General features: G+C 43.8%; 2 protein-coding genes and 1 non-coding gene across 3 annotated transcripts; 1 reads left to right on the forward strand and 2 right to left on the reverse strand.

Annotated features, from left to right (window-relative positions):
- Nucleotides 1-14056: 14056 nt before the first annotated feature.
- Nucleotides 14057-18773, reverse strand: LOC120058174 (heparan-sulfate 6-O-sulfotransferase 2-like). The gene is made up of 2 exons (XM_039006649.1): nucleotides 17859-18773; nucleotides 14057-17252 (listed from the first exon to the last, which is right to left on the reverse strand). Exons 1-2 carry the CDS (start codon nucleotides 18431-18433, stop codon nucleotides 16379-16381), a joined length of 1449 nt encoding a protein of 482 aa, XP_038862577.1. The 5' UTR covers nucleotides 18434-18773; the 3' UTR covers nucleotides 14057-16378.
- A 407-nt stretch (nucleotides 18774-19180) lies between these two features.
- Nucleotides 19181-19253, forward strand: trnaf-gaa. Its single transcript has one exon. It is a non-coding gene; the product is annotated as a tRNA-Phe (tRNA).
- Nucleotides 19254-30033: 10780 nt separating this feature from the next.
- On the reverse strand, nucleotides 30034-108909 carry LOC120057823 (glypican-4-like). Its single transcript, XM_039006286.1, has 9 exons — nucleotides 108284-108909; nucleotides 68138-68296; nucleotides 42582-42979; nucleotides 33661-33826; nucleotides 33251-33381; nucleotides 32952-33098; nucleotides 32688-32812; nucleotides 32263-32435; nucleotides 30034-31386 (listed from the first exon to the last, which is right to left on the reverse strand). Exons 1-9 carry the CDS (start codon nucleotides 108438-108440, stop codon nucleotides 31163-31165), a joined length of 1680 nt encoding a protein of 559 aa, XP_038862214.1. The 5' UTR covers nucleotides 108441-108909; the 3' UTR covers nucleotides 30034-31162.
- Nucleotides 108910-144179: the final 35270 nt, after the last annotated feature.

Below are 144179 nucleotides of genomic sequence, written 5' to 3' on the forward strand. Positions count from 1 at the left end.
CTACATAACAAATGGTCCTTTTGTTCGATAAAGTCCTTTATATACCAAAAAAGTCAGTTTTGTTGGCGCGCTTCATTCAATAATGCACCGGTTTCCCTCATTCAAAATGCATACAAATGAATCCCGTAAGTTACCAATAAACGTATTTGTTTCTAATCAATCCTCAGGTACCCTAATATGTAAATAAACTATAAAATTGAAGACGGAAAATAGTATGTTCATTACCGGAGATAAATAACGAAGTGCGCGCCCTCACCGGAACGCACTACAAACACTACAGCCAAAATGGGAGCCACTTACAAAAACTACAAATTCTAACTCATTTTTTAAAAAAAACAAGCCTAAAACTCTTTCTAAAGACTGTTGATATCTAGTGGAAGCCCTAGGAACTGCAATCTGGGAGGTATTCCTTTTATATTCCCATTGACAGCCATTGTAATCAGTGGTGAGCTGGGGGAAAACAATTCTGGATGGATTGTCTTCGGGTTTTCGCCTACCATATCAGTTCTGTTATATTCAGATATTATTTTAACAGTTTTGGAAACTTTAGAGTTTTCTATCCAATACTACCAATATGCATATCCTAGCTTCTGGGCCTGAGTAACAGGCAGTTTACTTTGGGCACCTCATTCATCCAAACTTCCGAATACTGCCCCCTAACCCGAAAAAGTTTTAACAAACTATAGTTTTGGCAAGTCGGTTAGGACATCTACTTTGTGCATGACACAAGTAATTTTTCCAACAATTGTTCACAGACAGATTATTTCACTTATAAGTCACTGTATCATTTACATACACTAAGTTGACTGTGCCTTTCAACAGCTTGGAAAATTCCAGAAAATTATGTCATAGATTTAGAAGCTTCTGATAGGCTAATTGACATCATTTGAGTCAATTGAAGGTGTACCTGTGGATGTATTTCAAGGCCTACCTTTAAACTCAGTGCCTCTTTGCTTGACATCATGGGAAAATCAAAAGAAATCAGCCAAGACCTCAGAAAATAAATTGTAGTCTGGTTCAACAAGTCTGGTTCATCCTTGGGAGCAATTTCCAAACGCCTGAAGGTACCACGTTCATCTGTACAAACAATAGTAAGCAAGTTTAACACCATGGGACCACGCAGCCGTCATACCGCTCAGGAAGGAGACTCGTTCTGTCTCCTAGAGATGAACATACTTTGGTGCGAAAAGTGCAAATCAATCCCAGAACAACAGCAAAGGACCTTGTGAAGATGCTGGAGGAAACCGGGACAAAAGTATCTATATCCACAGTAAAACGAGTCCTATATATCAACATAACCTGAAAGGCCGCTCAGCAAGGAAGAAGCCACTGCTCGAAAACCGCATAAAAAAAGCCAGACTACGGTTTGCAACTGCACATGGGGACAAAGATCGTACTTTTTGGAGAAATATCCTCTGGTCTGATGAAACAAAATAGAACTGTTTGGCCATAATGACCATCGTTATGTTTGGAGGAACAAGGGGGAGGTTTGCATGCCAAAGAACACCATCCCAACCGTGAAGCATGGGGTGGCAGCATCAAGTTGTGGGGGTGCTTTGCTGCAGGAGGGACTGGTGCACTTCACAAAATAGATGGCAGGAAAATTATGTGGATATATTGAAGCAACATCTCAAGACAGCAGTCAGGATGTTAAAGCTTGTTCGCAAATGGGTCTTCCAAATGGACAATGACCCCAAGCATACTTCCAAAGTTGTGGCAAAATGGCTTAAGGACAACAATGTCAAGGTATTGGAGTGGCCATCATAAAGCCTTGACCTCAATCCTATAGAAAATTTGTGGGCAGAACTGAAAAAGCGTGTGCGAGCAAGGAGGCCTACAAACCTGACTCTGTTACATCAGCTCTGTCAGGAGTAATGGGCCAAAAATCACCCAACTTATTGTGGGAAGCTTGTGGAAGGCTACCCAAAATGTTTGACCCAAGTTAAACAATTTAAAGGCAATGCTACCGAATACTAATTGAGTGTATGTAGACTTCTGACCCACTGGGAATGTGATGAAAGAAATAAAAGCTGAAATAAATAATTTTCTCTACTATTATTCTGACAATTCACATTTTTAAAATAAATAGTGATCCTAACTGACCTAAGACAGGGAATTTTTACTAGAAATAAATGTCAGGAATTGTGAAAAACAGAGTTGAAATGTATTTGGCTAAGGTGTATGTAAACTTTCGACTTCAACTGTATATCAATCAATCATTAATTAATTTGTGCATGTCATCACACACTATACAAGTCATCCACGTCTTAAATACAATCTAGCATTTTAGTTATAAAACAACATAACAAAGGGAACCTTGAATAATTAAACAATGAATAAACCACAACATGTCAGCTAAAGCGATTGAATTCACAAATGCACGTGAATGTTTTTAATCTTGGCTGTACTAAAGACATGAAAATATTTTTTTAATGGGATTGATTACAATTTGTTTGTAAATTATTATTGTATTTGTTGTGCTGTTTATACTGTTTGAAATTTAGCTTAATTGAATTGATTAATATTATGGTGTTTTTAAAAATGCATTTTACAGTACCCTGTAGGCCTCAGGGTTTCCATTAGGAAAATGTGGCGTTGTACAACCTTACAGGTCGGGAGTAGCCTAGGCAACTAAGCGACTGCGAGTGAAAATCTAAATAATCCGAACATTTCCACAGCCTAATTGTAGCCTAACCAATAGCCAACAGGAGATTCAGTGAAAATAAAAATCTGATTGATTTATCAATACCAGTCCCCATGCTTGTCTCAAAGCAGCGTGAAATGGTGCTGAAATAGTTGACCACACACGGGTAGGCTACCCAACAATTCTGATCTTTTTTTCACTAATTGGTCTTTTGACCAATCAGATCAGCTCTGAAAAAGATCTGATGTGATTTGTCAAAACACCAATTAGTGGGAAAAAGATCATACGTGATTTGCCTGTGTAAACACAGCCATATTGGTGAACTCAAGGAATAACATACTGTATCACACATTGAGATGAAAAGCATGACGTAATAATACAAGTTAGCATTTTCGCTTACTGATCTTTTGATTAACTTTTTTAGGGGTGGGTTATTAAGCTATACCCTTGTTCAAGCCTCAGTCTGATAAGGGATATTTACTGTCTGTGAGCTATAAAAGCACAAGGCACTGGGCAGTGCTGGGACCTGGTTGGTTGTGCTGAGGGGAAATGAGGACAGGTTGGGTAGGAGTGTAGTTAGTGTACAGAGTGTACAGGTAGGAGTGTAGTTAGTGTCACTGAATGTGGTGTAGCGGTTATCTGTGTTTATATGGAGTAAAAATGCCTAGACAGGTGCAGAGTCCACTGCCCAGAGAGAGAGAGAGAGAGCGAGAGCACACAAATGAATCTAGACTCACCATGCTGTTAAATGAGGCGAGGCAAGGCAATCCACTCGCAAAAGCACATGCACTGATGCTGAGTGAGTCAAAACAGCATGTTTAAGTTAGGGCTGGGAATTGCCAGGGACCTCACAAGACGATATTATCATGATACTTGCTGATACAATATGCGATTCTCACGATTCTATATCTATTGGGATTCAATGCTGTGATATTAATGCAATTTGATATTCCAAACATATTGCTCACTATATGACTGCTGCAGAGACAGGAGAGAGCATGAGAAAATTCGTTTTCATAAGTCATGGAAATAAGTGCTGAAAACACGTTGGCTCACTATCTAAAAAGAAGATGGAGAACAAGATATAGGATTTTTTTTAAAACAGGGGTTTTGGCACAGGTACAGCCTACTAGTGCTAGCTGACGTTACCTAGCAGAAAATGTATAAATATTGCGATATGTAACTATATGAATTTTTCCCCCAATCTCTAGTTTGGGGCTATGGTGTGTTATATGGTGTGTTATAGCCCTTTGACTTTACCCCTCATCTGCAGATCTCCCAACCCCACTGGCTCCTATTTGGAAAATTGCTGAAAATAAGGGGGGGGGGGGGGGGGAACTTCACTCCACTGGGTGGAAAGACACTTGGCAAAGATAAAGGGCAGTTGGGTTAATCACCTGGTTTAACCTACAGAACTACTGTGGTGACCTGAGACAGCCTCTATATTAATGTTGTGTATAGCATTCATCCCAAATTGCACCCTGCTCCCTATGTAGTGCACTACTTTTGATGTGTATTGAGGTGTGTATTGGAGAAAGGTATACAGCAGCATGTCTGATATAAGGTTATGATTGGAATAAGAAAAGCTCCAAATCCAGCACTATAAGGGACAGCTTCTATGATTAGACCAGCCAGGCCAGCACCATTTTGGGCCTTATTTGACTTTCTCACTTCTATCACTACCATTGAATGTCAACTACCATCCTGAACACAGAATCTGGGTATTGCAATATGCAATCATCTTTATTTACAGCCATACTTGTCTAGCCTAATTGTTTTGATTTGACAACGATGTTAACCCATTTAGAATAACGGGTCCCAGGTTCCAACACTGTGAATCTAGTTTTACTGAAGAATCTGTTTCATATGATTGTGTTTTGCTTTTCAGGTTGTGTTTTCTTTTCATATGTGGTGTAATTGATGTGTACCTGTACATACACAGTACCTGTACATACACTCAAGAAAACAATGATAGCATAATTCTACTATTTCTAAGACTTTACTGAGTTACAGTAAATAGAACGAAATTAGTCAATTGAAATACATTCATTAGGCCCTAATCTATGGATTTCACATGACTGGGAATACAGATCTGCATCTATTGGTCACATACCTTAAAAAATTGGTAGGTTTGTGGATCAGAAATCCAGTCAGTATTTGGTGTGACCATCCTTTGTGTCATGCAGTGCGACACATCTCCTTCGCATAGAGTTGATCAGGCTGTTGATTGTGGAATGTTGTCCCACTCCTCTTCAATGGCTATGCGAAGTTGCTGGATATTGGCAGGAACTGGAACACGCTGTCGTACGCGTCAATCCAGAGCATCCCAAACCTGCTCATTGGGTGACTTGTCTGGTTAGTATGCAGGCCATGGAAGAACATGGACGTTTTCAGCTTCCAGGAATTGTGTTCAGATCCTTGCGACATGGGGCTGTGCATTATCATGCTGAAATATGAGGGGATGGTGGCAGATGAATGGCACGACAATGGGCCTCAGGATCTCATCACGGTATCTCTGTGCATTCAAATTGCCATCGGTAAAATGCAATTGTGTTCATTGTCCATAGCTTATGCCTGCCCATATCATAACCCCACCGCCATCATGGGGCATTCTGTTAATAACATTGGCATCAGCAAACCGCTCACAATGCCATTCACACTGTCTGCCATCTGCCTGACAGTTGAAACCCAGTACTCATCCATGAAGAGCACACTTCTCCAGCGTGCCAGTGGCCATTAAAGGTTACCATTTGCCCACTGAAGTCGGTCATGACGCCGGACTGCAGTCAGGTCAAGACCCTTGTTACGCACGCCTCTAGGAAGAGGGAACGCAACACCCTGCTACAACTCAACTCCCCGTGGAGTGAAAGAGGTATGGGACTGTAGGTGCGAGTAAGGATGACAAAAGGCAGAAAATTACAGTTTACAGGGAATTTATTCCATCACACGGTAATTTTGGGGAAAGGGGGCTGGACAGAACCAACGCAAAGAAAGTAAATATCAAAGCCCCCTCTCCTACCTTACCTGCCTACCCACTACTTACCTAACTAGCACCACCTGGTGCACTAACCAAAATACAGAGGATGGTCCACCCAGGTCTTACCTAGTGTGCATAGACAGTGAATACTACAGGTTATGTATGCCCGCAGGCCTCTTGCCTAAGCACTCTCAAGGTGCCTTCCCCTTCCCCCCTGGGACCAAAAACAGAATAACAAAAACAATTTCAATAATCAAAACTGCATCCTATTGGCACACAACAGACACAACCAATCAGCTCTCTCACTCAACACAGGACACACTAATCATCTTTCTCCTAACAACAACCAACACAGAATATCGCCCTCATCTCTCTTCTCTCAGCAATCATCTCCTCTGACAAAGGAACACTGGCTTTTCTAGCTTCAGAAGGAGTTGGTAATTGAAGACAGCTGTTCCTGACGAGAGGGCGGAGTCAGCTCCAATCATCAATGGGGCCAACCAATCAACTGCTTAGAGGAATCCGGGAAGCCATCCTGAAACACACACATACAAAACCACAACACAGAAACTGGGGAACATAACAACCCTGGTGAGGACGATGAGCACGCAGATGAGCTTCCCTGAAACGGTTTCTGACCGTTTGTGCAGAAATTCTTTGGTTGTGCAAACCCACAGTTTCATCAGCTGTCCAGGAGACTGGTCTCAGACAATCCTGCAGGTGAAGAACCCGGATGTGGAGGTCCTGGGCTGGTGTGGTTACGTGTGTTCTGCGGTTGTGAGGCCGGTTGGACGTACTGCCAGGTTCTCTAACACAACGTTGGAGGTGGCTTATGGTAGATAAATGAACATTCAATTCTCTGGCAGCAGCTCTGGTGGACATTCCTGCAGTCAGCATGCTAATTGCATGCTTAGACTGGCCTTTTGTTGTCCCCACCAGGTGCACCTGTGTAATGATCATGCTGTTTAATCAGCTACTGAGGTTAAAAAAATAAAAAAATAATAAGCACAGGTACTGTAACAGTCACATAAGGTACCCACAGAGGCCAAGGTAAGTACATTTGTTGGGATTACTGTGTAGTCTCGTATACCCGACCCAAGGCAAAAGGTGGTGGACGGGTTGTGGGCCATTAAATATTTTGTGGCTGAAGGGCGGGTTGAATAAAAAGAAACAATACCTTAAACATCCATAAATGTATAATAACTGGGCAATTTATATTGGCTACATTAAGGTTGTTCTTTCATTATTTTAGGCTGTCTGGTGTTACTGCTTTAGCTTAAACTTCAGGGCTTAACTGCATGCGGGCCAAATAGCCTACACAGTCAATCGCCAAATAATGCTTTCGTGAATGGGCAGATAAACTTCAATCCACTGAGGCAAAAAGGACATTGTCGAAGTTTAATTCAATAAGACAAAAGCTGCAAAAGGAGAGTTGAAAATAAAGAGAAGGGAGGGCCAGAAAAGTAATGTTTGGAAAATATTTGGTTAAGTGGTAAAAAAGGATGATAGCAGTGCCGGCTATGTTATGTGTGGTGATTTGTGAGGCTCTATACAAATTCAACAGTCACAAGACAGGACTTCAAATAGGCCTATGGCATGTCAAGGGAACTGTAGCCTACTGTTTAGATGGGTTAAATGGAAACTGAAATCTGTACATTGACTAACCAGAATAACCTACTGTTTTTTGGCAAACTCCAAATACTCTGATGATACTAGTCTCGTGCGAATCGACATCTCTGTGTTTGAGAGAAATGTCAGAGTTTGACAGGTGTTGCTCGTGGTTTGAGCAAGAAAACAATAACTTATTAGATAAATTGAATGAAGTGCTGCACATAGCCTATATGAAGGGTCTACATGTACCAACTTTCACCGTGAATGCTTATGTTTATACGTTTTGCGCGAATGAATATCGCCAAATACATAACCCTAAAATATTGGGCCTATTTAACGTAAACGTTGGTGTTAATAGGTGGTTTCGTATGGTTTAGAAACCAAGCTCATATTCAGTGTAGCTTGTTATCGCCTGCACTTCTTGAAATATCTTCACGCCTAGAAAAAAACCTCTAGGCTTCAGTCATTACAGTCAATTTATAGAAAAAAAAGACAATTACAGGGGGAAGTTTGTAAAAAACGAATCCCATCGGAATCGTCCTCTGGAATAACAGACATTCTGGGGTAATAAATACATAACCAATGTTCTCTAGTAATACTAGTCCAGTGTGAATAGGACTATAGCCTTAATAATAACACCTGCAGAATTAAGCATTTATTGGAGTAAAATTATACACCAAATGTAGGCAATATTTGGACTTGGGAACAGGAGTGGAGAAATATGATATGAGAGAATGCAATGCTCAGTTAGATACCATCTGAAGGGGTGATGTCTTCATCATAAAAGCTGATAGTATTTCAACCACATCAAATATGCATTGAAGCCGAACTGGTCGTTTTCACAGCTTTTCTTTTTCCTTACAGCCGGTCAAACTGATGTCATTTGGACATTTTGCACAGAAAATCGTTCCCGTTTTTTGGGGGGCTTTGTTGTATTTTGTCCCCAGTCCCCAAACATCTTTGCTCCGCGAAAGATGACAGAAGACTTTACCAACGTCAACTAGATTGAAGCATTCATTCTATCGATCTATTACATTGATCTGTTGAGCAAAGGGTTTATATAGTCTTCTAGGGCAACATAATGACAAAAGAAAAGCTACATGTATCTAATTGTAGACAAGTTGACGAACAAATAGCCTACCAAAATATTGGAAATTATAAGCAGAAACATATCTATATCAGGCAACAACAAAAAACCTTACTGCAGTCTTTGACTGTAGCCTATAGTGCATTTTCTATATTTGCAGTTTAGCGTTGGGTCTGGCCTCAGATTTTCACTTTATCACATATAGTTGGGCGGTTGCGGATGGGTTATTAGCAATTGCGGGCGGGTGCGGGTGAACAAACACCTGACCCACCAGTAGTGAGTGGGAGTTGTGCTTGTGCAAACCCGTCCCTCTTACCTAGAAACATGTTGGTGATTTGAAATCAAAGTATGCAGGCAAAACCTTAAAGTGGTTTTAGTAAAAGGTAGTTGATGCACTTGTGAAATGCACTCATTAACACAGCCTCCGTGATCTCCATATTGCTCGCAACAACTTTGTTTTTGCGGAAATGTTTAACTGGGGAACAAACGGCAAAAAGGGAATGTAGGTAATGATGTAAGTGGTGACGTAGGAAAAGATTATGTGTTATGGCTTTACACCCCCTGCTATATTGTAGATAAAGAGTTACCTGTGTAACAGAACACAGCGTGTGTTCTTTAATGGAAGCCTCTCCAACATAATCCAGGGAGAATCAATAATTCCCCAAGGCAGCTGTCTAGGCCCATTAGTTGTTTCAATCTTTATTAATGAATTGCCACTAGGAAAGCCAGTGTGTCTATGTATGCGGATGACTCATCACTATACATATGTCAGCTACTACAGCGACTGAAATGACTGCAACACTTAACAAAGTTGGAGTTGCAGTTAGTTTCAGTGGGTGGCAAGGAACAAGTTAGTCCTAAATATTTATAAAACTAAAAGCATTGTATTTGGGACAAATAATTCACTAAACTCTAAACCTCAACTAAATCTTGTAATAAATAATGTGGAAAATGAGCAAGTTGTGGTGACTAAACTGCTTGGAGTTACCCTGGATTGTAAACTGTCATGGTCAAAACATATTGATACAACAGTAGCTAAGATGGGGAGAAGTATGTCCATGATAAGGTGCTACTCTACCTTCTTAACAGCACTATCAACAAGGCAGGTCATACACGCCCTAGTTTTGACGTACCTGAACTACTATTCAGTCGTGTGGTCAGGTGCCACAAAAAGGGACTTAGGAAGATTGCAATTGGTTCAGAACAGGGCAGTATGGCTGGCCCTTGGATGTACCCAGAGAGCTAATATTAATAATATGCATGTCAATCTCTCCTAGCTCAAAGTGGAGGAGAGATTGACTTTATCACTGCTTGTATTTATGAGAGGTATAGACATGTTGAATGCACCGAGCTGTCTGTTTGAACTACTGGCGCACAGCTCGGACACCCATGCATACCCCACAAGACAAGCCACGACAGATCACTTCATAGTCCCCAAGTCCAGAACAGACTATGGAAGGCGCACAGTACTACATAGAGCCATGACAACATGGAGCTCTATTCCACATAAAGTAACTCATGCAAGCAGTAAAATTAGATTTAAACAACAGATTAAAATTCACCTTATGGAACAGCGGGGACTGTGAAGCAACACAAACATAGGCACAGACACACACGATAAAATACGTATCTTACACACACATACACATGGATTTTGTACTGTATATATGTGGTAGTGGTGGAGTAGGGGCCTGAGGGCACACAGTCTTGGCAGCAGCTAACGGGGATCCATAATAAATACAAATATAGGAGACAAACTTAGATGCAAAATAAATCCATAGAAACGCATTGGGCTTACTTTGGACAAATTTTGGCAAACATGAGACCGCTCACTTCGCCTCTTCCTCTTTGTCCCAACCACTTCCTCTATTCCAGATTGACGTCATTAACTTGTAGACTCGTATGCCGTAGCATTGACACATTGTGGGAAGCAACAAGTCTGCCTAGGGAGACGAATCACTGTGTAGGTTTTGATGAGATGTTAATTAAGTTTGAATATGTATAATGAGGCGAAGCCAGGAGTTAGAGAACAAATCTAGGATCAGACTTCCACATCGCCAATGTTCTTATTACTGTACATAACTGTCAGTCAAGAATGGGGAACATTTTCTATCAAAAAACGTGTTCAAATAGGTCTATTGATTTGCAATTCAATAGACCTATACATTCTGTAGTTCTTCAAAAGATCTAGGGTGAATATGGAATAAGGGGGACGCTTTTTACATTTCCGTCTTCTGTAACCTCTTTCGACATCTATCCAACATGTGATACATTTCTGAAATCCTCAAGATTTTTCTTAACCACACACACACAAAATATTGATATCATATTTACAGGAGGCATTACACATATTTGCGTACACTGAGTCCAAACCATATTTTCAGTTCACATTTGGTAGAATGGAACAGCAGGTTAGACAAACAGGGACAGCATTATTTTAGTCCTAATTGTACCCCAATGACAATTCAATTTTGCGTGATTAGGAAACATTTGAGGATTTCAGAAATGTATCATGTGTTGGGCTAATGGTGTACCAGTCGAAAGTTTGGACACGCCTACTCATTCAAGGGTTTTTCTTTATTTTTACTATTTTCTACATTGTAGAATAATAGTGAAGACATAAAAACTATGAAATAACACATATGGACTCATGTAATAACCAAAAAAGTGTTAAACAAATCTAAATATATTTTAGATTCCTCAAAGTAGCCACCCTTTCCCTTGATGACAGCTTTGCACACACTCTTGGCATTCTCTCAACCAGCTTCATGAGGCAGTCACCTGGAATGGCAAGAACAGGAAACAACAGTCCATCGTTACTTAAGACATGAAGGTCAGTCAATACGGACAATTTCACGAACTTTGAAAGTTTCTTCAAGTGCACTTGCAAAAACAATCAAGCGCTATGATGAAACTGACTCTCATGAGGACCGCCACAGGAAAGGAAGACCCAGAGTTACCACTGCTGCAGAGGATACGTTCATTAGAGTTACCAGCCTCAGATCGCAGCTGAAATAAATGCTTCACAGAGTTCAAGTAACAGACAAATCTCAACATTAACTGTTCAGAGGAGACTGTGTGAATCAGAACTTCATGGTCGAATTGCTGCAAAGAAACCACTACTAAAGGACACCAATAAGAAGAAGAAGCTTGGGTCAAGAAACACGAGCAATAGACATTAGACCGGTGGAAATCTGTCCTTTGGTCTGATGCCAAATTTGAGATTTTTGTTTCCACCTGCTGTGTTTTTGTGAGACGCAGAGTAGGTGAACGAATCATCTCCGCATGTGCAGTTCCCACTGTGAATCATGGAGGAGGTGTCGCTGACTCTTTGCTGGGGACACTGTCATTGATTTATTTCGAATTCAAGGCACACTTAACCCAACATACCTCCACAGCATTCTCCAGCGTTACGCATTGCCATCTGGTTTGTGCTTAGTGGGACTATCATTTGTTTTTCAACAGGACAATGACCCAACATACCTCCAGGCTGTGTAAGGGCTATTTGACCAAGAAGGAGTGTGATTGAGTGCTGCATCACCAGACCTCAACCCAAATGAGATGTGCCAGACACAACTAAGAATAACCCTACTTGTATGCCAGGGCCACATTCAGTGGCCAAATGTTGCAGATAGAAATGACATGAACAAAGATGATGTGATTCCTTATTCTACATCAAAGAGGCATGTTCATTCTACATAGCATATTTCTATCTGAATGTTCCAAAACACACCCATGGTACCTATGCATGGTGCACTGTGGTGTTATTGTAGCATGTACAGCATTCAGATCAAGTAATACATCCAAAGTATAATTTACACACACCGGGATTACCATTTAGACTAGACCAGATTTATTTAAAAAACTAGAGATTACATTTTCAGTAGAGACAGTTGTGGTCACATGGATTCGGCACCTCCTGCTGGAGCAAACAGAGAAGGCAACAATGAGACAACTGGATTATGATGGTCCAATCGTGACCTGGCTGGCAACATCACATTTGTACCAACCAGAGACAAGTGTGTAGGTTACACATGTGTAGTAAGGATGTGGACATAAACACACTAATGCATATTAGTAACAAGACATGACACCAGTGAATTATTTTTGTTTAATATACAAAAGTGAGGACAAGGATAGCACAAAAATAAGTGAATATAACAGACAGGTGTGCTACTGATAGAGGTAATTATTCATCTAATTTAGTGAGAAATGTGTTTCTTTCCACACGATTACTTAAGTCTTTCTCAGTCATTTGTAAGCTGCATGCCATCCGACAAATCATTCAACAGCTTTACCCTTACCTACATTAAGTCATGACAAAAATAGTAGCATAATACAAATACAAAAATCTCAGTGAAAACAAAAACATAGCTTATTCTCTTTCAAACAAAACCAGTTGTATTCAGACCCCTTAACTTTCCCCACATTCTTACATTAGCCTTTTTCTAAAATAAATCTATTTAAAATGTTTTCCTCAATCTACACGCAAAAAACGTTTTATTTTTAAAGAAATGTTATTAAATGTATAAAAAAAAAAAACGCAAAAGTATTCAGACCCTTTTCTATGAGACTCAAATTAGCTCAGGTGCATCCTGTTTCCATTGATCATGGGCTCCCGAGTGGCACAGCGGTCAAGGCACTGCATCTCCGTGTTAGCGGGGTCACTACAGACCCTGGTTTGATTCCAGCCTGTACCACAACAGGCCGTGATTGTGCGCCTCCCTATGGGACTCCCAATTGGCCCAGCGTTGTCTGGGTTTGGCTGTCATTGTGAATAAGATTTTGTTCTTAACGGAATTACCTGGTTAAATAAAAACACGTCCAAACTGAGCAATCGGGGGAGAAGGGCCTTGGTCAGGGAGGTGACCAAGAACCCAATGTTCACTCTGACAGAGCTCCAGAGTTCCTCTGTGGAGATGGGAGAACCTTCCAGAAGGACAACCATCTCTGCAGCATTCCACCAATCAGGCCTTTATGGTAGAGTGGCCAGACAGAAGCCACTCCTCAGTAAAAGGCACATAACAGCCCGCTTGGAGTTAGCCAAAAGGCACCTAAATGACTCTCAGACCATGAGAAACAAGATTCTCTGGTCTGATGAAACCAAGATTGAACTCTTTGGCCTGAATGCCAAGCGTCATGTCTGAAGGAAACCTGGCACCATCCCTACGGTGAAGCATGGTGGTGGCAGCATTATGCTGTGGGGATGTTTTTCAGTGGCAGGGACTGGGAGACTAGTCAGGATCGAGGGAAAGATGAACAGAGCAAAGCACAGAGATCCTTGATGAAAACCTGCTCGAGAGGGCTCAAGACCTCAGATTGGGGCGAAGGTTCACCTTCCAAAAGGACAACGACCCTAAGCACACAGCCAAGACATCGCAGAAGTGGCTTTGGGACAAGTCTCTGAATGTCCTTGAGCGGCCCAGCCAGAGCCTGAAGTTGAACCCGATCGAACACCTCTGAAGAGACCTGAAAATAGCTGTGCAGCGACACTCACCATCCAACCTGGCAGAGCTTAAGAGGATCTGCAGAGAAGAAATGGGAGAAACTCCCCAAATACAGGTGTGCCACACTTATAGCGTCATACCCAAGAAGACTAGATCGCTGTAATCGCTGCCAAAGGTGCATCAACAAAATACTGAGTAAAGGTTCTGAGTAATAATGTACATTGGAATATATATATTTATTTTTTTGAAAAAATTCCTAAAACCTGTTTTTGCTTTGTCATTATGGGGTATTGTGTGTAGATTGATGAGGAAAAAAAACTTAATACATTTTAAAACAAGGCTGTAACGTAACTAAATGTGGAAAAAGTCAAGGGGTCTGAATACTTCTGCACTGTACCTCAATATCAAAATTATTATAAGTAAAACATTTCTGTACTAGTAACCAACAGTTCTGCACCAGAACCGTAGGGATCTCCTCAGAAGGCTTGGGTGATTGTGAGGAGAATGGGATTGGTGGTGCGTCTGTCCCAAACTCTATTCTCTATATAGTGCACTAATTTTGACCAGGTTCTAGTCAAAACTAGTGCACTATATTAGGGAATAGGTTGCCAATTGGGACAAGCCCTGTATTCTCTCTCAGAAATGTCATGGCCACAATGTGGGTAAGTGAAGTACATGAAAACAAATTACATTCAAGAAACATAAGTAGGTATAGCGAAACGGAAAACTGGCCATGGACTAAAGCAGCGGTTCCCAAACTAGGGGTCGTGACCCCGTTGGGGTCGCAGAAGGATTTTCCAAAATCCTGTTAAAATATTGTCTTTGTCTCTCAAAATCATTCTAATGTGGTTCTCCTTAAAAATCGAGATGAAAATTATTCAAATCTAAAAAAGGTGAAATTCAACCAGAGAGCGCCCTTAGATCAATGGAAAAGGCCACACTTGACCATTGCACTTAAAATGATTCCCACGGTGAAGGGCTAAGCCCAGTATGCTATGAAACCATACACTATTTCAGAGACTTTGATACTACCGGCCACAATTGAAATGGTGAAAACAATGTGGTGAGGAAGAGGCACAAACTCACATCAATACCTTTGTCAGATAACTCCCCACCTTATGCTCTCCAATTGGATGCTAGCTGTGAGGGCCGAGATGCATTGACTTTTGTTCACTACATGTCGGGGGATGCTATTCACAACGACACATTGTCCTGTCTCACGATTCACGAGCATGAAACGGCACAGAGGATGTTCAGTGTGCCCCGTGGCTATATTAACGAAAAACAGATTCCATGGGATTGAATGGTGGGCTTTTGCACAGTTGGGGATCCATCTATCACGGGACGGCGGGCAGGCCTCTGCACTCTAGTTATGAATGTGTCTCCCCCTGCCATATGGACGCCTTGTATGACACACCCACTGAGCAATAATGGATACACCAGGAGCAACTGGCGGCAAAAGAGCTGTGCACAGAACTTGGAGATATGCAGCAGGTAACTTAGATTGTAAACTGTAAGCCTGTTTGCAAAATGATGTAGACATATGGGATCATAGCATGACAATGTTCCATTTCACATGAGGCTTGGTGGTTATCGCGGGGTAGTGTTGGAATTATTTTTTCGAATTGAGAGGGGAACGGTTGTCATTCGCAATGGATGTAAAAACAGACTTTGTTGACTATCTGTGTAATGAAAAGAAAATGTGTCTCCTTGCCTATATAACAGACATATTTGGGGAAGTGAACGCAAGCATGCAGGGGAAATAGAAAAATATTATACAGATAGAAATCCGTTTGACTGTGATCCTGGCGCAGTTGACATGTGAAATGACACAGCTGATTCACAGGTCACTATGGAGGAGTTTTGGGACCTAACTCAAAGGGAAAACTGTGCCATCTCCCTCTGAGTATTAAAACTCATGGTTCGCTGACTCAGTGCTCTCGTCTGCATTAAAAACAAATATCGATCCAGGTTGAATGTGACAGGGGAGATGAGATGCGCACTGTCAACCACGTCCCCTAACTTTGAGTAGCTCCGATGCGACATGCATCAAGCACACCCCTCAAGCACACCCCTCTCATTAGTGGTGGTGAGATGAGATACATTTTGTCAGACTAATTTGCAATTGACCGTCATGGCCCCACATTAAAAAGGATATGATGGTGGGTTGAGAATAAAAATCAGAAATACGGTTAGAATGTTTTTCAATTGACCGCCATAGTAAACTTCACATGGTTGGGGTCGTGAGAATTTTCACATATCAAAATGGGGTCATGGGCCAAAAATGTTTGGGAACCCCTGGACTAAAGGTTGGGATGCAGGCTAAAGGGAGCTGTGCGTGGTTAGCGTTGAGTTTTGAAAATGGATGTGTCCCATATCTCTCTGTTCCTGAAGTGTGCATTTGTTCACTATCCCCCAAATATTTAATAGCGCTGGATTGGTGTAGGCAATGGGCAAAACCACATTTTTCTTATACCAGTCATTTCCTTTCAAAATCACGAATGGACGTGAACATATGCACACTTCGGGAGAAAGGAGATATTGGGACACACTCATAATGTCTGTGCAGACAAGGCAAGCCTGGAGCCTTCTTCGGCTTGGTCCTCTCTCTACTACCGCCACTGTTCCACATTGTCCATGTAGTCCTCCATGGTGCTGTTTTCCTCCAGATCCCACCACTCTGGCAGCTGCACCTCAGCCTCCACCGCCGCTCCACCTTCCCTCTCCTGCTTCATCTCTGGGGAGGGTGGTCGTAGGTGGGTGGTGATCGCCTCCCCGGCCTGGGTCTCTGTCCACTGGGGCTTGTCACTGGGCCACATCGCCACCGGCCATCTTATCCCCAGCCTAGTTGACCCCAGCCTCCCTCGAAGCCGCCTCCTCTCCTGCTGCCTCTTCTCCCTGGCCTGCCTCCTCTCCTGCTGACGGGCCACCTGGAAGCGCTGGAGGAACAGATCACGTGCGTACTCGTACAGCTTCACGTCCCATTGGTTCAGCTGGCGGATCCGTTGTTGCGTCTCAGGGGCGACCTCTACGCTGCTCGCCCGCGTCCCGTTGAGCTGGGTGAAGGGGGCGATGAACGCCAGGCGGAAGGTCTTCTCAAACAGATACTGGGTTTTCCTCTGGTACTCTGTCAGTCCAAAGAAAGCCATACCCCGCAGGTTCCGCTTGGCGCTCTCTAATAACACGGCCCAGCGCTCATCCTCGCTCATGGCCGAGTCGTTGTAACAGCCCACTAGGCTGAGATCTGCCAGCATGCGGACCTGCCGGTTGTTGGCCAGGTTGTAGGGGCAGTCCATGAAATCCTTCAGAGAGCAGCCCGACCAGTCATCCCCGGGGTAGCAGCTGGGCAGCTCGGCCAGTGTGGGGGAGCGACCGTCACACACGTGCAGGGAGGCCTTCCAGGTGGCACCGCGCTGCACGTGCCGCCACTCGCTCAGGTAGCGCCACACCGGGTCACGCAGGATGGTGATGTAGTAGTAGTTCCGGCTGAGAGAAGAGACCTAGATCAGTTCATTTGTCTTTATATTTGGGGTTTTGGATTCAGCACCTCTGAAATGTCACCTAACTAATAATAACCAACTAAATGGCCTCAACGAGTCTGCATCACAAATGGCATACTATTCCCTATAAAGTGCACTACTTTTGACCAGGGCCTCTGATCAAAACCAGTGGACTCTATAGAGGAATAATAGGGGGTAATTTGGGACACAGCCTCTGTATGCACCCTTCTTCCAAGTTCCCAACCCTCTCACTGGTCTGCCCCAGTCTCTCTGCAGATCACCCAAACCCACCCACCCAATCATGCCTTCAAAGTGTGAGTTCATGCAGAGTGACAACAATATTTCATTCTTACTCCTCCCAAAAACACACCTTTTCCCAACAACTTGGCTCACAACACATTTTACACTGACTCAGACATGAGAGAAGCTACACAAACACTACCAGACAAAATCACGATAACCACTCAAAGATCAAACATAATTAAATATGAGCTGTCGATTCAATATAGGGAGAAGATGCTGAACAAATTGAGATGTTAGCCTACAATTCATGTCAAATCCATTCCTCGCTATACTCTTGAGTGACACTCACCTGGGAACTGTAGGCTTCTTGGGTGGCTCACGCATGTTCATGAGGGACGGCACGCAGTTGGTCAGCTCTGTCCAGTCCGCGTGAAGACCACAACTCCATCCTGTCGAGAACCGGGAGAAAAGCCACGTTTCCCTTTTACCTGGCCGGTAACAGGTACATTTCTTTTGGCCAGCATGACACTCACAAGGCCTCTCGAGTTTAATATTACGCACTAAATGTCGACCAAAGGTTGTGCCCCCTGTCTTCTGGATGTGAAGAAAAACAATAACATCGTCTCCCTTGATATTGAAGTCAACGAGGCGACTGAGGTCGGAAGTTGTGAAATTGAAGCGGGGAACGAACCGGGCTAGGGCACCGTCCTCAGCGACGTACGGGTCCTTTCCACTGAGGCCAATGTCGTTTACCTCTCCCCGGGACCCGATGGCATTGCCGCCCGACCTGGAGGACAATGATCCTATGTGCAACAGCTGGCAATCGGAGCTAGGACAAACGTACTGAAGCACAATAACGCCAAAGAGCAACACCATCACCAGGGCAATATAGAGCCGGTGTTGGTTGGTGGACTTTTCATCCATCTTCCCGAGATAAACCAAACCGCATTACTCAAACAGTTTGCCCCTCTGCTGGGCCCTTCCTCCGCTGGGGAAAACACTGGTTTTATATTGCTTTCACTTCCTTTACTAAACAAAAACAATGGCCACCTATGGCTGGCTAGCCACACTTGCTAACGTTAGTTACATTCGCATACAGAGAGCGCTTTCGATGTTTCACGAAATAATTGTGACACAGGAGTGATACCATTTACTTCTCACAGAAATATGCTTGTAGATTACGGATTTTGTGTTTCCACCTACAATAGTTCGGTGTTTAGTGTCCCCTTCCATTATTACGTTCGCGTTGATCCTCAACCTTTCCTCCCAGAATCCCCTGCGTTGGCTAGGGAAAAACGTCACTGGGTGGCGGCCCTCTGATGTGAGCCAATCCATGAAGATGTATATGTAGCATGCTGGCCAGATTTGATATTATGATTCTATGACTTTGTAGATGCGTTTTCACAGTTTACAGAAACATACAGATTTGTTATTAACATTTTTAATTTTTTACTTCAGTTCATTTTAGTAAATACTTTAACACTTATTTGTTCTTAAAACTGCATTGTTGGTTAAGGGCTTGTAAGTAAGCGTTTCACTGTAAAGTCTACACCTGTTCTATTCGGAGCATGTGACAAATACAATTTGATTTGAATAATTAGATTATTTTTCCTTTCATTATTTTTTTCTCTTCCCTAGTAGATAATGCTATCACGTCACCGTTAACTCACTGCCGAAATAGCTCAGTTGGGAGAGCGTTAGACTGAAGATCTAAAGGTCCCTGGTTCGATCCCGGGTTTCGGCAAGGAATGACTTTTTTTTTTTGGTCACATACGGGTGGCGCGAAACGCTTGTGTTTCTAGCTCCAACAATGCAGTAATATCTAACACTACACAACCTAAAAGTAAAATAACGGAATTAAGTGGGCTCCCGAGAGGCGCACGTCTAGCGACGTCACTAAAGACCTTAGTATGATTCCAGACTGTATCACAACTGGCTGTGATTGGGAGACGCACAAATGCCTCAGCATTGTCCTGGTTAAGGTTTGGCCGGTGTAGGCCTTCATTGAAAATAAAAATTTGTTTTTAACTGACTTGCCTAGTTAAATAATATATACATATTAGGATGAGCAATGTCAGAGTGGCATAGACTAAAATATAATACAGTATATAGAGATGAGTAAAGCCAAAATATATAAACAGTAATTTCAAATCTATGTATAGACTAGTATTTTTTTTCTTTTGAGCCTGCTTATATAACATTGGGATATTGAATGTGCTTTGGGTTGAGAAACAAATACTGAAACCAGAGTCAACATGGGCTTCCTCTTTCTATGCAATGATGTGAAAGAACTGTAAGCCTACAGATGTTGGCAGGTTAGATGCACCATAGCTTCACCTACCCCTTCGTATTTGTATTATTATAGATCCCCATTAGCTGCTGCCTTCCTGGGGTCCAGCTAAATTAAGGCAGTCATACAATTTAAAAAAACATTACAATACATTTACAACATATTTCACAACAGATTGTGTGCCCTCAGGCCACTACTCTACAAACACATATTTCAAATTAATGTGTGTGTGTATAGTGCGTATGTTATTGTGTGTGTGTGTGTGTGTGTGTGTCTGTGCCTATGTTTGTCTTGCTTAACAGTCCCCGCTGTTCCATAAGGTGTATTTTTAAAACAAATTTTACTGCTTGCATGAGTTACTTGATGTGGAATAGAGTTCCATGTAGTCATGGCTCTATGTAGTACTGTGCACCTCCCATAGTCTGTTCTGGACTTGGGGACTGTGAAGAGACCTCTGATGGCATGTTTTGTGGGGTATGCATGGGTGTCTGAGCTGTGTGCCAGTAGTTCAAACAGACAGCTCGGTGCATTCAACACGTCAATACCTCTCCCAAATACAATTGACATGAATATTATTAATGTTAGCTCTCTGTGTACATCTAAGGGCAAGCTGTGCTGGCCTGTTCTGAGCCAAATGCAATTTTCCTGAGTCCCTCTTTGTGGCACCTGACCACAGGACTGAACAGTAGCAGTGCGACAAAACTAGGGCCTATAGGACCTGCCTTGTTGATAGTGTTGTTAAGGCGACAGAGCAGCACTTTATTATGGACAGACTTCTCAACATCTTAGCTATTGTATCAATATGTTCAAATCAAATACAATTTTATTGGTCACATACACATGGTTAGCAGATGTTATTGCGCGTGTAGCGAAATGCTTGTGCTTCTAGTTCCGACAGTGCAGCAATATCTAACATGTAATCTAACAATAACTAATACACACAAATCTAAGTAAAGGGATGGAATAAGAATAGCAATGACAGAACGGCATAGGCTAAGATGCAATAGATGGTATAAAATACAGTATATACATTGAGATGAGTGATGAAAGATATGTAGACATTATTAAAGTGGCATTATTAAAGTGATTAGTGATCCATTTGTTAAAGTGGCCAATGATTTCAAGTCTATGTAGGCAGCAGCCTCTCTGTGCTAGTGATGGCTGTTTAACAATCTGATGGCCTTGAGATAGAAGCTGTTTTTCAGACTCTCGGTCCCAGCTTTGATGCACCTGTACTGACCTTGCCTTCTGGATGGTAGCGGGGTGAACAGGCAGTGGCTCGAGTGGTTTTGGCCTTCCTATGACATCGGGTGGTGTAGGTGTCCTGTAGAGTTTGCCCCCGGTGATGCATTGTGCAAACTGCACCACCCTCTGGAGGGGCCCTGAGGTCGTCGGAGGTTCAGTTGCCGTACCAAGTGGTGATACAGCCCGACAGGATGCTCTCAATTGTGCCTCTGTAAAAGTTTGTGAGTGTTTTAGGTGACAAGCCACATTTCTTGAGCCTCCTGAGGTTGAAGAGGTGCTGTTGCGCCTTCTTCACCACACTGGTGAATGGATGGACCATTTCAGTTTGTCCGTGATGTGTACGCAGAGGAACTTAAAACTTTCCACCTTCTCCGCTGCTGTCCCGTCAATGTGGATAGGGGGGGTACTCCCTCCGCTGTTTCCTGAAGTCCACAATCATCTCCTTTGTTTTGTTGACGTTGAGTGAGAAGTTTTTTTCCTGACGCCACACTCGAGTGCCCTCACCTCCTCCATGTAATCTGTCTCGTCGTTGTTGGTAATCAAGCCTACTACTGTTGGAGATGTTGTTTCCTACCATCAGGAAGTCCAGGACCCAATTGCACAGGGCAGGGTTCAGACCCAGGGCCTCGAGCTTGATGATGAGCTTAGAGGGTACTATGGTGTTGAATACTGAGCTAGAGTCAATGAACAGCATTCTTACATTGGTATTCCTCTTGTCCAGATGGGATAGGGCAGTGTGCAGTGTGATGGCGATTGCATTGTCTGTGGACCTATTGGGGCGGTAAGCAAATTGAAGTGGGTGTAGGGTGATAGGTAAGGTGGTGATATGATCCTTGACTAGTCTCTCAAAGCACTCCATGATGACAGAAGTGTGTGCTACGGGGTGATAGTCATTTAGTTCAAGTTTTGACCATGACAGTTTACAATCCAGGGTTACTCCAATCAGTTTAATCTATTCAGAAGTAACTTATTCCTTGCCACCCATTCTGAAACTAACTGCAGCTCTTTGTTAAGTGTTGCAGTCATTTTAGTCGCTGTAGTAGCTGATGTGTAGGGTTGAGTCATCCGCATACATAGACACGCTTTACTCAAAGCCAGTGGCATGTCGTTAGAAAATATTGAAAAAAGGGACCTAGACAGCTGCCTTGTGGAATTCCTGATTCTACTTGGATTATGTTGGAGTGGCTTCCATTAAAAAACACCCTCTGTCTACTGTTAGACAGGTAACTCTTTATCCAAAATATAGCAGGGAGTGTAAAGCACACACTTTCTAGTAGGCTTAAATTGAAGATACGGCAAATAGGAGTGTCAAAATCATCCGCTATTATCCTCAGTAATTCTCTATCCCAGTTGTCAGACCCAGGTGGCTTGTCATTGTTGATAGACAACAATAATTGTGAAGGAGAGTAGACAAGACCTGTAGCTTCTATATACAAGTATTATGGATTACATTTTTCAAAGTGCATATTTTGAAATAAGAAGTTAAATTTTTAGGGTAAACTAACCAGTATTTAGAGGACCATCATGTCAGTAATTCAGAAAATAAAACATTTATGACCATGTAAATATCTGTCTTTATTTAATCAAGACCAGGAAATGTTGTTTAATATACCCTTTACAATGTAGCATCTATCTCATCTTGTTTTTCTCATAACATTTTTGAGAAATGCGGTAAAAATCTGATGGATTGTTACGGCCTCTGCAGAGACATTTAAAACGTCTGCTCATTATTAACAGTTTTAACTAGACTCTTTTAAGCCACTCACATCTGTGCTCCAAATTGTATTTTAGTATTCCCTATGTAGTACACTATTTTTGACCAGTGCTATAAAGGGAATAGAGTAACATTTGGGACACAGACATACTCTCCTGAGGCGTCATCAAGATGACTCAATGTTGTTCTTGTGGGCCGAAGACAGACGGGGGTGTGTCTTCATTTATCCATCTCCTCAACTATCAGGCTGTGTTTGAAATTGAACCCTATTCTTTATATAGAACACTTCTTTTGATCAGGGCCCATAAGCGTCTGGTCAAAAATTGTGCACTATGGTGGGAAAAGGGGGCCATTTCAGATGCACCTCACAGAGGTTGTTCCACGCATCAGTTAATAAAAGCTAGACTAACACACCACTGCCGTGCCTGCTGGAATAGCTGCTAGCATGGCCCTCAAGCACAGATATTTGACGAATGAGATGGAAAATAGTGTTCAATGATTACTTCCCCCTCATGACAAACACAAGCAGCACAACCCTTTGCAAATATGTTGATGGTGGTAACCTACAATTCACAACATAGGGACTACACTATTAAAAGACCATACTAGTTGAGTGTGGAAGTGCAAGCATAGATATATCCTTTTCACGGGCTACATAGATGTTTTCGCTGCATGACATTACAATGTCCTGTCCCTAATCCCCAACTACCAAATGTCCTCAGGGATTCCTTCCAAGTCCTGTCAGCCATCCAGGCATAATCCTTGAGGGCATTAGGGCAGAAATCTGTCATGTGGTTTCAATGTACAATCAGCTTGAGAAAGTCAATGGTGCTTCCAGCACCAGGGGGGACACAAGAGGCACAAAAGACCTTGAGCAAACAGCCCTGTCCAGGCATCATCACCATACATCAGCCAATCACATTAGACGACTTGACAGACAATTGCAACATGCAAATCCGTTTTTTTCTTTAGAGAATTCAAATGTAAAATTGGAAATATGAAACTAATACAAACACCTTCAGTTAATTTGTAAAATTAATATATTTTCTTCTCCAAAAGATATCAATACATTCTGTATACAGTATTTTTACTTCAAAGCATGTTTGTAAATGCTTTAAAAGAAACATGCAGTGAAATAATTTACTGTACAAGAGCAACATGTGGATAATGTGAGAGGTGAAACTATCAGGTGATGTGACTTAGAGTTGACAGGGACTTCAAATATTGTGCTCGTCAGTCATCCAATTCAACACAAATTCAGGGACACCGTTCTGTCATGAGACATACGGTAAAGTACAACAGACACAATTTACTGTTTTGAGAAGTCACAGAAAGCAATGTTATTTTCATGATCATTGAGAAGTGTTACTAACACACCAAGGTTTCATTTTCCATGCAAGACAGAATGTATAAAATTGAGTTGCACTCTTGAGGAAAACATTTAAAATGGATGTGAGAGGGGATACATGTAAGTCAGACAGAGATACCTCAAATCAGAATTAGTTAGGTAACATAGATAAATAAGATGTTTTATTTACTTTCATAATATGCTTATGTGAGATACTTGTCATTAGAATGTCTCTTTTTGGACTATACTGTCGGCAGTTGCATTTTCCTTTCTTCTCTAGAGAAAAGTCACTTGGGGCCCAGAGAGGGGAGAGGTCAGGCTTGTCTTTTACATGTCTGGTAATATGCAGAATATCAGAAAGGAAGAGGTCAGAATGGAACATTATCTTCATATGTGAATGTATCTGTTAAACCATGTGAAGGGATGATTAAGGGGGAACCAATGATCTCTTGGCTCCACAATGTCTGTGCACAAGTCACTCAATTGTCAACTTTAGATACTCCCATCTCAAATACACCCCCTCTTCTCCCCACTCGCTGGACAAGCTCACTGAGGGGTCAGTGAGTTCTTACGGAGCCACTCCTTAGTTGCCCTGGCTGTGTGTTTCGGGTCGTTGTCATGCTGGAAGACCCAGCCACGACCCATCTTCAATGCTCTTACTGAGGGAAGGAGGTTGTTGGCCAAGATCTCGCGATACCATGGCCCCATCCATCCTCCCCTCAATACGGTGCAGTCGTCCTGTCCCCTTGCAGAAAAGCATCCCCAAAGAATTATGTTTCCACCTCCATGCTTCACGGTTGGGATGGTGTTCTTGGGGTTGTACTCATCCTTCTTCTTCCTCCAAACACGGCGAGTGGAGTTTAGACCAAAAAGCTCTATTTTGGTCTCATCAGACCACATGACCTTCTCCCATTCCTCCTCTGGGTCATCCAGATGGTCATTGGCAAACGTCAGACGGACCTGGACATGCGCTGGCTTGAGCAGGGGGACTTTGCGTGCGCCGCAGGATTTTAATCCATGACGGCGTAGTGTGTTACTAATGGTTTTCTTTGAGACTGTGGTCCCAGCTCTCTTCAGGTCATTGACCAGGTCCTGCCGTGTAGTTCTGGGCTGATCCCTCACCTTCCTCACGAACATTGATGCCCCACGAGGTGAGATCTTGCATGGAGCCCCAGACCGAGGATGATTGACCGTCATCTTGAACTTCTTCCATTTTCTAATAATTGCGCCAACAGTTGTTGCCTTCTTACCAAGCTGCTTGCCTATTGTCCTGTAGCCCATCCCAGCCTTGTGCAGGTCTACAATTTTATCCCTGATGTCCTTACACAGCTCTCTGGTCTTGGCCATTGTGGAGAGGTTGGAGTCTGTTTGATTGAGTGTGTGGACAGGTGTCTTTTATACAGGCAACGAGTTCAAACAGGTGCAGTTAATACAGGTAATGAGTGGAGAACAGGAGGGCTTCTTAAAGAAAAACTAACAGGTCTGAGAGCCGGAATTCTTACTGGTTGGTAGGTGATCAAATACTTATGTCATGCAATAAAATGCAAATTAATTATTTAAAAATCATACAATGTGATTTTCTGGATTTTTGTTTTAGATTCCGTCTCACAGTTGAAGTGTACCTATGATAAAAATTACAGACCTCTACATGCTTTGTAAGTAGGAAAACCTGCAAAATCGGCAGTGTATCAAATACTTGTTCTCCCCACTGTACACACACACACACACACACACACACACACACACACACACACACACACACACACACACACACACACACACACACACACACACACACACACACAGGGGCAAAAAAGTATTTAGTCAGCCACCAATTGTGCAAGTTCTCCCACTTAAAAAGATGAGGCCTGTAATTTTCATCATAGGTACATTTCAACTATGACAGACAAAATGAGAAAAAAAAATCCAGACATTCACATTGTAGGATTTTTAATGAATTTATTTGCAAATTATGGTGGAAAATAAGTATTTGGTCAATAACAAAAGTTTCTCAATACTTTGTTATATACCCTTTGTTGGCAATGACAGAGGTCAAACGTTTTCAGGTTCACACACACTGTTGCTGGTATTTTGGCCCATTCCTCCATGCAGACCTCTAGAGCAGTGATGTTTTGGGGCTGTTGCTGGGCAACACGGACTTTCAACTCCCTCCAAAGATTTTCTATGGGGTTGAGATCTGGAGACTGGCTAGGCCACTCCAGGACCTTGAAATGCTTCTTACGAAGCCACTCCTTCGTTGCCCGGGCGGTGTGTTTGGGATCATTGTCATGCTGAAAGACCCAGCCACATTTCATCTTCAATGCCCTTGCTGATGGAAGGAGGTTTTCACTCAATCTCACGATACATGGCCCCATTCATTCTGTCCTTTACACGGATCAGTCGTCCTGGTCCCTCTGCAGAAAAACAGCCCCAAAGCATGATGTTTCCACCCCCATGCTTCACAGTAGTTATGGTGTTCTTTGGATGCAACTCAGCATTCTTTGTCCTCCAAACACGACGAGTTGAGTTTTTACCAAAAGGTTCTATTTTGGTTTCATCTGACCATATGACATTCTCCCAATCTTCTTCTGGATCATCCAAATGCTCTCTAGCAAACTTCAGACGGGCCTGGACATGTACTGGCTTAAGCAGGGGGACACGTCTGGCACTGCAGGATTTGAGTCCCTGGCGGCGTAGTGTGTTACTGATGGTAGGCTTTTGTACTTTAGTCCCAGCTCTCTGCAGGTCATTCACTAGGTCCCCCCGTTTGGTTCTGTGATTTTTGCTCACCATTCTTGTGATCATTTTGACCCCGCGGGGTGAGATCTTGCGTGGAGCCCCAGATCGAGGGAGATTATCAGTGGTCTTGTATGTCTTCCATTTCCTAATAATTGCTCCCACAGTTGATTTCTTCAAACCAAGCTGCTTACCTATTGCAGATTCAGTCTTCCCAGCCTGGTGCAGGTCTACAATTTTGTTTCTGGTGTCCTTACACAGCTCTTTGGTCTTGGCCATAGTGGAGTTTGGAGTATGACTGTTTGAGGTTGTGGACAGGTGTCTTTTATACTGATAACAAGTTCAAACAGGTGCCATTAATACAGGTAACGAGTGGAGGACAGAGGAGCCTCGTAAAGAAGAAGTTACAGGTCTGTGAGAGCCAGAAATCTTGCTTGTTTGTAGGTGACCAAATACTTATTTTCCACCATCATTTGCAAATAAATTCATTACAAATCCTAATGTGATTTTCTGGATTTTCTTTTCTCATTTTGTCTGTCATAGTTGAAGTGTACCCATGATGAAAATTACAGGCCTCTCTCATCTTTTTAAGTGGGAGAACTTGCACAATTGGTGGCTGACTAAATACTTTTTTGCCCCACTGTGTGTGTGTGTGTGTGTATATATATATATATATATACACACACACATATATATGTATGTATGTATGTATGTATGTATGTATGTATGTATGTGTGTGTGTGTATATATATATATATACACACACACATATATATGTATGTATGTATGTATGTATGTATGTGTGTGTATATATATATATATATATATATATACACACACACACACACACACACACACACACACACACACACACACATACATATATATATATATATACACACACACACACACACACACACATACATACATACACATACATATATGTGTATACATATATACAAAAGATAGCCCTATTTGGTAAAAGACCAAGTCCACATTATGGCAATAACAGCTCAAATAAGCAAAGAGAAATGACAATCCATCATTACTATAAGACATCAAGGTCAGTCAATCCGGAAAATTGCAATAACTTTTAATTTCTTCAAATTCAGTCGCAAAAACCATCAAGCGCTATGATGTAACTGGCTCTCATGAGGACCGCCACAGGAAAGGAAGACCGAGTTACCTCTGCTGCAGAGGATAAGTTCATTAGTTACCAGCCTCTCTTCTGTATACCAGCCCTACCTTGTCACAACACAACTGATTGGCTCAAACGCATTGAGGAAAGATATTCCACAAATTAACATGGCACACCTGTTAATTGAAATGCATTCCAGGTGTCGACCTCATGAAGCTGGTTGAGATAATGCCAAATGTGTACAAAGCTGTCATCAAGACGAAGGGTGGCTACTTTAAAGAATCTCAAATAAAATTTGTTTAACACTTTTTTGGTTACTACATGATTCCATATGTGCTGTTACATAATTTTGATGTCTTCACTATTATTATACAATGTAGAAAATAGTAAAAATAAAGAGAAACCCTGGAATGAGTAGGTGTGTCCAAACTTTTGACTGGTACTGTATGTATGTACACACACACACACACACACACACACACACACACACACACAGTTAAAGTCTGACGTTTACATACACCTTAGCCAAATACAGTTAAACTCATTTTTTCACAATTCCTGACCTTTAACCCTAGTAAAAATTCCCTGTCTTAGGTCAGTTAGGATCACCACTTTATTTTACGAATATGAAATGTCAGAATAATAGTAGCGAGAATGATTTATTTCAGCTTTTATTTCTTTCATCACATTCCCAGTGGGTCATAAGTTTACATACACTCAATTAGTATTTGGTAGCATTGCCTTAATTTTTTAAAACTTAGGTCAAATGTTTCTGGTAGCATTCCATAAGCTTCCCACAATAAGTTGGGTGAATTTTGGCCCATTCCTCCTGACAGAGCTGGTGTAACTGAGTCAGGTTTGTAGGCCTCCTTGCTCGCACACGCTTTTCAGTTCTGCCCACAAATGTTCTATAGGATTGAGATCAGGGCTTTGTGATGGCCACTCCAATACCTTGACTTTGTTGTCCATAAGCCAATTTGCAACAACTTTGGTAGTATGCTTAGGGTCATTGTCCATTTGGAAGACCCATGTGTTCAAGCTTTAACTTCCTGACTGATGTCTTGAGACGTTGCTTCAATAAATCCACATAATTATCCTTCCTCGTGATGCCATCTATTTTTGTGAAGTGCACCAGTCCCTCCTGCAAAACACCCCCACAACATGTTGCTGTCACCCCCGTGATTCACGGTTGGGATGGTGTTCTTCCCCCTTTTCCTCCAAACATAACGATGGTCATTATGGCCAAACAGTTCTATTTTTGTTTCATCAGACCAGAGAACATTTCTCCAAAAAGTACGATCTTTGTCCCCATGTGCAGTTGCAAACCGTAGTTTGGCTTTTTTATGGCGGTTTTAGAGCAGTGGCTTCTTCCTTGCTGAGCGGCCTTTCAGGTTATGTTGATATATAGGACTCGTTTACTGTGGATATAGATACTTTTGTACCCATTTCCTCCAGCATCTTCACAAGGTCATTTGCTGTTGTTCTGGGATTGATTTGCACTTTTTGCACCAAAGTATGTTCATCTCTAGGAGACAGAACGCATCTCCTATTGTTTGTAGAGATGAACGTGGTACCTTCAGGCGTTGGGAAATTGCTCCCAAGGATGAACCAGACTTGTGGAGGTCTCCAATTTTGTTTCTGAGGTCTTGGCTGATTTTTTTTGATTTTCCCATGATGTCAAGCAAAGAGGCACTGAGTTTGAAGGTAGGCCTTGAAATACATGCACAGGTACACCTCCAATTGACTCAAATGATGTCAATTAGTCTCTCAGAAGCTTCTAAAGCCATGATATAATTTTCTGGAATTTTCCAAGTTGTTTAAAGGCACAGTAACTTAGTGTATGTAAACTTCTGACCCACTGGAAATGTGATACAGTGAATTATAAGTGAAATAATCTGTCTGTAAACAATTGTTGGTAAAATGACTTGTGTCATGCACAAAGTAGATGTCCTAACCAACTTGCCAAAACTATAGTTTGTTTACAAGAAATTTGTGGAGTGGTTGAAAAACGAGTTTTAATGACTCCAACCTATGTGTATGTAAACTTCCGACTTCAACTGTAATTATGAGATGAGTATTGCATATATATATATATATACACACATGCATACACACACAGTACATACCAGAAAATTACTAACAATTAGAAAACTTCCTCAACATAAAACCCTGTGTTACAATTTCATCACACCCAGTCTCCACGTTTCTCTCATCTCTGACTCAATTCACAAAGTCACTCAACTGTGTCTTGGTTTCTCTTTTCTGCTACATCTCAAACATTTTGGACATACAAGCTACCCCCTGTCAAGATGGTGTTATTTTACCATATGTAAGACAAACTGTTCAGAGTCCGAGTCTGCTCTGGAACTGAATAGACTCTCTGCCCCAGGACACAGAGGACTGCTCTTTGTAAGCTCTGCCTTCTATAGGGGAATGACAGGGGGGGGGGGGGGGGGGTCCCATCCTCTCAAGGCACCAGCTTTCTCTTCTAGCCCACATCAGGACCTCCCCATACATCCAACTCCATCAGACATGTTCCATTTCAACACTGCTAGTGTATAATGATGATTCAGAGAACACACACGAGGTATGATCTCAGTGGACCGGTTTTGTATTTGAGTGTCGTTTGGGAATTGCTACTCCTTCCACATTATGGATGCACACCTGGGCACACAGAAGCACCTAGAACCCCTCGCCGGCTAGTTCAATCTCCTACCGAACCATCTGAACATCAGCCCTGTAACTCGTTAGTATTTTCCCACAGAGCTACCGTACTTGTAGCTTCGAGAGCCAGTCTAGAGTTTCAACATGTAAGCAAGATGTTCTCTTTTCTGGCACAGCCACATTCATCCCTGGCCAGCCCAGATACATGGACAACACAAAATACTGTTGGTAATGTGGCGGGAGGGATTCTAGCTCAAAGGTGCCACAAGCGGCGAATCACTTAAATCAGGACAAAAGGCAAAAAAAAAAGAAAAGGAAAGTGAACATTTTGGAAGGAAATCGCTGTACAGTATTGACCATTTTTTATAAAAACAAATGAAAAATTGAAATAACTCAAGAGTCCCCCCCCCCCCCCCCCCCCACATGATGGCGGGCAGACTGAGGTCCTGAAGGCAGTCTTCTTAAAAGTCTGACAGTTTTTCCCTTCTCTCCGTCTTACTTTCTCACTCTCTCTCCCTTTATCTCCAATGCGGGGCGAGCAGGGCCAGGGTGAGCCCACAGAGTGCCAGTGCCATGCTCCCGTGTGCCATATGGTCTCCACCGGTCGTGTCTTGGTGCACCATCTTGACCACGCGGGGGTTGATGGGGGTGGGTGGGATGGAGAAGTAGATGTCCCGGTCCGCCACGCAGGATGGAGAGTCACAGCCGCTGCCACTCTCCTGTCCTCCGCTACCATCCTCATCTGAAAGAAAGAAAGAAACAAAGAGAGAGACAGAAGTGAGAAGATTTCAGGGGGCAAGAAATGAGAGCAGGTTGATGAGGCCATGAACACAGGAAAAGACACAGCATTCAGGGGATGAAAATAGAACTCATCAAGTCTGTTGTGACATTTTTATGGCAACACCAAAGGTTGTGGTCCTCTCTAGCTCAGTTGATAGAGCATGGCGCTTGCATCGGTAGGATAGTGGGTTCGATTCCCGGGACCACCCATACGTAAAAAATGTATGCACGCATGACTAAGTCGCTTTGGATAAAAGTGTCTGCTAAATGGTATATAAGGTAATAGTCAATAGTCTTCAAACAGACGACATGAGCAGAATATCTAGGCCAGCTAATCTTTATAGACAGGTGGGGTGTTTACCAACAATCAAAGGATTATTGACCATTTGTAAGCTATATTTCTTATGTAAATGTTTATTGAAAACATATATACATTTGCCCAATAAGCACTTGTCTCTCAAATACATTGTTACAGTAGTTAGTTAGCTAATTTTATCCATATTAGCATAAGATGTGACGTCAAATGTCAAAACAAGATATACACAAGATACAACTAGTTGTAACAAGCCATCTACGATTCACCACACATCAGCTTCTTGTCATTGTTGCTAGCTATCTGACTGTTCAGAAAACAACTACACACGCACAGCCTTTTACCTCAGAGTTACGCCACATGACTGTAATGATGTTGTCAACACACCCGTCTATTGAAATGGAGAAGATTTCCTAAAGTTTAGTTCCCCGTAGAGGGTGCCAATCAGGTGTCCAACCCGGATGCTCTGCATGGGGCAATGGGCCTCAGTAAGTAAGTTAATCTGTTAGTTCTTACCATCCTCACCTTGGTCGATGGAGATATCATTGCCGCTGTGGGCGGCCTTCAACCAGCTGGTCATTTCCTTCAACACTGCGATCTGACTGCGAATCGCCACATCTGGCTTTGTAATGTCCACTTCCACATCCGGGTTGGACACCTGATTGGCCAATCCGTTGCCCATGACAACAGACTCGTACCTATGGCAGAAGGTCAAGAATGAAAGTGGAGATCCTACCAAGTACACTGTTAGTTTACTATCTGTAGCAACATTACTTTATGCCTTCAGAATGGTGGCTCCGTCCCGAACGGCACCCTATTCCCTAAATAGTGTACCACGTTTGAAAAGTAGTGCACTAAATGGGGAATAGGGTCTAATTTGGGACGCAGGCACTGTTGGTTGGTGACTTGTGTCAAGGGAGTGACCTGAGAAAACAACCTGCCAAACTAACCTGCTCTTTGCTGTTCCGTTCCAACAGTCATCCCTCGACGTGATCCTCTCCCCAGCACACACGGTCTCTGGCAGCGTGGACCAGAACTTCTTAGCATGCTTCAGCCTTTTCTTCACGTCTGTCGTCTGGGCAGAAGGAGAGAGGCAGGCAAACAGAGACGGATCATTCATTTACACCACGTCCATTTGAAAGACTTCGGATTCTCACGTGAAAACTCTTTGAATTTATGCTGACGGTTGGGCCAGATGGCTGACAATGCCTTACCAGTCTGTCCAGGCTGGTGCCAGCAGCAGTAGTGGGCCGTGCGTCAGGGCTGTAGGGACGAAAGCGACCGGTGAATCCTGTCTCCTTGACTGAGCGACGCGACCGGAAGCCATTACCTGGTTTAGGCTGACCACACCCCTGGAACACCTGAAGGGGTGGAGAGGCAAGTGAGTGGAATGTACAGACAGACAGATAGACACAGGCTACCAGGCAGGCACACAGACAGAAAGGTTGGCAAATAAAGAAAACACACACACACACACACAGTCAAAGACAAACTGAGACAGGAAGTGACTGACCTTCTGTGACACCTGCATGCTGTTCTCCTGCATGTTCATGATGGCCTCGGAGATCTTAACATCAATGGGGTCCATCACAGACTCAAAGTTGAAGGGCCCCTCCAGTCTCTCAGCCAGACTCAACATGGCATCTGATAAGACACAACTCAGTTAGTCATGGACACAATAGCCGCAACCCTGCAATAACTGCAAACAAACACCCCCAAAACCAAAATAATTATGTGAATTAAAGTGCTAAAATCTTCTTTGGCCTAGATTCTACCAGCAGGGGGAAGCACACTGCAGACACCAGAGGTCCCCCAGTGAGTGTCAGAAGCCACACACTCCCTCTCCCCCTCTCTCCCTCCCACTCCCTCCCTCCCTCATTGGAGCATGTTTAACTGGTCATTGTTGGATATGAAAGCCCTTACCCAGGAAGTTGTTCCACTCTGTGTCGAGGTCAGCCTGGTTGGCCAGACAGCCACGCATCACGTTGAGACAGTAGTTCTGGCAAGGCTTGAGGGCCACCTGGCCTTTGCAGTAGGGACAGTACAACATCTTCATGGCTGCCCGCACACAGCTAGGGGATGCACTGACCTGAGGGGGAGGGCAGAGGGAGTTAGTGACCAATGCATTTCAGACAGACACAGACTATATACAGTGCAAGATGTATCAGACAGACACTTAGACTATATACAGTTGGGTCCTGAAATTATTGACACCCTTGATAAAGATGACCAAAAATGACTGTATAAAATAAATTATGTAAATACTAAGCTATATTGTACGCTCAAATTTTTTGGGGAAATTATATTATATCATTTTATACTAATACAATTGCTCATAGAAAGAGATTTGGTTTAACAAGTAATATAATTTTTTCTCAAAAGGGGTCAAATGATTGACACCCCTGTTTGTTCCATAGGGCAGCACACAATTGGCCCAGCGTCATCCGGGTTAGGGGAGGGTTTGGCTGGGGTAAGCCATCATTGTAAATAAGAATTGGTTCTTAACTGACTCGCATAGATAAATACAGGTTAAATAAAATAAATGACAATACCTCACCTTGAGGGGATAACGGCACAGAGCCTTTTTCTAAAATGTTTCATGAGTTGGAGAACACATTGGGAGGGATCTTAGACCATTCCTCCATGCATAATCTTTCCAGATCCTTGATATTTTATTTTTTATTTAACCAGGTTGGCCAGTTGAGAACAAGTTCTCATTTACAACTGCGACCTGGCCAAGATAAAGCAAAGCAGTGCGACACAAACAACAACACAGAGTTACACATGGAGTAAACAACGTACAGTCTTGCCAAAAGTTTTGAGAATGACAAAAATATTAATTTTTAAAAAGTTTGCTGCCCTTCTTGACACCAGGCCACCCTCCAAAAGTCTTCGCCTCACTGTGCGTGCAGATGCACTCACACCTGCCTGCTGCCATTCCTGAGCAAGCTCTGAACTGGTGGTGCCCCGATCCCGCAGCCGAATCAACTTTTAGGAGATGGTCCTGGCGCTTGCTGGACATTCTCGGGCGCCCTGAAGCCTTCTTCACAACAATTGAACCGCTCTCCTTGAAGTTCTTGATGATCCGATAAATGGTTGATTCAGGTACAATCTTACTCGCAGCAATATCCTTGCCTGTGAAGTGCTTTTTGTGCAAAGCAATGATGACGGCACGTGTTTCCTTGCAGGTAACCATGGTTGACAGAGGAAGAACAATGATTCCAAGCACCAGTCTGTTATTCAAACTCAATCAGCATGACAGAGTGCTCTCCAGCCTTGTCCTCGTCAACACTCACACCTGTGTTAACTGACATCACTGACATGATGTCAGCTGATCCTTTTGTGGCAGTGCTGAAATGCAGTGGAAATGTTTTTGGGGATTCAGTTCATTTGCATGGCAAAGTTGCTAGGGACATTCCTGGAAGAAGCTAGCTAGCTAACAAGGAGTGTCTAGTTGGCAGAAGAGAAGAAGGGACAAAGAAGGGACAAAGTGGGACAAAATAAGGACAGAAGAAAAGGGAAAGGGGACATTAAGGTGAAGCAGTCCTCTAAAGACACAAAAGACAATAATACAAGAAACAACACTTCTATTGCCTCTCCCTCTACAATACGCACTTCCGGGTTGGAGCGAGTAGTTGCATTCCGCTTTGCTCCACAGGTAGTATTACATTTCATTTCATTACAGTACAACAGTTTGATTTGTTTGATCTTAGCTGGCTACATAGCCGTCTTTGTATCCAAGATAATTGTGTAGTCTAGAGTAATTGTCGAGGTTACCTAGCCAGTTACACTTTCAAACAAAGTCAACAACGCAGCCACTGCTAGCTAGCCTATTTCACCAGCCAGCAGTACTATATCATTTTAGTCAATAAGATTTTTTGCAACGTAAGCTTAACTTTCTGAACATTCGAGACGTGTAGTCCACTTGTCATTCCAATCTCCTTTGCATTAGCGTAGCCTCTTCTGTAGCCTGTCAACTATGTGTCTGTCTATCCCTGTTCTCTCCTCTCTGCACAGACCATACAAACGCTTCACACCGCGTGGCCGCTGCTACTCTAACCTGGTGGTCCCAGCGCGCACGACCCACGTGGAGTTCCAGGTCTCAGGCAGCCTCTGGAACTGCCGATCTGCGGCCAACAAGGCAGAGTTCATCTCAGCCTATGCTTCCCTCCAGTCCCTCGACTTCTTGGCACTGACGGAAACATGGATTACCACTGATAACACTGCTACTCCTACTGCTCTCTCCTCGTCTGCCCACGTGTTCTCGCACACCCCGAGAGCTTCTGGTCAGCGGGGTGGTGGCACTGGGATCCTCATCTCTCCCAAGTGGACATTCTCTCTTTCTCCCCTGACCCATCTGTCTATCGCCTCCTTTGAATTCCATGCTGTCACAGTTACCAGCCCTTTCAAGCTTAACATCCTTATCATTTATCGCCCTCCAGGTTCCCTTGGAGAGTTCATCAATGAGCTTGACGCCCTGATAAGTTCCTTTCCTGAGGATGGCTCACCTCTCACAGTTCTGGGTGACTTTAACCTCCCCACGTCTACCTTTGACTCATTCCTCTCTGCCTCCTTCTTTCCACTCCTCTCCTCTTTTGACCTCACCCTCTCACCTTCCCCCCCTACTCACAAGGCAGGCAATACGCTTGACCTCATCTTTACTAGATGCTGTTCTTCCACTAATCTCATTGCAACTCCCCTCCAAGTCTCCCACCACTACCTTGTATCCTTTTCCCTCTCGCTCTCATCCAACACTTCCCACACTGCCCCTACTCGGATGGTATCGCGCCGTCCCAACCTTCGCTCTCTCTCCCCCGCTACTCTCTCCTCTTCCATCCTATCATCTCTTCCCTCTGCTCAAACCTTCTCCAACCTATCTCCTGATTCTGCCTCCTCAACCCTCCTCTCCTCCCTTTCTGCATCCTTTGACTCTCTATGTCCCCTATCCTCCAGGCCGGCTCGGTCCTCCCCTCCTGCTCCGTGGCTCGACGACTCATTGCGAGCTCACAGAACAGGGCTCCGGGCAGCCGAGCGGAAATGGAGGAAAACTCGCCTCCCTGCGGACCTGGCATCCTTTCACTCCCTCCTCTCTACATTCTCCTCTTCTGTCTCTGCTGCTAAAGCCAATTTCTACCACTCTAAATTCCAAGCATCTGCCTCTAACCCTAGGAAGCTCTTTGCCACCTTCTCCTCCCTCCTGAATCCTCCTCCCCCTCCTCCCTCTCTGCTGATGACTTCGTCAACCATTTTGAAAAGAAGGTCGACGACATCCGATCCTCGTTTGCTAAGTCAAACGACACCGCTGGTTCTGCTCACACTGCCCTACCCTGTGCTTTGACCTCTTTCTCCCCTCTCTCTCCAGATGAAATCTCGCGTCTTGTGACGGCCGGCCGCCCAACAACCTGCCCGCTTGACCCTATCCCCTCCTCTCTTGTCCAGACCATTTCCGGAGACCTTCTCCCTTACCTCACCTCGCTCATCAACTCATCCTTGACCGCTGGCTACGTCCCTTCCATCTTCAAGAGAGCGAGAGTTGCACCCCTTCTGAAAAAACCTACACTCGATCCCTCCGATGTCAACAACTACAGACCAGTATCCCTTCTTTCTTTTCTCTCCAAAACTCTTGAACGTGCCGTCCTTGGCCAGCTCTCCTGCTATCTCTCTCAGAATGACCTTCTTGATCCAAATCAGTCAGGTTTCAAGACTAGTCATTCAACTGAGACTGCTCTTCTCTGTGTCACGGAGGCGCTCCGCACTGCTAAAGCTAACTCTCTCTCCTCTGCTCTCATCCTTCTAGACCTATCGGCTGCCTTTGATACTGTGAACCATCAGATCCTCCTCTCCACCCTCTCCGAGCTGGGCATCTCCGGCGCGGCCCACGCTTGGATTGCGTCCTACCTGACAGGTCGCTCCTACCAGGTGGCGTGGCGAGAATCTGTCTCCGCACCACGTGCTCTCACCACTGGTGTCCCCCAGGGCTCTGTTCTAGGCCCTCTCCTATTCTCGCTATACACCAAGTCACTTGGCTCTGTCATATCCTCACATGGTCTCTCCTATCATTGCTATGCAGACGACACACAATTAATCTTCTCCTTTCCCCCCTCTGATAACCAGGTGGTGAATCGCATCTCTGCATGTCTGGCAAACATATCAGTGTGGATGACGGATCACCACCTCAAGCTGAACCTCGGCAAGACGGAGCTGCTCTTCCTCCCGGGGAAGGACTGCCCGTTCCATGATCTCGCCATCACGGTTGACAACTCCATTGTGTCCTCCTCCCAGAGTGCTAAGAACCTTGGCGTGATCCTGGACAACACCCTGTCGTTCTCAACTAACATCAAGGCGGTGACCCGTTCCTGTAGGTTCATGCTCTACAACATTCGCAGAGTACGACCCTGCCTCACGCAGGAAGCGGCGCAGGTCCTAATCCAGGCACTTGTCATCTCCCGTCTGGATTACTGCAACTCGCTGTTGGCTGGGCTCCCTGCCTGTGCCATTAAACCCCTACAACTCATCCAGAACGCCGCAGCCCGTCTGGTGTTCAACTTTCCCAAGTTCTCTCACGTCACCCCGCTCCTCCGCTCTCTCCACTGGCTTCCAGTTGAAGCTCGCATCCGCTACAAGACCATGGTGCTTGCCTACGGAGCTGTGAGGGGAACGGCACCTCCGTACCTTCAGGCTCTGATCAGGCCCTACACCCAAACAAGGGCACTGCGTTCATCCACCTCTGGCCTGCTTGCCTCCCTACCTCTGAGGAAGTACAGTTCCCGCTCAGCCCAGTCAAAACTGTTCGCTGCTCTGGCACCCCAATGGTGGAACAAACTCCCTCACGACGCCAGGTCAGCGGAGTCAATCACCACCTTCCGGAGACACCTGAAACCCCACCTCTTTAAGGAATACCTAGGATAGGATAAAGTAATCCTTCTAAACCCCCCCCCCCCCTTAAAAGAGTTAGATGCACTATTGTAAAGTGGTTGTTCCACTGGATATCATAAGGTGAATGCACCAATTTGTAAGTCGCTCTGGATAAGAGCGTCTGCTAAATGACTTAAATGTAAAATGTAAATGTAAAGAGGGACTTTGCAAATAATTGCAATTCATCTGATCACTCTTCATTACATTCTGGAGTATATGCAAATTGCCATCATACAAACTGAGGCAGCAGACTGTGAAAATTAATATGTGTCATTCTCAAAACTTTTGGCCATGACTGTACAGTCAATAGAAAAAATCCATATACAGTGTGTGATTAGGGAGGTAAGGCAATAAATAGGTCATAGTGGCGAAGTAATTACAATTTAGCAATTAAACACTGGAGTGAAAGATGTGCAAGTAGAGATACTGGGGTGCAAAGGAGCAAAAAAAAATCAATAACAATATAGGGATGGGCTATGTACAGGTGTAATGATCTGTGAGCTGCTCTGACAGCTGATGCTTAAAGTTAGTGAGGGAGATATGAGTCTCCAGTGTCTTTTTGATTTTTGCAATTCGTTCCAGTCATTGGCAGCAGAGAACTGGAAGGAAAGGCGGCCAAAAGAGGAATTGGCTTTGGGGGTGACCAGTGACATATACCTGCTGGAGCACGTGCTATGGGTGGGTGCTGCTATGGTGACCAGTGAGCTGAGATAAGGCGGGGCTTTACCTAGCAAAGACTTATAGATGACCTGGAGCCAGTGGGTTTGGCGACGAATATGAAGCGAGGGCCAACCAACGAGAGCATACAGGTCGCAGTGGTGGGTAGTATATGGGGCGTTGGTGACAAAACAGGCAAAATATCCTTTGTCTGCGCATATGGACTGCCCTCTTCAACTCAAACCACAGGTTTTCAATGGGTTTTAAGTGCGAGAGATGGCCATTGCAAAATGTTGATTTTGTGGGCAATGAATTTGTCTTTGTGGATTTTGATGTGTGCTTGGGGATATTGTCTTGCTTGAATATCTATTTGCGGACAAGTTTCAGTTTCTTGACAGAGGCAACCAGATGTCTGGCTAAAATGTCCTGGTACTGAGTAAAGTTAATGATGACGTTGACCTTACAAGTGCCCCAGGATTAGTGGAAGCAAAAATAGTCCCATAACATCAAAAGTTTACCAACCATATTTTACAGTAGGTATGCAGTTCTTTTCTGCATATGTATTCTCATTTCAAAACCAAACCCACCACTGGTGTGCGTGGCCAAAGAGCTCTATTTTCATGTCATCTGACCAAAGCAACAGTTCAAATCCAAGTTCCAATGCCGTTTAGCAGACTCCAGGCGGATCACATGAAAATAGAGTTCTTTGGCCACACACACCAGTGGTGGGTTTTGCTTCTAGATGAGAATGCATGAGCGGAGAATAACCCCCTACCTACTATAAAATATGGTGGTGGATCATTGAGGCTATGGGGCTATTTTGCTTCCACTGGTCCTGGGGCCCTTGTTTAGGTCAACTTGGTTGCCTCTGCCTGCCAGGAGGCTGAAACTTGGCAGCAAAGTGGATCTTCCAGCAAGACAATAACCCCAAGAACATAACATAATCCACAAACAATTGGCCACCAAATCTACAATTCAACTAATATAATGTTCTATATGTCATTCTATGCATCAACATCTCTATATTTCTTAGGGTTGCAAAGGGAGGGTAAATAATTGGTAACTTTCAAAGTTGACCAGTAAACTACCAGAATTTTTGTACCTGTCAAGAATGTTAGGGAATTGTATCACTTGACATCTAGTAGCCGTTTTGGGTACTTCAGATTACCACAGGAGTCTAATTATCTCTGGCCCTCCGTGTGGCCTTAACACATGTAAAATATATAAAATAAGATCATTTTAAAATACAAAATAAAAATGACACAACTGTAGAACATTATCCTAAATATAACCCATAAACTTAGTGAACTTCCATTTCATCCCAATATCATGGTTTCAGCATGAAATATAATTTCTATGAAATAAAAATAGATACCATGTCAATACAGTCAATTCAGAAAGTATTCAGACCCCTTGACTTTATCCACGTTACAACCTTATTCTAAAATGGATTAGATAAATCTTTTTTTTTTTACTCAATCTACACACAATACCGCAATAATGACAAAGTGAGAACAGGTTTTCAGAATTTATAAAAAATAAGACAGAAATATCATATTTACATAAGTATTTAGACCCTTTGCTATGAGACTCGCAATTAAGCTCATATGCATCCTGTTTACATTATTCATCCTTGAGATATTTCTACCACTTGATTGCAGTCCACCTGTGGTAAATTCAATTGATTCGAAAACATTTGGAAAGGCACACACCTGTCTATAAAAGGTCCCACAGTTGACAGTGTACGTCAGAGCAAAAGGTTGAAGGAATTGTCCGTAGAGCTCAGAGACAGGATTGTGCCGAGGCACAGATTTGGGGAAGGGTACCAAAACATGTCTGCAGCATTGAAGGTCCCCAAGAACACAGCGGCCTCCATTATTCATAAATGGAAGAAGTTTGAAACCACCAAGCATCTTCCTAGAGCTGGCCGCTTGGCCAAACTGAGCATTCGGGGGAAAAGGGCCTTGGTCAGGAAGGTGACCAAGAACCCGATGGTCACTCTGACAGAGCTCCAGAGTTTATCTGTGGAGATGAGAGAACCTTCCAGAAGGACAACGATCTCTGCAGCACTCCACCAATCAGGCCTTTATTGTAGAATGGTTAGACGGAAGCCACTCCTCAGTAAAAGGCATATGATAGCCCACTTGGAGTTTGCCAAAAGTGCCCTAGGATTCTGACCATGAGAAACAAGATTCTCTGGTCTGATGAAACCAAAATTGAACTCTTTGGCCTGAATGCCATGCATCTCGCCTGGAGGAAACCTGGCACCATCCCTACGATGAAGCATGGTGGTGGCAGCATCATGCTGTGTGGATGTTTTTCAGTGGCAGGGACTGGGAGACTAGTCAGGATCGAGGGAAAGATGAAGGGAGCAAAGTACAGATAGATCCTTGATAAAAACCTGCTCCACAATGCTCAGGACCTCAAACTGGGGGCGAAGGTTCACCTTCCAACGGGACAACGACCCTAAGCACACAGCCAAGACAAAGCAGGAGTGGCTTCGGGACAAGACTCAATGTCCTTGAATGCCCCAACCAGACACCGGACTTGAACCCGATCTAACATCTCTGGAGAGACCTGAAAATAGCTGTGCAGCAATGCTCCCCATCCAACCTGACAGAGCTTGAGAGGATCTGTAGAAGAATGGGAAAAACTCGCCAAATACAGTTGTGCCAAGCTTGTAGCGTGATACCCAAGAAGACTCGAGGCTGTAATCACTGCCGAAGGTGCTTCAACAAAATACTGAGTAAAGGGTCTGAATACTTGTAAATGTGATATTTCACCTTTTTTTTTTGCAAACATGTCTAAAAACCTGTTTTTGCTTTGTCATTATGGGGTAGTGTGTGTAGATTGATGAGGGGGGAAAAACGATTTAGTCAATTTTAGAATAAGGCTGTAATGTAACAAAATGTGGAAAAAGTCAAGGGGTCTGAATACTTTCCGAATGAACTGTATGTCTTTGTTGTCAATGTTTTGCCGCCAAACTGGGGAAAGTTGTGAAAAGAGTAAATAGTTGGAAGACTTGGAGAGTTAAGTGAAAATAATGCCATTGTTGATTAGATGCTTTATTCTTTAATTAGGCTTTTTCTTGAACCATATGGTCTATCCACTAAAAACTCATGGATGAATAAAAAATGAATACTATATATGAATACTTTTTAAAAACATTTCCAAAGTTAACATAGATTGCCATAGATGACATGTTAATTACGAAGCATTTCCGTAACTTTGGTATATTACCATTCGTTTTGCAACTCTACTCTTCCACTTACCGTGGAGACTTTGTTGACCACCTCGGGCATGAGCGCCAGGCCACGTGTGAAGGTGCGCGCTGCGACAAAGGCCCGTGTCAGCTGGAGGCGGAGCTTGCGCGGCACGTCACCAAACGGTTTCAGTTGCTCGGTGTGGCGGCTGACACACTCCATGTAGGCGTCACTGAACTCGTACTGGACGTTGACCAATCGGAACATCCTCTCCAGGAGGTCTTCCCAGAAGTCAGATAGCATGGAGTCCAGGTTGACTGCCCCGCTGCCCGACACGTAGTAGCGCTTCAGCTCCTGGAAAAAGTGCTTGAATAGCTCCGCATTATGCACATACATCAGGCCGTACGTGCGCACGAACATGTCGTTGAGCGAGTGCTCCGCGTTGTCCAGCAACTCGCGGAAGAATTCTGCAGACGGGAAAGAGAAGAAGAGAGTGTAAGTACGACGATAGCACACAGCTAAAACTTAAATGTCAACATCAGAGTGTGGTAACGGTAGGCTATATTTATGATCTAATAGAATATTAATATAAAGAGGTTATTATTATTAAAGTGACTTGTTATTCAGGAAATTGTATTTGCTGCATAATGGAGCGCTTCTTAAATCTTCCAAAACATGTGGACGGGGGCAGATTTTATAAAGGCTAATGTCAATACCATATTTATTCTGTCTGGGCTAAAGATGTTCAAACTACGTACGTACTCTAATAAAATCTGTTCCTCTTAAAAAACACAGTGCCTTCAGAAAGTATTCATACCCCTTGACCTATCCACATTTAGTTGTATTAAAGCCTGAATTATAAATGGATTCAATAAATACAAAATCTCATCCATGTACACACAATACCCCAAAACGAAGATGAAGTGAAAACATGTTAATGTACACTACCGTTCAAAGGTTTGGGGCCACTTTAGAAATGTCCTTGTTTTTGAAAGAAAGGCACATTTTTTGTCTATTTAAGAAGACCTTTCTTCTGAAATTCATGAGTCTACTCGTTCTGAGAAATTTTTATTTTAAAATGGCCAAAAAATTAGATTTTCTTTCAAAAACAAGGACATTTCTAAGTGACCCCAAACTTTTGAACAGTAGTGTACATTTTAGCAAATTTATGTCAATAAAACTTGGGAGTCCACCTGTTGCCAATTCAATTGTTTGGACATGATTTAGGTGTCACAGTTGACAGTGCATGTCAGAGCCGACGCTATACCATGAAGTCCAAGGGACTGTCAATAGATCTCACAGATAGAATTGTGATGAGGCATATATTTGGAAGGGCATAAAACAATTTCTAGAGTGTTGAACGTTTCCAAGAGCACAGTGGTTTCCATCATTGGGAAATTGAAAAAATATGGAACTACCCAGACTTTGAGCAACCTGGCAAGAAGGACCTGGGTCAGGGAGGTGACCGAAAACAGAACTACAGAGTTCCTTGGCTGAGATGGAAGAATGGCTGCCAGCTGGACAAGTCTCTACAGCACTTCACCAATCAGGGCTTTATGGGAGAGTGGCCAGATGCAAACCACTCCTGAGAAAAAGCCACATGACAGCACGCCTGGAGTTTACAAAAAGGCACGTGAAAGACTCAGAACTTAATGCAAACGATTCTGTGGTCTGATGAGAGAAAAAATGTTACTATTTGGCCTGAATTGTCTGGAGAAAACCAGGCACAGCTCATTTCTCATCTAACACCATCTCTACCGTGAAGCGTAGTGGTAGCAGCATCATGCTATGGGGATTCTTTTCAACGCCAGAGACTGGGGGCGAAGATTTACATTCTAACAGGACAATGACTCCAAGCATACAGCCAAAGCAACGCTGGAATGGCTTCAGAACAAGAATGTGAAAGTCCTTGAGTGGCCCAGCCAAAGCCCAGACTTGAATCCCATTGGAAATCTGTGGAAAGACTCGAAGTTTGCTGTTCAACACCACTCCCAATCTAACTTAACAGAGCTTGAGAAAATCTGCAATGAAGAACGGGAGAAAATCCCTAAATCCAGATGTGCAAAGCTGATACAGACAAACCCAAGACGACTGACTCACAGCTGTAATTTCTGCCAAAGGTGATTCTAAAATGTAAATGCACTCATGTAAATGTGATTTCTGTATTTCATTATTATTATTATTTTTTTTAAATGTGCAAACATTTCTAAAAACATGTTTTCGCTTTGTCATTATGGGGTATTGTGTGTAGATGGGTGAGAGCAAAAAATATATATCTAAACTATTTTGAATACAAGCTGTAACAAAACATGTGGAGGATGTCAAGGTGTATGAATACTATCTGAAGGCATGTGAAGCATACATAAATCCCAGCTCCTTACACTGCATAAACATTATAAATCAAAATAAAAAAATATTCTGTATGTTATCCAGAGGTTCTTTGAATGTTTCCCTCTCATCTGATTCTCACACATTGCCTTCATTTTGCTGGACCCCAGGAAGAGTAGCTGCTGCTTTGGCAGCAGCTAAATGGGGATCCATAATAAATACAAATACACAAACTAACATTGTAGTGTACATTTCCACAACCAGATTGAAAGTCTCCTCAATAATGTTTTTGGCAGCGTGTCTGTGACTGTCATTAGACAAAGCCATCACTTACAGAGAGATGAACCTGGAGAAGAGTCCCCTAAGCAAGCTGATCCTGGGGCTCTGTTTACAAACCTTACATAACAAAGCCATCACCTACAGAGAAATGAACCTGGATAAGAGTCCCCTAAGCAAGCTGGTCCTGGGGCTCCGTTCACAAACCTTCAATAACAAAGCCATCACCTACAGAGAGATGAACCTGGAAAAAACTCCCCTTAGAAAGCTGGTCCTGGGGCTCTGTTCACAAATAGACCCCACAGAGCCCCACAATTAAACCCAACCAAATCATGAGAAAACAAAAAGATAACTACTTGACACATTGGAAAGAATTAACAAAAAAACGGAGCAAACTAGAATGCTATTTGGCCTTAAACAGAGAGTACACAGTGGCAGAATACCTGACCCAAACTTAAGGAAAGCTTTGACTCTACAGACTCAGTGAGCATAGCATTGCTATTGAGAAAGGCCGCCGTAGGTAGACCTGGCTCTCAAGAGAAGACTGGCTATGTGCACAATGCCCACAAAATGAGGTGGAAACTGAGCTGCACTTCTTAACCTCCTGCCAAATGTATGACCATATTAGAGACACATATTTCCCTCAGATTACACAGATCCAAAGAATTTGAAAACAAACCCAATTTTGATAAACTCCCATATCTATTGGTTGAAAAACCACAGTGTGCCACCACAGCAGCAAGATTTGTGACCTGTTGCCAAAAGAAAAGGGAAACCAGTGAATATCAAACACCATTGCACCATTGCAAACACCATTGCATATTTCTGTTTATTTATTTTCCCTTTTGTACTTTAACTATTCGCACATAATATGAAAAGTCTTTATTCTTTAGGAACTTTTGTGAGTGTAATGTTTACTGTTAATTTTTATTGTTTATTTCACTTTTGTTTATTATCTACTCACTTGCTTTGGCAATGTTAACATACGTTTCACATGCCAATAAAGCATTTCAATTGAAATTGAATTGAGTGAGAGAGTGGCAGAAAGAGATGCATAGGAAGACGCAGAGCGAGAGTGGCATAGGAAGACGCAGAGCGAGAGTGGCAGAGGAAGACGCAGAGCGAGAGTGGCAGAGGAAGACGCAGAGCGAGAGTGGCAGAGGAAGACGCAGAGCGAGAGTGGCAGAGGAAGACGCAGAGCGAGAGTGGCAGAGGAAGACGCAGAGCGAGAGTGGCAGAGGAAGACGCAGAGCGAGAGTGGCAGAGGAAGACGCAGAGCGAGAGTGGCAGAGGAAGACGCAGAGTGAGAGAATGGCAGAGGGAGACCAAGAGGGAGAAGAAGCGAGACAGAGACGGAGCGAGACAGAGACGGAGCGTAAGAGGGCGAGAGAGGGAGAGCGAGAGAACACTGCTATTCAATGTCTCTCCACATCAAGCCGCTGAAGCACCATCAAGCCGCTGACCACCAATGGAATTTTCTGTTGTCACATTCCATTCGTTTTCCTTTTTCCCTGCTCCTCTTTCAATATGATTACTGCCCACCCCTCCTCTCCCTCCCCTTCCATATAGGGACCTGTACCCCCCTCCACACCTCTCTCTCACGCCAATGCTTTCAGTTCGTCAGTTCCTTCAGAATGCTCTCTTCAGTAGAGCCAGGGAACAAAAACCTACTTTATCCTGAGGAATGAAAAGATCCTTTGAAATGTAAAGTTCCCATGCTATCTCTTCGGGAGTCACCAAACGCTCCTGAATTCGGGCACCAGGACACATACACGCACACTTAACTTCTCTAGGGTAGGGGGCACCATTCGGAATTTTGGATGAAAAGCATGCCCAAATTAAACTGCCAGCTACTCATCCCCAGAAGATAAGATATGCATATTATTAGTGGATTTAGATAGAAAACACTCAGAAGTTTCTGAAACTGTTTGAATCATGTCTGTGAGTATAACAGAACTTATTTAGCAGGAGAAACCCCGAGGACAAACCATTCAGATTTTTTGTTTTTTTTGGTCACTCTCTTTTCAATGAAAAGGGAAACCAGATTTCTAAGGGACATGCTTGCAGTTCCTACCGCTTCCACTGGATGTCAACAGTCTAGAGAAATTGGTTGAGGTTATTCCTTTGTGTAATGAAGAAGTACGGCCATCTTGAACGAGAGTCACATTAAGTTTCCTTTTAGATAGAAGTGCGTAACCAGAAAGCTTGCTATAGTTGGTTTTAATCCTGTATTGAACACAGATCATCCGTCTTCAATTTGATCGGTTATTAACGTTAAATACCTAAAGTTGTATTACAAAAGTAGTTTGAATTTTTTTGTCAAAGTTTACAGGTAACCTTTGAGATATTTTGTCGTCACGTTAGAGCAAGTTGGAACCTGTGTTTTTCTGGATCAAACGCGCCAAATAAAATGGACATTTTGGATATATATCGACGGAATTAATCGAACAAAAGGACCATTTGTGATGTTTATGGGACATATTGGAGTGCCAACAACAGAAGCTCGTCAAAGGTAAGGCATGAATTATATTTTTATTTCTGCGTTTTGTGTCGCGCCTGCAGGGTTGAAATATGCCCTTCTCTCTTTGTTTACAATGGAGCTATCTTCAGATAATAGCATCGTATGCTTTTGCCGAAAAGCCTATTTTAATTCTGATATGTTGGCTGGATTCACAACCAGTGTAGCTTTAATTTGGTATCTTTCATGTGTGATTTAATGAAAGTTTGATTTTATAGTAATTTACATAGTAATTAATTTGATTTTGGCGCTCTGCATTTTCTCAGGCTTTTTGCCAAGTGATACAGTAGCGTCCCGCCTAAACTCAGATTTTTGGATATAAATATGAACTTTACCGAACAAAACATGTGTAACATGAAGTCCTATGAGTGTCATCTGATGAAGATCATCAAAGGTTAGTGATTCATTTTCTCTATTTCTGCTTTTTGTTACTGCTCTCTTTGGCTGGAAAAATGGCTGTCTTTCTGTGACTTGGCTCATACCGAACATAATCGTTTGGTGTGCTTTCGTCGTAAAACCTTTTTGAAATCGGACACTTTGGCTGGATTTACAACAAGTGTAGCTTTAAAATGGTGTAAAATACTTGTATGTTTGAGGAATTTTAATTATGGGATTTCTGTTGTTTTGAATTTGGCGCCCTGCAGTTTCACTGGCTGTTGACGAGGTGGGACGCTACCGTCCCACATACCCTAGAGAAGTTAACAATGGCGCCGGAGGAGATGGCTGCCGTTTTACGGTCTCCTAACCAATTGTGCTATTGTGTGTTTTTTGAAACTTATTTGGTACATAATGTTTCAGCCACCGTCTCTTATGACTGAAAATTGCTTCTAGATATCAGGATGTCGATTACTCACCTCGTTAACTTCTAGTTCCTCCCAAACCCGGATCCGGGAGCACCCCCACCAGTAAAAAAGCTGACTAGCATAGCCTAGCATAGCGTCACAAGTAAATACTAGCATCTAAATATCATTAAATCACAAGTCCAAGACACCAGATGAAAGATACACTTCTTGTGAATCCAGCCACCATTTCTGATTTTTAAAATGTTTTACAGGGAAGACACAATATGTAAATCTATTAGCTAACCACGTTAGCAAAAGACAAAATTTTTCTTACTCCACCATATTTTCACTCCATCAGTAGCTATCACCAATTCGACCAAATAAAGATATAAATAGCCACTAACCAAGAAAAAACTTCATCAGATGACAGTCTGATAACATATTTATTGTATAGCATATGTTTTGTTAGAAAAATGTGCATATTTCAGGTATAAATCATAGTTTACAATTGCAGCCCCCATCACAACTCTCACTAAAATGACTAGAATAACTACAGAGACCATCGTGTATTAGCTAATTACTCATCATAAAACATTTCTTAAAAATACACAGCGTACAGCAATTGAAAGACACAGATCTTGTGAATCAAGACAATATTTCAGATTTTCTAAGTATTTTACAGCGAAAACACAATATATCGTTATATTAGCTTACCACAATAGCAAACCAGACAACAGCATTGATTCCAGCCAAACACAGCGATAACGTATTCACCACCAAAATAAATTAATTTTTCACTAACCTTCTCAGAATTCTTCAGATGACAGTCCTGTAACATCATATTACACAATCCATATAGGTTTTGTTCGAAAATGTGCATATTTAGCAGCACAAATCGTGGTTATACAATGTGATCAGTGGCAACAGGTCATGCATTCTGGACGGCGCCATCTTGGAAAGGCACCTAATCTAATCAATAAATAATCGTAAACTTGACTAAAAAATACAGGTTGGACATCAAATGAAAGATGCATTAGTTATTAATGCAACCGCTGAGTTAGATTTTTAAAATTAACGTTACTAGACATACAGTGTGCGTTACAGCCAGACTAGTGCCGCAATAATGGCGGACAATTCGTTTACATTTTTCCACATAAATACGGAATAACATCATAAATAGCTCTTACTTTTGGACGAGCTTCCATCAGAATCTTGTGCAAGTGGTCCCTTGTCCAAAAGAATCGTTGCTTGGTTGTAAAACGTCGTCTTCAACTTCGGAATTAGCAGCTAAGAATAGCTATGTGGCCACAACATGCCCAAATCCTCCAAACGCAATACTAAGGAAATTCCGAAAATAGCAATATACTCGCATAAACTGATATAACTCGGTTTAAAATAACTTCGTTATGATGTTTCTAACACCTATATCGAATTAAATTACAGACGGATATATCTAAGGTCGATAACTGAGCGTTTCAAAATGCCATCCTGAGGTCCTGCTTTGCGCAATGACGAACGTCGAAAAGAGAGCTCCCCTCGTTCCTTGGCCTTTTATAAACTCTGAGAACTACGTAGAAACTCCATTCCACTTCTCATTGGTTACTGACATCCAGGGGAAGGCGGGTGCAGTTCATGTCGACCCATAGGATACATACAGAGCTTTAAACTGATCTGAGAACAGAGCCTCATTTTCAGACCTTCGCAGTTCCTGTCATGGATTTCGCTGCAGAAAGAGTTCTGGTTCACCCACAGACATAATTCAAACGGTTTTAGAAACTAGAGATTGTTTTCTATCCAATAGTAATAATAATATGCATATTGTACGAGCAAGAATTGAGTACGAGGCAGTTTAATTTGGAGACCAATTTTCACTAAGTCGAAACAGCACCCCCTATATTCTCAAGAGGTTAAAGATAAAATCTTCTTCCAGTACGAGTCAGACGCAAAGAATTTCAGACACCCGACAAGGCCCTCATCCCTGTCATTCGCAGGAGAAAGAGACAGAGATTTCTGGGACGTAGGTCGGGGTGCCTTGTAAGGATCCGGCGGCGAGTGGGTAATCTTCCTTTACCATCAGTCCTATTAGCCAACGTACAATCATTGGATAACAAAACAGACAAACTATGATCACATATATCCTACCAACGGGACATTAAAAACTAATATCTTATGTTTCAGAGTCATGGTTGAACAACGACATGAATAACACACAGCTGGCAGGCTTTACGTTGCATCGGAAAGATAAAAAACAGCCGCCTCCGTTAAGACAAGGGGTGGCTGTCTGTGTATATTTGTAAACAACAGCTGGTGCACGAAATCTAATAGTAAGGAAGTCTCGAGGTTTTGCTTGCCTGAGGTAAAGTATCTAATGATAAGCTGTAGACCACACTATTTACCAAGAGAGTTTTCATCTATATTTTTCATAGCTGTCTATTTACCCCCACAAACTAATGCTGACACTAAGTCCGCACTCAATGAGCTGTATACGGTCAAAAGCAAACAGGAAAACGCTCATCCATTTCAGGGAAACAAATATGTTCTACCAGCATGTTAAATGTGCAACCAGAGGGGAAAAAAACTCTAGACCACCTTTACTCCATACACAGAGACGTGTACAAAGCTCTCCCACCATTTGGCAAATCTGACCACAATTCTATCCTCCTGATTCCTGCTTACAAGCAAAAACTAAAGCAGGAAGCACCAGTGACTCGGTCAATAAAGAAGTGGTCAGATGACGCAGATGCTCAGCTACAGGACTGTTTTGCTAGCACAGACTGGAATATGTTCCGGGATTCTTCCGATGATATTGAGTAGTATACCACATCAGTCACTGGCTTCATCAATAGTAACCCTGGGAATACCTGATTACCTCATTTATCAAACATTACACGTTATAATTTGAACTTCACCAAGCCAGATGCCCTCACAAGGCGTCACCTGCACTCTAGTCCTCGTTCAATGAGCTTCACCAAGCCGAGTTCTCTCGCAAGATTACCCACGCTCTAGTCCTTCACTCTACAATAACCTCACCAGTCCTACTGTGATCAACTCAGTACCACAGATCTGGACTTTTGGTTGCCCATAACCGGCTATTTAATCACTTAAGAACACTTATCAACTCAGTCCTGCTAGTTACCTCAGCTGTGGCCCTCATCACTTATTGAAAGATTGTCCAAGCCGACCTCTCTCAGTACTCTGTCCGAGATCTGGTATCCACCTGTGCCCGCTACCTCTCAGATCATAGGCGGGTCCAGCTGCTCAATAATAAGCATGGTTTACCCTGAGATCCCAATTTCTGATCCCCTGTGCACAGTTTACCCAGATCTTCAGGAGAGGTCAACAGGTGAAGTTGCAGATTACCTCCATGTCGCCAAAAATGTTGTGGAAATTCAGTACTGACAGAGACTTTGTCATTTCTTCAAACAGTCATTGTAATTTAATATTGATTAATTATTGCAATAATGAAACCGTCGACCCCACACTCGAAAGTGTTTTGCCGAGTGCTTAATGAAAAAACAGATGTTATTTAGGACCTAAAAATGCTTAGTCTGCCTGGTTCCAACCGTCCCATAAGCCACCTTGGTCTATCTCCTGCTTATTTGCACGGGATATTGTTTTACTTCCAACCCGGCTTAGTTTCCCAGAAGCTAGGAAGATGAGACAATGAGGCATTGTTCTAAACTCTTCCAGGCTCTCTCTATCTCAGTCACACACACCAAATCTGGTCTATGGAATGCGAGCATTTAGGTTTTTATCATCAAGTCATAGCAGACTAACTGCATGCACAAAGCTAGAGTGGAAACCATCCCTTTACAGAAACACAGAATTAAACATTACAGAAATGTCCTACTATTGGTTAAGTATTAATTGCTAACTATTAATAAACAAATCAGGTAAATAGGTAATTCTTCTAATCACAGTGAATTGATGACATCGTCCCCACACTGACTGTACGTACATACCCCAACCAGAACCATCAATCAGGTAAAGTGCCAATAAAGGACTAAGATTCAATCGTACTACACTGGCTCCGACGCTCGTCGGATGTGGCAGGGCTTGCAAACCATTACATACTACAAAAGGGATGCACAGCCGAGAGCTGCCCAGTGACGCGAGTTTACCAGACGAGCTAAATTACTTCTATGCTTGCTTTGAGGCAAACAACACTGAAGCATGAATGAGAGCATCAGCTGTTCTGGACGACTGTGTGATCACTCTCTCTGTAGCCGATTTGAGTAAGGACTTTAAACAGGTCAACATTCACAAGGCCGCAGGGCCAGACGGATTACCAGGACGTGTACGCAGAGCATGCGCTAACCAACTGGCAAGTGTCTTCACTGACATTTTCAACCTTCCCTGACTGAGTCTGTAATACCTACATGTTTCAAGCATACTACCATACTCCCTGTGCCCAAGAACACTAAGGCAACCTGCCTAAATGACTACCGACCCGTAACACTCACGTCTGTAGCCATGAAGTGCTTTGAAAGGCTGGTCATGGCTCAACACCATTATCCCAGAAACCCTAAACCCACTCCAATTTGCATACCGCCGCAACAGATCCACAGATGATGCAATCTTTATTGCACTCCATACTGCCCTTTCCCACCTTGACAAAAGGAACACCTATGTGAGAATGCTATTCATTGACTACAGCACAGCGTTCAACACCATAGTGCCCTCAAAGCTCATCATGAAGCCAAGGACCCTGGGACTAAACACCTCCCTCTGCCACCGATGACACAACAGTGGTAGGCCTGATCACCGACAACGATGAGACAGCCCATAGGGAGGAGACCTGGCAGTGTGGTGCCAGGATAAGAACCTCTCCCTCAACATGATCAAGACAAAGGAGATGATTGTGGACTACAGGAAAAGGAGGGCCGAGCACGTCCCCATTATCATCTACGGGGCTGTAGCGGAGCAGGTTGAGAGCTTCAAGTTCCTTGGTATCCACATCACCAATGAACTATCATGGTCCAAGAAGGGTGCACAACAAAGCCTATTTCCCCTCAGAAGATTTGGCATAGGTCCTCAGATTCTCAAAAAGTTCTACAGCTGCACCATCGAGAGCATCCTGTCTGGTTGCATCACTGCCTGGTAGTATGGCAACACCTCGGCCTCCGACGTCAAGGAACTACAGAGGGTAGTGCGTGTACGGCCCAGTACACCAGGACCTCTATGCCAGGGTGGTGTCAGAGGAAGGCCTTAAAAATTGTCAAAGACTCCAGCCACCCAAGTCATAGACTGTTCTTTCTGCTACCGCACGGCAAGCGGTACCGGAGCGCCAAGTCTAGGTCCAAAAGGCTTCTTAACAGCTTCTACCCCCAAACCATAAGACTCCTGAACAGCTAATCCAATTGCTACCCAGACTATTTGCATTGTCCCCCCTCTTATGCTGCTGCTACTCTCTGGTTATTATCTATGCATAGTCACTTTAAACTTTACCTACATGTACATATTACCTAAATTACCTCGACTAACCTGTGACCCGCACACCGACTCTGTACAGGTACCCCCTGTATATAACCTCCCTACTGTTACTTTACTGCTGGTCTTGAATTATTTGTTATTTTTACCTTTTCTAAAAAATTACATATAATATATATATTAAAAAAATTACTTATCTATTCTTTACATAACACTTATTTTTCTGAAAACTGCATTAGGTATGCAAGATATATCGGTGAACATATTGGAATCGGCCGATATTAGCTAAAAATGCCAACATCGGTATCGGCCCGATGTGTAGTTTAACGCCAATGTGCAAACCCGATGTCAAAGCTGATGTGCATACCTATATAACGTAGGTACATAACGTAATGACGCCACGTAACATTTTGCGCTACACGTGCAACACAGCATTCCTAACCTAGCCCACAATGTCTGCTGTGTCGATAGAGCAGTCAGTTGAAAGATTAAGAACATTTCAGCGAGACTACTCAAAGGCGAAATCCATTAACCCCAAGATAATGGAATTTATTGCCCTTGACAATCTACAGTTCTCTGTCTGGTCGAGCACCGGTACACACTACCAAGTGCGCTATTTTTCAGATGTTGCCCTACCGGAGTTTCACAGTAATGGCGTCACTGCTATTAGCTTCACGACATACATACTATGGAACGTCGTTTGGGACTCTGCGTGTCAAAAAACACATACCTCAATTAACACTATTTGACAATAACACTATTTGACGCGTTAAATAAGCTTTTCATTTGACACGTCAAATAACAGTTCTATTATAGAATGTTGTGTGTTCTGAATTTGCACGTGCAAACCAGGCGCCACCACTACTATCAGTAGCACTGTCAAAAGTCTGCAAACAAGCAAACACCGGCCACGAATGATGTGTTTAATCATTGTGACATATGAAATACGAGTGATAGTGTAATCAATGTGTAATAACTACGTAAAAAATTTATGAACTCATTCAATTATTATGTGAGGAGCAGTCATATTCAGGTCCTGATTGGTCAACAAGCTTATTTGACACGTCAAATAGTGTTATTTAATGTGTATCTTTTTTGACACGCAAAGACCCAAACGGCGTTCCATCGAAATCCTGGTTGAGAATGAAACGAAACAGCACAGCAAGTAAGTGAAAGAAAAAGGTTTTGATTATGTTTTACCGGTAATGGGGACATACGTAAATGCCCAAAAAATAACTTTTGTCAGTGTGTGTGTGTATAACCTTTATTTAACTAGGCAAGTTAGTTAAGAACAAAATCTTATTTACAATGGCGGCCTACTCCAGCCAAACCCGGACGACGCTGGGCCAATTGTGCGCCGCCCTATGGGACTCCAAATCACGGCCGGGTGTGATACAGCCTGGATTCAAACCAGGGACTGCAGTGACGTCTCTTGCACTGAGATGCAATGCCTTAGACCACTGCGTCCATGTGTGTGTGTTAACTATTTAACTGTACTAGAATGCTTAAAAGGCGGCAAATTTTAAATACCGGACATCGGTATCGTTTGTTTTGGGCAAGGAAAATATCAGATATCGGACAAAAAATGTCATATCGGTGCATCACTAAACTGCATTGTTGGATAAGGGCTTGTAAGTAAGCATTTCACTGTAAGGTTGTATTCGGTGCACGTGACAAATCAAATTTGATTTGGCGCTGTCAATTCCACCACAATTCCGGCACACTAAAAAGATAAACAGGGTGGAGGTGGCTTGGTGCCTTTTAAATAGCGTTATTTTTTTACTCCAAATCACCGATGTGTCGCCAAGGATACCGGAAACACTGCAGCCCTCCCATTTACCTCCCAGCATGGCCACACACCCCCCACACAAACACAGGGGAGAGGGCACCGAGCTCCACGCTCCGTTGACAGAGATGAAAACAAAAGGTCCTTCTACCCCCCCACCACCCCCCACTCTGGAATGTCATAGTTGCCACAAGTTTAAAGTCTGTGAAAGAAGACATGATGGGAGGTAGAGGAGTTGGTAGAGGGTAGGACAGGCCCTATCAGTTGTCTTCTTACATCTCCTCCATTCTATGCAGCCATACTAAGTCAAATCTAATTTTATTAGTCACATGCTTCGTAAACAGCAGGCACGGACTAACATGCTGACCACACCGCCAGCGTTGCAAAATAAATTTACACATACATTTTATTCAATCATTTCATCCATACTGCTCCCGTTTGTCAATGAGCGTCTGCGTAGCCAGGCGTTAATATAGAACTTGGTTCTATTTTTGATGCGCTGCAAGTCCCGCCTCTCCCATCTCCTCATTGGTTTTTAGGAGCATACACCCACGTGGGTGATTGAAAGATAAGCTGAGGTCCACACTCCAGTCAAAGTTGGTTGCCAACTGCCATATAAAGTCCACAGAAGAATTAGACTGGAGGAGAGATTACTAGAAACTAACCAACCTTTTTATCTGTGGATTAATTGTTGGAGTAGAGAACACACAATTTTGTGTGACTCAAAATGGGTCCAAATTCTACAAAGACGCAGAAAAAAAGTAACTTTCAGGTAAAACAACAACCCGATGTTTATATCCCAGGAAAAAGCAGCGAGCTAGCTAGCTAAATGTCCATGAATGTTCAATGCGTTTTGACCTGTCCCCAAATGAATATAGTTGATTCAGAGTTTGTTCTGATATTTCAACCCACATGACCTGATCGCGTCTGGTGTGGAAGGACAAAATCAACATGCGCTCGATGGCGGACGTGCGCGCGCGCCCCGTCTAGTCAGCATGTAACAAGTTAAACGCTTACTTTATGGGCCCTTTCCAACAACACAGAGAGAAAGAAAATAAAAGTAAAACACGTAATGATAAAAGTATTAATATACAATATACAAGGGGTACCAGTACCGAGTACCACCACTTCACAGCCAATAGATTCTCCCTGGCAAAGATGGATATGCTACTGGGGAATAGAGTACCACAAGTTAGCACAAAACTCCCTTCTAGTTGTAACTTCTGGTACTTTTTAAAGATCGATTAGAGTTGAGTGGGTTTCTCAGGCTGAAGTTAAGGCCTCTAGTATGAAAGCAGCATTTACACAGGCGGCTTGCTTCGTCATTGAAAACGGTTCATGACAACAGCCAGCGGTCAGCCATCAGCTAGGCCCTGGAGCAGCACAAACACACTCCCTTAAAGTTTTCCATCAAAAAAACGTCCCTGCTGCTCAGCCATTGGTTCAGGAAAATGTAGGTTAAAGGTTACAGGAGAGAGAGCATAGTGTGTAGGGAAACACTGAGGACGTACAAGGCAGTATAGACACTTAGTCCTAATGTGTGTATGTTTGATTGAGAATCTGACTAGATCCTGACAGCAAGAATCTTGTTCGACAAAGAGGGCCTGGAAGAATGTTGTCCTTCCTCTGTGAAGTAGGGCTTTTTCTTATTCCTCAGCGACTTGCTTTGTTGCTATTTCCAGATGTTCCTCCTGCTGTCCCTGAAGTATGAAACGCTGATGTTGGGCCCAATCCATCACCTCAACAGTGGAGCTGACCGATCCCCTTTGCAAGCCTCCCTCCCCTTCATCCTATAAAGGACAACTGAACATCCCACCTTCCCTTCCACCCCACTAAACTCTGTCCCTCGATGTCCCAGCCCAGGCAGTAATTGCACCCTATTTGTGCCAATTAGTCTTTGCATGGGGAGAGAGAAGAGAGGGGGAGAGGGAGGGAGGGAGAGTGAGAAAAAAAAAATAGCATGAGGGAGGAAGAGAGAGCGAGTGAGAAATGTATATTCTTTTTAGAACGTTTGTGTGTAATGTTTACTGTACATTTATTTAATTGTTTATTTCACTTTTGTTTATGATCTTTATCACTTGCTTTGGCAATGTAAACATGTTTCCCATGCATATAAAGCCCTTAAATTGAATTGAAATTGAACTGAACTCAGAGATCAAGAGAGACAGAGGGAAGAGAGCACGAGACAGAGGTAGGGGGAGATAGATCAAGAGAGAGGGGAGAAGGAGAGGGAGAGCGAGACGGGGAGAGAGAACGAGAGAGGAATGGAGAGAGCGAGGGACAGAGAGAGCGAGGGACAGAGAGAGCGAGGGACAGAGAGAGCGAGGGACAGAGAGAGCGAGGGACAGAGGGAGGGAGCTGGGAGAGAGAGAGAGGGACAGAGGGAGGGAGCTGGGAGAGCGAGCGAGAGCAAGGGAGGGAGCGAGCGAGGGAGGGCGCGAGCGAGAGGGGGAGGGAGAGCGAGAGGGAGAGCGAGAGGGAGAGCGAGAGGGAGAGCGAGAGGGAGAGCGAGAGGGGGAGGGAGAGCGAGAGGGGGAGGGAGAGCGAGAGGGGGAGGGAGTGCGAGAGGGGGAGGGAGTGCGAGAGGGGGAGGGAGTGCGAGAGGTGGAGGGAGTGCGAGAGGGGGAGGGAGTGCGAGAGGGGGAGGGAGTGCGAGAGGGAGGGAGAGAGTGCGAGAGGGAGGGAGAGAGTGCGAGAGGGAGGGAGAGAGAGCGAGAAGGAGAGAGAGAGAAAGAGCGAGAGGGAGAGAGAGAGAAAGAGCGAGAGGGAGGGAGAGCGAGGGACAGAGCGAGCGAGGGACAGAGCGAGCGAGGGACAGAGCGAGCGAGGGACAGAGCGAGCGAGGGACAGAGCGAGCGAGGGACAGAGCGAGCGAGGGACAGAGCGAGCGAGGGACAGAGCGAGCGAGGGACAGAGCGAGCGAGGGGGAGAGGGACAGAGCGAGCGAGGGGGGGAGGGAGAGCGAGAGCGAGAGGGGGAGGGAGGGCGAGAGGGGGAGGGAGAGGGCGAGAGGGGGAGGGAGAGGGCGAGAGGGAGGGAGGGCGAGATGAGGGAGGGAGGGCGAGAGGAGGGAGGGAGGGCGAGAGGGAGAGTGCGAGAGGGGGAGGGAGAGTGCGAGAGGGGGAGGGAGAGTGCGAGAGGGGGAGGGAGAGTGCGAGAGGGGGAGGGAGAGTGCGAGAGGGGGAGGGAGAGTGCGAGAGGGGGAGGGAGAGTGCGAGAGGGGGAGGGAGAGTGCGAGAGGGGGAGGGAGAGTGCGAGAGGGGGAGGGAGAGTGCGAGAGGGGGAGGGAGAGTGCGAGAGGGGGAGGGAGAGTGCGAGAGGGGGAGGGAGAGTGCGAGCGAGAAGGGGAGAGTGCGAGCGGGGGAGGGGAGAGAGCGAGCGGGGGAGGGAGAGAGCGAGCGGGGGAGGGAGAGAGCGAGCGGGGGAGGGAGAGAGCGAGCGGGGGAGGGAGAGAGCGAGCGGGGGAGGGAGAGAGCGAGCGAGAGAGCGAGCGGGGGAGGGAGAGAGCGAGCGAGAGAGCGAGCGGGGGAGGGAGAGAGCGAGCGAGCGAGCGAGCGGGGGAGGGAGAGAGCGAGCGGGGGAGGGAGAGAGAGAGCGAGCGAGCGAGCGGGGGAGGGAGAGAGAGAGAGAGCGAGCGAGCGGGGGAGGGAGAGAGAGAGCGAGCGAGCGAGCGGGGGAGGGAGAGAGCGAGCGAGCGAGCGAGCGAGCGGGGGAGGGAAAGCGAGCGAGCGAGCGAGCGAGCGGGGGAGGGAGAGAGAGAGAGCGAGCGAGCGGGGAGGGAGCGAGCGAGCGAGCGGGGGAGAGAGCGAGCGAGCGGGGGAGGGAGAGAGCGAGCGGGGGAGGGAGAGAGCGAGCGAGCGGGGGAGGGAGAGAGCGAGCGAGCGGGGGAGAAAGAGAGCGAGCGAGCGGGGGAGAGAGAGAGCGAGCGAGCGGGGGAGAGAGAGAGCGAGCGAGCGAGCGAGCGGGGGAGGGAGAGAGCGAGCGAGCGGGGGAGAGAGCGAGCGAGCGAGCGAGCGGGGGAGGGAGAGAGCGAGCGAGCGGGGGAGGGAGAGAGGGAGGGAGCGGGGGAGGGAGAGAGGGAGCGAGCGGGGGAGGGAGAGAGCGAGCGAGCGAGCGAGCGGGGGAGGGAGAGAGCGAGCGAGCGGGGGAGGGAGAGAGCGAGCGAGCGGGGGAGGGAGAGAGCGAGCGAGCGGGGGGAGGGAGCGAGCGAGCGAGCGAGCGGGGGAGGGAGAGAGCGAGCGAGCGAGCGAGCGGGGGAGGGAGAGAGCGAGCGAGCGAGGGAGAGAGAGAGCGAGCGAGCGGGGGAGGGAGAGAGCGAGCGGGGGAGGGAGAGAGCGAGCGAGCGGGGGAGGGAGAGAGCGAGCGAGCGGGGGAGGGAGAGAGCGAGCGAGCGGGGGAGGGAGAGAGCGAGCGAGCGAGCGGGGGAGGGAGAGAGCGAGCGGGGGAGGGAGGGAGCGAGCGGGGGAGGGAGGGAGCGAGCGGGGGAGGGAGGGAGCGAGCGGGGGAGGGAGGGAGAGAGCGAGCAAGCGAGCGGGGGAGGGAGAGAGCGAGCGAGCGAGCGGGGGAGGGAGGGAGAGAGCGAGCGAGCGAGCGGGGGAGGGAGAGAGCGAGCGAGCGAGCGGGGGAGGGAGAGAGCGAGCGAGCGAGCGGGGGAGGGAGAGAGCGAGCGAGCGAGCGGGGGAGGGAGAGAGCGAGCGAGCGGGGGAGGGAGAGAGCGAGCGAGCGGGGGAGCGAGCGAGCGGGGGAGGGAGAGAGCGAGCGAGCGGGGAGCGAGCGAGCGGGGGAGGGAGAGAGCGGGGGAGGGAGAGAGCGGGGGAGGGAGAGAGCGGGGGAGGGAGAGAGCGGGGGAGGGAGAGAGCGGGGGAGGGAGAGAGCGAGCGAGCGAGCGGGGGAGGGAGAGAGCGAGCGAGCGAGCGGGGGAGGGAGAGAGAGAGCGAGCGAGCGGGGGAGGGAGAGAGCGAGCGGGGGAGGGAGAGAGCGAGCGGGGGAGGGAGAGAGCGAGCGAGCGAGCGGGGGAGGGAGAGAGCGAGCGAGCGGGGGAGGGAGAGAGCGAGCGAGCGGGGGAGGGAGCGAGCGAGCGAGCGAGGGAGGGAGAGAGCGAGCGAGTGAGGGAGGGAGAGAGCGAGCGAGTGAGGGAGGGAGAGAGCGAGCGAGTGAGGGAGGGAGAGAGGGCGAGCGAGTGAGGGAGGGAGAGAGGGCGAGCGAGTGAGGGAGGGAGAGAGCGAGCGAGCGGGGGAGGGAGAGAGCGAGCGAGCGGGGGAGGGAGAGAGCGAGCGAGAGGGGGAGGGAGAGAGCGAGCGAGAGGGGGAGGGAGAGAGAGAGCGAGAGGGGGAGGGAGAGAGAGAGCGAGAGGGGGAGGGAGAGAGAGCGAGAGGGGGAGAGGGAGCGAGAGGGCCAACCAACGAGAGCGTACAGGTCGCAGTGGTGGGTAGTATATGGGGCTTTGGTGACAAAACGGATGGCACTGTGATAGACTGCATCCAATTTGTTGAGTAGAGTGTTGGAGGCTATTTTATAGATGACATCACCGAAGTCGAGGATCGGTAGGATGGTCAGTTTTACGAGGGTATGTTTGGCAGCATGAGTGAAGGATGATTTTTTGCGATATAGGAAGCCGATTCTAGATTTAATTTTGGATTGGAGATGCTTAATGTGAGTCTGGAAGGAGACGGGCGGGGCAGGTGCAGGCAGCGATCGGTTGAAGAGCATGCATTTAGTTTTACTTGCGTTTAAGAGCAGTTGGAGGCCACGGAAGGAGAGTCGTATGGCATTGAAGCTCGTCTGGAGGTTAGTTAACACCGTGTCCAACGAGGGGCCAGAAGTATATATCCAGAAATTCTTTCTTAAGGCACTGTAGCTTAACTAGCTTCTCTTGGTTCGATGCAGTCAAGACAGGTACTATAATCAGATGAGACGATAAATAACTAGCAGTAAGTTAGTCCACCAGCAGGAGTCGACTCGGTTCGCTGCTCCCCTCGTCACTCAGACCCACACCGATCCCCAGCCGCCTGCGTGAGCAGCTGCTCTGCTCCTCTCCGTCGTGCATTACCACGCCGGTTACAGCATTGGTGCGTCAGGTATTTGTTTCATTGTTATTTTTCCCTTTATGATGTTTTTATTAACGATCCCGATTGCGTTAGTATGTGTATGTGTGTCTATGCATACACATAAGGCTGTGTGTGTATTTAACGTGCCCAGCTCCAGATGAGCCATTAGCCACTGTCACATCATCATTACCTTCAGCCACTGTAAATACAATGAGCCTCAGACCTTTCCTTTGGCAGATCTGTCCATAGGAAATAGCTGCTTCTGGACGTCTCAAATGTGAGAATTGGGGAAATAATGGGAGAGAGCAACCGGAGCTGGTCACTCTATCCAGTGAGAGAGCGGTCTAATGGCTTTTGTAAAGGTATCCCACATCTAACAGCTCTGAGAGACAAGCCAACCTGCACACCCAGACAAAAAAAGAAAGGGCAGCTGGACGACAAATGAAGGGAGGAAAAATGGACAACAAATGAAGGGAGGAGAAAAAGTGCTAGCAATGAGTCATAACAAAGGACAAAAGGCAGAGCAGGGTTCTACACCAACTTTTTCAGTTCCTGGCACCAACTTTTTCAGTTCCTGGCACCAACTTCTTCAGTTCCTGGCACCAGCACATAATTTGGTCGCACCATTTTTTTTAATATACAAACAATTATAATGGATCATTACCTGGCCCGTGTCCAATAACCTCCCTGCATTCCATAAAGAACCAGGCTAATAATGACAAACATTATTTTAAATTAGCATGCCCTTTCATTGATTTGGATATATTTAATGTAACAGCATAGGAAAAACATATGTGAAATTGTGTTTTTTACATTGGATAAAAGTAGAGACTCAGAGCTCCAAAATGGTATATCATACACTTGTGACGACCCTCCCACTCTGTCTACCGTATTCTCTCTCTCTTTGCTCTCGTTTCCTTATTAGGATGTCGGTGGGCGGAGTATGGAGGGTCGTCAGCTACATGGGAAACACCTGGGCCCAGGTGTGTCCCAGGATAAATAGACCTCTTCCACATTCATTGAGGAGACTCTCTCCATTCAGACACAGGCAGATTTTGGTTGTGGCATTGTTGTGGCTATTTGGTTTGTTTGCTTTGGCACCCCGCATTATCACATTTATACTACTGATTACACACACACCATTGTTAATTGCATTTAGGTTACCTTAGTTAATAAATATATTTTGTTATTCCTTATCTCCATGTCTCCTTTTTGTTACGGGCTTTGAGCCAGTTCGTGACACACTGCATTTGAGGAACAATGGGAAAGTAATTCTGCTTTGAATGTTGATAAACTTGTAATCTCACTTTTGAGAAAATCGCCTTTGAATGTTTTGGTATCTAGTGAAGAGCTCTTTGTCTACACCAATTCAGCATTGTTCACACCCTCTTAAGCTTTAGCCCCACCCATCTCGTTTCGCTTTCGGGGCGTTCAGAGCGCACACTTGAGGCTCTGGCCGACGATTTAGTTACCTCTGGATAACATGAAAACAGCCTAACCAGCTCTGCTGGCAACAATTTCATTATGCTTTTTTACACACATTTATTACACTGGCCATATTCAAAGGGTGTTGTACGTACATCACGTAATGTTAGCTAACGAGCCAGCCAGCCAACGTTAGCTAGTTAAACAACAATGAACAATGCCAACAATGCCACAGTCCTGGGAGCCAACCAACCATGTTCAAAGTTAGCTAGCTAACATCAGGCTCTAACTAGAACAGCACACGTCTCTGGGATACAAAAAATAATTGCTAGGGAGCCAGCAAGCTAACATTAACTAGCTAGCTAGGTAAACAATGAACCTAGCTAGGTAAACAAAGTAAGTTCACACAGGTCACATAACGTTAGCTAACGAGCCAGCCAGCTAACGTTAGCCAGTTAAGCATTCTAGTACAGTTAAATAGTTAACACACACACACACACGGGGACACAGCGGTCTAAGGCACTGCATCTCAGTGCAAGAGGCGTCACTACAGTCCCTGGTTCGAATCCAGGCTGTATAACATCCGGCCGTGATTGGGAGTCCCATAGGGCGGCGCACAATTGGCCCAGCGTCATCCGGCTTTGGCTGGAGTAGGCCGTCATTGTAAATAAGAATTTGTTCTTACATGACTTGCCTAGTTAAATAAAAGGTTACACACACACTGACCAAAAAAGTTATTTTGTTGGCATGTACGTATGTCTCCATTACCATTACCAGTAAAACATCAAAACCTTTTTCTTTCACTTACTTGCTGTGCTGTTTCGTTTCATTCTCAACCAGGATTTCTATGGAACGCCGTTTGGGTCTTTGCGTGTCAAAAAAGAAACACATTAAATAACACTATTTGACGTGTCAAATAAGCTTGTTGACCAATCAGGAACTGAATATGACTGCTCGTCACATAATAATTTAACGTGTTCATACATTTTTTACGTAATTATCGAAAGCGTTCATTAATTGTTTACGTAGTTATTTTATTACACTATCACTCGTATTTCATATGTCACATCGATTCATCGATACGTATGCTATGATGCTGGTAAAGTTGTCAAGCGCACCTACAGTGCTGGTCATAAAAAAAGCTAACTAGCTCATGGATGCAAACAATGCTCTTCATAACATAGCAAAACGACAACCTATTTCAGTAGCTATAGTTAGATGGCTCCTAGCAATATAGTTATCTATCTAAAATAACCCTAATTAGTTCTTAATTGATTAATGGTGGTCAGACCCATATATGTGAAGCTAGCCACAATAAGGATAAGCAAAAATAGTGGACTTTGCAGTTAGCCTTCAAAATAAAAGTATGTCAATGACAGTGATGCAAATAGTACAATTATGCCATAATTGAATAGATCATGCTAAACGAGGTTGGAATGTTACATAAAATCAACAAAAAACTATTTATAAAATTGACAAATCTGTTGAAATCACACTGGAGGTATTATACTTTAGAATTGCATTGGGGGCATACTTATTTCACTTGTGGATCAATGAGATGGGGTATCAGTCTACTCAGTGACACCCAGAGAACATTAGCGTCGTAGCGCTTATTGCGGGACTCTACAACTGTGAATTGAGCCACATTTGACAACCTGTGTATTGAACACTATTCCTGAGGAAAAACAATACTGCGTGGATGTTTTGAAGTCTGATAACTCTGAGGAGACAATAGCTTGGGTATTGAGTAGACTGATACCCCATTTCATTGATCCCCAATCCTTTACAATGCAATATGAATGTCAATACACACAGTAGGGTGACTGGGGAGGTGATTTCACACGGTCACAGTTCCGCGATAAGAATTACAACGCTAATATTTGCGTAAACTCTTCACAGTTGTGTTCTGTGGTTGTCAACGAGTAGACTGATACCTAATTTCATTGCTTCACATTCCAACCTTGTTTAACAGTATCTATTTGAAATATGGCATGATTCCACCAATTGTAACCTTCTGCATCACTTTCAAAGAGGTACTTTTATTTTGATGGCAAACCGCAAATTCCACTATTGTGCCTAATCCTTATTGTGGCTAGCTTCACAACACATAACCTGGTCCGGTCGAACATCACTAGCCAGATGAAGCTAGCTGGCTGCTTATAACGTTAGCTTTGGACAACAGGGTTAAGTAGCTAGCTAGCTATTTATTTTCATGAACTGAAGTTCAATTTCAATAGGCGAACAACAAATGGCACCCGAGCTAATTCTTTCTCAGAAGGATGCCTAAATCATTACTAAGAATAATGTAAATGACTGCAGTTTGTACTGGTCATTGTTCTCAGGCTGGTTGTATTGATGTTAGCTAGCTACCAAGCTAAAGCTAGTTACCCCAGAAGTTGCGGTCAAACAAATAATGCTTTTTTACCAACGCAGTATTTTAAACACATCGTTCGTGGCCCGGTGTTTGCTTGTTTGCAGACTTTTTTGTACAGCTTTGACAGTGCTACTGATAGTAGTGGTGGTGCTTGGATTGCACGTGCAAATTCAGAACACACAACATTCTATAATAGAACTGTGTTATTTGACGTGCCAAATTAAAAGCTTATTTAACTCGTCAAATAGTGTTATTGTCAAATAGTGTTAATTGAGGCATGTGTTTTTTGACACGCAAAGACCCAAACGGCGTTCCATAGTATGTCGTGAAGCTAATAACAGTGACGCTATTACTGTGTAACTCCGGTAGGGCAACATCTGAAAAATAGAGCACTTGGTAGTGTGTCCCGGGGCTCGACCAGACAGAGAACGGTTGATGTTCAAGGGCAATGAATTCCATTATCTTGGTGTTAATGGATTTCGCATGGGTTGTTTCGCTGAAATGTTCTTAATCTTTCAAATGACTGCCTGACTTGACTGCTCAATCCACACAGCAGACATTGTGGGCTAGGTTAGGAATGCTGTATTGCACTTGTAGCGCAAAATTTTACGTGGCGTCATTACGTCATTATATACAGTTGAAGCCAGAAGTTTATATACACCTCAGCCAAATACATTTAAACTCACAATCTTCACAATTCCTGACATTTAAATCTAGTAAGGAATTAAGGAATACCTAGGATAGGATAAAGTAATCCTTCTGACCCCCCCCCCCCTTAAAAGATTTAGATGCACTATTGTAAAGTGGCTGTTCCACTGGATGTCATAAGGTGAATGCACCAATTTGTAAGTCGCTCTGGATAAGAGCGTCTGCTAAATGACTTAAATGTAATGTAAATGTAGTAAAAATTCACTGTCTTAGGTCAGTTAGGATCACCACTTTATTTTAAGAATGTGAAATGTCAGAATAACAGTTGAGAGAATGATTTATTTCAGCTTTGATTTATTTTATCACATTCTCAGTGGGTCAGAAGTTCACATACACTCAATTAGTATTTGGTAGCATTGCCTTTAAATTGTTTAACTTGGGTCAAGTGTTTCGGGTAGTCTTCCACAAGCTTCCCACAATAAATTGGGTGCATTTTGGCCCATTCCTCCTGAAAGAGCTGGTGTAACTGAGTCAGGTTCCCATACATTTTCTATGGGATTGAGGGCTTTGTGATGGCCACTCCACTACCTTGACTTTGTTGTCCTTAAGCCATTTTGCCACAACTTTTGCAACCAAGCTTTAACTTCCTGACTGATGTCTTGAGATGTTGCTTCAATATATCCACATCATTTTTCTTCCTCGTGATGCCATCTATTTAGTGAAATGCACCAGTCCCTCCTGCAGCAAAGCACCCCCACAACATGATGCTTCCACCCCGTGCTTCACGGTAGGGATGGTGTTCTTCGGCTTGCAAGCCTCGCCCTTTTCCCTCCAAACATAACAATGGTACATATGGCCAAACAGTTCTTGTTTTGTTTCATCAGACCAGAGGACAGTTCTCCAAAAAGTACGATCTTTGTCCCCATGTGCAGTTGCAAACCGTAGTCTGGCCTTTTTATGGCGGTTTTGGAGCAGTGGCTTCTTCCTTGCTGAGCGGCCTTTCAGGTTATGTCGATATAGGCCTCGTTTTACTGTGGATATAGATACTTTGTACATGTTTCCTCCAGCATCTTCACAAGGTCCTTTGTTGTTGTTCTGGGATTGATTTTCACTTTTCACACCAAAGTAGGTTCATCTCTAGGAGACAGAACGAGTCTCCTTCCTGAGCGGTATGACGGCTGCGTGGTCCCATGGTGTTTATACTTGCGTACTATTGTTTGTACAGATGAACGTGGTACATTCAGGCGTTTGGAAATTGCTCCCAAAGATGAACCTGACGTGGAGGTCTACAATGTATTTCTGAGGTCTTGGCTGATGTATTTTGATTCTCCCATGATGTCAAGCAAAGAGGCACTGAGTTTGAAGGTAGGCCTTGAAATACATCCACAGGTACACCTCCAATTGACTCAAATGATGTCAATTAGCCTCTCAGAAGCTTCTAAAGCCATGACATAATTTTCTGGAATTTTCCAAGCTGTTTAAAGGCACAGTCAACTTAGTGTATGTAAACTTCTGACCCACTGGAATTGTGATACAGTGAATTATAAATTACATAATCTGTCTAAACAAGCTGCTGCCTTGTATCCATAATAAATACACAATTGTCCCGTTTCCATTCGTCAGTGACTCAGCATTGTCACATGTTCCCATGTCACCCACAATAGGGCAGGCAGTGGAAACCGATCAGGATATTTACACACACACAAACACACAGAGAGATAGAACAGGAAGTGTGTTAAGGGAAAGAAGACTGGCTCTGGGTGAGTTTGTGGTCTGTCTGGGAGCATGTGTACCTCTCTCTCCCCAGATTGTAGGGTAAGGCATGGGAGAGGGGATTGGCCAGAGAAGGGCAGTGACAGACATTGAGAGACAGGTGGAATTGCCAACAGACAGGTAGACTGGGTGTCTCTGCTGCAGGCAGCCAGTGCAAAGGCAGGTGGGACATAAATGGACTGATACAGTAGGAAGGTAGGTGTGTGTGTGTGGGCATGTGTCTCGATCTCTCCCTTACGATCAAATTGGCTGTGCCTCTGTTTGAAGGTGCTCTGTAGGTTGGAGCTGAGCTGGGAGATGGGGGCCTTCAGGTCTGAGTGGCTCTGCTGGCTCAGCTTTTCCTCCATCTCCAGGGTACAGCATGAGTAGCCCTGGGGACACACCTTTAGGGGGGCTCCTACAGGCACAGACGGGTGAGAGAAAATCCTGTTACACACTATACAGTCGTGGCCAAAAGTTGAGAATGACACAAATATTAATTTTCACAAAGTCTGCTGCCTCAGTTTGTATGATGGCAATTTGCATATGCTCCAGAATGTTATGAAGAGTGATCAGATGAATTGCAATTAAATGCAAAGTCCCTCTTTGCCATGCAAATGAACTGAATCCCCCAAAAAACATTTCCACTGCATTTCAGCCCTGCCACAAAAGAACCAGCTGACATCATGTCAGTGATTCTCTCGTTAACACAAGTGTGAGTGTTGACGAGGACAAGGCTGGAGATCACTCTGTCATTCTGATTGAGTTCGAATAACAGACTGGAAGCTTCAAAAGGAGGGCGGTGCTTGGAATCATTGTTCTTCCTCAATACATAATGCATAGTGCATTTAATGTAAAACATTTTATCCTTTTTTAAGAGCTCAAGCACTTAATCGCTCAGCACTAGACAAATCAAAGAAAGTGACCTTCAAAATGTGATGTCGTTTTATTGGAATTTTCAGCTGTTGTTGGTAAGTAAAGAATCTGCTAACTTCTGACATGACTTACCGCATCTTTAAGTGAATAAGGAGCCTTGTGAATCAGCAGAAAATAAAGAATAATGTTCAAGAAATAAAGATTTATTTTTCTATTTTATCTCCACAGTAAGCCACCCATTCTCTAATTTGCCTTTCAACAGGCAGCCCAGTAATATAATTTAACATATGGTGTCCCAGGCCTCCCTGCTTCACACAAATCAAACTTTATTTGTCACATGCGCCAAATACAACAAGTGTAGACTTTACAGTGAAATGTTTACTTACAAGCCCTTAACTCTTCTTGAACTGCACTGTTGGTTAAGAAAATATTTACCAAGTAGACAAAAATAAAACGTAATAATAAAAAGTAACACAATAAGAATAACAAGGCTATATACAGGGGGCACCGGTACCGAGTCAGTGTGTGGGTGTAGAGGTTAGTTGAAGTCATTTGTACATTTAGGTGGGGGTGAAGTGACTATGCATAGATAATAAACAACGAGTAGCAGCAGCGTACAAAAGGGAGGGGGGATTCCATGTAAATTGTCCGGTGGCAATTTTATTAAATTGTTCAGAAGCCTTATGGCTTGGGGGTAGAAGCTGTTGAGGAAGCTTTTGGTCCTAGACTTGGCGCTCCGGCACCGCTTGCCGTGTGGTAGCAGAGAAAACTGTCTATAACTTGGGTGACTGGAGTCAGACACTTATGGGCTTTCCTCTGACACCACCTATTGTATAGGTCCTGGATGGCAGGGAGCTTGGTGATGTACTGGGCCGTTCGCACTACACTCTGTAGCGCCTTACGGTCAGATGCCGAGCAGTTGCCATACCAGGCGGTGATGCAACCGGTTAGGATGCTCTCGATGGTGCAGCTGTAGAACCTTTTGAGGATCTGGGGACCCATGCCAAATCTTTTCAGTCTACTGAGGGGGAAAAGGTTTTGTCGTGCCCTCTTCACGACTGTCTTGGTATGTTTGGACCATGATAGTTCATTGGTGATGTGGACACCAAGGAACTTAAAACTCTCGACCCGCTCCACTACAGCCCTGTCGATGTTAATTGGGTCCTGTTTGGCCTGCCTTTTCCTGTAGTCCACAATCAGCTCCTTTGTCTTGCTCACATTGAGGGAGAGGTTATTGTCCTGGCACCACCCTACCAGTTCTCTGACCTCCTCCCTATAGGCTGTCTCATCGTTGTCGGTGATCAGGCCTACCACTGTTGTGTCGTCAGCAAACTTAATGATGGTGTTGGAGTCGTGTTTGACCATGCAGTTGTGGGTGAACAGGGATACAGGAGGGGACTAAGTACACACCCCTGAGGGGCCCCGGTGTTAAGGATCAGCGTGGCAGACGTGTTGTTCCCTACTCTTACCACCTGGGGGCGACCCATCAGGAAGTCCAGGATCCAGTTGCAGAGGGAGGTGTTTAGTCCCAGGGTCCTTAGCTTAGTGATGAGCTTCGTGGGCACTATGGTGTTGAACGCTAAGCTGTAGTCAATGAACAGCATTCTCACATAGGTTTCCTTTTGTCCGTAGGTACAGAAGGGTAACTCAAAAAGTTTACCCCGGAAAACCATCTATCCAAAAAAAATAAAAAAAGTTTAATTTAATGCGAGTGATTTATTCTCCTCAACGTGACGTCTGATAGCAACCATCAGTCCAAACGTTATATGGCGAGCTCTTGCAGCTGTTGCTCATGTGGGAGTAATAGACACACATACTGACAGGAGGTGGGGTGGACTGATGAAGACAGGCTTGAGCCGGGGAGAGAAGTTGGAGCGCGGATGTTAAACGGGCTTAGCCTATAAACTTCCACCCTGAAGAAGGCACAGTGATGCTGAAACATTGGTGACTTTGTGACAAAGGGCTGGTAGTTTATATATGGCGTGTGCAACTTTTTTTATAGTTTATTTGCCGTTAGTCAGCACCTCCACACAAAATAATTTCTGGGTGCGCACCAGAAACGAGCTTAGCCTGACAATTTAAGCAATTTCTTAGCTCTGACATCCCACCTGGAGACGTCAGTCTCTCTCCTCTTCTAACCCACGGAATCATTCCAAATCAAACCAAGCCCTCTGCTCTGCTCTGCTGTACAGAACAATTGACAAGTTTGCCAAAGAGTAGTCAAAGTGGACTCAACTTCAAATTATCGCCAGGGTTGGAGTGGCGCTGCAGCACGGTGGGTAGGAGAGGCGAAGAGGCTGAACGCGAAGTTGCAGCTGCGATAACGTTTTCTTTTTCTTTTTAAAAGGAGGCTGTTGGAATTCGGGAAGAACACAGGGGTTCTTTCACTCCGCCCAGGCTCCCAAATGGCATGTTTGGGTTTTCCCCAACAGAGCTCCGCTCGCTCAGTCAGCGACTCTGGCCCGTCTCAACGTATTGTTAATAGTTAGAATAGTACAATACACAAGGCGCAATTTCGAAATTTGGTTGTGCATCAGCCGTTTTTATTTTGGTATGTCAGTCACTCAATTAGCCCATGTCAGCCATTTTATTTATTTATTGTTAAGTTAGTCAAGCAGCCAGCTATCTAAACTTGTAGTAGTCATGGTCGAATTACAGACCCGGGGGGGGGCCCATTGATTGTTAGTCACGCTCACTCTGATATTATATAAAAAACTGACAACATTCTCACCACCCTATGGCAAAATGTGTAGAATTGCAGGAAACGAGCTGTAAAACGGCAAAATCTTCTCTCCGACCCATGCCAAAATGTGTGGAATTGCAGCAAACTTGTTTTAAAACTTTTTTCTCTCTCCGCTGTCAAAACGGCAGACGCTAAAATGCTTTGCTTGCAAGGTGAGAACAAAATCTCCACCCATCTAAATATGTCTCTAAACACTTCAACATTAAAGTGGATACTACCATGAGTACAGATAATCCAGAATAAAAATTTGTAAGAAAGCATAACCACCCCCCATAATGCTAACCTCCTCTGTTGCTGTAATGTTGTGCGTCTAACTTCCTCTCTCATCAGTATTCACGATTCATTCATGAATATCCGCAATCATGGTAGCATCCACATTAATGTGTTTAGAAAAATATGATATTCTTATTTACAATAAAAGTGACTCCAAAATTACACAATACAATAGTTACCACTCATTTCTATTGGGCACAAAATAATCTGAAACACAACCAAAACAAACAGAAAATGCATCCAACAACTTTTTAGAGTCAAAAGCTTGATGTAATTATTGTGTCCTAGGAATATGGGACCAAATAATAATTCTGAAACCATAAACAGGCTGTATATCCTAGGCCTATTCTTGATAACTTCTTCAGCAAAACAGAATGATCAACCGTATCGAAAGCCTTTGTCAGGTCAATGAACAAGGCAGCACAGCTCATTTTTAGCATCCAAAGCATTGACAAGATCATTAACAATTAGTGTGGTTGCTCTGGTAGTACCATGCCCAGGCCTAAACCCTGATTGGTTTATATTAAAAATACGATTACCAAATAAAAAGGAACGAAACTTGTACATTAACCAAGGATTCAAGAATCTTAGCTAAACAAGATAGTCTTGAAATGTGGTGACAGTTGTCAAGATCATTTCTATCCCCACCCGTATAGAGTGGCAGCACATATGCAGATTTCCATGCTTTTGGAATACTTCCTGATAACAACGTTGAATTAAAAATGTGGGCTACTGAGCCAGCAATATGGGAGCGCTCCAGTCAATGTCGAGTAAGGACGTGCACGCATAGAAGTAGGCCTATAGGCTACCTGGCCTGCACGCAAATGTATGCATATAAAATGTGCCATTTAGGTATCTGATATATCTGATTGGCTTAACGCACCACTACAAATGACCCGTGGAGCCTCTCAAAGTAATGTTTTCTTCACCTCAAACAGCAAGCAAACAAAGTCTATTTTTACATCCATTGAGATTTATAATAGTTCCTCAAAGTATTTAAAAAATCTTTCCAGTTCTCTCCCTTTCAATAACCACTCAGCGTGAAAGGGAAAATGTCATGCTCTGATCGGGTGGAAACGTCATAAAATAGTCTTCTTATCAGTGCTGGACTTGGATTGAAATAAGTTCCGGTACTCATTTTGGGTTCTGGTACTGTTTATATTTAGTTGCAGGACCTCCACAATATGTTTGAGCTAATATTCTATAAGTGGAACAGGAGCTCAAGCAGTAGAACATTTGAGGTGCTGGTATTCAGCTACGGTGAGTTCCTGCCCAAGTCAAGCACTGCTTTTCATCCCTTGCGCAAATAGCCTACAGCGGTGTCTGTCTCGAGCTCACTGGCGTGGGAAACTGAGGGCCCAGAATATTTTTGAAAATGTTGCCAGTTCGCTAGCGCAAGCTTCAGGCCGACCCAAGTTAATAGTTGATACAATGTTTCAAGTTCGTTGCAGGCAGGCCATGTGTAGCCAATGTGATTTATAGGATATTTATTTGTATCAGCATATGTTCTACCTGCAGGCTGCAATGTTTTTATTTGTTGGCTTTATGTAGGCTATTTTTACATAGTTGGCAATGGCAAGAGAAGTTACTTTTAGGTTTATCATTTAGATAGGATTTTGATAAACCACATGACAACGAATTTGAGATATGAAGACGTTATAAATTAAATTCAACTTTCACGAAAAAGTGCATGTGAAAACCATAACTGTCAGGCAGATTGGTAGAAATTGGAACAAGAACCACCAGTGTTGCCAACTCCTCAGTAAGGAAAGTAGCTATTGGCTGTCCTAAAAGTCGCTAGAAGTCCCAAAATGACGTCATCACCTAATATGTATAATTGGCCATGTGCATGTAATTGTGATGGACGCTGTAGGAGAGAGGAATAATGTTGTGGGAGAGAAAAAGTGAGTAAAAAAACACCCTAAATATGTTTAGAACTACAAATGTACCTTCTTCTGTCAATTCTTGTTTTTTTTTATGTCACAATTCCAACCCTCCTCATTTACCCGGGCTTGGGACAGACAAAAGTGACCCAAAAGAGACACTCTGGCGGAGTTATAGTTTATTTTTTCATTTTTTACATTTGCATCCCGCCCATCAGCCAGCGGCGGCTTCCCGCATGCGCGATTCATTTGCAGTCTGGACGCGGAGGGGTGAACATCTCCTGCTCTGACTGCAGCGCGAGGACTGGGCCACCAGTGAGTGCTTTGGGATGGCGGGGGGGCCCACGGCAGCACCCGCTGCTCGTTGAGAAGAGTAAGAACGATACGTGCTTTCACGTCAGAGTCTCCAAAAGTCTCCAAAAACACCAGAAAAAGTCGCTAGAGGGGTCTGAAAAATGTGAAGTTTCTAAAACTGTTTGAATGATGTCTGTGAGTATAACAGAACTCATATGGCAGGCGAAAACCTGAGAAAAATCAAACCAGGAAGTGGTAAATCTGAGGTTTGTAGGTTTTCAACTCTTGGCCTATCGAATACACAGTGTCTATGGGGTCATTTTGCACTTCCTAAGGCTTCCACTAGATGTCAACAGTCTTTAGAACCTTGTTTGATGCTTCTACTGTGGAGTGGGGCCGAATGAGAGGGGAATGAGTCAGGGCTCTGGCAGAATGCCAGGAGATTGTGACATGTTGTAACATGTTGTCCCGGGAGTGTCATCTGATGAAGAATATCAAAGGTTAGTGATTCATTTTATCAATATTTCTGCTTTTTGTGACTCCTCTCTTTGGTTGTAAAATCGCTGTATGCTTTCTGTGACTAGTTGCTGACCTAACATAATGATATGTTCTGATTTTGCCGAAAAGCCTTTTTGAAATCGGGCACTGTGGTTGGATTAACGAGAATTTTATCTTTAAAATGGTGTCTAATACTTGTATGTTTGAGAAAATTTAATGAGATTTCTGTTGATTGAATTTGGCGCCCTGCAATTTCATTGGCTGTTGGCGAGGGGTTCCGCTAGTGGAACGGGGTTCCACCGGACACCTCCCTCCTGGGATCAAGTCCAAATCGACCCACCCACCCACCCACCCACCCACACACACACCGAGAGGGCGAAAGCGAGAGAGAAGTTGGCAACCACTACCTAAACACATCACTGCTCAACACATAGCTCTTTGTACCAGCATGATTAGAGAGCGACCCAAAGTAAGCAGTGGGAGCGCGCGCACGCACACACACCTCCTTTAAGTGAAACAGAGAATCAGACTTTACTCCACCAAGGCGCCTGCTTGCGTGCCCACAGTACAGGGACACAATCTAAAGGGCTTTCTCCCTGTGGAAAATGTTCATAATAAGGGGTGCAACTTTTGATTTAGAAGTGGGGGGGGACATAACCTGTCGGGCAGTTTGGGGGACCTCCCCAATCATTTTTTGGGGCATCTAAAGCTAATTTCCTGCATTTCTACATCATCTAATTTGACCGAAAGCCCTTCCAGCCCGTCTATTTAGAACATCAGAAAGCAAGCAAAAAATGCCCACAGTCATAAAGCTAGGTAAGAGGTTATTATGTTTAAGTGATTAATAAGACTTAGCTAAAGGTAATTCACTAATCAATGTTGTGTTGCACCTTTAACCAATAGACCAACAAATGAACTCTTAAAATAATCTTTGTTATGACATCCTACATATCAAATTTCAAAAATTGCTTTTTTTTTTAAATAAACACACGCCTAGAAATATACACAAAAGTATTTGGACACCGCTTCAAATTTGTAGATTCGGCTATTTCAGCCACAATCGTTGCTGACAGGTGTATAAAATCGAGCACACATCCATGCAATCTCCATAGACAAACATTGGCAGTCAAATGGCCTTACTGAAGAGCTCAGTGACATTCAGCGTGGCACCGTTATAGGATGCCACCTTTTCAATGAGCCAGTTCGTCAAATGTATGCCTTGCTAGAGTTGCTCTGGTCAACTGTAAGTGCTGTTATTGTGAAGTGGAAATGTGTAGGAGCAACAACGGCTCAGCCACAAAGTGTTCTTTGGAGTGATGCCTCATGCGTCACTATCTGGCAGTTCGACGGACGAATCTGGGTTTCGCTACCTGCCCGAATGAATAGTGCCAACTGTAAAGTTTGGTGGAGGAGGAATAATGCTCAGGGTCTGTTTTTCATGGTTTGGGCTAGGCCCCTTAGTTTCAGCATGACAATACCCCTTGCACAAAGCGAGGTCCACAAAATGGTTTATTGAGATCTGTGTTAGAAATTGGCCTGGACAGACAGAGCACTGACCTCAACCCCATCAAACACATTTGGGATGAATTAGAAAACGCCAACTGCTAGCCAGGCCTATTTGCCAAATATCAGTGCCCGACCTCGCTAATGTTTTTGTGGCTGAATGGAAGCAAGTCCCCGCAGCAATGTTCCAACATCTAGTGGACAGCCTAGTGGACTAGTGGACAGCCTGTTATTTATTATGGATCCCCATTAGCTGCAGCAAAATTAAGGCAGTTATACAATTTTAAAAACATTACAATACATCCGCAGACCTCACACCACACTGTGTGCCCTCAGGCCCCTACTCCACCACATATCTACAGTAGAAAATCCATGTGTACGTGTGTATTTATTTTATTTTTTTTACCTGTATTTAAAATAGGCAAGTCAGTTAAGATCAAATTATTATTTACAATGACACGGCCTACAAAGGCCAAATCCGGACGACGCTGGGATAATCATGCCCCGCCTTATGGGACTCCCAATCACGGCCGGTTGTGATACAGCCTGGATTCGAACCAGGGTGTCTGTCGTGACACCTCTAGCACTGAGATACAGTGCCTTAGACCGCAGTGCCATTCGGGAGCCCAAAATATAGTGCGTATGTGTATATTGTGTATGTTACCGTTTGTTTGAACGGGGTCGCTCATCTGAGAGCAGGGGGAGAGAGCAGGGGGAGACGGTGGAGTCAAAGGCCCAGTAGTGGATCAGTTGTGCACGACGTGCGAGGCTGAATCCATAACGGCTCAGGATCTTATGTTTGAGTCTCTCATAATTCACTGCCTGGTCGGCATTCAAGTCGAAGTAGGCCTTCTGGGTCCTTCATAATCGGGGTCTACTTCGGGCCACCAGCGTTGGGGTGCCGAGCCCGTGTACTTCCAGCGGAGGGAGCCAACGGCGCGGCACGTACGTCCCCTCTATCACCAACCCCCGGGGTAGACCTCCCGGGATACCACACTGGTCAAACACAAGCCAATAAAGGGGGCTTTACTCTTCTTAGGTAGTTGAATTACTTTTCCTTCCCTCCGAGCCTGGGACACACACTTCCAAGTAAGCTTAAATTGAAAAAAAAATGGCAAATAGGAGTGGCAATATTGTCCGCTATTAACCTCAGTAATTTTCCATCCAAGTTGTCAAACCCCAGTGGCTTGTCATTGCTGATAGACAATTTTTTCACCTCTTCCGCACTCACTTTACAGAATTCAAAATTACAATGCTTCGCTTTCATAATTTGGTCAGATATACTTGGATGTGTAGTGTCAGTGTTTGTTGCTGGCATGTCATGCTTAAGTTTGCTAATCTTGCCAATGAAAAAATTATTAAAGTAGTTGAATCTGATTCAATGAATAATGGAGCCGAGTTTCCCTTTTTGCCCAAAATGTCATTTATGGTGCTCCAATGCTTTTTACTATCATTCTTTGTTATTTATCTTTGTTTTATAGTGTAGTTTCTTCTATTTATTCAGATTAATAAACATGATTTTTCCATTTACAATACGTTTGCCAATCAATTGTGCAGCTAGATTTATTTGCGATTCCTTTAGCCTCATCCCTCTCCACCATAAACTGTTTCAATTCCTCATCAATCCACATTAACACACAGAAACCGCACATCCTCCATATAATTAATAGTAGTGTAGAGCTCTTTTTACTTGACCACAACATAGCTGGGTCGCTTTGTCCTCGCCCTAAGGGTCCACCGCCCTGCAATGCCCTAACCCAACACAACCCACTCAGCTTTAGGATCTTAGTTAAACGTTCATTATTGGTTTCAGGTGTGTTAGGCCGAGGCCAGAGTGACAACCAACAGGACGGCAGTCCCCCGGGGCCAGGACTGAGCAGCACAGCATCTAGGGATTTCCTAAATAGTTATCTCCCCTGAAGTGAGCATGTTTTTAATACAGACTCCATCTGTCGTACTGTATTCCACATAAGGCATCCAGATCTTATGAAAGCTGCCCAGTACACCCTTAAGTGGGTAATAAATCAAATCTAGTGATACTTGACATTTCTGCCATCACTGACGTTGTGGGAGGATAACCAACCTTCCAGTTACACCTCCACCAGAGGAAGTACATCTCTATGTGCATGTTATTCAGTTCCACTGGCATATAGTATGTCCTATGGATGGTATTAAACTGCAGTCGGAGATGTCTGAGATGATATGAACATGACTGGACGTTCAAACATATCTGTATCCATGATTCATGACACATGTTTTGTGTCATTGGGGAAAGCATCTATCGACCCTTGATACAGTTTAGAAATCAACATGAGGTTTGTCAGACTGCCTTAAAATAGTTTCAATATTTGAAGCTTCTGGCTTGCCCAGTGTTTGCTGCACAGCGGGAATAATGTGATGTATCTGGTTTACCCTGGCTGCCTGACCCTGCTGAGATGAGGCATGACAAAGAATTGCCTTGGTGCACATAAAAATATATATCTTATCCAAGAATAGAATGAATGGTTGATGATTTGAAATTGCCATTATTCACAGATTGTAGCAAAGTTAGATAAGACAGAAGTTTATGAAGTAGGGCCTTGAAACCAAAAAGGGAGTAATGTAGAGATCTACGGGTCATTAGCTAGGTTCAGCCAACCTTTTGATACAGGATATTGTGATGATTATCTTTTGATTTCACCTTTATTTAACCAGGTAGGCCAGTTGAGAACAAGTTCTCATTTACAACTGCGACCTGGCCAAGATAAAGCAAAGCAGTGCGACAAAAACAACACAGAATTACACATGGGATAAACAAACGTACAGTCAATAACACAACAGAAAAATCTGTATACAGTGTGTGCAAATGAAGTGAGGAGGAAAGGCAATAAATAGTGTCTAAACCATTGAAAATAATCATGAACGAAATCATTAACAACTAAAGTGGTTGCTGTAATGTTGCTATGCCCAGGCCTAAACCCTGATTGATTTATATTCAAAATTAATTTATCAGAAAAAAAGGATTCATTTACCAAGGATTCAAGACTTATTAGCTAGACAAGGAAGCCTTGAAACGGGGTCATAATGATTAAGATCACTACTATCCCCACCCTTATGGAGTGGCAGCACAAGAGCGGATTTCCATACTTGTGGAATATTTCCTGATAACAATGATACATTAAAGATTTGGCTTATTGAGCCAACAATGATGGGAGCTGCACACTTATCTATTTCTAGCAAAGCATCCAGGAAGTCTTTTTCTGTAAATAGCCTAAAAGAAAAGCTTTGACTATCATTTCTCTGATCATTCAGCAAGTTTCCCCTGTCAACATCGAGCCCAATATCATTGTGAATGGGCTTAGAAGTTATTTCAAAGAGATAGCCCGCTGAAATAAAATGGTGATCAAATGCATCAATGATGGCATTTTCTACATAATGGGCCAGTGTCAGAACTCATATAATTGTGGCACAGAGGAGGAAGTAAAACCTTTCAGGGATTTGACAGTTTTCCAGAATTTAGCCGGGTTCCCATTACAATCTGAAAGAGCAGTTACATAATAATCAGATTTAGCCTTTGATTTGTTTTAGGGTTACAATGATTCCTCAGTTGCTTAAAAGCCTTGACCCAAGCATTATCTTATGAATGACTTCTGATAATTCTGTTGTGCACCAGGCATTCGATCTACGTTTAACCCTTCATTTGTTGAAGGGAGCATGATTACCCACAAAAGTATTGAAGACATCTGCAAAGAGGATTGAAGCTCAATCAGGTTCAGGGATAGCTGAAAAAAAAGCCTGTTCACTGAAGTTTTTGAAGTTCCTCTTTGTGATGACACGAGGCTCAGATTTTTGTATTCTCACATCTGTAACACAAACAACTGGGCAATGGTCACTAATGTCTTGGTTGAAGACACCAGTAGAAATGTATTTCTCTGGTGTATTCATTCAAATTAGATCAAATCAGAGTTGACTTTGAAGGATCTCTAGGGTTGGGCTGTGTAGGCTTAGTCACCAGCTGGGTTAGGTTTAGATCATTATACATGCTTTTTAGAATGTCTGAAGCCTGCATTTCCCAACCATTATTTAGGTCACCCAGCATAATTTCTTGTTTTACTAAATCAGAAGTTAAACTAGTTAACTTCTTTGGTATAGGCAGCATTTTCACTTTTGGATGCATTTCGTGCCCATAGTGAACTGCCTCCTACTCTGTCCCACATGCTAATATATGCATATTATTATTACTATTGGATAGAAAACACTCTGAAGTTTCTAAAACTGTTTGAATGATGTCTGTGAGTATAACAGAGCTCATATGGCAGGCAAAAACATGAGAAAGAATTTTCACTTCCTGTTTGGATTTTGAGAGTGGTCGTTGTTAAAGTCATCGCCTATTCAATTCCCTGTTATATATGGATCTGTTTGCACTTCATACGCCTTCCACTAGATGTCAAGTCAGTAGAACGTGGAATGAAGCTTATGCTGTGTTGTGGGACCGGATGGGAGGGGAATGAGTCAGTGGTCTGGCAGATTGCCAGTTCCTGGTCACGCGCTTTCCTCATTTTATCGTCTTGCGTTCCATTACTTATAGAGACTGAAAATAATTCTCCGGTTGGAACCTTATTGGATATAAACGATAACAACATCCTGAAGATTGATTCTCTACTTACTTTGACCAGTTTATTCGACCTGGAACATAACTTTTTGTAAGTTTTCGTCCGAGTTCGCCTGGACCGGCGCCAGCGTTTGGACACGTGAACTAAACGTGCTAGCAAAATTAGCTAATTGGACACTAGTAATGGACATTATCGAACAAAACAACGATTTATTGTGGAACTAGCATTCCTGGCACTGCATTCTGATGAAAGATCATCAAAGGTAAGGGAATATTTATGATGTAATTTAGTATTTCTGTTGACTCCAACATGGCGGAGAAATGTTGTGTATTTCTGAGCGCCGTCTCAGATTATTGCATGGTATGCTTTTTCCTAAAGTTTAAAAAAAATCTGACACAGCAGTTGCATTAAGAACCAGTGTATCTTTAATTATATGTAAAACATGTTATTTGACGTGGCACTCTAATTACTCCGGATATTTTGGAGGCATTTCTGAACATGGCGCCAATGTAAACCGAGATTTGTGGATATAAATATGCACATTATCGAACAAAACATAAATGTATTGTGTAACATGATGTCATATGAGTGTCATCTGATGAAGATGTTCAAAGGTTAGTGATTAATCTTATCTCTATTTCTGGATTTTGTTACTACTATCTTTTGCTGGGAAAATGGCTGTGTTTTTCTGTGGCTATGTACTGAGCTAACATAATTGTTTGGTGTGCTTTCCCCGTAAATCCTTTTTGAAATCAGACATGTTGGCTGGATTCACAACATGTGTAGCTTTAATTTGGTGTCTTTCATGTGTGATTTCATGAAAGATTGATTTTTATAGTAATATATTTCAATTTGGCGCGCTACATTTTTTCTGGATTTTGACCAAGTGGGACGTTAACTTCTCTAGGATATGTGGGACGCTAACTCCTCGAGTACACAAAGGTTAGCCAGGGGATGACGGTAGACCCCTATAACAGTTATGGATACATTTTCCCCCAGACAATGGCTTAATCTTTGGGATAGCTATTTTCACTTTGGGAAAAAATCGTGCCCAATTTAAACAGCCTCGTACTCTATTCTAGATCGTACAATATGCATATTATTATTACTATTGGATAGAAAACACTCTCAAGTTTCTAAAACCGTTTGAATTATATATCTGTGAGTAAAACAGAACTCATTTTGCAGCAAACTTCCTGTAAGGAAGTGAAAAATCTGAAATTGAGGCTCTGTTCCAGGGCCTTCCTATTCATTTGCTTGAAATCTATGGATATACATGCACTTCATATGCCTTCCACTAGATGTCAAGAGGCAGTGAGAGGTGGAATGGGGTGTCTAGCTTGATCTGAGGTCGAACAAGAGCTCTTGGAATGACGTGACCCCAACTTCGCGCCACTTGGCTAGCTTTGGTTGCTAATTCGACAGGAGAAGAGGACATTCTAACACCAAACAACGATTATTCTGGACAAAGGACCCCTTGTACAAGATTCTGATGGAAGCTCAGCAAAAGTAGGAACCATTTATGATGTTATTTCGTATTTCTGTGGAAAATGTTTAGTACTATTTTCCGCCCTCATTGCAGGCGCTGCCTCGCTATAACGTAAGCTGTATGTCGTACTAAAGTTATTTTCAGAATTCTAACACGGCGATTGCATTAAGAACTAGTGTATCTTTCATTTGCTGTACAACGTGTATTTTTTAGTAAAGTTTATGATGAGTTCTTTGATTAGATGAGTGTCAGAAATATATCCGGATAATTTTGTGCAGTTTGGCTACGTATTCACATTGTAAAACCACGATTTGTACCTCTAAATATGCACATTTTCGAACAAAACATATATGTATTGTGTAACATGATGTTATAGGACTGTCATCTGATGAAGTTTATGAAGGTTAGTGAAAAAATTAATATCTTTTGCTGGTTTATTCGCTATCGCTAACGTGCCTTGAATGAATGCAGTTGTGTGGTAGGCTATTGTAGTAAGCTAATATAATGCTATATTGTGTTTTCGCTGTAAAACACTTAAAAAATCTGAAATATTGGCTGGATTCACAAGATCTTTGTCTTTCATTTGCTGTACACCATGTATTTTTCATAAATGTTTTATGATGAGTATTTAGGTATTTCACGTTGCTCTCTGTAGTTATTCTTGCTGCTTCGGTGCTATTTGTGATTGTAGCTGCAATGTAAAACTATGATTTAAACCTGAAATATGCACATTTTTCGAACAAAACATAGATTTATTGTATAACATGTTATAAGACTGTCATCTGATGAAGTTGTTTCTTGGTTAGTGACTAATTCTATCTCTATTTGGGGGTTTTGTGCAAGCTACCTGTGCTGTGAAAGAAATGTCTGTGCTTTTTTGTATTTGGTGGTGAGCTAACATAAATATACGTGGTGTTTTCACTGTAAAACATTTTTAACAAATCGGACATGTTGGCTGGATTCACAAGATGTTTATCTTTCATTTGCTGTATTGGACTTGTTAATGTGTGAAAGTTAAATATTTCTAAAAAATATTTTTTGAATTTCGCGCGCTGCCTTTTCAGTGGAATGTGGGGGTGTTCCGGCTAGACAGGTCAAAAAATAGAGGCAAAAATAGTTTGGCAAGGGAAATGGATTTCGGTAAAGAGAGAATTTATTATAAAAATGGCCACTCCACCACCTCTACCCTGTCTGTCAACTCTGAACACACAACCCTCAATACTAATATCGGAGTCCAGAATGTCCCCAGAGATATAAGTTTCAGTCAATACTAGAATATCTGGATTCTTCATCATAGCCCAGATCTTGATGCAATCTAGTTTAGGAAATGAGCTCCTAATGTTCAGATGTTCAACCCAAGGCCTTTGCAATTTTTAAAGTCACATGGGAACCTCCAACTCAAACAAGCTATGTACTATAGACGGATGCAGGCCCTGTCTGATGGTTGATATAGTTGGTAGGGGTATAAGATTACATACAACTGCACCATTTGGTCTATCCTTATTAGTAATAGAGGATGTATTTCAAGGCCTTCCTTCAAACTCAGTGCCTCTTTGCTTGACATCAATGGAAAATCAAAAGAAATCAGCCAAGACCTCAGAAAGAAATTGTAGACCTCCACAAGTCTGGTTCATCCTTGGGGGCAATTTCCAAATGCCTGAAGGTACCACGTTCATCTGTACAAACAATAGTACGCAATTATAAACACCATGGGACCACGCAGCTGTCACACCGCTCAGGAAGGAGACGCGTTCTGTCTCCTAGAGATGAACGTACTTTGGTGCGAAAAGTGCAAATCCATCCCAGAACAACAGCAAAGGACCTTGTAAAGATGCTGGAGGAGACAGGTTCAAAAGTATCTATATCCACGGTAAAATGAGTCCTATAAATCGACATAACCTGAAAGGTCGCTCAGCAAGGAAGAAGCCACTGCTCCAAAACTGCCATAAAAAAGCCAAACCACGGTTTGCAACTGCACATGGGGACAAAGATCGTACTTTTTGGAGAAATGTCCTCTGGTCTGATGAAACGCCCCCCTGAGTAGGGCGTAATTATCTAGCTGGGGGTGGGGGAATGGTGCCATTTGTTGGGCAACTTCTTTTTTTTCCTCTATTGGCATTGGTCAAAAGTAGTGTACTATATAGGGTGCCATTTGGGACACACACCAAAGCTGCTTTGGTTTCAGATATGAGGCTTCAATAATATGCCTGTACTATAGCATTGTAAAAGTCCCAACTTTTCCCAAATTAAAATGTGTATGATATTCTGAAGTGTTTTGCGAGGAGAAATTAAAAGGGGATGAAAGCGAAGGCCAATTAAGGGGGAAGATAAAAAGGCAGCAAACGACTAGACAGCAATTCACTTTAAGCATCCTTCTCTTATCTAGTTTCTATCGTGTTGCGGCATGTTGTCAGGTACTCCCCCTCTCATCTCACGCATCCATCGTCTAGCACCTGCCATCGTCTCTCCTATCTCTCCCTGTCTGTCTCTGGCTGCCTGTCTGCTAACACTCAAGCTATTGTGGTCTTCCCAGCCTGAGGTTGGAAATATTGTGTGCACCTCTAACCCAGGAAAAGGAGGACAGAGTATGCCCCCATTCTCATCGACGGGGCTGTAGTAGAGCAGGTTGAGAGCTTTAAGTTCCTCGGTGTCCACATCACCAACAAACTAGAATGCTCCAAACACACCAAGACAGTCGTGAAGAGGGCACGACAAAGCCTATTCCCCCTCAGGAAACGATTTGGCATTCTACAGCCGCAACATCGAGAGCATCCTGACTGGTTGCATCACTGCCTGGTACGGCAATTGCTCGGCCTCCGACCGCAAGGCACTACAGAAGGTAGTGCGTACGGCCCAGTACATCACTGGGGCTAAGCTGCCTGCCATCCAGGACCTCTACACCAGGCGGTGCCAGAGGAAGGCCCTAAAAATTGTCAAAGCCCCCCGCCACCCCAGTCAGACTGTTCTCTCTACTACCGCATGGCAAGCGGTACCGGAGTGCCAAGTCTAGGACAAAACGGCTTCTCAACAGTTTTTACCCCCAAGCCATAAGACACCTGAACAGGTAATCAAATGGTTACCCGGACTATTTCAATTGTGTGCCCCCCAACCCCTCTTTTACGCTGCTGCTACTCTCTGTTTATCATATATGCACAGTCACTTTAACTATACATTCATGTACATACTACCTCAATTGGCCCGACCAACCAGTGCTCCCGCTTATTGACTAACCGGGCTATCGGCATCGTGTCCCGCCACCCACCACCCGCCAACCCCTCTTTACGCTACTGCTACTCTCTGTTCATCATATATGCATCGTCACTTTAACCATATCTACATGTACATACTACCTCAAATCAGCCTGACTAACTGGTGTCTGTATGTAGCCTCGCTACTTTTATAGCCTCGCTACTGTATATAGCCTGTCTTTTTACAGTTGTTTTATTTCTTTACTTACCTATTGTTCACCTAATACCTTTTGTGCACTATTGGTTAGAGCCTGTAAGTAAGCATTTCACTGTAAGGTCTACCTACACCTGTTGTATTCAGCATTTCACTGTAAGGTCTACCTACACCTGTTGTATTCAGCATTTCACTGTAAGGTCTACCTACACCTGTTGTATTCGGCGCACGTGACAACTTTGATTTAATCAGAGATTTTAAAAGCATGATCAGGAACCACAGACCCGCTCATAAAGAAACTGCTGGACAACCATTAATAATACCTATTTAATGTGAAGGTATGAGAGCACATGTACATACACACACACACGCACGTAGACCAAGGTCATCACCGCAAGTGGGGAGATGTTCAAAAGGGTTTCACTGTAACCGGAAACCATTATTAGAGCTTACTTTCTCCTCCTACACACTAAAATACTGGCATGACAAGTTTACAGCATTTTTGCAGACTCCAGTAATGCTTTTCAGGTCCAACTTTAAAAAAAGAAGAGTCAAACTAGCTTCATTGGCCAGGAGATTCTGAACAAAATGGTAGGCATCGCCGAGTGAGCATATCTGCAGTTTCCACTTTCTCCATTTCCTTTTTAAGAGTAAAGGCAACAGTCACTGCACATCTCAGCAGAAATGATCAATTGTTACGAGGTTCAAGCTTCTGAAATCAGACTATTTCTCAACTATGTTTCAAATAGACTACATTTAAACATTTTCCAAATACCTGAGAGAACTTCCAATGGAAGTCAGGGAAGAGCAGGGGGGGGGCTGAACTCTGATATTACACAGGTATTTAAGGAGTGGGAGAAGGGGTTTGCTAGTTTGTTGTCAGGTAATGAAAATGTGGCATATTTTGAGGAATCATTTTATAAGACATGTCCCTGAGAATTAAACTGGAAAATGCAATGTTAGAACCCTCTTATATATGTAACCAATAGATAAATGAGGAGCTGTCAGTGTAGTTAAGGTGATTGACGCTGCAAAGAATGGGAAAGCATTTGGCATTGATGAACTGCATAAATGAGGTTTTAAAATCCCCTAAATTAATTGACGTCCTATATGATTTGCTCCAAATGTGTTTTGAGTACATTATACTGCCATCCATTTGGTATAAGTCTATAGTGAATCCAATTCCCAAATCTTTAAAAAAATGACCCGAGTGCCACTGAACTAAAGAGGCGTAAGTTTATTAAGTACGGTTTATAAATAATATTCATCCATCCTTAACAATAGGCTAATTACATTTTTGTCTGGTGGAAGAACTAAATGTTTTTCGTAAATCCAGAGCCTGTATAGATCATATCTTCTCGGTCTGTACAATAACCATAAATAGATTACACGAAGATTTCCAGAAAACAGTGATATTTTAGCCTATAGTTGGTTAAAGACAGGTGTTGATGGGAAATGTTATCACGCAATCCAGTCTCTTTACAAAGCACCAATTGCTTGTGTGCGTGTTAATGAATATGGTACAGATTGGTTTCCCCACAACCTCGGGCGTAAAACAAGGAGACACCTTATCACCGACTTTTTTTGCTTTGTTTTATAAATGATTTGGCAAAAGAAATGAAACAGTTAAATATTGGCGTAAGACATGATGATGAAATGATGAAGTATCCTTTTATATACTGATGATATAATTTTTATGGCAGAAACTGAACAAGACCTGCAGAACATGTTATTATGTGCAGTCAGTTGGTGTAAAAGATGGAGACTCATGATCAACCAGACAAAAACACAGATAATGCATTTTAGAAATCCAGCTACTACGAGAAGTGTTCTTCAGTGTTTTGGTGAAGACATTCTTGAGTTTAGTAGCATTTATAAATATTTGGGTATTTTTACTGATGAACATATTACCTTTCTATAAGCAACATCTGCCCTGGACGACTCAGGAAGTAGAGCTCTTGGGGGAGTTACAGGAGAAACTAAAACACTCAAAAATATTGGTTACGCTACGTATTCCAAACTGTATCAGACAAGTGTGTGTCCTGTTCTGGACTATTCAGCAGGAGTGTGGTGTGCTAAGAGGTATCTCAAAAATGAACATGTCCATAACAGAGCAGTACATTACTTTTTTAGGTGTCCACAAGTTTGCACCTATTCTTGCAATAACTGGGGACATGGGCTGGGAACCCTGCGAGGTGAAATGGAAGGCGTGTATGGTGAGACTTTGGAATAGATTGTTGGATATGCCAACTGCGAGAATAGCTAGTCAAGTTTTTCCCAATGGGATCTATCTATAGGGGGAGCCTGGGCAACTGAAATGTCTGACCTTTTTCAACAGTCTGACTGTGAACATCTGTATGAAAACCAAATTAAGGGAGACATAGATATGATTAAAAAACAACTGTTGATGCAATATGAAAACAAAATGGGTGGAGGAAATTAATCACAAACCCAAATTGAGAACCTTTTGTTTGATTAAGGATGAATTCGTGTGTGAGAGATATATTATGTATAATCTACCTAAAGCAAGGGTTCTCTATCTGCACAGGTCAGATCAGGGATATTGCCTCTGCGTCTTGAAACAGGTCAGATCAGGGATATTGCCTCTGCGTCTTGAAACAGGTCAGATCAGGGATATTGCCTCTGCGTCTTGAAACAGGTCAGATCAGGGATATTGCCTCTGCGTATTGAAACAGGTATTGTGGTGAAATGGAAGAGGAAAGACTATGTAACTATTGTGACCTCGAAGAAATAGAGGATTAACCTAAACTTGTATCCTCTATTGCCTTTCTACCACAATATACGCTTGCTCTTATTCCAGAAAGCACACCAGATATACCCTGGCATTATGTGAGTGATGAGGAGAAACTTAAATGTTTTTGTCCATTGTGTATTTCCATTTGCAGAATATTTAGATAAAGCCTGGAATAAAAGAAAAAGGGCTACCTATGATTAAATAGTAAAAATATTTAGCTTCTATGTGGAAAATGGCAGGTGTGTATATAGATGGGGGCGGCAGGGTAGCCTAGTGGTTAGCGCATTGGGCTAGTAACCGAAATGTTCCCCAAGCTGGTAAAAATCTGTCGTTTCTGCCCCTGAACAAGGCAGTTAACCCACTGTTCCTAGGCCGTCATTGAAAATAAAAATTTGTTCTTAACTGACTTGCCTAGTAAAATAAAAAAAAATAGGCTTGTCTCCCATATGAATCTTCTCTTTGTGTCAGACTGGGTTCAAGTGAGTTCTGTTTCTTTTTTTCTGTATTTATCTGTCTGTCTGTATGTATATTATTTTAGGGTGTAATTATTGTTTGGATAACCTTATTTACTATTATGTTATGTTTTGATTTACTTTTTATTTTTTTCACTCTTTATGTGATGCGCAATGCAGAGAACGCCGGAAGAATGATCATTTAATTACCACAGTGAATTATTGTAATGTTTGTTTATGTGTCAATTAATCCCATAAGGGATATGTTGCCAATTGGCGATTTAACACAAAAATAAAATGTCATTCATTCGATAACAGTATTCAATGGGTATCTGAGAGAGTCTTTGACACCAAACACTCATTTCAACCTAGGTGACCATCGACTATTGCCCTCTACTTTATGACCCTGGCAGGATTAATGCCCACCATGACGCGAGCGGTCAGCAGGCAAATGATTGGCCAGACAGACATCCCCTCTCTCCCCGACAGGGTGCTGTGTTAACGAGGAAGTGTGCTAACGAGCAGGATATCCCATGCCGCATAAACATGCTGACCCTAGCAGGAGCCGGCTGGCAGGAAGCCGCTTTCAGCACACAGACAACCCAGCCAGCTGAATGTACCAGCTGTCTACTAGCACACAGCTTGGACACCCATGCATACCCCACAAGACATGCCACCAGAGGTCTCTTCACAATCCCCAAGTCCAGAACAGACTATGGGAGGAGCACAGTACATGGCTCTGGTCAAAAGTATTGCACTATAAAAGGGCTCAGTTGGTAGAGCATGGCGCTTGCAACGCCAGGGGTTGTGGGTTCATTCCCCACGGGGGGACCAGGATGAATATGTATGAACTTTCCAATTTGTAAGTCGCTCTGGATAAGAGCGTCTGCTAAATGACTTAAATGTAAATGTAAATGAATAGGGTGCCATTTGGGACATAGCCCTATTCTACCCTGCTCTGGCTCATCCCCCTATAGGAACTCAGTACTCTACAGATCCCATTCAGCAACCAATCAGTTCCAATTAGCACCATACATTGGTATCTGAATTAGGGCTGACCCCATTGAGGCAACTGGTTTGGTCGATCGGCTGTTGGTCGACCGAGATTTCTTTAGTGGAGCAGTAGCAAAGAAAAGACAATGTCATGGTGTACAAGACACCTGTCTGATCCGTGCCTGTTTGAGTGGACTGATCCATTGTGGAGGCCGAGGGGATGGCAGTCCATCACTAAGACATGTGCTACTGAAAATGTATACGGTTATCTTACCTAAGAACAATGGTGCAACACTAATTAAAAAAATATTTTAGAAAAAAAACGCTTTCTCCTGCGATCGATAGATGTTGAATTGGCACCTTTTCCGAGACCATGTTGCTATGTGCATAATAGCAAAGTTAACCAGCATATTGGTGTTGAGAGTAATGTGGCGGAGGCAACAACAGCGTTAGGAGTAGACAATTAAGGCAAGTGCTGTTTTGTCTAAGAAAAGTGAAGAAAGGAAACGCCAACTTAATTAAGTCTACAATCAATAGCCTAACTGTTAAATGTGCCTGTTAAATAAACTGTTCCATTTTGGAAATTGCTTTCACAAATGAATGCGACTGTTTTTAGTCTTTGCTATAATAAAGGCTATACAAAAAGAACATAAGACTCTCTGGTACGCTTAATTTATTTAGGGGCATTTACATTGTTCCAAACAGTAAGAAAAATGATATTGTAATCTAACTGCACCTGTTTGGCACACCTGCTTGCTCTCGCTCTTATTTTTCTTGCTCTCCAGTATTTTCCACAACTAGTCACATTTATTCCTACTTCCCTTTTAGCTCGTGAGCAACCAGTAAACATTCCCCCGTTTCGAGTTTGTCACATGTTCTGTATCCATTTTAGAGTCACGTGTTCAGAGTTTGTCAGAACCAATGTATTGATGTGATTATGATATGCTATAGGTCAGGCCCTATTGGTCACGTGCATGCGATGGATACATGTGTCACGTAAAGGGAGCAAGGGTTGAGGGAATATTTTTCCTAAACAAATTAGGGATTTTGGTAACAGATCTTTTCAGTCATAAATGGCTATAATTATGTTGAAGCTTTAACAACATGGACAGTTGATAAACACTTGAAGTTCAATAGTGGTCGCTGCATATAGTTGATTTGATTAAAACACATAGGAAGTGTCTATTATTGGAAAAATACATATTTTTAAATTTCAATTAATCGATTGGGCGAAAGAAAAAAAAAGAAAAAAAAACTCACTGCTACAATTAAAGCAACCAACTCATAGAACAGCATTGATTAACTGCAATGTAGGGTAATCTCTGACCAGTCATCTGTCACAGAATCAAATGATGACTAGTATTCATTACCATAAATTAATGGCTGCCTGCCTTTGTGCTAAAAGTGACAGGAACCGGCTCAGCGCCAACATCACAGAATTACATGTAGAACTTAACTAATTTAATACGATATCGGTGTCCAACAACCATGCCAAACAAACCAACTTCTCAACACTAGTGGGCAAGCATTGAGAAATGTTAGCCTTGCCTGTAACATGCGCTTTTGACTGACCCAATAATCAATTTAAAAGAATGCTCAACATTCCATGATGAGATCAGGAGCTTTGGTTAAGGAGAATTACATTTGGAGGGAGATATTCTACACTTAAGCAGCCAGCCGCAAGACTCTGGAAAGCGTCGGCGCAAAATTGTTTCCTTAAATAAAAATCAGGGATTCAAATCTCTTCCAAAACACAGCTGTCAAAACACCAAAGTGCCAAGATGTGCTTGTTGAATGACAACATTGAATGTAGACATGTGCGCTGAGGCCAGGGTGAAACCTCAATACTAGTCTCTTTTCTGTTTAACAGCACCACAACACGGCACCGACACAGCTATAGGCATTGTAACAGGTTAAACCAGGACTGCAAACAGCCATGGCATTTCCTAAGGCTATGGAAAAGACCATCAGCAGCCTAATATATTTTCCTGAATTGTTGACATACCGCTAGAGTTAAAGAAAACCATCCTCAAATGTAAATTAATCCAGTCTAACACACAGACAGAGACAGACAGAGAGAGAGAGAGAGACAGACACACAAACAAGAACACACACAGCGACCCATAAATCCTAACCCCCTGCCACCGGAGAGTCCATCGCTGTTGGCTAAACCAGTCGGGGCCTTTGGCCAATTAAAACGATCCATTTCCATACTATTCCAAAATGCTGTCATCCATGAACATTTAGCCAGAAGCCCCTGGGGAGATTCTACAACATGGCCCTGGCCTCTCGCTCTGTGTCTTTATCCCTCACTCTCCCTCCCTAGATCAGCCCACCGTCTCTACCTTTGTCTCCCCATAACAAAAGCTCGCCGCTACACTACTTCCAAGGTCTGTGCTTTGTCAATGATTGAACTAGCTCCTGCACTTCCACGCACATACGTTTCAATAGAAAGTCGGCTAGCTACCAGGACTTACACACAGGGACTACTCAGTCACAAACTATTATAGGGAACTAGTGGGAAACTATCAAGGCTTGTGTCACACGTTTATAATTGTATCAGTGTCTCATAACGGGAAACTAATACGGAAGGGCAATCTTTGTATCTGTGACCTGTGAATGTAAAGCAGCGTGGTGTAAATATAGCTCCATATCAGTGCATTACTATGCAGTGTGGAACACATTTACCTAAAGTCTCTGAACTGACTCCCAAATAGCACCCTCTTCTCAATAGAGTGCACTACTTTTGACCAGAGCCCTGTTGGCTCTATATAGAAAATAGTAGTAGCGAGACAGTGCAATCATACTTGGCCAATGTTAACAATGGTATTAATCATTGTAGTCTAAGTACTCTTAGTAGTAGTAGTAGTAGTAGTAGAGATACTAGCAGGAGCTCTGACTGCCGCAAGGCCCAGGGCCAACAAATACACACACAGGTGGGCAAAGCAATGCCATCAGTTTAAAACAATGGGTCAAAACACTCAGCAGCTAGTCGAGCAACAAACATCCGTTGCATCCTTGGGCTATTGGGAGGACAACATTCTCACTGCGTCTCTCTTCCAGGTGTGCGCTCTTTATGAGCCGTTGAGTTCTGCCACCGTTGGATTCCACCTTTACGATCTGGGCGTGTGCTAAAGAATGTGTGGATGTGTGTGTACATCATCTCCCCAGAATAGCATGATTATCCCATGGGAAGATGGAGGGTAAAAAAAAAAAAAAAAGGGCACAAAAAAACCTTCCTGACTCATCCCTTCACCCACCCTTCCTCCCACTTTCCACTGACTCACAGCCCACAGATGAGACATTAAAAGGGGAAAAACACTTTACTTGAGGAGCCTTACACAAACCCCATGTTGTACTGTCAATCAGAAGTAAATGAAAGGTTTAAAAATGTTACCACAAACAATACATTTCATCCTTGTCAGTAAAAGATGAAACTGGCCAGCTTGCCACTACCAGGGATAGGCAGCCCGTGACAATATTTATAACAGACGTATAAACGCAGCTGGACAGAGGTCCACCAGATTTTGGGGCAGGAACAGGACAGGGCCTGGCCGCTGCGGCCGCCCGGCAAAGCCGCCCAGGCTGAATGAGGTCAGGTACAAGATCAGGTTACTGGGATCTAAAAGCAACAATGATTCTGATATACCTGCTGGGCTTGGGGAAACTGGACACCAACCAGGGCGGTGGGAAGAAAATGACTCATAGCCAACCGTCAAAGAGAGTTTGGGAAAGACTAAACCTAAATGCAAATGGTTTATTGAGCTTTAGTCACGGCCGACCAACTCTGGAGAGGATGTGTCAATAAATCACTGCGACTATCAGATGGGTCAAGTTTTCCCAACAGTATAACACGTTTTCGGTCCCAAATGGCAGTCTCCAGTTCTCACAGAGCCTAGTTTTTCTTTCAGGGAGTACCACCATCCTCAAACCTACTGACCAAACTATTTGTAGATTTTCAAACCTTTATTTAAAAAGATTTGGAGGCTTTGATTAGCCTTTTTTCAAATTTAATTTCTAATTTTCTAAACGTTTTATATACCAAGATGATATTCTTGTATAGGGTTGCACATTTTGGAGAATATTCAGAGATGGAAACTTTCCATGGGAATTAACGAGAATATATGGGAATTAACGGAAATATATGCAAATTAATATTAATACCATTTAAATGTAGATGTTTTTTGCATTGGATATAAATAGCATAACATATGGAGACAGAAACATAAAACTTGAACCTTAAGTTGACATAATTGCAATGATTAAATCCGTCCAATATAAAAAAAAAAATACTATTTAGTTACGAATTGAACTTTAATTAAATGAGTTGACTCTTCACATGGGATAATTTAAATGAACAACAAAAAGGGAATATTGAACAATCCCCAATGATCCATCGCATCTCCCTAAAACGTTTTCAACATACATCAGTAAAATGTTAGTCTAGAAATTAAAGCTTTGGTTTTCTTCCTCTCAGGCTTCCATGTCTTCTCCCTGGACAACCTCAATGTCCACCTCTTGAACATCAGACTGAGGCCTCATCTTCACTGTCACTTTCCGACCTTGTTGAGGATGGCTCGTTGTTAGGCTCAAAAAGCCCCCCAAAAAATCTGGAAATTTACTGGAATGTTTCCGACCCTTTGCCACCCTATTCAAGTATAACGGAAAGTGCTTTAAATGTAATATATTACCCTAGGGAGGATAAAATCCTGTCAAACAAATTATGAGGCAAATCACTCTAAACAACAGCACTTTGTCCCGCTTTTTAAAGTCAACATCATTCATTAATAAAAAGCATGAGCTGGCACACACCCAGATAAAATGATTATGTGTAGAGGTACTGACTAAAGGCGAATAAACTAAGCTATAAAAATAAAGAGTTGCACACGACATATGCCAACACCCAGTGATTTATTGGGCAAAACACCAACGTTTCGGCATCACTGTGCCTTCTTCAGGTTTAATCTCTTCTATTAAACCAAATCTAAAAAAAAGTGCTGAGGCAAATGACAGCTCGCCACGCGTTTGCCTGCTGTGCTGATCGCTGTGGATAGACGGCAATCGCCACACAATGCTACAAATTAAGAAACGTACACATAGATCATACAGTACATTCAGACCTTCACTATTTCCACATTCTGTTAGTGTGATCGAAATGTTTAAGTTTGTGCTTTTCTAATAACCAATTCCTGTGTTAATGCATGTGACTGACTGAACAAATCCTCACTATCAGCATCTGCAATTTGGCAGTACGCCCAGAACCTTGTTTTGAGAAAGGGAAATGTCAGATAAGAGAGAAGAAGCCTCGTGAGGTATTGGTCTGTCACATGCATGACCCAGTATTGGTCATGCAAACGTTAATGACAAATTAATTATGAATGATGAATAAGCTAAATCATGCAAAAATAACTTGTCTGTATATAAGAGAACTAACTGGACTGTCCGGGGTGGAGCTCCTGATCAACATGTGTACTTGGTGCATTGAGTTGGTTGGAACCTCTTGAGCATGCTGATGATAAACAAATTATTAATTTAAGATTGACTTAATGTCCCTGTGTAAAAATTCCCATGACATTACAGCCTTGTAAAAAAAATAACTATTTTTTAAATGTATTTGCTCATCGATAACCTATAACGACAAAGCAAAAACAGTTTTTTAGAATTGTTAGCAAATGTATAAAAAAAAAATACTTTACTCAGACCCTTTACTCAGTACCCTGTTGAAGCACCTTTTGCAACCTCGAGTCTTCTTGGGTATGACGCTACAAGCTTGGCACACCTGTATTTGGGGAGTTTCTCCCATTCTTCTCTGCAGATCCTCTCAAGCTCTGCCAGGTTGGATGGAGAGCGTCGCTGCAAAGCTATTTTCAGGTCTCTCCAGAGATATTCCATCGGGTTCAAGTCCGGGCTCTGCTGGGCCACTCAAGGATATTCAGAAACTTGCCCCGAAGCCACTCCTGTGTTGTCTTGGCTGTGTGCTTAGGGTCATTGTCGTGTTGAAAAGTGAACCTTCACCCAAGTCTGAGGTCCTGAATACTCTGGAGCAGGTTTTCATCAAGGATCTCTCTGTACTTTGCTCCGTTCATTTTCCCTCGATTCTGACTAGTCTCGCAGTCCCTGAAAAACGTCCCCACAGCATGATGCTGCCACCACGCTTCACCTTAGGGATGGTGCCAGGTTTCCGCCAGACGTGACACTTGGCATTCAGGCCAAATAGTTCAATATTGGTTTCATCAGACCAGAGATCCTTGTTTCTCAGGGTCACCTCCCTGAACAAGGCACTTCTCCCCCGATTGCTCAGTTTGGCCAAGCGGCCAGCTCTATGAAGAGTCTTGGTGGTTCCAAATAGATGTCAACCGATTATGATTTTTTAACGCCGATACCGATTGTTGGAGGACCAAACAAATCCGATACTGATTATTATTATTATATATATATATATACACTGCTCAAAAAAATAAAGGGAACACTAAAATAACACATCCTAGATCTGAATGAATGAAATATTCTTATTAAATACTTTTTTCTTTACATAGTTGAATGTGCTGACAACAAAATCACACAAAAATTATCAATGGAAATCAAATTTATCAACCCATGGAGGTCTGGATTTGGAAATATACCGATTGTTATGAAAACTTGAAATCGGCCCTAATTAATCGTCCATTCCGATTAATCAGTCAACCTCTAGTCAGTACAGGTACATCAAAGCTGGGACCGAGAGACTTACAGTTGAAGTCAGAAGTTTACATACACTTAGGGTGGAGTCATTAAAACTAGTTTCTCAACCACTCCACACATTTCTTGTTAACAAACTACAGTTTTGGCAAGTCGGTTAGGACATCTACTTTGTGCATGACACAAGTCATTTTTCCAAAAATTGTTTACAGACAGATTATTTCACGGTATCACAATTCCAGTGGGTCAGAAATTTACATAGATTAAGTTGACTGTGCCTTTAAACAGCTTGGAAAATTCCAGAAAATGATGTCATGGCTTTAGAAGCTTCTTATATGCTAATTGATATAATTTGAGTACCTGTGGATGTATTTCAAGGCCTACCTTCAAACTCAGTGCCTCTTTGCTTGACATCATGGGAAAATCAAAAGAAATCAGCCAAGACCTCAGAAACAAAATTGTAGTCTGGTTCAACAAGTCTGGTTCATCCTTGGGAGCAATTTCCAAACGCCTGAAGGTACCACGTTCATCTGTACAAACAATAGTACGCAAGTATAAACACCATGGGACCACGCAGCCATCATACCGCTCAGGAAGGAGACACGTTCTGTCTCCTAGAGATGAACATACTTTGGTGCGAAAAGTGCAAATCCATCCCAGAACAATAGCAAAGGACCTTGTGGAGATGCTGGAGGAAACAGGTACAAATGTATCTATATCCACAGTAAAACGAGTCCATATCGACAAAACCTGAAAGGTCGCTCAGCAAGGAAGAAGCCACTGCTCCAAAACTGCAAAACCATAAAAAAGCCAGATTATGGTTTGATACTGCACATGGGGACAAAGATTGTACTTTTTGGAGAAATGTCCTCTGGTCTGATGAAACAAAAATAGAACTGTTTGGCCATAATGACCATCATTATGTTTGGAGGAAAAAGGGGGAGGCTTGCAAGCCAAAGAACACCATCCCAACCGTGAAGCATGGGGGTGGCAGCATCATGTTGTGGGGGTGCTTTGCTGCAGGAGGGACTAGTGCATTTCACAAAATAGATGGCATCCTGATGGAGGAATATGTGGATATATTGAAGCAACATCAAGACATCAGTCAGGAAGTTAAAGATTGGTCGCAAATAAGTCTTCCAAATAGACATTGACCCCAAGCATACTTCCAAAGTTGTGGCAAAATGGCTTAAGGACAACAAAGACAAGGTATTGGAGTGGCCATCACAAAGCCAGGTCTGTCAGGAGAAATGGGACAAAATTCACCCAACTAGCCTACTCTTATCTGCTAAATGCCATCGCAATAACAAAACTTGCTATTTACCAAACCTTAAAGATACAGAGCCCACAGCCACCAGCAAAGATATTCAGAAAGGGACGGCTCCCACTCCTCTGCTAAGCCTCTTCAGCTCACTCACTGGCTCACTGACAGGCCAATGTGCTGAGGTCATAGTTGCTTTGAGCTTCAGTCATAATGCACCAGACTGATTATGAGTGGGATGTTCCTGCAGCAGAAAGGAGGAGGGAAAATAACCCCACCCTTCTCCCATTAGTCTTTGATCCTTGCCATTGTCCCATACCTGAGGCATGACATCAGGCCCAACCGCCAGTGTAAACCAAAACAGATTTTTCACTTGAGAAGTAGAAATAGAAGAGCGAGAAACGCAGCGCGGCGCATGGCCCGGATGGAATGAGGAGCTGTTGACATGGTAGATACCAATCTGGTCAGTGTTAACCGCTCTGTTTTCTGCCTCTTTTGAAAAGCTGGTCCCCTCCTGCCACCGTGCAGAAAAGCACTTGACATTTTTCTATGCCACTGATCGAGCGCCACTGCCAGTGATTTTATGCCCCCCCCCCCCCAAAAAAACACACAAAAACAAGCACACACACATCTCTCTGTAGCAGACAGACAGGGTACTCCATATAGAAGGCCTAGGGCCTGAATGTTGCTGCTTGTGACAAAGTTCTCTGTATGAATTTGTCTCTATGAGGTGTCCCTGATTGTCTATAGGGTGGATGTTTTCCCCTCAGTAAGTTTCTATGACTGTTAGACAACAGCATTGTTCTTTGTAGAATAGAATGTCATGTGCTCAAAGTATGTTCTTCTTTAGAACAACCAATATTTTGGCCATATCGCCCAGCACTATCATAAAATATTATTTTTCCAATGTTGGACAGTGTTTAAGGTTTTTGAATGATAAAAGTTCTAAATGTGCTTTCTGAGTAGAGCGTGACCCTACGGTGACGATACATACATTCCAAGTGATTTCAATGGGTCTTTCTCCTTTCTGATTGTTTATTACTGTTCAATTCAACCTAAAATTATTTCCTGCATTTCCATCAATTTCTGTATTTCCTGCACTCATTTGAGATCATCTCCACACTGCTGCACAATATGGACAAAAAACAACATGGGCTTATTTTTAACCAAATGTTGAAGTTGCGATTTGACTTGCGATTTAGATCAAAACACTTGGGTGAACTGTCGGAATCATGGAAATAGAAAGTCTATTATAAGTCTGTAGTTAGAATATGAACAATAATAGGCACTTTGAATACAGTGTTTGACATGACAACGAATGAAAATGCCAGGGAGGAGTTATTGTGACAGGGTAGGAACCAAAGTGATGGTCAATGTTTCCTAGGGACCCTATAATCTTTAGCTACATCAAATGTTTCTTCACGTAGCCAACATAGTCATGCTTTACCTATTCCTCTTTGATTTAGAAGATACTGCTGTACAAACATGATGATTTAGGCCGACACCAGCACTGGTATCAGGCTGTGTTAACTAGCCATGTTTGCTCTGACTCAGTACATTTATTTGCATGCCAGCCAGCTAACTAAATCAAATCAAATTTTATTGGTCACATACATATGGTTAGCAGATGTGTAGCGAGATGCTTGTGCTTCTAGTTCCGACAGTGCAGTAATATCTAACAAGTAACAAATTCACAACGACTACCTTATACGCACAAGTGTAAAGGAATGAACGACTGTGCACAGATAAATATATGAGTGAGTGATGGCCGAACGCCGAGTAAAGTCCAGGACCCAGTTGCACAGGGCGGGGTCGAGACCCAGGGTCTCGAGCTTAATCGCGAGTTTGGAGGGTTCTACTGTGTTAATTGCTGAGCTGTAATCGATGAACAGCATTCTTACATAGGTATTCCTCTTGTCAAGATGGGATAGGGTAGTGTGCAGTGTGTTGCCGATTGCGTCGTCTGTGGACCTATTGGGGCGGGAAGCAAATTGGAATTGTTCTAGGGTATCAGGTAGGGTGGAGGTGATATGATCCTTGGCTAATCTCTCAAAGCACTTCATGATGACGGAAGTGAGTGCTACGGGGCGATAGTAATTTAGTTCAGTTAGCTTTCTTGGAAACAGGAACAAAGGTGGCCATCTTGAAGCATGTGGGCACAGCAGAATGGGATAGGGATTGATTGAATATACCCTTAAACACAGCAGCCAGCTGGTCTGCACATGCTGTTAGGACGCAGCTAGGGATGCCGTCTGGGCCGGCAGCTTCGCGAGGGTTAACACGTTTAAATGTTTTACCCACGTTGGCCACAGTGCAGGAGAGCCCACAGGCTTTGGTAGCGGGCCGTGTCAGTGGCACTGTATTGTCCTCAAAGCGAGCAAAGAAGTTGTTTAATTTGTCTGGGAGCAAGACGTCGATGACCGCGACGGGGCTGGTTCTCTTTTTCTAATCCGTTATTGACTGTAGAACCTGCCACATACGTCCCGTGTTTGAGCCTTTGAATTGCGACTCCACTTTGTCTCTATACTGACGCTTTGATTGTTTGATTGCCTTGCGGAGGGAATAGCTACACTGTTTGTATTCTGTCATGTTTCCACTTGCCTTGTCATAATTAAACGCTGCCATCAATCCACGGTTTCTGGTTAGGAAAGGTTTTAATAGTCACAGTGGGTACAACATCACCAATGCACTTGCTAATAAACTCGCTCACCGAGTCAGCGTATACGCGTTGTTGTCGGAGGCTACCGGAACATATCCCAGTCCATGTAATCGAAGCAATCTTGAAGCGTGGAATCTGATAGGTCTAACCACCGCTCGTCTAACCAAAGCACAGGCGTTTCCTGTTTTAGTTTCTGTCTATAGGCTGGGAGTAACAAAATTTGCCGAAGGGAGGGTGGGGAGGGATTTGTATGCATCACGGAAATTAGAGTAGCAATGGTCCAGAATGCTACCAGCTCATGTCGCACATTCGATATGCTGATAGAATTTAGGAAGCCTTGTTCTCAGATTAGCGGTGTTAAAATCCCCAGCTACAATAAATGCAGCCTCAGGATATATAGTATCCAGTTTAGAACAACCAGTGAAGTTCTTTCAGGGCCATCGGGGTATCTGCTTGGGGGGGGATGTACACGGCTGTGACTTTAATCGAAGTGATTAGCATTAGTGGCTGACACAATTCAGCTAAAACTTGCTAAGAAAAGACAAACTAGCTGTTTGCAGATGTAGGAAATGCAAACTAATTGTGTAATTATAGATTAACTTGTGGATTCATATTAAGAAGCAAATTGGAAACAACATTGTTGCATGTGCTGCATTGACCATGCAAACTGAACACAAGTGTCTTGTGGTCAAGCAAGAACAAATGCGCTCCTTGAGTGACAGGGGGCGGGGCTAGGTCTGTGTGGAAACCTGAAAGCTCTCTCTCTTTAATCTGAGAGAGCGGATGACTGAAGTAGCGGTGTAAACTATAAAAATGTGCATCACACAGGATGAGGAGAGTGCACAGTTATAAACTTGAAAAAGTATTAATAAATAAATTAGGCACATTTGGGCAGTCTTGACACAACATTTTGAAAGGAAATGCAATGGTTCATTGGATCAGTCTAAAACGTTGCACATACACTGCTGCCATCTAGTGGCCTGTGCTGGAATAATACATTATGGCCTTTCTCTTGCATGTCAAAGACGGTACAATTATATATATTTTTTTAAACGCATGGTTTTTTCATTGTATTATCTTTTACCAGATCTAATGTGTTATATTCTCCAACATTCTATTCATATTTCCACAAACTTCAAAGTGTTTCCTTTCAAATGGTATCAAGAATATGCAATATCCTTGCTTCAGGGCCTGAGCTACAGGCAGTTAGATTTGGGTATGTCATTTTAGGCAAAAATTGGGGGGGAAAGGGGCGGATCCTTTTAACCAAACATTCAAATACCGTTACAGAGGGTAAAGTAAAAAAACGGTCTGTGCATCAATACCACTATATAGTAAAATATGGTATACCAGTCCTAACAACAGATACCACAAACATCTAACACATACTTCAAAATTAGCCAATAGGTCACATTTACCTTGTGATGGCTGTAAAAGACAGACCATGGGATCAAGAAACCATTTTAACAATGGATTTTGCTGTTACTCAATATCTGTCAATGCTTGAGCATATTAACGAGTTTTCTATGATTACATGAAAACAACTATATCGAATCTTAGTCGGTGTGGATTTCCCGACTAAGCTGTCGGCTCTAATTTGCATGGTTAAATGTTTGCATCTCCATAACAAGGTAACAAGGTGTTTGTGGTTGGGGGAAAGGCGATGTTAAGGGCTGCATATGCAATAAGCAGTGAATTCTACCAATCGCTGATTTATGGCCATAATATCAGAGGAGACAACAGATAAATAAACACTGCTATTTCAGTGACACAGAGCCTTTTAGGAATGGCATGGAATGTAGTATAGGAAGAATTGAAGTGTACTTAAATACTAATAATACCCTTGCTGATTAATCGCTGGGAGGGAAGGGGTAGTTGAATTGGCAGCGATGAGATAATTTCATGCATACATACGTTAACTGTGTGTATACCATGTCCAACGTGATGATGCCTGGAACGATTCAGAAATCGACCGTTTTAAAGTGGACCAAGGGGAATAGATGTTTTGACTCACTGCAAGGTGAAGTGCAGCAGAACTCTGAAAGCCCAGAATAGAGGGGAGCTCAATTAGATTTCCTTTTCTCCCTAGGAACACAAAACATTTTTTTTCCTAAAAGGAAGGCAGGGGCTTTTGTGTTCCCCTCCACTTTTTCAGAGCCCCAACCCTATTTGACTACAGTACACCTTGTAACACTCCCTTGATAAATTATCTCTGCCTCTATCGACGACAGAGGTGTTGTTGAAGTTGGCCCTGCATTGGGGCCAGGCGTATATATTGGGAGTCTTTTTGTGTGTGTGTGTGTGTGTGCGCAACACACAAACCTACACAACAAAACTCGCACACATTTGAAACTATCACAACAATTCAGATATCACACACAATACATGCAGACATGTTGGGGAACACGCAATTACGTTTTTCATGATAATGACAGACAACCAAAGACAAAGAGCCTGGAAAGCAATCGGGGCCTAAAATTTACACCTGACAGCTTCCAAATGCGGGTCGATTTTGGCATTGGCGGGTAAGATGTTTATTTCACCAGCCACATTGGCAGGTGGTCAGGGCTCCACAGTGTGAGCATTGCACTCGCATTTGTGAATAAAAAAAAGACTCAAGTATGATCACATTCATAGTCAAATGCTGCAGTAGCAGTTTTCAAAGTATTTCTGCCATTTTTTTTTTTCATAGCTGGTAAGTTAATCGCACAAAGCCAAAGAACTATGAATCCTAGCCTATCCCACCTCGCGCTGCAACACTGCCTGTTTGGGGGTTGTACGCATGTGAAGCGCAGAGTGAAACATTCATTTTTAGAAGTGCTGCGCACAGAGAAACGTTTTTACCATGCTTCAAGATTGTTTTGATCACGTGGACTGGGATATGTTCCTGTAGCTTCCGAGAATAACATTGACGTGTACACTAAAACGGTTACTGAGTTTATCAAGAAGTGTACAGGAGATGTTGTACCCACTGTGACTATTAAAACCAAGCCTAACCAGAAACCGTGGATAGATGGCAGCATTCGCGCAAAACTGAAAGTGTGAACCACCGCAATTAACCCTGGCAAGGTGACTGGAAGTATGGCAGAATACAGAGTAGTCATTCCCTCCGCAAGGCAATCAAACAAGCAAAACATCAGTAGACAAAGTGGAGTCGCAATTCAACGGCTCAGACAGGAGACGTATGTGTCAGGGTCTACAGACAATTACGGACTACAAAAGGAAAACCAGCCACGTCGGAGACACCAACTTCTTGCTTCTAGACAAGCTAAACAAGTTATTTGCTCGCTTTGAGGATAACACAGTCCAACCGACGCAGCCCGCTACCAAGGACTGTGGGCTCTCCTCCTCTGTGGCCGAAATGAGCAAGACATTTAAACGTATTAACCCTTGCAAGAGTTCCGGCCCAGACGGCATCCCTAACCGCGTCCTCAGAGCATGCGCTGATCAGCTGACTGGTGTGTTTACGGACATATTCAATCTCTCCCTATCCCAGTCTGCTGTCCCCACATGCTTCAAGATGGCCACCATTGTTCCTGTACCAAAGAATGCAAAGGCAACTGAAATAAATGACTATCGCCTCGAAGCACTCACTTCTGTCTTCATGAAGTGCTTTGAGAGACTAGTCAAGGATCATATCACCTCCACCTTACCTGTCACCCTTGACCCACTTCAATTTGCTTACCGCCCCAATAGGTCCACAGATGATGCAATCACCATCACACTGCACACTGCCCTATCCCATCTGGACAAGAGGAATACCTATGTAAGAATGCTGTTCATTGACTACAGCTCAGCATTCAACATCATAGTACCCTCCAAGCTCATCATTAAGCTCGAGGCCCTGGGTCTGAATCCTGCCCTGTGCAATTGGGTCCTGGACTTCCTGACGGTCCGCCCCCACGTGGACAAGGTGGAAAGTTTTAAGTTCGTCAGCATACATATCACTGACAAACTGAAATAGTCTACCCACACAGACAGTGTGGTGAAGGTGCAACAGCGCCTCTTCAACCTTAGGAGAATTACATTTGGCTTGTCACCTAAAACCCTCACAAACTTTTACAGATGCACAATTGAGAGCATCCTGTCAGGCTGTATCACTGCCTGGTACTGCAACTGCACCGCCCACAACCGCAGGGCTCTCCAGAGGGTGGTGGGGTCTGCACAAGGCATCACCGGGGGCAAACTACCTGCCCTCCAGGACACCTACAACACCCAATATCACAAGAAGGCCAGAAAGATCATCAAGGATAACAACCACCCGAACCACTGCCTGTTCACCCCGCTACCATCCAGAAGACGAGGTCAGTACAGGTGCATAAAAGCTGTGACAAAGAGACTGAAAAACAGCTTCTATCTCAAAGACATCAGACTGTTAAATAGCCATCACTAGCACAGAGATGCTTCTGCCTATATACAGACTTGAAATCATTGGCCACTATAATAAATAGAACAATGCAGGTAGCCTAGTGGTTAGAGCATTGGACTTGTAACCAAAAGGTTGCAAGATCGAATCTCAGAGCTGACAAGGTAAAAATATGTTGTTCTGCCCCTGAACAGTGGTGTTGAAACAGTTAACCCACTGTTCCTAGGCTGTCATTGAAAATAAGAACTTGTTCTTAACTGACTTGCCTAGTGAAATAAAAGGTTTTTAAAAAAGTAACTTCAATAATAATAACTTACATTACTCATCTTGAATATTGAATACATATCTACTGTATTTTAGTCTATGCTGCTCTGACATTGCTCATCCATATATTTATATATTCTTAATTCCATTCCTTTACTTAGATTTGTGTGTATTAGGCATTTCTTGTGAAGTTGTTTGATTACTTGTTAGATACTTAGTTATTATTAGTTATTGCTGCACTGTCGGAACTAGAAGCACAAGCATTTCGCTACACCTGCAATTACATCTGATAAACAAATGCATGTCACCAATTTGATTTGGTCTAATTTACTTGAAACAAAAGTCTACTGAAGTGAGACTTTGTCGTTGTGTTTCTTGGCTATTTACACTGTTTTGTTGACAAGCTAGGTTATTTTTCAATGTTTGAGTTTCAACTGCTAGCGAAGAGAAGACAACACTGCTACTAGTCAGACTAACATGCTGACCACACCACCCGCAGTGCGTGCGCAAGCTTTGCAAAATAAATTGACACATACATACTATTCCAACATTTCATCCAAACTGCTCGCGAGCATCTGTGTAGCCAGGCGCTAAAATAGATCTTGGTTCTATTTTTGATGCATGACGTGCTGCAAGTCCCGCCTCTCCCATCTCTTGATTTTAGGAGCATATACCCACATGGGTGATTGAAAGATGAACTGAGGTCCACACACCAATTGGTGGTAGTAATGCACCTTAAAGTTGGTTCACAGAAGAAGAAGAAGACTGGAGGAGAGATTACTAGAAACTAACTAGGTTTCCCCTTTTATTTACAATGATCCAGAAAAAAAGGACATTTCAGGTAAAATAACAACCCAATGTTTATATCACAGGACAAATTAGCTAGCAACAGCAAGCTAGCTAGCTAGATAAATGTCCATGAATGTTTCATGTGTTTCAACCTGTCCCCAAACTAATATAGTTGGTTCAGAGTTCGTTTTGATATTAACCTGCGTGTCCTGATCACGTCTGGTGTGGATGGACAAAATCAACATGCATGCGATGGGTCATTACCATAGCAGCACCCACCCGTAGCACACGCTCCAGCAGGTATATTTCACTGGTCACCCCCAAAGCCAATTCCTACTTTGGCCGCCTTTCCTTCCAGTTCTCTGCTGCCAATGACTGGAACGAATTGCAAAAATCACTGAAGCTGGAGACCCATATCTCCCTCACTAACTTTAAGCACCAGCTGTCAGAGCAGCTCACAGATCACTGCACCTGTACATAGCCATCTGTATATAGCCCATCCAACTACCTCATCCCCATACTGTTAATTATTTTTTTGCTCCTTTGCACCCCAGTATCTCTACATGCACATTCATCTTCTGCACATCTATCACTCCAGTGTTTAATTGCTAAATTGTAATTATTATGCCACTATGGCCTTACCTCTTCTGCACACACTATATATACTTTTTTTCTCTATTGTGTTATTGACTGTATGTTTGTTTATTCCATGTGTAACTCTGTGTTGTTGTTTGTGTCGCACTGCTTTATCTTGGCCAGGTCGCAGTTGTAAATGAGAACTTGTTCTCAACTGTCCTACCTGGTTAAATAAAGGTGAATTTTTTTTTTTTTTTTAAATAAACATTAAAGGGGCAGATGAAATGTTTCTCTCATCTGTGATATTTTGGTAAAAAAAATAGGTCACAAAGAATGTATGAAATTAAACAATATACCACATTACTTCTTACTAGCAATACATTTATTGTTTTATAAAAACCACAAAGCACGTTCATCTGTTTTTTTGTGGTATGTTGGAGTAATTTCAGCGTCAAAAAATGATTTGGCTGGTAAAAAGTGTGAATGTAGATTTTTAAAATCTACCTGCCACAGTGGCTGGATGAGAGAATCCTACTAATAGGTGATGCACAACATGCTGATGACCATGTTTGTTAAAAGTGAAGATATGGATAATATGACATCATGACCTATAGAAAAGGAGACCAAAACCACATTCAACATGTTATCCATGCAGCACTAAATCTAATATGGCCTGAAAGTTCCAACATGTTGGCAAAACCTGACATTGACCAAAAACTGAAATGGGGAAGGATGAGAGGAGGGTGGGATTTAAAGTATGTGGGGCTCAAGGAAGAATTTCTTAGCCATATTATGTTCTTCTTTAGCTTTGAGAAATGTTATTTCTTTGAGAAAGTTGCGTAAATAATAAGATGTTATACTATTTAAAAAGATGTATATTTTTTGTTTCCCCAAAAATATAGTCTTAAAAGTACCTGTCTGTCTTACAAACAAATAAAAAAAAACATCTAACAGACTATTACACCGATAGAGACTGTGTGGCATGCTCTAAATTGACTTCTAATGTCAAATACATATCCACGTTTTCCTCCACACCACCGCAGGTAATAAGGGCCGCAAAGACACCACTTCGGGAAGACAGGGTATACAATACTGGACTGCAGAGCTTGTATATTGTTTAAGTTCCTGTAGTTGTAAATCAGAAGAAAAATCATAAATGAAGGAGGCAAGTTTTTGCTGTTTATTTCTGCTGTGGAATATAGTAAAAACAAAAGTAATACTGCGTTTAGATGGTATGATGTAGCGGTAAACCAGATGTTATTGTTATCAATTAGAAAAATAAGGTAAATGCCATTGAGGCTGGCGGTGAATTTTGTCAGCCGCCACGGTACACATACGCCATAGCGTTGTTTTCTAACGGATGTCGATCTGCACTGTTTGTTTACTAAAATCACCATAGCAACGCGTACCGTCTTGCTTTTGCAGTCAGTGTTTCTTGCGTTTTTTTGCGTCCCTCGTCTAAATGCAGCATAAGGCAACAACAGCCATGCAAGTTTAGCCCAGGGGTGTCAAACTCATTTGCTCCGGAGGCCGTATTCAGTCTCGCTCTTATTTCGGTGAATATCAAGAAACTGTCCAGTCGTCCCCGTAATACCTTTTTTTACTCAAACCACCGATTTTTTAATTAAAGGAGGTTAGGGGGGGGGTTGTGAGTTTAGTTATTTGTTTGCCAATTAGGCAATTCATTAATGATTGTCATATGAATACTAGGACCACTTTTTGTTAATTTCAAATCACCCAACTTCGGTAGAAGATTGTAGAACGATAGGCTTAGGCTATGTACACTGCCTATCAAATTATTTTCAGATGGGGTGTTACTTTAAACTCACAAACGTTACATTGTTACATAATAACGTTACAAGTGAACTTCATTGTAACATTTTAGCTTTAAAATGTGACAATTCGCGCGTAAATGATCTTCATGGAAAAAACGTAACACAGACAATCACTCACCTAAATGAATGAACAAACACACTTAACAGTAGCATTATATGGTTCTGGCCTAAATGAAACAGAAAAAGTTGAAATTACTCATGAACAAGATTTAAAGCAAACTTACCTTGTACCCCTTTGTTGGGAACGTCATTGACGTTGAAGCCTTTGGAACTGTATGCAGCCCTAACTTCATTGCAGCTTTTCGAATTGGGCTCAGCCTTCGTCGAAACAAAAAGCAGGGCCAATGTGTAAACCGTAGAGAACACTAACATCGTGTTCATTGATTCGGTTAAATTAAAAAATGTTGTTATGGGCACACAAAACACGAGAAAAGCGTTCAGCTGTATTAGGTTACTAGGACAGTTTCAAATCGCACGTTGGGATTTCTTCATGGAGACCCGGATTTCCTTGCACTTCGCTGGCTACTAGCTAAAGCTCTAAAAGTTACCAAATTGGTTGACTAGCTAACCGGATTCTACATTCACCAACGTGCTTGGGCCACCTTAAAACTATGCATATATGGGAAAGATGAAGGCAATGTTGTAAAAAAAAAAAAGTACCGTTTAGTCTTCAAAATGTTTTTCGAGTTCCAGACTCTCCCATAGAATCAGAAAGCAGGTACAAAACATTCGTTTCAAACTTATTACAATTTTCCTAAATTAGGTAACCAAACGAAAACATCCAAACTTGTTTTTACAATTTGTCTGTAAAGTTGCATCCACCTCGACTTCGGTTCCAACGAAGGACAATAATGCGGAGAAAGTAAAAAAAAAAAAAAAAAAAGTTTTTATAAAAATAAGTTGACCAAAAATGTTTGCACTCTTCAGCGAGCTACAGTTCCTTTACAGACATGACACTAGACTGTATTCTACGCTAGGCGTGCTAAAGTCCCGAGGCTAAGCGCATAGCAAAGTCCCAGTGGATAGCTAGAATTGCGAGTTCCGGACAAAGACTTGGCAACACAAAATGCCCGGGGTGGAGCCTGGACCGGACCTTACGCTTCGATCACACCGATAGAGTTTTGCATTTGAAATACTCAGCTTTGCGTTGCAGGGACAGTGGGGTGTTATGTTTGGTGCATAGGTATGCGTCAAACTGTATGCATAGACGGCTCGACAGAAATGGTAGCAGAAGGTGAATGTTTAACTTTTTTTGCACACATATCCAGATGATGCTGCATACTATTTGCTCATCGATATTGGTGTGATCAAGGCGTATTGCTACCATTTCCAGATGATGCTGCGTACTATTTTGAGCTAAACACTATTGGTGTGATCAAGGCATGTCACTACCCTCTGCCACCATTTCCTTCAAGCCTTTTACACATACAACTTGATACATAAGTTCAATAAATCCAACATATGAGCCTCTGCAACGCAATGCTGCAAGGCAAATGCAGTGTTTAAATGTACTTCTGGTGTACCAAAACGCAATACGCTGTTGGTGTAATTGAGACAGCATCGTTGCATTTTGGTACACCAGAAGTACATTCATTTCCAACTGCTGAACAAAAATATGAAAGCAACATGCAACAATTTCAAAGGTTTTACTGAGTTACAGTTCATAGAAGGAAATGAGTCATTAGACCCTAATCTATGGATTTCACATGTCTGGGCAGGGGCGCAGCCATTGGTGAGCCTGGGAGGGAGCGATGCCCAGCCAATTAGAATATGGTTTTCCCCACAAAAGGGCTTTATTAGAGGCAGAAATACTCCTCAGACAATCCCACAGGTGAAGAAGCCGGATGTGGAGGTCCTGGGCTGGTGTGGATACACATGGTCTGCGGTTGTGAGGCCGACTGGACGTACTGCCAAATTCTCTAAAACGATGTTGGAGACGGCTTATGGTAGAGAAATTAACATTAAATTCACTGGCAACAGCTCTGGTGGACATTTCTGCAGTCAACATTCCAACTGCATGCTCCTTAAAAACTTGAGACATCTGTGGCATGTGTTGTGTGACAAAACTGCACATTTTAAAGTGGCCTTTTATTGTCCCCAGCACAAGGTGCACCTGTGTAAGGATCATGCTGTTTAACCAGCTTCTTGATATGCCACACTAGTCAGGTGGATGGATTATCTTGGCAAAGGAGAAATGCTCAAAACAAGGATGTAAACATATTTGTGCATACCATTTGAGAGAAATATGCTTTTTGTGCATATGCAACATTTCTGGGATCTTTTATTTCAGATTATTAAACATGGGACCAACACTTTCCTAATCTGGATCCCTACAAATCAGCTGGCCTAGACAATCTGGACCCTCTCTTTCTAAATTTATCGGCCAAAATTGTTAGCCTGTTGCTACACTGGACGGTTCTGACTTAGAATATTTGGACAACTTCAAATAGTTAGACTGTAAACTCTCCTTTTAGACTCACATTAAGCATCTCCAATCCAAAATTAAATCTAGAATCGGCTTCCTATTTCGCAATTAAACTTCCTTCACTCATTCTGCCAAAAATACCCTCGTTAAACTGACCATCCTACCGATCCTTGACTTCAGCGATGTCATTTACAAAATAGCCTCCAAACTCTACTCAGCAAACTGGATGTAGTCTATCACAGTGCCATCCGTTTTATCACCAAAGCCCCATATACTACCCACCACTGCGACCTGTATGCTCTCGTTGGCTGGCCCTCGCTTCAAATTCGTCGCCAAACCCACTGGCTCCAGGTCATCTATAAGTCTTTGCTAGGTAAAGCCCCGCCTTATCTCAGCTCACTGGTCACCATAGCGACACCCACCCGTAGCCCGCGCTCCACCAGGTATATTTCACTGGTCATCCCCAAAGCCAACACTTCCTTTGGCCGCCTTTCCTTCTAGTTCTCTGCTGGATTTTGGATTGGAGATGTTTAATATGAGTCTGGAAGGAGAGTTTCCAGTCTAGCCAGACACCTAGGTATTTATAGATGTCCACATATTCTAGGTCAGAACCGTCCAGGGTGGTGATGCTAGTCGGGCGGGCGGGTGCAGGCAGCGAATGGTTGAAAAGCATGCATTTGGTTTTACCAGCGTTTAAGAGCAGTTGGAGGCCACGGAAGGAGTGTTGTATGGCATTGAAGCTCGTTTGGAGGTTAGATAGCACAGTGTCCAAGGAAGGGCAAGAAGTATACAGAATGGTGTCGTCTGCGTAAAGGTGGATCAGGGAATCGCCCGCAGCAAGAGCAACATCATTGATATATACAGAGAAAAGAGTTGGCCCGAGAATTGAACCCTGTGGTACCCCCATAGAGACTGCCAGAGGACCGGACAACACGCCCTCCGATTTGGCACACTGAACTCTGTCTGCAAAGTAGTTGGTGAACCAGGCAAGGCAGTCATCAGAAAAACCGAGGCTACTGAGTCTGCCGATAAGAATATGGTGATTGACAGAGTCGAAAGCGTTGGCCAGGTCGATGAAGACGGCTGCACAGTACTGTCTTTTATCGATGGCAGTTATGATATCATTTAGTACCTTGAGCGTGGCTGAGGTGCACCCGTGACCGGCTCGGAAACCGGATTGCACAGCGGAGAAGGTACGGTGGGATTCGAGATGGTCTGATCTGTTTATTAACTTGGCTTTCGAAGACCTTAGATAGGCAGGACAGGATGGATATAGGTCTGTTTGGGTCCAGGGTGTCTCCCCCTTTGAAGAGGGGGATGACCGCGGCAGCTTTCCAATCCTTGGGGATCTCAGACGATATGAAAGAGAGGTTGAACAGGCTGGTAATAGGGGTTGCGACAATGGCGGGGGATAGTTTAAGAAATAGATGGTCTAGATTGTCAAGCCCAGCTGATTTGTATGGGTCCAGGTTTTGCAGCTCTTTCAGAACAGTCTAATTGTGAGCACAAAATCCATGACAATCACTGGATTATGTTGCACATCAAAATCTTGAGTCATACCATTCCTGCTTGGATGTGTTAGATTAAATAACTTATTTATGGAATACCTCAGCAGTCTATTTATTATACTTCTTAATAAATCACTATTAATTACTTTATTAGATGATTGCTCGTTATTTGGGTCAGACCAAATCATGGGCTGGTGCCACCAACTGTAAAAGTAAGTGGCACCAGTGACACTTGCAGAAAATGAGAGTCTGGAGCCCTGTAATAGAAATTAATAGGGTTCATCCCCCTTGGCGTTTTTCCTATTTTGTTGCATTACAACCTGTCATTTAAATAGATTTTTATTTGGATTTCATGTAATGGACATACACAAAATAGTCCAAATTGGTGAAGTGAAATGAAAAAAAAATTAGTAAATAAAAAACTGAAAAGTGATGTGTGCATACAGTGGGGAGAATAAGTATTTGATACACTGCCGATTTTGCAGGTTTTCCTACTTACAAAGCATGTAGAGGTCTGTAATTTTTATCATAGGGACACTTCAATTGTGAGAGACGGAATCTAAAACAAAAATCCAGAAAATCACATTGTATGATTTTTAAGTAATTAATTAGCATTTTATTGCATGACATAAGTATTTGATACATTAGAAAAGCAGAACTTAAGTCTTAGAACTTAAGAACTTAGGTCCTGCCGTGTAGTTCTGGTCTGATCCCTCACCTTCCTCATGATCATTGATGCCCCACGAGGTGAGATCTTGCATGGAGCCCCAGACCCAGGGTGATTGACCGTCATCTTGAACTTCTTCCATTTTCTAATAATTGCGCCAACAGTTGTTGCCTTCTCACCAAGCTGCTTGACTATTGTCCTGTAGCCCATCCCAGCCTTGTGCAGGTCTACAATTTTACCCCTGATGTCCTTACACAGCTCTCTGGTCTTGGCCATTGTGGAGAGGTTGGAGTCTGTTTGATTGAGAGTGTGGACAGGTGTCTTTTATACAGGTAACGAGCTCAAACATGTGCAGTTAATACAGGTAATGGAGAACGTGTGGAGTGGAGAACAGGAGGGCTTCTTAAAGAAAAACTAACAGGTCTGTGAGAGACGGAATTCTTACTGGTTGGTAGGTGATCAAATACTTATGTCATGCAATAAAATGCAAATGAATTACTTAAAAATCATACAATGTGATTTTCTGGATTTTTTTTTATAGATTCCGTCTCTCACAGTTGAAGTGCACCTATGATAAAAAATTACAGACCTCTACATGCTTTGTAAGTAGGAAAACCTGCAAAGTCGGCAGTGTATCAAATACTTGTTCTCCCCACTGTATGTGAGAATGCTGTTCATTGACTACAGCTCAGCGTTCAACACCATAGTGCCCACGAAGCTCATCACTAAGCTAAGGACCCTGGGACTAAACACCTCCCCCTGCAACTGGATCCTGGACTTCCTGACAGTACCTTTGCGGACCCCAGTTTGAAAACCCCTGCTGTAGGCTACATTGGCCTAGCTTACTTGCCTCCATAATATTTTTGTCTCTTTTGAATGTCAAACTCTTTTGTCCATTAGTAAGAAGTATTGGCCTCTGAAAAACATTTCTTTCTACCAAACCTTTTCCACATCTAATCTCACCCAATTACCCTCTGAAATCCACTGTTGACCACTTCTCCAGCATCATAACTTCCCATAGGCACAGATGTATAGAATGTCAGATACATATGCTGCCCTGTGTGCGACTCAGACTCACTTTCAAACAATTGGCAAATCCCCTGTGTTCAAAGGTCTCAGCTTTAAAGCCCACAGACAGCAACAAACACGGGTAACGATCTACGGCCGGGGAGAAGGTTGGTTGCTTTCAAAGTATTGCTGCCTGTCTTGAAAGGTGACACAGTGCTGCAAACTGGGTGTGTAGTGGAGTACCAGGGCTGTGTCCCAAATGGCACTCTATTCCCTATGTAGCTCAGTATGTTATATGAGAAACGGGGTGCCATTTATGACTCAGCATAGGTGTGTAGTGTGGAGTACTGGCACTGTGGCAGGCGGTGGAGATGAATGGGCACGCAGGGAAATCTCATTCACAGGATGACAGACAGTCTTCTATGACACCACCACCCCCATTCTCTCCTCTCTCCATTCCAGGCCTGATGTTCAATCACAGCCACAGCAGCACTGCTGTCTGTCAGATGCTTCATAATTAAAGGAGAGATTAGCCAGCACCAATGTTATAGTCCGGTGTCCAGACCCCATATTGAGTGTCTAGGTCTTGTCTCAGTGTCGGATAAATGTTTGCTGCAACCTGGACTTAGGGGTAGACGTAACATAGCACATGTAAATCCGGGACACTCCAATTAGTATGGTATGTATTCATTTGTGGTTGTCCATCATCCATTTCGTTGATGTGTTATGAAATCCAATTTGTTGTCACTAACATTAATAACTAGGTGGCTTTTTTTTCTTTCACCTTTATTTAACCAGGTAGGCTAGTTGAGAACAAGTTCTCAATTGCAACTGCGACCTGGCCAAGATAACGCATAGCAATTCGACACATACAACAACACAGAGTTACACATGGAATAAACAAACATACAGTCAGTAATACAGTAGAACAAAAGAAAACAAAAAGTCTATATACAGTGAGTGCAAATGAGGTAAGATAAGGGAGTTAAAGCAATAAATAGGCCACGGTCGAAGTATTTACAATATAGCAATTAAACACTGGAATGGTAGATATGCAGAAGATGAATGTGCAAGTAGAGATACTGGAGTCCAAAGGAGCAAGATAAATAAATAAATACAGTATGGGGATGAGGTAGGTAGTGTCACAATCGTGATGAGACGAATGAGTGGACCAAGGCGCAGCGTGGAAAAAAGACATCTTCTTTTAATGAAGGAAAAAACAAACACTTATAAACGAACAAAACAAACGTGAAGCTAAACCGAACTAAGTGCACACATGCAACATAGAACATAGACAATTTCCCACAATCACCTAAAGTCTATGGCTGCCTTAAATATGGCTCCCAATCAGAGACAACAATAAACAGCTGTCTCTGATTGAGAACCAAACCAGGCAACCATAGACTTTCCTAGACCTCTCTACTGAACACAACCCCATGCACAACCCCCTAAACAATACACACACCCTAAACTAGAAAAAACACACAAACATCCCATGTCACACCCTGACCTAACTAAACTAATAAAGAAAATCAATATAACAGAGGCCAGGGTGTGACAGTACCCCCCCCCCCAAAGGTGCGGACTCCGGCCGCAAAACCTGACACAGAAGGGGAGGGTCTGGGTGGGCCTTCCTATGGCGGCGGCTCGGGTGCGGGATGTGGACCCCCCTTCCCCATAGTCACTACCCGCTCTGGCGGATCCTGGCTGGCTGACGGCTCTGGCGGATCCTGGCTGGCTGGCGACTCTGGCAGATCCTGGCTGACTGGCGACTCTGGCAGATCCTGGCAGATCCTGGCTGACTGGCGGCTCTGGCAGATCCTGGCTGACTGGCGGCTCTGGCAGATCCTGGCTGACTGGCGACTCTGGCAGATCCTGGCAGATCCTGGCTGACTGGCGGCTCTGGCAGATCCTGGCTGACTGGCGGCTCTGGTAGATCCTGGCTGACTGGCGGCTCTAGCGGCTCCTGACTGACGAACGGCACTGACGGCTCGGGACAGACGGGCGGCTCTAATGGCTCGGGACAGACGGACGGCTCAGATGGCTCGGGGCAGACGGACGGCTCAGATGGCTCGGGGCAGACGGACGGCTCAGATGGCGCTGGGCAGACGGACGGCTCAGATGGCGCTGGGCAGACGGACGGCTCAGATGGCGCTGGGCAGACGGACGGCTCAGATGGCGCTGGGCAGACGGACGGCTCAGATGGCGCTGGGCAGACGGATGGCTCAGATGGCGCTGGGCAGACGGATGGCTCAGATGGCGCTGGGCAGACGGATGGCTCAGATGGCGCTGGGCAGACGGGCAGTGCAGGCGGCGTTGGGCAGACGGCCGACTCTGACCTGCTGAGGCGCACATTAGGCCTAGTGCGTGGTGCCGGAACTGGTGGTACCGGGCTGGAGACACGCACCTCAAGGCTAGTGCGGGGAGAAGGAACAGGGCATACTGGACCCTGGAGACGCACATTAGGCCTAGTGCGTGGTGCCGGAACTGGTGGTACCGGGCTGGGGACACGCACCTCAAGGCTAGTGCGGGGAGCAGCAACAGGACGCACAGGACTCTGGAGACGCACAGGAGGCTTGGTGCGTGGTGCCGGAACTGGTGGTACCGGGCTGGAGACACGCACCATAGGGCGAGTGCGTGGAGGAGGAACAGGGCTCTGGAGACACACTGGAAGCCTGGTGCGTGGTGTTGGCACTGGTGGTACTGGGCTGGGGCGGGGAGGTGGCGCCGGAAATACCGGACCGTGCAGGCGTACTGGCTCCCTTGAGCACTGAGCCTGCCCAACCTTACCTGGTTGTATGCTCCCCATCGCCCGACCAGTGCGGGGAGGTGGAATAACCCGCACCGGGCTATGCAGGCGAACCGGGGACACCATGCGTAAGGCTGGTGCCATGTAAGCCGGCCCGAGGAGACGCACTGGAGACCAGACGCGTTGAGCCGGCTTCATGGCACCTGGCTCAATACTCAATCTAGCCCGGCCGATACGAGGAGCTGGTATGTACCGCACCGGGCTATGCACACGTACAGGAGACACCATGCGCTCTACTGCGTAACACGGTGTCTGCCCGTACTCTCGCTCTCCACGGTAAGTACAGGGAGTAGGCGCAGGTCTCCTACCTGACTTCGCCACACTCCCTTTTAGCCCCCCCCCAAGAAATTTTTTGGGCTGACTCACAGGCTTCCTACCGCGTCGTCGTGCTGCCTCCATTCGCCGGTATCCCTCCTCGCACTGCGCCAGAGAATCCCAGGCGGGCTCCGGCATTCGCCCTGGGTCGATCGCCCACCTGTCGATCTCCTCCCACGTAGTGTAGCCCAGATCCCGCTCCCATTTCCATAAATCCTGTGTAGGTGGGTCCTGTTGCTGTTTCACACGCTGCTTGGTTCTGGGTAGGTGGGAAATTCTGTCACAACCGTTATGAGACGAATGAGTGGACCAAGGCGCAGCGTGGAAAAAAGACATCTTCTTTTAATGAAGGAAAAAACAAACACTTATAAACGAACAAAACAAACGATCGTGAAGCTAAACCGAACTAAGTGCACACATGCAACATAGAACATAGACAATTTCCCACAATCACCTAAAGTCTATGGCTGCCTTAAATATGGCTCCCAATCAGAGACAACAATAAACAGCTGTCTCTGATTGAGAACCAAACCAGGCAACCATAGACTTTCCTAGACCTCTCTACTGAACACAACCCCATACACAACCCCCTAAACAATACACACACCCTAAACTAGACAAAACACACAAACATCCCATGTCACACCCTGACCTAACTAAACTAATAAAGAAAATCAATATAACAGAGGCCAGGGTGTGACAGGTAGATCAATGGGCTATGTACAGGTGCAGTGATCTGTGAGCTGCTCTGACAGCTGATGCTTAAAGCTAGTGAGGGAGATATGAGTCTCCAGCTTCAGTGATTTTTGCAGTTCGTTCCAGTCATTGGCAGCAGAGAACTGGAAGGAAAGGCGACCAAAGGAGGAATTGGCTTTGGGAGTGACCAGTGAGATATACCTACTGGAGCGCGTGCTACGAGTGGGTGCTGCTATGGTGACCAGTGAGCTGAGATAAGGCGGGGCTTTACCTAGCAGAGACTTGTAGATAACCTGTAGCCAGTGGGTTTGGCGACGAATATGAAGCGAGGGCCAACCAACGAGAGCATACAGGTCGCAGTGGTGGGTAGTGTATGGGGCTTTGGTGACAAAACGGATGGCACTGTGACAGACTGCATCCAATTTGTTGAGTGGAGGCTATTTTATAGATGACATCGCCGAAGTCGAGGATCGGTAGGATGGTCAGTTTTACGAGGGTATGTTGGCAGCATGAGTGAAGGATGCTTTGCTGCGATATAGGAATCTGATTCTAGATTTAATTTTGGATTGGAGATGCTTAATGTGAGTCTGGAAGGAGAGTTTACAGTCTAACCAGACACCTAGGTATTTGTAGTTGTCCACATATTCTAAGTCAGAGCCGTCCAGAGTAGTGATGCTGGATGGGCGAGCAGGTGCGGGCAGCGATCGGTTGAATAGCATGCATTTAGTTTTACTTGCATTTGGATGCCACGGAAGGAGAGTTGTATGGCATTGGTATCGTCTGCGTAGAGGTGGATCAGAGAATCAAGAGCATTGATGTATACAGAGAATAGAGTCGGCCCGAGATTTGAACCCTGTTGCACCCCCATAGAGACTGCCAGAGGTCCGGACAACAGGCCCTCCGATTTGACACACTGAACTCTATCTGAGAAGTAGTTGGTGAACCAGGCAAGGCAATCATTTGAGAAACTAAGGCTGTCGAGTCTGCCAATAAGAATGTGGTGATTGACAGAGTCGAAAGCCTTGGCCAGGTCGATGAATACAGCTGCACAGTAATGTCTCTTATCGATGGCGGTTATGATGTCGTTTAGGACCTTGAGTGTGGCTGAGGTGCACCTATGACCAGGTCGGAAACCAGGTTGCATAGTGGAGAAGGTACGGTGGGATTCGAAAAGGTCAGTGATCTGTTTGTTAACTTGGCTTACGAAGACCTTAGAAAGGCAAGGTAGGATAGATATAGGTCTGTAACAGTTTGGGTCTAGAGTGTCTCCCCCTTTGAAGAGGGGGATGACCGCGGCAGCTTTCCAATCTTTGGGGATCTCAGACGATATAAAAGAGAGGTTGAATAGGCTAGTAATAGGGGTTGCAACAATTGCGACGGATAATTTTAGAAATAGAGGGTCCAGATTGTCTAGCCCAGCTGATTTGTAGGGGTCCAGATTTTGCCACTCTTTCAGAACATCAGCTTTCTGGATTTGGGTGAAGGAGAAATGTGGGAGGTTTGGGCAAGTTTCTGTGGGGGGTGCAGGGCTGTTGATCGGGGTAGGGGTAGCCAGGTGGAAAGCATAGCCAGCCGTAGAAAAATTCTTATGGAAATGATTAATTATCATAGATTTATCGGTGGTGACAGTGTTTCCTAGCCTCAGTGCAGTGGGCAGCTGGGAGGAAGTGCTCTTACTCTCCATGGACTTAAGTGTCCCAAAACTTTTTGGAATTAGTGCTACAGGATGCAAATTTCTGTTTGAAAAAGCTAGCCTTAGCTTTCCTAACGCACTGTGTATATTGGTTCCTGACTTCCCTGAAAAGTTGCATATTGCGGGGGCTATTCGATGCTAATGCAGAACGCCACATGATGTTTTTGTGCTGGTCAAGGGCAGTCAAGTCTGGGGTGAACCAAGGGCTATATCTGTTCTTATTTCAATTTTTTGGGAATGGGGCATGCTTATTTAAGATGGTGAGGAAATTACTTTTAAAGAACAACCAGGCATCCTCTACTGACGAGATAAGGTCAATCCATCCAGGATACCCGGGCCAGGTCGATTAGAAAGGCCTGTTCGCTGAAATGTTTTAGGGAGCGTTTGACAGTGATGAGGGGTGGTCGTTGGACCGCTGACCCATTACGGAAACAGGCAATGAGTCAGTGATCACTGAGATCCTGGTTGAAGACAGCAACCAGTGTATTTAGAGGGCAAGTTTGGCAGGATGATATCGAAGAGGGTGCTCATTGTTTTGGATTTAGGGTTGTACCTGGTAGGTTCCTTGATAATTTGTGTGAGATTGAGGGATTCTAGCTTAGATTGTAGGACGGCTGGGGTGTTAAGCATATCCCAGTTTAGGTCACCTAACAGTACGAACTCTGAAGATAGATGGGGGGCAATCAATTCACATATGGTGTCCAGGGCACAGCTGGGGGCTGAGGGGGGTCTATAACAAACGGCAACGGTGAGAGACTTGTTTCTGAAAAGTTGGATTTTTAGAAGTAGAAGCTCGAATTGTTTGGGAACAGACCTGGATAGTATGACATAACTCTGCAGTAGATTGCAACTCCGGCCCCTTTGGCAGTTCATTCTTGTTGGAAAATGTTGTAGTTAAGGACATTTCAGGATTTCTGGTGGCCTTCCATAGCCAGGATTCAGACATGGCTAGGACATCAGGATTGGCGGAGTGTGCTAAAGCAATGAATAAAACAAACTTAGGGAGGAGGCTTCTGATGTTAACATGCATGAAACCAAGGCTTTTACGGTTACATAAGTCAACAAATGAGAGCGCCTGGGGAATAGGGGTGGCACTGGGGGCTGCAGGGCCTGGGTTAACCTCTACATCACCAGAGGAACAGAGGAGGAGTAGGATAAGGGTACGGCTAAAGGCTGTAAGAACTGGTCGTCTAGTGCATTCGGGAACAGAGAGTAAAAGGAGCAGATTTCTGGGCGTGGAAGAATAGATTCAAGGCATAATGTACAGACAAGGGTATGGTAGGATGTGAGTACAGTGGAGGTAAACCTAGGCATTAAGTGACGATTAGAGAGGTTTTGTCTCTCGAGGCACCAGTTAAGCCAGGTGAGGTCACCGCATGTGTGGGGGGTGGGACAAAAGGGCTATCTAAGGTATATTGGGCATGGCCGGGGGCTCTACAGTGAAATAAGACAATAATAACTAACCAAAACAGCAATAGACAAAGCATATTGAAACAAGGGAGAGGCATGTGTAGCCGAGTGATAATAGAGTCCAATGAGCAGCAATAGGTGAGTCAGAGAGCCGATCCAGTAGTCGCTACTACGCTAGGCGAGCTGGAGTCACTTCGATTCAGAAAGTTAGAGGCCTGGTCTAGTAGATGGGCTTTCGGCGACGTCGCAACGGAAGAGCCTGTTGAAACCACCTCGGACGATTACGTCGGCAGACCAGTCGTGATGGATCGGCGGGGCTCTGTGTCGGCAGTAAGGGTCCAGGCCAATTGGCAAAAGAGGTATTGTAGTCCAAGAATTAGCTGGTGGACATCTTCAGCCAGCCGGGAAATAGGCCTAGCTCGAGGCTAGCTCAAGGCTAACTGGTGCTTGCTTCGGGACAGAGACGTTAGCCAGGAGTAGCAACTCGGATTTCAGCTAGCTCGCCGCGATGATCCGGTGTAAAGGTTCAGAGCTTTCCGTAGGAATCCGGAGATGTAGTAGAGAAGAAGCAGTCCGATATGCTCTGGGTTGAGAGCATATCTGTGCAGGCTGGCATGTATTGACCGAGCTGAGGCTGCCTGGTATCCGAGTTAACGGTGAAGACCGCTAGCAGTGGCTAACTGACTACTAGCTAGTAGCTAGTGTTGGATTCGGGCTAAACTTTGAACATTGAGATATTAAAGACATGATAGATCAGACGCATAGTATAGAAAGGAGTGAGATCTGTAGAAAGACAGCGTGGCTGTGGAATGTGCTGGGTGGACGGGTGGAGATCACAGGATTGCTATAGGGGAGCGGATGGACATCTGTGGATGGCGAAGGAGGGGTTGAGGTCAAGAGGTCAGGTCAGATCCCCTGAAGGGAGTAATAAGGGTTTAGTATTCTGTTATCCTCTTCCTGTGGAACCAGAAGATGTAAGGATTGGAGAGAAGGAGTGTCCAAAGTGGGGTATATATACTTGTGATGGTGAGAACATGTTTTTGTCTGAATACAGCTGTGTTGACCCTTTGAGAAGAATTAAACTTGGTCAAGCTTCTCTAGTGTCTGTGAGTTATTTACTCTGAAAAATAAGAACCTAACCTAGTTAGCTGGTTAGCAGCTTATGGGGGTTCCGGTTCTAAAGTAAAGAAAATAGCAGATCCGTACCACATTGGGTGAGGCGGGTTGCAGGGGAGTATATTCAGTCCGTAGATGGAAAGTGAGATTAAAATATATACGAAGAAAGCGATATAAACACGGGACAGGACGGGACAAGACAAAACACACTTCCGACTGCTACGCCATCTTGGAATTTGCGTATATACAGTGGGGAATACAAGTATTTGATACACTGACGATTTTGCAGGTTTTCCTACTTACAAAGCATGTAGAGGTCTGTAATTTTTATCATAGGTACACTTCAACTGTGAGAGACGGAATCTAAAACAAAAATCCAGAAAATAACATTGTATGATTTTTAAGTAATTAATTTGCATTTTATTGCATGACATAAGTATTTGATCACCTACCAACCAGTAAGAATTCCGGCTCTCACAGACCTGTTAGTTTTTCTTTAAGAAGCCCTCCTGTTCTCCATTCATTACCTGTATTAACTGCACCTGTTTGAACTCGTTACCTGTATAAAAGACACCTGTCCACACACTCAATCAATTATTAGAAAATGGAAGAAGTTCAAGATGACGGTCAATCACCCTCGGTCTGGGGCTCCATGCAAGATCTCACCTCGTGGGGCATCAATGATCATGAGGAAGGTGAGGGATCAGCCCAGAACTACACGGCAGGACCTGGTCAATGACCTGAAGAGAGCTGGGACCACAGTCTCAAAGAAAACCATTAGTAACACACTACGCCGTCATGGATTAAAATCCTGCAGCGCACGCAAGGTCCCCCTGCTCAAGCCAGCGCATGTCCAGGCCCGTCTGAAGTTTGCCTATGACCATCTGGATGATCCAGAGGAGGAATGGGAGAAGGTCATGTGGTCTGATGAGACCAAAATAGAGCTTTTTGGTCTAAACTCCACTCGCCGTGTTTGGAGGAAGAAGAAGGATGAGTACAACCCCAAGAACACCATTCCAACCGTGAAGCATGGAGGTGGAAACATCATTCTTTGGGGATGCTTTTCTGCAAAGGGGACAGGACGACTGCACCGTATTGAGGGGAGGATGGATGGGGCCATGTATCGCGAGATCTTGGCCAACAACCTCCTTCCCTCAGTAAGAGCATTGAAGATGGGTCGTGGCTGGGTCTTCCAGCATGACAACGACCCAAAACACACAGCCAGGGCAACTAAGGAGTGGCTCCGTAAGAAGCATCTCAAGGTCCTGGAGTGGCCTAGCCAGTCTCCAGACCTGAACCCAATAGAAAATCTTTGGAGGGAGCTGAAAGACCATATTGCCCAGCGACAGCCCCGAAACCTGAAGGATCTGGAGAAGGTCTGTATGGAGGAGTGGACCAAAATCCCTGCTGCAGTGTGTGCAAACCTGGTCAAGAACTACAGGAAAGTTATGATCTCTGTAATTGCAAACAAAGGTTTCTGTACCAAATATTAACTTCTGCTTTTCTGATGTATCAAATACTTATGTCATGCAATAAAATGCAAATTAATTACTTAAAAATCATACAATGTGATTTTCTGGATTTTTGTTTTAGATTCCGTCTCTCACAGTTGAAGTGTACCTATGATAAAAATTGCAGACCTCTACATGCTTTGTAAGTAGGAAAACCGGCAAAATCGGCAGTGTATCAAATACTTGTTCTCCCCACTGTATATATATTTTTTGTTGCTAAAAATATGGGTCTAAAAACAGGTGGGTCTCTGCTTGCCATAGATTTAAGTAGATTTAAATCAAAACTGTAACTCGCCCACTAAGGAACGTTCATTATCTTCTTGGTAAGCAACTCCAGTGTAGATTTGGCCTTGTGTTTTAGGTTATTGTTCTGCTTAAAGGTGTCTCCCAGTATCTGGTGGAAAGCAGACTGAACCAGGTTTCCTCTAGGATTTTGCCTGTGCTTAGCTCCATTCCATTTACTTTGTATTCTGAAAAACTCCCCAGTCCTTACTGATTACAAGCATACCCGTAATATGATGCAGCCACCACTATACTTGAAAATATGAAGAGTGATACTCAGTAATGTGTTGTATTGGATTTTCCCCAAACATAACACTTTTTATTCAGGACAAAAAGTGAATTGCTTTGCCACATCTTTTGCAGTATTACTTGTTGCAATCAGGATGCATGTTTTGGAATATTTTTATTCTGTAAATGCTTCCTTGTTTTCACTCAATTAGGTTAGTATTGTTGAGTAACTACAATTTTAACGTGTTCGCTGAGAGTCGGGAAGCAAGTACAGGGAGTGAATAATTTTACAAGTAAATGAACATGGACAAAACAAGAAACACGAGCAGCGTACAGACATGAAACAACTGAACAGAAACAATAGCGCCTGGGGAAGGAACCAACGGGAGTGACAGATATAGGGAAGGTAATCAAGAAGGTGATGAAGTCCAGGTGAGTCTGATGAGGCGCTGGTACGGTTAACGATGATGAGAGGTGTGCGCCGGAGAGGGAGTATACGTGAAAGCAATGTTGTTGATCCATCCTCAGTTGTCTCCTGTCACAGCCATTCAACTCTGTAACTGTTTAAAAGTCACCAATGGCGAAATCCTTGAGCGGTTTCCTTCGTCTCTGGCAACTGAGTTATATAGGACGCCTAGATGTTTGTAGTGACTGGGTGTATTGATACAACATCCAAAGTGTATTAATAACTTAATTTTGCTGAAAGGGATATTCAATGTCTGCTTTTACATTTTTTTACCCATCTAGCAATAGGTGCCCTTCTTTGCGAGGCGTAGGAAAGCTCCTTGGTCTTTGTGGTTGAATCTGTGTTTGAATTTCACTGCAGATAATTGTATGTATGGGGTACAGAGATGAGGTAGTCATTCAAAAATCATGTGAAACACTATTATTGCACACAAAGTCCATGCAACTTATTATATGACTTATTAACATACTTTTTACTCCTGCACTTATTTAGGCTTGCCATAACAAAGAGGTTGAATTCTTATTGCCAAGATGTTTCAGCTTTTCACTTTTAATTGATTTGTAAACATTTTGAAAAACATAACTACACAATAAATCGCAATTTAATCAATGTTTTATTCAGGCTGCAACACATCAAAATGTGGACAACGTTCAAGAGGTGTGAATACTTTCTGAAGGAATTGTATGTGTGTGTTTATTGCCTTGTGTAAAAGCTTTGGCCACATTCCATTAGTTATTGTCCAGGGCATGTGATCGAACAGACTGGCCCAGCTGGGGCTGTCGCTGGCTGGGAGTGCAGAACCGGGTGGGGAGCAGAACCGTGTGTCTGTTCGTCTGCCTCCACACACACGGGCTGTACACAGGGGCGCACGGAGAGGCTGGGAAGGGCTGAGCCAAGAACAACGAGCTGCCCAGAGGAGGGCGTTCCACGGGCCACATAGCAGCCTGCAACAACACTGGCTCTGTGAGCTCAGCTCTGCTCTTCTCTGCCCTCTCCACCTCCACAGCACTTACTGTTATTGTAGCAGAGGAACCCTCCCACACCAAGGGCATGGCAGGGGGATTAAGAGGGTGGAGAGGGAGTAGAAGAAAGAGAAGAGAGGAAGGAGAGGGAGCAAGAGAGAGAACATGGGGATGAGGCAGAGAGGGAGAGAGGAGGGTGGAGAAAACAAGAAGAGATAAGGAGAGTCAGGGGAAACACTGGCAATAAAAAGGGAAAGGAGTTAAAGATAAAGAGGGGTGAGAGGGTTAAGAGAGCAGAGGTATAGATTCCTATGTCTGCCTCGCTGTATCCTCATCTAACATGGCAGTATGACCGTATGTATGAGTTAGTGATAATTGATTATTTTGCTCTGCTAAGGAGGGACACCCATGGCTGTATCAGCTCCAAGCCAACATTCCAGACTGCCCTATCAATGGTGGCTTTGTGGGATAAATGCAAGTTAACACCTATTAATTAAAATGGCCAGTGTGGGACTGCATGCATTCCAAATGGCACCCTATTCCCGATATAGTGCACTACTTTTGGCCAGGACCGTGGGCCCTTCAGAAGTAGCGCACTATATAGGGAATAGATTGCCATTTAGGACGCAGCCTGGGTGAGTCCCAGTGGTGTCAGAGATGGGATGACCAGTATACAGCGCCAATATGCCTCCTCTCTCTCTCTCGCTTTCTCTCAATTTTCTCTCCATGTATTTACAGACCACAGCCTCAGAGAGCAGATAGACAGAGAGATACAGAAAGAGATAGAGACGGAGAAAGTGAGACAGACTTGAATTCGAACACGAATTCTTCCGGAGCCAGTTACCGTTCCAGCCAGGGCGAGGAGGTGGAAAATCTGTGTGAGAGCTGGGCATAGAGGAGCGGAGAGCGTAGAGAGGTAAAAACCATAACAAATCCATCATACAAAGAGCTGATTCTGTGCTGAGGCTTTGAGACTGTGGCACGGGGCTATGTAACATTACAGAGCAGGCCAGGCAAGTAAATCTCCCAGCGCTCACTGCACTGCAGAGGATGAGACAGAGAGAGAAGGCTAGAGGGTGAGAGAGAGGGGAGAGACTCTCCTAACAGCGGAGTCCATGGAGCAGGAATGAGGGAGAAGACCTGGAGCCAGGCTTAAGACTCTGGATGGCTTTGGGTGGGACCAGGCCTCTGGCCTCTCCTTTGACCCTCTATAGAACTCAACAGAGCTAACAAGACAGGAACACTGCTTTTCTGTTGTTAGTCAACCAGACCTCATTGAAAACCTGAGGAACAAAGTCTGATCTCAAATGCAAAATGCTTAACCTTCATATACAGAAATGCTGACAACCTAGCCAACCTCCCCCGGGTCATAATAATAACATGTCAGTCATTACCTGTTTGGGTTGTCATACATACTTGCTTCAACACAGAAAGTAATGTTGGGCTATTTAGATGTGAATAACTCATTTGACGAGTGTCATCTCCCTAACAATGAATACATAGACCCTAACCCCATTCTTGTCCTGTCATGGTGGGGCAACATAGATTTCGGTGGGGGAAACAATTTGAGGTTGTCTGACAGTACATGTTGAGCTCCCGTTGTGCTGCCAAATTATCCATTTGAGCCTTTTTAGTGGTCAGGCTGTGGTTTCCACATGAAATAAATACTATAGTTTAATATAGTATAAATACTGTAATATTACTATAGTAAAAGTACTAGTGTTTTTTTGAACTGTAGTGTACTGTAGTATTTACTGTAGTGTTTTTGTGGACAGTACTACAGTGTTTTTGTTTTATTATCTTTGACATAGAAGTGGGGGCTTTCTCCTTGAGGAAACCTACTGGACAAATATAATCATTACTTTGTTTGCTCAGAATGTTCGTGCAATAATTTCCCACGACTTACAAACACTTCTGGATCATGAATCAGAAGCTACACACTTACACTACTATAGTATTTTTTCATGTGGGCACCGATGTGTGCTGAGTGTTTGTGGACTGCGGCGGAGCTGACAGACAAGACCCAGGAATGAGTCTGGAATACATTTTGCGCATCCAAAAGTGCCTGTGAAAGTAAATAAAGCTCTTAAACAAACAACTTTTTTTCAAGAAGCACACACACACCAAAAATGCTTAGGGAAGAATGGGAGACAGGTAGGGCCCCCCTTTACTGTCGAAACTGGGAACTATGGTTCCCATTTATTTTCTTAGATTGGTGTCATTTGAATTCCAACAGAGACTCCTCTTCCCCCCCTCTGGCTGCTTTTAAGGCTTTTACCCCAGATCAATTTAAGAGAGGCTCCCAGACAGACAGACAGACAGACAGACAGACAGACAGACAGACAGACAGACAGACAGACAGACAGACAGACAGACAGACAGACAGACAGACAGACAGACAGACAGACAGACAGACAGACAGACAGACAGACAGACAGACAGACAGACAGACAGACAGACAGACAGACAGACAGACAGACAGACAGACAGACAGACATTTTTGTGAGAGGTGTGGAGCCACAGAGGAGGAGGTGGAGGGATAAATCCTGTGTCTTTTAGTTAGATTAGGGCAACCATCCATCCTCCAGCCAAGGAGCATCTGTGTGTTTTTCAACCCCTCCTCACATCTGCTGCCTGTCAGCCTGCCTGTTAGCTCTTCCCGTCTCACACCAACCAAACCTGCAGCGCACATGCCCTCTACACAGCTACCATATGTCCAACACACTTATCCATCTACCTTACACATGGCTGTAAATACTCACATACATTGTAACCTCGCTTGCCAAGCTTATAGCCCCACACATCTGTGAATGAGCCTACAGCTCTTCATGTAAACATTGATAAATGCTGTATCCAGATGAAGCACAGTTAATTGTGAGTGTGTCCCAAATTCCCTATATAGTGTTTGGTGTATGTATGGCTGCTTCGATGGAGACGTGTGGTCGGCGCCGTGTGACTCACCTATCAGGTGGTGAGGGGTCAAAGGTGACACCTGGAGCTAATTAGCATTAGCTCCATCTGGATTTAGCATTCCAGATTCTAAACTGGCAATACGGCTGACTGTTAACTCTACCCATAGGGAGAGGAGAATGTTTTTACGCGTGTGAATCCAACTACCTATTCTCACAAGTATTCTGCCTCACTTCCTCTCCTTGTCTCCTCATCAACTCCATCCGTCTGTCGCTCCATAAATGTGAAGCAGACCTGAGAGTTGACCCCTGCCCTCTCTCTTTCAGTGTGTTTCACATTGCCAGCATATTTACACTTTGTATTTTGCTAACCCCTGGTAAAAGGCTCAAGAGCAATGAAAAAAACAGCTTTTTTGTGTGTTTACAGTGACCAAATGTCTGAGGACTGGAAAATAACAAGAGCTCTATTCACAGAACCCATGCTGGGAACTGTGCAGAGCAGGCGGTGAGAGAGAGAGAGACCCAGGGTCCATCAAGCTCAGCAGAAAGGCCCTGGTTCTTATCCCTCAACACGATTTAGACCTCAGACTTTATGTGCCCGGTTCCCAGACACAGGTTAAGTCGGTCCGGGAAAGGTTTATTAGTGGTGTTCTATTGAAGATATCACTTCAACATTGTATGAGGGTGCGTCCCATATTAATATAGTGTACTACTTTTTAGTGCCTGCAGAAGCGCAGACGATTCCTTGGGCTATCTGAACTAAGACAATGCGCTCTTACTTCGGACATTGTGTGTACATTTGAATAAAACAGTCAATTTAACTGTTGAATCACATCTACACTCAAACTAAACTCTAACATGTTAAAAATTCCAAAAGTGTGTTGTCATTCAAATAAATGAGAAGTTCTCTTTTGGCATTTCCCATGTCTTGTTTGTTCAACTTTTACGAAGATTTTAACCCACTTAACCTAAAACTTCCCGCAAGTTATCGTTGTAAAGCCCTAGTTATTTTGTTGCTTTGTCAATTTCATTTCTGAAGACTATTATTTAATTTGTGTAATTAGTGATTAATTTACATTTGTCATTCAGATTTAAGGTCTTAAGGTCAACACTGTTGCATGAACTGAACTCTCATTTTAATATTGTAAAACTATTCATTTAAAAAAAAAATCTAACAAACATTGAACATCTAATAGTCAAATCATAGTGTAAAAGCAGGTGAGCTGCTTCTACTCTTTTGTGATGCAAAACATAAGGCAATCAAACAGGCAAAACGTCAGTACAGAGACAAAGTGGAGTTGCAATTCAACAGCTCAGACACGAGACGCATGTGGCAGGGTCTACAGAAAATCAGATTTCAAAGGGAAAACCAGCCACGACACCAATGTCTTGCTTCCGGACAAGCTAAACACCTTCTTCACCCGCTTTGAGGATAACACAGTGCCACCGATGTGGCTCGCTACCAAGGACTATGGATTCTCCTTCTCCGTGGCCGACGTGAGTAAGACAATTTAAGTGTGTTAACTCTCGCAAGGCTGCCGGCCCAGACGGCATCCCTAGCCGCGTCCTCAGAGCATGTGTTTACGGACATATTCAATCTCTCCCTATCCCAGTCTGCTGTCCCCACATGCTTAAAGATGTCCACCATTGTTCCTGTACCCAAGAAAGCAGTGCTTTGAGAGACTAGTCAAGGATCGTATCACCTCTACCTTACCTGACACCCTAGACCCACTTCAATTTGCTTATCGCCCCAATAGATCCACAGACTATGCAAGCGCCATTGCACTGTACATTGCCCTATCCCATCTGAACAAGAGGAATATCTATGTAAGAATTCTGTTCTTTGACTATAGCGCAGCATTCAACACCATAGTACCCTCCAAGCTCATCATTAAGCTTGTGGCCCTGGGTTTGAACCCGTCCCTGCGCAACTGGGTCCTGGACTTCTTGACGGGCCACCCCCAGGTGGTGAAGGTAGGAAACAACAACTCCACTTCGCTGATCCTCAACACTGGGGCCCCACAAGGATGCGTGCCCAGCCCCCTCTTGTACTCCCTTTTCACCCATGACTGCATGGCCACGCACGCCTCCAACTCAATCATCAGATTTGCAGAAGACACAACAGTAGTAGGCCTGATTACTAACAATGACCAGACAGCCTACAGAGAGGAGGTGAAGGCCCTGTGAGTGTGGTGCCAGGAAAATAACCTCTCACCCAACGTCAACAAAACAAAGGAGCTGATTGTGGATTTCAGGAAACAGCAGAGGGAGCACCCCCCTATCCACATTGACAGGACAGCAGTGGAGAAGGTGGAAAGCTTCAAGTTCCATATCACTGACAAACTGAAATGGTCCACCCACACAGGCAGTGTGGTGAAGAAGGTGCAACAGCATCTGTGTATTATGTGTATTGTTGTGAAATTGTTAGATAGAAGTATTTCGCTACACCCGCAATAACATCTGCTAAACACGTGTATGTGACAAATAACGTTTGATTTGAATGCCAAAGTGGAATTATGTTTTTCAAAATGCTGACAAATGAATTAAAAATGAAAAGCTGAAATATCTTGAGTCAATAAGTATTAACTTTGTTAGGGCAAGCCTAAATAAATGTGCTTAACAGGTCACATAATAAGCTTCATGGACTCACTCCGCGTGCAATAATAGTGTTTAACATGATAAATGAGTACGGTCCCTCAGTCGAGCAGCGAATTTCAAACACAGATTCAACCTCAAAGACCAGGGAGGTTTTGCAATGCCTCTCAAAGAAGGGCACCTATAGGTTAAAAGAAAGAAAAAAACGGACATTGAATATCCCTTTGAGCACGGTGAAGTGATTAATTACACTTTGGATGGTTTATCAATACACCCAGTCACTACAAAGATACAGGCGTCCTTCCTAACTCAGTTGCCGGAGAGTCAATGGTGACTTTTAAACAGTTACAAAGTTTAATGGCTGTGATAGGAGAAAACTGAGGATGGATCAACAACATTGTATTTACTCCACAATACTAACCTCATTTACAGAGTGAAGAGAAGGAATCCTGTTCAGACAAAACATGCATCCTGTTTGCAACAAGGCACTAAAGTAGTACTGCAAAAAATGCTGCAAAGCAATTCACTTTTTGTCCTGAATAGAAGGTGTTATGTTTTGGGCAAATCCAGTACAACGCATTACTGAGTACCACTCTCCATATTTTCAAGCATAGTGGTAGCTTCATTATGTTATGTGTTATGGGTATGCTTGCAATCGTTTCTTTTTTATCCTGCGTGTGTGTGTGTGTGCGTGGTCCCTGCTAATTTCTCCAGCTTGATTTAAAAAAAATAAACAGAATGGTACTAAAAGGAATGGAGCTCCAGCCGGGGAAAATCCTAGAGGAAAACTTGGTTCAGTCTGCTTTCCACCAGACGCTGGGAGAATAATTCACCTTTTAGCAGGATAATAACGTAAAACACAATGCTAAATCTACACTGGAGTTGCTTACCAAGAAGACAGTGAATGTTCCTGAATGGCTGAGTTACAGTTTTGACTTAAATCTCCTTTAACATCCATGGCAAGAACTGAAAATGATTGTCTGGCAATGATCAACAACCAATTTGACAGAGCTTGGAGAAATTATAAAATAATAATGCTCAAGAAGCAGGTGACAGGCGCACCAGTTTGTGTCAACGCTGCTCAGTTTTTCACGCTCAACAGTTTCCCGTGTGTATCAAGAATAGTCTATGCCTCGACGACTGCACTGTTGGCTCTATTCTGGTAGATCTTATGAAAAGAGGGAAGAGAGGGGATATGGGGAGAGAGGATGTGACTTGGGGGGTGAGGGGCTTTGATGGCAGAAGGTCAGAGGGTTTACATTGAGGATGGTGTAGGTATATTGTTGGTGCAGAGCCAGGTGTGTGTGAGAGGGCATGGCGTGTTGTACACACAGGGCCTAATTCATTACAGGGGCAAAAATCAAGCTGGAGACATTAGCAGGGACCACGCACGCACATATACATATGCACACAGACACACACACACAAGCCTCTCCATGCAACAGAGGACCCTGCAAGAGGACACTCACTGTGGTGTGACCAGGGCCAGATTACAGAACGGGTACGCAAGAAATTAGCTTCATAATTGCAACATTTTCTCTTAAATTATGACAACAAATGTGTAGAATAGCAGGTAATTTGTTTAAAACTGTGCATTTTTCTCTCAGCCTCATGGGAAAATGTGAACAAAAGCATGAGATGACCAATAAACAGCTATTTTTTCCCCCTGACCCATGACAAAAAGTTTAGAATTGCTTTAAAACTGCAACATTTTCTCTTAATTCATGACAACATGTGTAGAAAAGCATTATAAAACTGAAATGTTTCTCCCAGTACCATAGCAAAATGTGTTGAAATGCAGGAAGTTAGCTGACATTTTGGGTGGGGCTGGGGAGTCTGTCTGGGCCTGGCATGAGGGGAGTGGTGGGAGACAGACATACGACACACAGCCCTTGTCCTGGAATAGCTCTCCTGGACTGGAATGCTCTGAGGGGGGGGGGGTTGGGTTGGTGGAGACGGGACTGGGGGTAGCGGGGTTGTCGGGGGGGGGGGGGGGGGGGGGTTGGTGGATTCTGGAATCCCTGCAGAGAATGAACCACTTTAGATCAATCACCCTGGATCATTCTGAACATCCACTCTGCGGTCATCAGGCTGACAGCTTTGACATAGCGGGGACCAGGCTCTGCCTGTGTTCTGTCTGCACCTTGTTGTTGTGGCTTTTGTCACCTTTTCCAGGCCCTGGGGAGGGGGGTGAAGGGAGGGGGGGGGGAGGGGTTGAGGTTGGGTTCTGTGTTCTGGTAGACCCTGTCTTTTCTTCTCTCTTCTCCTCTGCTGTGTGCAGCTTTGTGAAACCAGATCCATCTCGTCCATCTCAGAGCACCAGGCACAGACATTAGGGCCTCCAGCTCTGCAGCGTGACCTTTTACCCCCAGCCCCCTGTTTGACCAAAACAGGATGACAGGTCGCCGGGGTCTGCATTATACGGGGTCATCACAGGCTATCAGCAGCTATCTCTGTACCTGCCTGCACCAGAGACACTCCAAGGTCTGCAAACATTGCTGGCTTGCACAAATAGGCATCACACACAAGCTTGCTCGCTCACACACACACACACACATCTAGAGAAGAAGTCGACCGACTTTAAATGGGTAGATTGTGGAAAATGTAGGAGATAATACTGAGAACTTGAGAGTGAATTAACTCATGTAGCTGATACACCAGAGAGCAAGGGGCTGTGATACATGGACACAAAGCCAGTACAGCTGACCAAACACCCAGGTTGAGGGAGTTGTCCTCTTGACAGGGTTGGTTGTTGTGACAGAGATTTGGGTTCACTGGGCAAGAGCGTGAGACCAGAGGCCTGGGTTAATTAAAGCAGGAATCCATCAGGTCCACCACTTCCAGCAGGACCGGACCATGAGATCTCAACGTCGCTTTCCTCTCCATGCTCCTGATAATGGGGAAAGATACTGCTCCAACACTGGATGCTCTCCCAACATTCTTACTGCTGCATTCTTAATCTGTGTGACCTTTAGTTGAGTATGTTTCTCCCTGTCTTAATTGAAAGATTACATGGCGGTGGGTGTCTGACTGACCTGCAAAGATACAGAACCATTTACGGCGAGGGGGCGGCCCAAGCCTCGACAACCCTGCACATTCATCCTCATCATCACAGTCGCCACTTTCGAACCCCTCGTCTTCCTCATTTCCCTTACTGCGTCCCTCTGCCGCCTTGCCCCCACCTGCCCTGGCTCTCCAGTGCTTCTGGGGCACCCTTACCAGCTGCAGCAGCTGTGGAGGCAGAGAAGAAAGAGTTCAATAAAATAAGATCACACACACATGTATCTACGTCCCAAAGTAGTGAACTAAATCGGGAATAGGGTGCCATTTGGGATGCGGCCTTTGTGACTGCCTGAAATGTGAGGAAGGCGAAGATGTGCGGGAAATTCCAGAAAAAAAACTAAACTCCGTAAATAATCACCATGCACAAAAATATTTCTTATTATAAACTGGGTGGTTAGAGCCCTGAATGCTGATTGGCTGACAGCCATGGTATATCAGACTGTATACCACGGGTATGACAAAACATTTATTTGTACTTCTCTAATTACGTTGAAAACCATTTTTTAATAGCAATAAGGCATCTCGGGGGTTTGTGGTATATAGCCAATATACCACGGCTAAGGGCTGTGTCCAGGCACTCTTCGAATGCGTCGTGCCTCAGAACAGCCCTTAGCCGTGGTATTTTGGCCATATATCACTCCCCCTTGTGCCTTAATGCATCACAAATATTATTTGATCCATGATCCAGCCACAGGGTGAATATGAAGTAGCAGTCAAAGGCTGTGGCTGTTGTTCAGTGTGACATAGTGGCAATAAAAAGTATGTGAACCCTTTGGAAATACCTGGATTTCTGCATAAATTTGTCATAAAATGTGATCTGATCTTCATCTAGGCCACAACAATAGACAAACAGTCTGCTTAAAATAATAACACAAACAATTATACAGTTTCATGTCTTTATTGAACACACCATGTAAACATTCACATTGCAGGGTGGAAAAAGTATGTGAACCCTTGGATTTAATAACTGGGTGACCCTACTTTGGCAGCAATAACCTCAACCAAACGTTTTCTGTAGTTGCGGATCAGACCTGCACAGTGGTCAGGAGGAAATTTGGACTATTCCTCTTTACAAAACTGTTTCAATTCAGCAATATTCTTGGGATGTCTGGTGTGATCTGCTCTCTTGAGGTCATGCCACAGCATCTCAAACCGGGTTGAGGTCAGGACTCTGACTGGGCCACTCCAGAAGGCGTATTTTGTTCTGTTCAAGCCATTCTGTTGATGATTTACTTCTGTGTTTTGGGTCGTTGTCCTGTAGCATCACCCAACTTCTGTTGAGCTTTAATTGGAGGACAGAGAGCCTAACATTCTCCTGCAAAATGTCTTGATAAACTTGGGAATTTATTTTTCCATCGATGATAGCAAGCTGTCCAAGTCCTGAGGCAGCAAAGCAGCCCCAAACCATGATTCCCCCTTGATGTTGCTGTGCTGTGCCTTTTTTTCTCCACACATAGTATTGCGTGTTCCTTCCAAACAACTCAACTGTAGTTTCATCTGTCCACAAAATATTTTGCCGTTAGCGCTGTGGAACATCCAGGTGCACTTTTGCAAACATCAGACGTGCAGCAATGTTTTTTTGGACAGAAGTGGCTAGTTCCGTGGTGTCCTCCCATGAACACCATTCTTGTTTAATGTTTTACGTATCATGGACTCGTCAACAGAGATGTTAGCATGTTCCAGAGATTTCTGTAAGTCTTTAGGATTCTAGGATTCTTCATAACAGTTAGCGGTGCAAGCTGGTCAGGCCCCAGAACCACAACCACCACTGGCTACTCTGGCTCCTCGCCCTTAAAAAGACACACTCATCTCCTGGACACCTCAAAGACTTTGATTTGATTTGATTTGACTTTCACTCAACATGGCCCCATTAGTTTTAGTGGGGAAAAGAGGGCTGTACATATACACTATTAGAGTAGCTGACTGTTGTATTATGGTTGCTTTCCTGTAACTTGGTTACGCTTCTGTGTGCTTGTGTCGTGAAAGGCTTGTTATTATATTTTGTGAAATTGCCCATTGTTGATATGCTGTAAATGTGTGAATGAGATTAAAACATGAACACACATTGAAAAACGAGTTGGCTTTGGCTATTTACAATTCAAAACTATTTAATCAATTTGAGGATGTAATGTAACAAAATGTGGAAAAATTGTGGGATCTGAATACTTTCCCGAATGCACTGTACATACATAGTTTGGGTATAATGTGTATATTTATGTTGTATATACAGGGCACATTTGTGAAATAGACTTACAGTGCCTTGCAAAAGTATTCATCCCCCTTGGCATTTTTCCTATTTTGTTGCATTACAACTTGTAATTTAAATTGATTTTTATTTGGATTTCATGTAATGGACATTCACAAAAGTGTCCAAATTGGTGAAGTGAAATGAAAAAAATTACTTCTTTCAAAAAATTCAAAAAAATTAAATGGAAATGTGGTGCGTGCACATGCATTCACCCCCTTTGCTATGAAGTCCCTAAATAAGATCTGGTGCAAGCAATTCCCTTCAGTAGTCACATAATTAGTTAAATAAAGTCCACCTGTGTGCAATCTAAGTGTCACATGATCTGTCACATGATCTCAGTGTATATACACCTGTTCTGAAAGGCCCAAGAGTCTGCAACACCACTAAGCAAGGGGCACCACCAAGCAGGCGGCACCATGAAGACCAAGGAGCTCTCCAAACAGGCCAGGGACAAAGTTGTGGAGAAGTACAGATCAGGGTTGGGTTATAAAAAAATATCTGAAACTTTTAACATCCCACGGAGCACCATTAAATACATTATTATTTGTAACAGGTTTACTAATGCATTAGTTCTATTAGCTATGCTGATTATGATGTTACTTTAGCTAATTTGGTGACAACGATGTAGTCTGTGTGTCGCGGTTTGGCTTGCAAAGGTTTTTTCACCTGGGAACATACAACTGATGTGTTGTGCATTGAAGTCCACAAGCAAAGGGAAGAGGTGAGAGGAGGAGAACGTATAGAAGGAATACAACGTGGCTGCTATGAAAGTGAACTGTGTTTACGTGGAAAAACCTTTCTTCATCGGAAGCGAACGGAACAAAACGAGGATGAACATACCTGAATTTGTCCAATAGAAACTCTCGTTTGCAACTGTTGGACTATTGATTACACCCTATATCAGCTAGATGCAGGTAACAGTGTGCAAGGCGGCATTGAATGTCACTGTCTGTCACCTAAAGTTTGTCTCTCGACCTGTGTGCACCCACGCTGTAAACTTTCATTCATAGGCTAGCAAACTCATAATGGGCATAGGGAAAATTTGAGTATCATACAGTACCCTAAACCTATCGCTGTTACATTGAGCTGGGTGAATGGAATATGAATGAGAGTCATCCAATATGTTGTAATAGAAATAAGGCCATGCTCATGAAAAAAAAATCGTCCTCCCTCATCTTAAACGGCACTGACCGCCACTGCTGTGTATTTAAGGCAGACAGACAACTACTTGTATTACAAAATTGAGCTTGCAATATTGGGTTACATGAGCTTATGTGGTCCACCCCCCCTCCAGCCAGGCATTGTTCTGCAATATGAGTTTTTTTATTTTACCTTTATTTAACTAGGCAAGTCAGTTAAGAACAAATTCTTATTTTCAATGACGGCCTAGGAACAGTGGGTTAACTGCCTGTTCAGGGGTAGAATGACAGATTTGTACCTTGTCAGCTCGGGGATTTGAACTTACAACCTTTCGGTTACTAGTCCAACGTTCTAACCACTAGGCTACCCTGCCGCCCCATGTTAAGGGGTGTGCCACAATATCTATCAATTTAACCACTTTTGCAGTAAAATATTTTTAAAATATATATTTCATATATGGGAGACCTTAGAGATATAGAAAACATGGTTGTATTTTGTTATACCTCGGGTAGGGGTATCTCAACATTTTGGGGGGCCTTGCCACTAGTCTACTAAGTCCTATTAAATGAAGGTCAGAACACAAGGAGGATACACAAATGACCAAAACAACATTTCATAGTTTCATAACCGGATTGAAAACGTTCAAAAACATCGGGTCATATCTTCTGTGCTTAGGACATTGGTCTGACTTGAAAATGGTAACAGCCTGAATGACATAACTTCAAGAAGCAACCAAACTGCATTATTGTGCTAGAACTTTAATTGACAATAAAAAATAAAAAATGGAAACACAATATACTCTATAAAGATGATGGACCATCTAGGAGACTGGACCCTCTATTCACATTTCAAGGCTGCTTTAAGATATTAACTCAGAGACAGACCAAGACCACTCCGGTCATCTCTAAGCGTTATCATCGTACTGCGGTCTATGCTGCCAGGGGTGTTGTCAGTTGTAATCTTGTACCCATTCGTTAGAGCTCCACTCTTAGATCTGCTATTGTTTGCTCAAAAGAGAAGCCAACTGTGGTCTGCTCACCCAGTGCTGAGGCTGTGCTTTGTTACCTGAGTGGTCTTGGTCTGTCTCTGGCTTTGGCAAAGTGGGTGGGGTTATATCCTGCCTGTTTGGCCCTGTCCGGGGGTATCGTCGGACGGGGCCACAGTGTCTCCCAACCCTCCTGTCTCAGCCTCCAGTATTTATGCTGCAATAGTTTGTTGCGGGGGGCTAAGGTCAGTCAGTTATATCTGGAGTATTTCTCTCGTCTTATCAGGTGTCCTGTGTGAATTTAAGTATGCTCTCTTGTTAAGAGAATTATATTCTCAATGTTCATAAACTAAACTTCAATGTACTACTCAGTCTGCAACCCAGAATTTATAAGATACTGGTTGAAATGAAAACAGACAGAGGCCCAGCCTACAATAGTCAAATGTTTATTCACGAGAACGTTCTGAAGTCCACAATACAAAGACATCCATTTTATAGCGGCGCACATATGTCCACACAAACAGTAGATACCATACGCACATACATACACACGAACAGTAGGTATCCTACACACACACTGTATCACTACCCAGCCGACAAAGATTATGGACACCGTGAGAAGCACTCCCTGTCCTCCCCCAAGATTAGGGAAACCGCGAGAAGTACTCCCTGCCCTCTCCCAAATCTCTCAGTGGCACCTAGCCAAGGTCGGCACCGAATTTTGCTCAGACAGTCTGTGTTTAAGATACTATAAAGACATATTGTACAGATATATTGTTTTACCCTAATTCTGACTAAAACTACACACATCATTTATTATAATTTTACTGACTAAAACTACACACATCATTAATAATAATTTTATGATTCTAATCATTTTCATACAATTATATGGTTTCAGGGTGGAATATTCTAATCATTAATTTACACATATAAATTCCATTAACATCTTTCCAATTCTCTTTCTTTCTCTCTCTCGGAGGACCTGAGCCCTAGGACCATGCCTCAGGACTACCTGGCCTGATGACTCCTTGCTGTCCCCAGTCCACCTGGTCGTGCTGCTGCTCCAGTTTCAACCGTTCCGCCTGCGGCTATGGAACCCTGACCTGTTCACCGGATGTGCTACCTGTCCCAGACCTGCTGTTTTCAACTCTCTAGAGACAGCAGGAGTGGTAGAGATACTCTGAATGATCGGCTATGAAAAGCCAACTAACATTCACTCCTGAGGTGCTGACCTGTTGCACCCTCTACAACCACTGTGATTATTATTATTTGACCCTGCTGGTCATCTATGAACATTTGAACATCTTGGCCATTTTCTGTTATCTCCACCCGGTACAGCCAGAAGAGGACTGGCCACCCCTCATAGCCTGGTTCCTCTCTAGGTTTCTTCCTAGGTTCATTGCTTGCTGTTTGTGGTTTTAGGCTGGGTTTCTGTATAGCACTTTGTGGCATCAGCTGATGTAAGAAGGGCTTTATAAATACAATTGATTGATTAATTGCTTTTAGTTCAAAAGTGAATTCCATAAACTTGAATACCCGCTCGGTTTTCAAGTCACGTAGAGTCAGTTTATAACATTCCATCATTGGTTACTCTGAGAGTTCCCCATATTGACTTTGGCTGTGGCCTCAGGCTGTAGGGGTCTAGGTGTAGCTGGTGCAGAGGAGTCAGGCGCAGGACAGCAGAGATGAGTAACACAAGTAACTTTACTCAAAATTTCCAATATCATGTCGTAATAACGAGCCCACAATAACGGACCGAACATACATAAAACAATCACGCACAAAAACCATGGGGAAAACAGAGGGTTACATAATGAACGTGTAATTGGGGAATTGAAACCAGGTGGGTAAAACAAAGACAAAACAAATGGAAATGAAAAGTGGATCGGCGATGGCTAGAAGGCCGGTGACGTCGACCGCCGAACGCCGCCCGAACAAGGAGAGGGACCGACTTCGGTGGAAGTCGTGACAGTACCCCCCCTTGACACACGGATCCAGCAGCGCGCCGACACCGACCTCGGGGACGACCCGGAGAACGAGGCGCAGGGCGATCCGGATGGAGACGGTGGAACTCCCGCAGCAACGAAGGGTCCAAAACGTCCTCCCCCGGCACCCAGCATCTCTCCTCCGGACCGTATGGGGCTAACCTTTGAAAAGGAATTAAAATTTCTACTCCTTCCTCTATTCTTAATCGGGATATTCCAAATGGTGCAGTTCTATTCAATCTTATAGCCATACCAACAATATAAATATCAACCATCAGACATGGCCTGCAACCGCCTATTGAACATAGTTTGTTTGAGTTGGAGACTCCATGTGACTTTAAAAATTGCAAAGGCCTTGGGTTGAACATCTGAACATTAGGAGCTTACTTCCGGAACTGGATTACATCAAGATCTGGGCTATGCAGACAAATCCGGACATTCTGGTATTGACTGAGACTTGAATCTCTGGGGACATTCTGGACTCTGATATTAATATTATTATAATAATTTATTATAATAATTTATCTCTCTTTACTGAAATCCATTTCCCTTGCCAAAACATTTTAGGTACCGTCTTCCATCAGGGAGTTAACACGTTTGTTGTCTTTTATTGAATCAAAAGTCATTATCCTTGGTGACCTAAATAATGATTGGGAAATGCAGGCTTCAGACAATCTAAAAGACATGAGTAATGATCTAAACCTAACCCAGCTGGTGACGAATCCTACACTAACCAACCCTAAAGATCCGTCAAAGTCAACTCTGCTTGATCTTATCTTATCGAATACACCAGAGAAATATATTTCTACTGGTGTCTTCAGCCAAGACATTAGTTACCATTGCCCAGTTTTTTGATTTCGAGATGTGAGAATCTAAGCCTCGTGTCATCACAAAGAGGAACTTTTAAAAACTTCAGTGAACAGGGTTTTTTACATGATGTCACGTGTGCTCCCTCTACGGCCTCTAGGTCACCAGGCTGCTCGTTATGACGCACACCTGTCACCATCGTTAAGCTCACCTGGACTCTATCACTTCCCTGATTACCTTCCCTATATATGTCACTCCCTTTGGTTCCTTCCCCAGGCGTCATTGTTTCTGTTTGTTTCATGTCTGTGCGTTGTTCGTGTTTCCGTTTATGTTTCGTTTATTGATTAAATCACTCTTGCTTCGCGACTCTCAGCGCACTTCGTTACACAGGATCTTTATGTTAGTGACCTTGAATGTATTTAAGCTATTCCTGAACCTGATTTAGCTCTCAGCCTTCTTGCAGGTGTTTTCAATACTATTGTGGATAATCATGCTCCCTTCAACAAATGATGGGTTAAAGGTAGATCGAGGGCCTGGTACACCCCGGAATTGTGAAAAGTCATTCATAGAAGAGATGATGCTTGGGTCAAGCCCAGGAACACAGGCTTAGCCCCAGACTGGCAAGCTTTTAAGCAACCGACGAATCATTGTGTAAGACATCAGAATGGCTAAATCTTTCGGATTGTAATGGGAACCTGGCAAAATTCTGGAAAACTGTCAAATCCCTGAAAGGTTCTACTTCTTCCTCTGTGCCACAACAATTTAATTCAGACACTGGCCCATTACGAAAAAAATGCCTTCATTGATGCATTTAATCACCATTTTATTTCAGCAGGCTATATCTGTGAAAGAACTTCCAAAGCCTATTCACAATGATATTGGGCTCGATGCGGATAGGGGAAACTTGCTAAATGATAAGAGAAATGATAGTAAAGCTTCTCTTTTAGGCTATTTACAGAAAAATAGGTCCTAAATGCTTTGCTTGCAATAGACAACAAGAAATCTACAGGGGCCGACAAATTGGATCCCGGTCTGCATAAGCGTGCAGCTTCCATCCTTGTTGGCTCAATAACCTACATTTTTTATTCAACATTTATCAGGAAACATTCCAAAAGTATGGAAATCAGCTCTTGTGCTGCCACTCCATAAGGGCGGGGATAGCAAGTGATCTTAATAATTTTCGCCCCTTTAGCCTCGTTTATACCTGTTGCTAACATGTGTCCTTTGTCCTGATCTTATCCACATTCTGATTGTGCCCATATTGTAGCCGTTACACACATGGTAGAAACATGTGTCTGCATTGTGACCAGATATCCTGGTGCAGATTATTTGATAGATATTCTTTCAAAATAATATGGATTTATTTATTTGAAGACAATTATTGACGCCATAAGTCAATGGTGCTACCTGTCAATGATTTTAGAGACTGGTATGATGATGATGATTTAAATGGTTTGACTATCCAGATCTGTTTACACATGATTTATATCCATATCCAATGTGTCCCTGACTACCTCCGGAGGTGGTCAGGAAGATCTGATCACAATCAGATCGCAATGTGTCAAAAAATGTAGGCACAATCAGAATGTGGACAAGGACAAAAGACACATGTTAGAACCAGGTGTTAACAGGTCTTATGAGAGAAAGAGAAGTCTGACTGATATCAGGACTGGAATAGAACCTAGAGATAATCTAGGTTCTAGATTATCTAATCTAGGTTGTGGTCCCGTGTGGCTCAGTTGGTAGAGCATGGTGCTTGCAATGCCAGGGTTGTGGGTTCAATTCCCACGGGGGGACCAGGATGAATATGTATGAACTTTCCAATTTGTAAGTCGCTCTGGATAAGAGCATCTGCTAAATGACTTAAATGTAAATAATCTGTCACGTTCTAACCTTTATTTTCCTTTGTTTTGTCTTTAGTTAGTATGGTCAGGGCGTGAGTTGGGGTGGGCAGTCTATGTTATGTGTTTCTATGTTTAGGTTTGTCAATTGGCCTGATATGGTTCTCAATCAGAGACAGGTGTTTTGCATTGTCTCTGATTGGGAACCATATTTAGGTTGCCTGTTTTCACTGTTGGTTTGTGGGTGTTTGTTTCCTGTGTCTGTGTTCATGCCACACTGGACTGTTTCGGTTAGGTTACTTTGTTATTTTGTATTTTTTGTCGTGTTCAGTGGATTATATTAAAACATGGACACTTACCACTCTGCGTCTTGGTCCGATCCCTGCTACACCTCCTCTTCAGATGAAGAGGAGGAAACCTGCCGTTACAGAAACACCCACCAACCAAGGACCAAGCAGAGTGGTAAAGGACAGCAGCAGCAGCGGCAGAAGACACAGGATTCATAGACTTGGGAGGAGATTCTGGACGGCAAAGGACCCTGGACTCAGCCAGGGGAATATCGCCGTCCCAGGGCAGAGTTGGAGGCAGCGAAGGCAGAGAGGCGCTGGTATGAGGAGGCAGCACGGCGACGCGGTTGGAAGCCCGAGGGTCAGCCCCCCAAATTTCTTGGGGGGGGGGCACACGGGAAGTATGGCTAAGCCAGGTAGGAGACCTGAGCCAACTCCCCGGGCTTACCAGGAGCTGCCAGAGTCGTCAGTCAGCCAGGAGCTGCCAGAGTCGTCAGTCAGCCAGGAGCTGCCAGAGTCGTCAGTCAGCCAGGAGCTGCCAGAGTCGTCAGTCAGCCAGGAGCTGCCAGAGCTGCCTGTCACGCCGGCGATGCCGGAATTGCTCCTCAGTCCGGAGCTGCCCCTCAGTCCGGAGCTGCCCCTCAGTCCGGAACTGCCCCTCAGTCCAGAGGTGCTTTTCAGTCCTATGAGCCCATTTATTGGGGTTACCAGGCCAAGGTTGGCGGCGAGGATCGCCGCTCGTAAGAGGCCACGGGGGCGGTTAAGGAGGTTGAAAAAAATGATGATGAAGTGGGGTCCACGTCCCGCGCCAGAGCCGCCACCGCGGACAGACGCCCACCCAGACCCTCCCCTATAGGTTTAGGTTTTGCGGCCGGAGTCCGCACCTTTGGGGGGGGGGGTACTGTCACGTTCTGACCTTTATTTTCCTTTGTTTTGTCTTTAGTTAGTATGGTCAGGGCGTGAGTTGGGGTGGGCAGTCTATGTTATGTGTTTCTATGTTTAGGTTTGTCAATTGGCCTGATATGGTTCTCAATCAGAGACAGGTGTTTTGCATTGTCTCTGATTGGGAACCATATTTAGGTTGCCTGTTTTCACTGTTGGTTTGTGGGTGTTTGTTTCCTGTGTCTGTGTTCATGCCACACTGGACTGTTTCGGTTAGGT

This window comes from Salvelinus namaycush, chromosome 13 (assembly GCF_016432855.1).
Source record: "Salvelinus namaycush isolate Seneca chromosome 13, SaNama_1.0, whole genome shotgun sequence".
Lineage (NCBI taxonomy): Eukaryota > Metazoa > Chordata > Actinopteri > Salmoniformes > Salmonidae > Salvelinus > Salvelinus namaycush.

Coding starts and splice junctions, on each gene's coding strand:
- LOC120058174 (XM_039006649.1), bottom strand. CDS start 18,433: ATGGATGAAAAGTCCACCAACCAACACCGGCTCTATATTGCCCTGGTG. Junction 17,253..17,858: donor AAGAAGCCTACAGTTCCCAG/GTGAGTGTCACT, acceptor CTCTTCTCTCAG/CCGGAACTACTACTACATCA.
- LOC120057823 (XM_039006286.1), bottom strand. CDS start 108,440: ATGAACACGATGTTAGTGTTCTCTACGGTTTACACATTGGCCCTGCTT. Junction 42,980..68,137: donor GAGGCACAGCCAATTTGATC/GTAAGGGAGAGA, acceptor TCCCGTCTGCAG/AATTCTTCCGCGAGTTGCTG. Junction 32,436..32,687: donor AACGGAACAGCAAAGAGCAG/GTTAGTTTGGCA, acceptor CTTCTGCCATAG/GTACGAGTCTGTTGTCATGG.